Here is a 111,631-nt window from a genome sequence, read left to right on the forward strand (position 1 = left end):
CTAGCCTACTCACCGCTTTCACCTATATCCGAAAGGATGAGTCTCAGCAAGAGAGTATTCTTCCGGCACCGGCTGTCATTTCCAGCCTTACTGTTCATGCTCGATCTCCGGCACCACCACTTCCGCAAGCAACTTCTGCTCCCCTTCATCGACAAGGACCACCACCAGGTTTCGGGAATCAGCCCCGCCCTCCTTGCTCTTATTGCCATGACACCAACCATGCTCGTGTGACCTGTTGGAAATTATATCCACATCTTAGGCCCAAAAGGCCTAATTATCGTCCCCAGGCAAAAGCAACAGCAGCTCTTCATTTAGTTCCGGAACCCGATATCTATGGTGTGGTTGGGCAGGATCATCATACTGCTGGAGGAGCACCTACCGCATCCATCGTTGGCCGTGGTCAAATTGGTATGGCCTTCAATATTTCTCACTCTGTTAGTTCTGATACCTGAATTATTGATTCTGGTGCATCTGATCATATGACTTATGCCAAATCTTATTTTACCGTATTATCCCCTCCACCCGTACCCTATGTTACTAATGCTAATGGTGAGGCATTCCCCGTATTAGGGACAGGGTCTGTTCGTATTACTCCCACCATAGAGCTTCACAATGTACTCTATGTTCCCGCTTTATCTCATTATTTTATCTCTGTTCCCCAATTGAACGCTGACGCTCAGTGCTCTGTGACCTTTTTTCCTATGTATGTGATCTTTCAGGTTCTTCTCACCAGACGGGTAATTGGTCGGGGGTATCTGAGGGGCCGGTTGTTTCATCTGGATCTGACATACGCAGGGGAAAAACCAGGGGGACCGTCTCAGACCGCTTTACTCTCCACTTCTGACAAGCTAAGTGAAGTTTGGTTATGGCATCGTCGCTTAGGGCATCCATCCTTTAGTGTTATGAAAAAATCCATGCCTACTTTATTTATTAATGTGGACGAGTCTTGTTTATGTTGTGAGACATGTGTTTTGGGCAAGAGTCATCGATCTACTTATTCCCCTAGTACTTCTACTAAAAGTTTTCTTCCTTTTGAATTAATCCATTCTGATGTTTGGGGACCCTCAAAAGAGTCAACTGTATCAGGAATGCGATATTTTGTGTCATTTATTAATGATTGCACACGTTTCTCATGGATTGTTCTTCTTAAAAATAAAAATGAAGTTTTTCCAGCTTTTCGTGCCTTCTATACCTCTGTCCAAACACAATATAATGTCACCATTCGCATTCTTCGGTCTGATAATGGGGGGGAATATGTGAATTATATCTTTCAAGAGTTCTTTAACATACATGGAATTGTTCATCAAACAACATGTCCTTACACACCTGAGCAAAATGGGGTTTCTGAAAGAAAAAATCGTCATTTACTTGAAATGGCTCGGTGTATTCTCTTTAGTGCCCACATGCCTAAATACCTTTGGGGTGATGCTGTCATTACTTCCGCCCACCTTATTAATCGTCTTCCATCTCGTGTCCTTCAAGGGAAAGTTCCCTATGAGGTGCTTGCATCTCACGTCTCCTTACCCTCTTTTCATAATCTTCCTGCCCGTGTTTTCGGTTGTGTTGCTTTTGTTCATCTTCCACAACATCAGCGTTCTAAGTTGGATGCCCGGGCAATTAAATGTGTGTTTGTTGGGTACGGAGGACATCAGAAAGGATACCGGTGCTATCATCCCCCTACTCGGAAGTACTATGTCACTATGGATGTTACCTTTTTTGAGGATATGAGTTATTTTTCCTCTTCTGATACTACTCTTCAGGGGGAGAATTCATATTTTGAAGAGTTATATCATGGAAAGGGGGAGACAAGTGAGCCAGTCGATGTGGTAACAGGTCCCGTTGAGATTACCAAAGTATCAGCCACACAGGCGCCACCAGAGGTTGTCACTCAATCGATTGAGACACCAGAAGCTGACAACACAACTGCCCCTCATGTCTCCCGTATCACTGTTTATACCCCTGACCAATGCTCTCCTGGTACAGAAGATCACTCATCTGAAGTTAGTCATTCTTTTAGGGATACTAGTAGACAATATGTTTTGCCAAATAGGTCTACTCGGGGACAACCAACAAAAAAATATGAGCCTACCCTTCAGACTAAAGCCAAGTATCCAGTGGCAAATTTTATATCTACCAAAAGATTATCTAAGTCATATGAGTCATTTGTGAATCAAATATCTACTGTATCAGTACCTAACAAAGTGCAGGATGCATTGGGAGATCCAAAATGGAGGAAAGCAATGGAGGAAGAGATGGAAGCATTACAAAAGAACAATACTTGGGAGCTTGTACCTCCACCATATGGCAAGAAAACTGTAGGATGTCGTTGGGTGTTTACAGTAAAACATAATCCAGATGGGTCAGTCAGCCGGTATAAAGCACGCCTAGTAGCGAAGGGGTACATCCAGACATATGGCATAGACTATGATGAGACATTTGCACCTGTGGCAAAGATGAACACTATCCGGGTATTGCTCTCTGTCGCTGCTAACTTGAACTGGCCACTTAGGCAGTTTGATGTCAAGAATGCATTCCTTCATGGAGAACTAACAGAGGAAGTATACATGGATCTTCCGCCTGGATATGTGGCCACCTCCCCAAGTAACTCCGTATGCAGATTGAGAAAGTCTTTGTATGGTCTTAAACAGTCACCTCGTGCTTGGTTCGGAAGATTCTCACAATTCATGAGGAAACTTGGCTACAGACAAAGTAATTCAGACCACACGTTATTTCTCAAACATCAACAAAGGAAGGTAACAGCCCTAATTATATATGTTGATGATATGGTAGTTACTGGGAATGATACTGTTAAGGTGGATAGATTACAGAAACAGCTTGCCACAGAGTTTGAGATGAAGGACCTAGGTACACTCAAGTACTTCTTAGGCATTGAAGTAGCCCGGGGAAGCAAAGGTATCTATCTGTGTCAAAGGAAGTACATCCTTGATCTACTAACAGAGACAGGTATGTTGGACTGCACTCCCATTGATACTCCTATTGAGCAGAACCACCGGTTAGCAGAGTATCCAGATCAAGTCCCTACTGACAAACCGCGTTATCAAAGGCTAGTCGGGCGCCTGATTTATCTATCACATACCAGACCAGATGTTGCGTATGCAGTAAGTGTAGTAAGTCAGTTCATGCATAACCCCAGTGAGGACCACATGGATGCTGTTGTAAGGATCTTGAGGTACTTGAAGTCAGCCCCAGGGAGATGAGTAATGTTTTCTAATCACAACAATATCGTTGATGTTTGTGGCTACACAGATGCAGATTGGGCTGGAAATATTACAGATCGAAGGTCAACATCAGGGTATTTTACCTTTGTTGGAGGTAACCTTGTTACGTGGAGGAGTAAGAAACAAAATGTGGTAGCTCGATCTAGTGCTGAAGCAGAATACAGAGGTATGGCTCAGGGAGTGTGCGAGTTGTTGTGGATTAGGAATTTGCTACAAGATTTGGGTGTTAAACCTAAGAGTGCTATACAACTGTACTGTGACAACAAGGCAGCTATTAATATTTCACAGAATCCTGTGCAACATGATCGTACAAAACATGTAGAGGTTGATCGTCACTTTATAAAAGAGAAGCTAGACGCTGAGATCATTTGCTTTCCGTTTGTTCCTATAGAAGAACAACTTGCAGATATACTCACCAAAGGAGTGTCCAAGAATGTTTTTTATGACTCACTTTGCAAGTTGGGCATGGTTGATGTGTATGCGCCAACTTGAGGGGGAGTGTAAGTAGAATGTAGTATGTGTGAGTGTGAGTGGAATGTAGTAGGTATAGTGGAGATAGTGGAGTGAGTAGGTAGATGAATTAGCCTATATATATCATTGTAATATGTATATGAACATCAATTAAAAATCAAGCAAGTGTAAATTGAAACTAACTGGTAGAAGTTTCAATCAGGGGTCAAATTTATTGTGACAGGTTGCCTCCGTTGTTAAGGTGCCGACTAATATATGAATAATCTTCAATACTCGACCACAGATAGAGATGGACATGGACTGATGGAGTTGGAGGCTAGGCAACGTAGTAGTCACACCTGCTGAAACTATGCATGCACAGTACGCAATAGATCAGCTAATTAAGGGCGCAAGCTCTATGTACGTTTTATACATGCGTACTTGCGTCGCATCAATACAGACAGAGATCGATGTATGAGAGAGAATTGTACGTACAATTTCTACCTGCACAGAACTGTAGTTACTCTAGCTTCGATTTTGTACGTACATATTCGGTCAAGTATTTGAACTTGATAGAGAGAGAAGATCGGGTAGAATTATTATTCAGCATGCACCATGCATGCCCAATCATTTCCAGATCCTCCAGGTTAGCTCTTCAAGCGAATAGGAAAACTCTCTCTCTCTCTCTCTCTCTCTCTCTCTCTCTCTCTCTCTCTCTCTCTCTCTCTCTCTCAGGACCCGGGACTGTAGGTGAATGTTCTAGGCTTTTAATCTTCTACATATATTATGGAAATCTTAAGAGGTTGTAAATGTTGTAGGTTGCTCTCTTGCTGGTAAGGGTTCTATAACTTCTATTTGCTCTTTCAATAGCACGGTCATCGATCACGTACCTTACACACACACACACACAAATTTACATTATGGAAGTGATTCAAGCGAATGTTCCAAGCAAACATTTCGATCATGTGTACGATCAATTATTATTATTTGCATTATCGATCTATAAAAGTAAGTTTGAAACTACTAGTCTCCTCCGAATCTGACGAACAAAAACTAAACGAAAGGTTCTTGTTTTCTTTCTAATAATAGAGTTCTTCTAACGCATCCGATCAATTCCCGCAAACCCCGCCGGAACCAACAAAACTCAATTTCACGTCCTTTGTTTATTGTCTATATATAAACCACCAAAAATTAAAACGATTTCAAGTACAACAATTACTTGTAAACAAAGCCATAGCCACAAGCAAAGATACAAAGAAATCAAGATGGCACGCCCAATAATTGTGCTTGCTCTCCTCTTTGTTGCCATAGTTGGAGTTACATCACACGAGGGAGAAGACGGAACATCAAGTTCACCCCCACCTGCTCCTCCATCTTCGTCGCCGTCAGAAGCCCCTGGTCCAAGCCAGGACGAGGCCTCCTCCCCAATGTCATCTCCGCCTTCCCCTGGAAGTACTGAAGACAGCAGCGGTGGTGTTGCCGCTGGCCCGGGAAGCGACTCCGCTGATTCCCCTGACAGCGATATAGCAGAAGGACCAGATGCTGGATACGATGAAGATTATCCCACTGATGATCTATCCAGGCTCATCAAGAGCTAAATCATCATTAGACTGAGAAAGCTAGCTAGTTATTGTGGCGCTTCTCCATTTTTAGTTGTTTTTTCACCATACTACTGATTCACATACATAGACTTAATCAATGACAGTGAGCCTTGTTAATTAGTTAAACGTAAATAATAAAAGATCATATTGAAGAGACATACAGTCCCCAACTCCCCATGTTTCAACCGTGAAGGAAAGGAATAATTCTGGCCGCTAGAGGTGGTTAACGAGCCTAACGGCCGGAGCACGGTATATTAAAAATAATTAATGAACGTGGCTCCAGCAGTCGGGCGAATATACGATTCAAAAACATTTTTGAAAGAGATAATATACGTTATATATATATATAACATTTCCACTAAGTAATCTCTTTTTTTAGTCTTATAACTATGTTTTTGAATACCTTAAACACTCTATTTTGACTGAAATTGTACATATATAATCTACACATTATAACCCGTTGAACGGTGAAAAATATTAAAATGTGATCGAAAAGTTGGTTAAGTGACATATCACTTTCTTAGACCTAAAAAAGGGATCCCTTAATGATGGGAAAGACCCTATATATATATATATATACAGTCCCTATCCAGAGTGAAGTTCTAATTTTGAAACACTTTTCGGTCTAGTTTTTTCACCATAAGTAATTCAATATTTAGGTATACTATTCAAAATCATATCTACAAAATTTCATCTAATTCGGACATTGTTAAGGTATTGAAATTAGATTAAATCAATGAATGAATTAAAACTGTTCAACGTGAATCGTTCGTGTAAATCTCAATTTTGAAAGCTCAAACCATTGTCAAATTAGATGAAACTTTGTAGAGATGATCTTGAATAACATATCTAAATATTGAATCGCTTATATTGAAAAAAATTAACCGAAAAGTGTCCCAAAATTGAAATTTCACTCTGTAATTCCAGAATGAGGCTTCATTCTGGATATATATATATATATATATATATATATATATATATATATAGTCAAGTCATTAGCTATCACACAAAAAGTCACATTTTAAGTATATCTCTCATTAACATTTAATATGATCGAATTTTTATATTAGTTTAGTTTTACACTTTTATGAGTTTATCAATCAAAACATAGAATTTTAAAGGGACTATGTCGCCCCATTCTAGTGAAGCTTTGGCTGTTCTCTTCGGGATGAGATCTAATGAATGATAGCAGTAGAACCTGATGTAGCAATGAGCGAATCTACACGGTATTAACTGCCTTTTTTGCTTTCTCCTAGCTCTATGCTTTTTCTCTCCTCCTTTATACATTTCTTCTTCTTCTTCTTTTTCTTTCCATCCAGTTTTTTTTCTCCCTCTCATTAAACCCATGAACATTGCATGCTTCTTGGTTATATATATATATATATATATATATATATGATTTAAGTATGATTTTGATTTTAAAACAAAATCTTGGAACAATATTCCTCAAAAATAATATAAAAAATTGTAAGCACGTCTTAATTAGCCTAAACTAATTCCGGATCATGAATCTGCGCGCCACTGGATGCAGCTAATATGATTTCAGCACGGAATAGTGTGCATAGCGACCTTAGCATGGAAGGATAAGTATTTAATGAAAAAAGACAATAAAGGAAGAATTTGATGAAGTCAAGTGGAAGAAAGTTCTCAGGTGTAGCAATATGGCGGCTCATCCGATGGTCGGGGAAGCAGTCAAATCTGAAGGAATCAATTTTTGAAAAAAGCAGCACCTCCTTGGTTTTTGCAATGTATAAGTATAAGTGATGATTTGTAAGTTATTTGTGTATAACAATTACTCCTTTAATTTTTTAATATAAAATTTTTTAGGTTTTAATTTTCATTTCAATATATAAGTCTTTTAATTTTAATTTCATAATATTTCCTAATTTATTCATGAGACACAATAATAACATAAATAAAATAGAAAAGTGATAAATAATAATTAAGAGCAATGAAGCCTTAAATATGAGTTAAATTGTCATTAAAATTATTTTTTAATCTGTATGAAAACTCCTAAAATGACTTATATTAAAAAAACAAAGAGAGTAGACTGAATATCATATATCCATTAAAAGACATAACTATAAAAATTTAAAAAATTTAAATAAATACACATATAGCGGCCATGTCGTACCATAGTCCATAGAGAGGAGTACGCCGAAGCGACCAGACACTACATAATCAATTCACACTTTCTCAGCCTTTGCAAACAGCCTGGTGGCCGGACCGTATATCACCGGTCATCTTGATTTCACAATAGTAGTTTAGAAAAACAAGAAATTCCTTATTTGTACTGTTGTTTAACACCACAATTTTTCTTTGGGTTGGGAGGAGGCTGCGGTGGCTGAGCAGCATGGTCGACCATCTTAGACTCTATTCTCTCTCTCTCTCTCTCTCTCTCTCTCTCTCTCTCTCTCTCTCTCGGTTTTTGACCTCTAGGATGTAATATATATCCTCCAATCTCTAATGAAACATGTATCTTCCGATAAAAAAAATATAGTTCAAATAACTCGTTCGTTATTCAAAATATATGAAATATTATACCCATCTCCATTACTAACACCAATCATATGCCCACTATGAACAAATGTTCATTTTTAAACAATTATGAGGAGCGCTCTAGAGATCACTAATAAATTTATAATATCAAACTCACATCTATATACCTTAGTTTTGTTGTCAAAATCAGCATCTTCCACATTCAATTTCGTTCTCTAGTTATGAGTTTTATGCTAAGTTGATTATCTTTGATTTGAATATTTGTAAGAGTAATTTACTAATTATGAACATGAACGGTTTAAGTTGAATAACTAATTATACTAATTTATTAATTTAATCTAGTTTAGTATCTAAATTAACAACAATTAATTTGACTGAAAAAAATTCAAAAACGATTTACTCATAGAACTAAAAACGGTGAAAATGTTGATATATGACCGTAAGCATAGTTTACAAGGTCGCTCATCCGAGTACGGTCTAGAGTGCTCCTATATATGGATTAGTATTGAGCGTCATGCTAGATTGCCAGAACCTTTATTTTCATCAAATAATTTAGTTTATGTCTTAATAAACTACATATGCTTAATTAATTTGTGTTTAAACAAGTTCTTAGGAAAAAAAAGTGTACCAATCATAGGTGCAAAGAAGAAACCACCCTAGTGAGTTATAGTCTTCTAGAGTCCTATATATCAGTTCTCTTAGAAGACTAGAACATATATTAACATGAACATAACCCAAAGTATACTCTTGTTTTATACTAGGCATAGATTAGTGTCATGCCATTAATTAACTTTTAAAAAAATTAACTAGAGGCGGATCTAGGATCCGAAAATAGGGTAGGCTATATTCATGTGTTATTTTGTGTGAAGCTCAATTTTTTTTATAATTAATTAATTATTTATGTGTGTGTGTGCGCGCGCGCATATAAGAGTGCATGAGAATGAGATGAAAACATGTTAGTTCTACATATATATGATTAATGACTATAACATTGTCATTGAACCGTTTTCACTTATTTATAAGTAAAATAGGCATTTATATTGATAATTCAAGATAGATAAAAAAACACACCACAAAATGTGAGAGAAAAATAGAAAAGAAAGAATAAAAATCGGAGAACATGAGACTCAAACCAAAGAGAGTTGAGTTACCAGTTAAATTCTTTAGCCAACTCAATTTACCTGGCCTTCAAGTATTTTAGCACATATAAAATCTAACTTTTGAGAATAATTTTTGTCCGGTCTTAAATAGATCCGCCAGTGGATTTAACTTACGTTCCAATATATATGGATTTTCTAAATGAAATCAGACTTTAAATATCTAATCGATAATATTGAACTTTTCCTTGTACATGTGTCAGTTACACATACCAATACTGTATTTAGAATTTCCGGCCGGGTCTTGATATTACTGATTCAGAAATGGCTTCCACATCCTACTAACTCGAGAGGTCCTCATCAATTTTCTAAGAATAGGTCTTGTAAACCAGCCACAAACTCCCTCCCCCCTTAATTTGTTCCCCTCGAGCATTATAAATTACACTCCCTTTCCTTCCCACTTATCATCAACACATCTAACATCGATCTTCCACATTCCTTATTCCAGATATAAACAACATGGCACGCCGCGAAATGATTGTTCTTGCTCTCCTCTTCATTGCTATTGCTGGGGTTGCAGCTGAGAAAGCAGGGAAACATGAAGGGCATCATGGAGAAAAAGGACCAAAACCAGATAGCTCCAAGCCTGAAACTGCAGCACCCAAGCCAAGTCATGGCAAGAAGCACGGTAAGGACGCAGAAATGGATCCATCCATCAAGTTTAGTAAATCAGGCCTTTTTAAGACCAAGCCTGGAAAAATCGACAGTTCTTTGATCCAAGGGCAAGAGGGACCTCCAAAGAAGGGGCATTAGAGATAATCTGCATGCCAAGAGCTCCCTAGCCATTAAGCTATATAAATTGACTACAGATCGACCTGGATGGCGTAGTTAATATTGCCACAAATAAAGATTGTCTCATTCAAGACCACAATTGTAAATTAGAAAATTTTGCAATAATAATTATCAGAATGATGATTAATTTTTACTAAAAGCATCGATCGTATCATTGTGTCTTTATGGTTTATACTTCAAACTCACTATTGTTCATGTTTTTCAATTGATTGCATGTTGTAGGACAAGATACAATGGGTCTGGATTAGTCGAATAGACAGGTGAAATAAAGAATAGAGTAAGGTGAAGAATTAAACCATATTTCGCCTAAAAGTTGTGTTTGAAAACATGGCAAAAACTCAATTTGAAACCATAAAAAGGGTATTAAAAGCAAACAGATTAGGATCGCTAGAACCCTAAACCCAGTGATAAGAGCACTTTGTGCGACGTTCTTAACATGTTTTTACCTCTATTTGTATTTTGCTTAGCCTTTATTGTTGTATTATTGAGTCATTGAGTCGTAGTAAGAGTCTTCAGCGGTATTAGATGCATTTTTGTGCTTACATGAGTTAAAAACACAGAATTGGTCTAGAGTCATAGTTTGAGTAGGAATCCTTGTAGGACTAGGAAACCTAATTGGATTAGGAGTCTTCATCTTTCTACATTTTGGTCGCATTGGCGATATTTTGAGAGTCCTTCTTGCATTATGAATCCTTTTTAGACTAGAAAACGTACCATTTGAGAAAATCTTACTTGAATTTAAACTTTTATTCCGTAACTTTCTTAATATTACTCTCCTATTCTAGTAACTTACTTGATCTTTTTATATGAATTATCTTGTCTTTTATTATTTTCAGATTGTACAATGAAGGGAAAAAAATAGAGGAAAATTCAAGCAAAGGAGGAAAATAAATAAAGAATGAGACACCTACAAAGGAGAAAAAAAAATGAATTTAACAAAGGAGATTGCACCCACCAATGACAAAAATAAGTGAAAGAAAAATAGAGAAATAATTAGTCACCTAAATGGCCTAGCTAATCATTTCGATAGATGGTTCAATGATATTGCTTAGTGATAAAACTAGTAGATTCAACTCATGCAAGGGATTGTGAGCTTTTCAAATGGATAGGAAAATCAAATTATATGTAATATTGATTAATTTCTCTATCATTATTATATTCAAAATCTGACCTTAAATTAAAATTTTAAAGTATATAGCCTAATGTTTAAGAGTTATATCAAGCATAATTTGATTGGCGAAATTTAGGATTTTAAAATGGGGTTAATATAAAAAGGGACAGTGTTTTAATTAAGCTTGAAAATTAAACATTCAAAATTATATCTTCTAGACAACTAATAAACTTCTTTCTTAAAAAAATTACACGAAGTAAGAAACAAGGTAAGATCTTGGTTTCGTTTCTAATATTAGTGGGTCTAATAAAAGCAGGTGCCAAATTAAGCAGCGTAAACGAACACATGATCCTTTAATTCCTGGTCAGACAAGAATATCCACCTCTCGTTTTGAGCTCACCCTTCTAATTGTAATAACAAAACCTTAACAAAGCAATCACCATGACTTTCAGTAGAGAAAACCAAGTGTCATGTGTTTCCTTACACAGAATCCCTACCCAGCCTCTCTTCCAAGTCGAGTCCTATAAATCTCATCCCTTCAACACCATATATCCCTCATTCTTTGGTGGTACAGTCCTTATCTATATATATTCACTAAGAGAAGAGAGCTACTGCATCAACCATTAAGATCCAATTAACCTGCTAGTATAATAAGAACACTGGACCTTAAACTCTTCACTACTATCAACTACTACGAATATGGCCAGAATGGCGAGTCGGGAAGTGATCATTCTCGCTCTCATGTTGGTCGCCACTATCGGAGTCGCCGTGGCGGAGTCGTCTGGCAAAAGTCCTCACTCGCCATCCCCAAGCCCTCCAAACGACAATAAGAAAAAGAACTCACCGTCATCAGCCGAATCCCCCAAGGCCTCAAAAGACTCGTCCTCATCGGCACCGTCACCCGGTTCCTCAGACAAGGGAAGCTCCTCAGACAAGGGCGGCTCCTCTTCCTCTCCTTCACCATCTCCTAAGGGACCACCTCCCGCCAGCTCACCAGACTCTTCTAATTCTGACAGCTCAAACAGCAAATCATCACCATCTCCAAGTTCGCCTTCACCAAAAGGCGGGTCACCGAAGCCTTCACCCGACTCATCCGAATCCCCCTCTAGTGGTAGCGGTGGAAGCGATAACGGTAGCAGTAGCGGTAGCGGCAAAGCACCATCACCCTCTAAGGGAGGATCAGGATCTTCTTCTGGGGCCAAAGCACCATCACCCTCTAAGGGGGGTTCAGGATCTTCATCCTCATCTGATGACAGTTCTGAATCATCTTCAGGTAGCAGCAGCAAGCCACCTAGGAAATCGCCACCATCATCGTCCGGCTCCGACGACACCACTACAACCGCCCCCGCACAGACACCAGACACGGCTGCGGAGTCTCCACCAGCCCCCACCGATGACACCGTTACCGCTGATTCGCCTGTAACTCCTCCCACTGATGCTCCAAATATATCCGCGGCTGCGAGAAAGGTCTCCACTGCCGCCGCTGCTGTTGTTGTAGTGGTCACTGGCTTCTTTGCTTTCTGATGTTCTTAAGTCGATTTCCATTTGCATGCATAGTGTTACATATATGTGCCTAATTTTATCAGATATGTTCTTCGTGTTCACGATTGAGCGTTCACTAATTGTGTTTGTGTGAGAATCATAATTAATGAATCGAATCATTTGTCCCAAAGATTTGTTTGACAAATTACCTGGCGATCCATACTCTTGCATGCCTGCATGCATTTGCTCAACTACGCGTAGTACGTACTAGCAGAGCCTCTAACAGAGTACTGTTTGATTGTGTCCTGCCGAATGAGTCCAGCACTGTGCCTTAGTAAGTCTGTCCTAAAATTAGTAAAATATTTTTACATGTTTACTTATTCAGCTTTCCCCTTTAAAAGATAAAAATAATAATATTTGCACCTATCAATTCGCACTTTTGGGGAATTTTTGTTGTGCACGGAGGCACTACACATCCTTACACACTCCTGTGCATCTATTGACAACCCCTCTATCCACCGTCAAATATTGTATGTATAGCTGGACCGTACTTTTGAGCTCGTAAGATAAGCACGTACTACAAACTCCTTCGTTCTTTAGAAATATTGTTGTTAATCTCTATGTTAATTACTAAAGAAGATAGAAGAATAAATATAGATCCCAAAATTAGCCTCGTACTGGCCCGAGCTTGCCTGCTTAACAAGTACTAATCTTGTTGTCGATCTCTGGGTATCGAGAAATATCGATAGTAGATTCATGTAAATCAATACTTATCAGAAGTAGTACTGATAAGTGATAAGGTCTTCGAAGAGTGATTTTTTTACTAGTTAGCCAGATTACCAGATTAATTTACAACGCCCAAAAGAAACATATTAGTCAAGTAGACGTCACTGACCAGTTAAAAAAGTAGACGTCACTAATTAGTAGCCACATTCATTTCAAGTGATTGGTGTTAGAGAGAAAACATGATAACTAACTACCATACTTAAACAACACTGTACAAATAAGAGCAACCGCAACACTTTGCATGTGGTTATTAGAGGTGTTGCAAGCGCAAAAAAACTCACTTAAGTGTGGCTATACCAAAAAAAAAACCTCATATAGCCACACTTAAGTAAGATTTTTTGTTCTTGCAACACCTCTATTAGACACACGCAAAGTGTTGCGGTTGCTCATATTGTACTGGTGCAAGAAGTCGAGCCATATAGAAAGTATGTAACAGTATGTAAGCTAACCACCAATTCTCGACACAAATACACAAGCTAGAAACATCGATCAACTGAATAGTTAAAGCACACTAACGTAATCAAATCTTCAAATTAAAGTACTTCGAAATGATTTTTTTTTTCAATAATAGTCAACACATCTGCAGAGGCTCTTTCTAGCTAGGTCAGTTATAACATGCTAGCCAGACAGATAGCGTTCATAGTTAAAAACTTAAAATGCAGAATTTGAAAGTCCTTAAACAAGATACCAAAGCAGAAAATGAAATCTCATAATTTAGGATTAACCGCAACATATATAGCAGCAAAAAGCTAATCCAACAGTTTAGCATAGCTCTTTTGCACACAATGCGTTTAATTATAATTAACTGTTATTCAGCAGCGGGATCCTCTCCGACAGTTGAGTGCGCCGGCTGTGACAGTCATCGAACCCACAAGAGAAGAAGGTCTTCCACTGAGGCTGGACGCCCTCGCATAACTTGACCATGCACTTGCACCTGATTGCCGGAAAAATGCGCCGTTCAGCATCAAATCGCCCTCCGACCTCCAGTTCCACTTCTTCCACTCACTTTCCGGCGCATCCTCATGTTTTGTCACCTGCGTGATAAAAAAAATTAGAAATTACCAATTAATTTCTAGGCAATCTTAGCCGCAGACGTCCGGACGGAAAATCCGTCCTGATTTCCGTCGTTTCTTCTCGATCCGACGTCAGTGACGCCGTTTCTTTTTGCCGGAGTGACACCATACCTTCCTAGACGCTGCTCCAATGAAGAAGAAGAAGAAGGCGAAAGAGATCGGAATCGGAGGTTCACCATGATTGGTGGTGAAGTTATGAGTGAGGTTACTGCAAGACCTCCTATCTCGATCTTTTTTGCCTTCTTCTTCATCGGAGCAGTGTCTAGGAAGATGTGGTGTCACTCCGGCGAGAAGAAACGGCGTCACCGACGTCAAATCGAAGAGAAATGACGGAAATCCAGACGGTATCCAGACGTCTGCAGCCGAGAAGATATATACACTATTACATCATTAAGGCATGGCCTAGAAGGTTCCATTCCTTGATTGATGGAGTTTGTTGACATTCTAACCTCTTTATCGAAACGTCTATCCGGTGCAAGAAATCTATTGCCTTGACTATAGATGGTTGGGGCAGCACTCCCTCCTATTGCATACATCTCCCAATGTGTATAGTCATTGTTCACCACATGAAAGTAGCCATGTCTGCACCTGCATAGTTATCCAACTTCTTGTATATCATATAATCAGATTCATCTATTTGAGTATAAATTAATATATATACCTCGGTATTCTTTGCACAAGTCCTTCTCCAAAGTGATTAAACGCAATAGTGACCTGCATGCCCTTGTCTTCCGTAAACGAATCACTGTGCCCTAAAAGCATAACCTTGTCATGATGCGTCATATAGTTGTTCGAAATCGTGATGGCCGTCGATCCATGTATGGCGTCGATGAGTCCATCATGACAGTTTGACAGTGAGCAATGATCGATCCAGATGTGTTTCCCGCCAAAAATCGACACGCCGTCACCGTCTGACTGCGTCCACCACCCGGCATGGCTCGGGGAGTCTCTTATGTTTCCGTTCCCAGCCTGCTTACAGTCGTGTATGTGGATCCCATGGATGATGATGTTAGTGACATGATGTATGGTGATGCATGGTCCATTAGCAATGTGTACACTTACACCTCTACCATCTATGGTCTTGAACGAGTTCATGACCAACTCTTGCTTGAGCTGGATCACCATGTCCCTCTTGAAAATGATCCACAGAGGCTCGTCCTGTATCACAGCATGTCGGATGGTTCCGGGCCTAGGATTCACAGGGTTGTCGTCGCCTGAGTCGGAGACTACGTAGATTCGGCCGTTTCTTCCACCAATTGCGTCCTTGCCAAAGCCGATAGCGCAATCAGCCAGGCGCTGGCGGTTTTTCTCCCAATTGGGGTCGCACCGCCAGCAGTCGTCTATGGGGTTACCACTTCCGCACGAGGAATGGGCTAATTGCCTCCTAGACGCATTGATATTCCTGCAGATGTTTAATACAGAATCTCATTAGAACTGGACGAAGCATTAGTGCATTACTATTTGAAGTGATCAAAACAAAGCTTTTGACTTACCTATGGACCTCCTGCACAACTACTTCAGGGTCTTGGAGTTGCGAGCATGAAACAGAAGTAGTTGCAATTAGGAAAGTAGCGAGGAAGAGAACCAACATTGAGAGCTGGGATTCCATCTCTGAGGGGGTTTGGGGTTCTGCTAACTGCTTAATGTCGTACTTATAGGAGGTAGCTAGTTCGTAAAGAAAGCATTACGAGACTCTAAGATGGAGGAGCTCGTAAAAAGCCGAGAGAGATGGCGTGATTAGTAGTAGAGATGGGTCCAGCCTCATCGTAATTTCAGGTTCTTACATTTTCATGTATGGGCTCTTCCTTCTATCAATCAGTTCGGTTATAAAACCGTTAATCATGGAAGAATGATAAACCCTATATATTCAAACCCGCTAAGTCAGAACTGGTTGACTTCCATGCCTCAATTTTGCCGGAAACATTCCACTCATAAAGAGTGGCAAGATTCTTTCAGCGATGTAAATCGGAATAAGATTTCAGAAGAAGGGACAAAGAGTGTAAGTTATGTAACCAAGACGTCTCAAGTCTGCATATAATGGATAAACTACAAATGGTTTACTTCAAAATTTTCGTTCAGTTCGATCTCCTATCTTCATACTATATATGAATCTAATCGTAATTCTTTATTGGCTTCGAATATATCGCATGCATTCTTTTAGTCTGGCCAAGTAAACTTCCCAGTCACATTTGCGAGATTAGGTTACTTTGGGACGCATTTTCTCCCTTCCTAGCAACTAAGTACTAACCACATGATTACTTTCCTTGACTCTTTTGGCGTCAAGAAAGAAAGAAACTCAGCGAGACCATGTCTTAAGGTCGATTACTTTGAAGAAATGACCAAAAGCTCGAACAAGATGATTCTTTCGGCGCGTAATTTGTCTGTTTAATTACATGAAGTTCTTAATCCAGCATGACATATATCATTAACAAGATTACGTGCATCACATGGTCAATTATATCAGACTCTCATATCCTGGTTTGCCGCTACTTAATTATCTTTGCGAGTTTTATTTGAAGTCTTGCACCGTAAATTTGATGAGAACCTCCCTGTACGTTTCTGATTGCATGTCAGCCGCGCGAGCTAAGTATGAAGTCACTGAACTAATTCAGTACTCCTTTGCGGCTTTGCTTGCTGTAGGGCAGTAGGGGACATGTTTGTACCTTACTCATATGCTTGTGCGGATTCGAAATCGCTAAATCAACACTAGAGCAATAGGTTATCGTTCTAGTCTTGATTTTCTGTTCATGTCTGAAATTACATCGTTATATTCGTATGTTTTTTAATTATAAATTTAGTAACAAATACATCAAACACGGTCACTTTGAACTAAAGGATGATGTTATTGCAAATTGGCAAATCATGTCATCATTTTGACCTGCCCTTGCGGAAGTATCCTCTTCTAGTACTGTCAGTTAGAGTCGCTAGTTTTTAGCTAATTAGGTCTGATCAGTTAGAGCAGTAGTTGTTAAGAAGATTTTATATTTGCATGTAAGATGTATCCATTGGTAGCTGTATCAAGGCCAGTAGACTGAACAATCGTTTAAGGATCTTTACTAATGAGTAAGTAACGAGAGTCATAAACGTGGTTGTTACTTCTTCTTATGACTATCATCGTGTAAATGCACCAAAAGTTTATAAGTTCGACCCGGCTTCATAATTTGACCTTAATTAACTAATTTGCACATAATCCATGGTGAGATTTGACTGAGAAGTAAGAGTACTGAGTACCCAATATCTGATTTCATCCAAAACGAGATAGCTTGCACCACCAAAATTAAATATTTGTTTAAACTTACCACTCAAGAAAACAACCCCGACAATTCAAATACCTAATAATTTTGCCTTCTTAATCAATTACGTCAAGTAATAGAAAACGCTATTTCACTTTCGAGTAATAACATGAATTCGGCAATTTCGATTTATGACAACAAAAAGAAGAAACCTAACCCGCTAACCGGTAGTTATCCATGAAAAATTCTAACATGCAGATATGCATAGTATTCAGATCAATTTCTATGTGTGTGAAAAAAAACAGACAAAAAAATAGATAAAAAGTTATAATGAGAACCATAAGATCCAACTTTATAAAAAGTTGAACGGTGATGATTTGATCTGCATCGATGAATCCGTTATTCATGGACAAGAATAGTCCACACTCCACACTATACACCAAAGATGGATGTGAAATGTTTCGAGGGAACCAGAATTCCCAAGAAAGGGCAACTCCATTTTCGACCGACACCCTACAAAAGTTACGAAAATAGCCAACCGGACATAATCACTTATGAGGATGGTGAAAACTAGACCGACCCAAAAGAGTAAATTTGACTGAAAACTAGATCGGAATAAAAGCTCCGCTTTCTATTTTCTGGGTTTAGGATGGTGATGGGAGTTGAGAAATTGTGGCAAAAAATAAGAACACGTGTGGTTGATTACCAAAGACAAAACAGAGGGACTTTTCCACATGAAGGCGAGGGTCCAATGCCACAGTGTAGTGCACTTTCTCGTGAAAACGTTTTGAGTTCATCGTATTTACAACAGTGCAGCTTTGTATTTTTACTCGATTCAATAATTGTACGTGTGTACTGTTCTCATGTTTTACTTCTTGCATTGACTCGAACGATTGACTTGAGCTTGCAGTAAAATACCTGACGTACTGTATTACAGTTTCTACTTTCTAGACATTTATTACTGCCAGAAAAATGTGAGGTTCGATCATCTCTTCAATTTGGAGTAAATGAACATTGGAGAAAACTCAGGTTTATTGATGTTATGTATGACCAATGAGAAGAAGATATCGCTTGTTGATTGGGTGTTCGAAGTTGAGGGAAAATGAAACACGACACCAAAAACTTTATGTCAAATTGTCAATTCCAAACTTTGATACAGACCTCACAAGTAAGTTATATCGATCACCAATATGAGATTAGTTTCAAAAATGTCAATGATGGACAGGAAATACACTAAAGTGGTTGGAGAATCTGTTAAGGCATTTCCAACAATAAAAATTATTTTAATAATTAACTATGACTAAAAATAAATTATAACTAGTTTATTAATGAATTATACTCCAGTATATACTTAGATTCAAATTGAGTTATAAATTGAATGTTAAAAATTTTAATAAAAAACTATTCTTTCTCTCAACCCTAATTAAATTTAGTTATATTTTTTAGCTAAAGTTAAAGTTAAATACATTTTAGTTATTATACTGGAGATAAAAGTTAACAAAAATCCAGCCAAATTTCAAAATATTTTTGAAATAACTAGTCTCATGGAGATGTCCCTTATTTTATGAAGTTCTTTATTTGATATGGTTTAATGTCAAAGAAGGATCCGTCAAAGAAACAATTATTGTTAAATTTGTTGTAATTTGATATGGTACGATTCATCAACTCGATGCTAATTATGAGTAGCATAGTTCGATTAAAATCGTAAAATACTACACGATGTTGAAATATTTTTTCTACCGAATAAACTATCTAGTATTACATGAAAATAGTCGAAGATCTAAACATGCAATAATTCATTTCACCATTTTCTCATCATCACACTCATAATGTGAGCGCACCAAAAGAGCATTATTGTTTTGAAGAACTTTGCAAAGCTCATAGAGGACAATTCACACATACATCCCATGATTAGTAGCAGTCCTCGATCGATCACTAGCATTTATCAGAAGCACATGAAAGAGCAAACATAGTAGCCCCCCATGAAAATAGACCATTTTCACCCATATCACCACTTCACCCGACCCACGACCCATCCAGACCTCCAGAGTCTAGACCCAGCGAGAAGATTCTCTACTTGTAATCTAGATAACACACCCGAAATCCACCCCTCCGCCCAATCCCACACCGCCACGTGTACCGAGACAACAACGTCACCAACCCTCTCCCCAACGTGGTCAAGTAGTCAGTCTCTCCCTCCCTCTCTGCGCCACTGCCTCTGTCTCAGTGCTTGGGTGCGTAAATGACCTTTCTACCCTCACCCTAGAGAGCTGTGAATACAGAGAGAGTGAGAGAGAAATGTGCCACACCAAGAACAGTCCACCGCCTCCGAATCACGATCGTCACGTGAGGCTTCATCAAACCAGGTCGATGTCTATGATGAAGATCATCAAGGAGGAAGAAGAAGAAAGAGAAACCAAGCCAGCGGAAAAAGCGCCGGGAAAATCGAAGCGAGCGGCGGCGAGGAAATCGAGGAAGAAAAAGAGCCGGAGGAAGAAGCCCAAGTACTTGAGCCTCCGGTCATCGCGCCTCTCCGCCAAAAGCGGCGTCGTCGTCTCCTCCGCCCGAGCCGCGGCCGAAGCTGACGAGGTTGACACGGATATCAAGATGACTGAGGCCACGACGACGACGGCGCGCCGCCCCGGCCAGCAGCTCAACTTGTTTCCGTTGCATCCGGAGCTGAACGCGGCGGAGGCCGATCACCAGTCCGACGACAACGTGGCCTTGCTGTTCGAGTCCCACGGCGGAGCAACACTCCACGGGCTCCTCACCTCCACCGACACCGCCACCGCGACGACGACGTCGACAATGTCGTCCGATCACGATCAGGACGAGTCCAATTACTCCAGCTACGCCTACCGCCGCGGCGGCGACATCGTACGGACGGCGATGAGGGGGAGCGGAGGAGATCCGAGCGTCGAGAAGTGGGTGTGTTACTCGGAGCTGGTCAAGGAGGAGGTTGAGTTAACGGCGACGACGAGCTCGGCGAGCACGTGTTGCAGCGTCGGCGATGATCGCAAGAAGAGTCATCAGAATCAACGGCTGGCGTTGAAGCTTGACTATACGGAGGTCTTGAATGCTTGGTCCGACAAAGGCTCGCTGTATATCAAAGCCGAAGACGGCGAGCCGCCGCCGCAAACGGTACCGGACTTGCTTCAGGATCAGCTCTTTGAGCACCTCCATGATTCCAGTGCCAATGTAAGAACCATCACCACCTTCGATAAATTGATCATTAAAGTTTTTAATTAGTTACTAAGCCCTAATTATTACGCGTAAAATCTTTAAGAATGTTTCTGGAATCTGTATCTGTAATTATTGATTAGCTTAGGGTAGGAGTAGACTGGAACCTAATAAATTAATCTAGGTCTTTTAACTTTTTTCCTGCTGGGACCCACGTCATATGGGCCGGCCCAATTTGTGGTTTTTTAAATCTTTGTGCGGGCTATAACTACTTGTTGGGCTGGGTCGGGTCTGCAGATTGAGGATTTATGGAGGGTGCCTGTAGAGGGTGGCAGTGGGAGTGGTAGCTTGGCAAGGAAGACTCAAAGACAGGAGAGTTTAATGAGATACAAGCAAAAGAGGGAGAACAGGCTGTTTTCTAAGCGGATTCGATATGAAGTTCGGAAGCTAAATGCCGAGAAACGACCCCGCATTAAGGTAGGCCGCGGCCGAGGCTCCATAATGACCTCTCACTTAATGATCTACTCTACCCTGGATCAGTTAATTGGGTGATGTTTAAAGCTGATTTTTTGTTACATTGCTGCTGCAGGGTCGGTTCGTGAGGAATAGTTGAAAGCCAAGATGTAGGTATGGATCCTGATAGTTAAGTGCTTAAGGAAAAGGGGAAGGACAATCAGCTTGGTTTTTGTGTTTATGTCAAAAAATTAAGCTACTATGATCTTTTCCTTTTACTCTGTGTTTCCTGTTACATGGGGAAGAGAAGGTAATAATGCTTTATACAAGAAAGTATAAATGTTGCGTAAAATGATATACGGACTAATGATGACCAGAACTAGATAAATTTCCTTCTTTCTTGCTTCTAAGAACATACCCCAATTATGGCTGGCATTGATGCACCTGTAATTACTTCTTAGTATTGTCTCTTCTATTGTTGCGAGTAGCTCAACTCTACCATCCAAAGTTAGTAGTAGTATGTATGGTCCAAATGTTGCATTGCATCGACCTTAACTAGCTAGTAGTATTTCACATTCAATGTTAGAGAGAATCAAAGTTTCAGAATGTGTTTTCCCTTTGTAATACACTATATTTAGCATCATTATGGGGATGCAAGGAAAGAGTTCATTCTCATCCTGTGCTATTCAATAATATGCTTGCTTTGCCTCCATATGCACAAGGTATAATTCATTGGCATCATTTTTACTGTAACTTGTGTGTGATCCATTTCCATCCCTCCTCCATCTTGTTATCACTCTTTTGTTCATCAAATCATATAAGCCTGTAAGAATAGTTAGGGTCAGGTTGAGATCTTGGTTGATATATGCTATTAACTAAAATAGGTACTCTGTGGAGTGCAAAGTACTTCATTTACGTGGTACTGATCATACTTAATCCTATTTATCTTGATTGGTACATAGACAAGACCATTCACAGTATGTTGATACGGTTTCCTTTGTCAATTAGGAGTCAATTTATATGTTCTCGTTTAGCTTAGGATCTTGCTCTCCTTCGCCCAATAGGTCCTTGTTGTATTCTCCAGGTCAAAGGCAAAGCTTCAAGCGAAAACAAAAGTGTGGCCAGCTTGATAAACTTGCTCTCCTTCGCCCAATAGGTCCTCGTTTCAGAGATTTAAGATGGTTGATAAACTTGATCCCAAATCTGCAAAAGCAGCACTGCTGTAGCTAGATCAAAGCATATGCAGCATAGCAGACCCCGTAGAAGAAACTCTCGTACGTGTGGCCAGCTTGATCGCTAGTCCGATGACTCCGATGCATTTCCGACGTCCATTTCTATCACGGCCACATCCTCCGAAACCCAAACCCTTCCTTCTCCACCTTTCCTGACACTTTTATCATCCCTCTTGATCATGATCATAACAGTAGTCTAGTACTAATTTACCACGAAAACCAAAATCTAACAATTTGGACTATAAATTAAATGAGCACTTTGATTTTGGCCACAGCGCTATACACTTATTCCCCAGACTGCTGCTGCTGTTTACATATAGCAGCTCCTTATCTTCTCGCTAATTTTTGTTGGTCATTGACTATACTGAATTGCTAGCTACCAATATTTGGAGGCTGGTTTGTTCATGATGAGATCAAAAATTAATTTTCTTTTGAATTAAGTTTTAACATCAACCTCTCGTTTTGTTAATCTTTTTCGTTTGTTTGTAACATCAAATCCCTTTTACTAATTAATCAAATCAAGTCACACAATAGTGAGAAGAAGAAGATCCAAGAAAGTTCAAGACCCATCGATCTTAAGCTCCTAGCTATGAGATCAGATATGCACCCTACATTCTACAATCATTACTATGTTTTAACATGTCACTCAAATAGGATATGCTGAAGATAAAGTTTAAGCTATCGAAGATGGTAGAACGTACAGTTGTTTGCACATATTACTAATAAAATCAGTCGTCGATAGAAAGATGAACAGTCAAGAACCTTCAAGACCCAAAATATAGAAACTTCAAGACCCATCCCAATGATCCCATCGTCAAAATTAGTCAGATTACCACTCCTATAAGTACCCCCTTACCCCCTACACGATGCAAATCAAGCACGAGCAAGCTATATACTACTCACTATTCAAAACCTTAGCTATTCGTCTTCACATATACTCTAATCCCCAAACATGTCATCACTCATTTCCCGACTCTTTGGAGATGAAAGATTGGATCCCTTCCTTTCTGTGATCAACCAGTGTCCGGTACTCAACACCCCAACTGATTGGAAGGAGACCCCGAAAGCTTACGTTCTGGTCTCCGACCTGCCGGGGCTGAAGAAAGAGGAGGTGAAGGTGGAGGTTGACGACGGCAGAGTGCTCCAAATAAGTGGCGAGAGGAAAGTGGAAGATGATAACGGTAGTGCTGGTAAGAATGATACTGAATATAAGTGGCACCGTGTTGAACGTTATCGCGGCAAGTTCCTTAGGAGGTTTAAGTTACCGGAAAATTCCAAGATAGATGAGATTCAGGCGTCCATGGAGAACGGAGTGCTTACTGTCACTATTCCCAAGCAGGAGGTTCCAAAACCTCAAATGAAAGTCGTTGAGATTGAAGCTCATTAACTAATTGAAGGTGTTTAATGTTAAGTTGCTGTTTGAGAAAATAAATGGTTATGAGTGTGTTTCATAGATTATGCAGGTTTGCTTTGTTTCTCATGCAAATTCTTTCTTTTCGTGATGTATAAGGAGTATGCACTATCCTTAAATAAAGCTTCTTGTTTGCAAACTCGATTCGATCACTTGCATGCTTGTCAATTTGTTACTGAATACACAAGGCTGGGAAGAAAATGTCAGGGGGTGTTATGAAGATCAAGGATATAAACGTCTCTAGGTAAAGAGATGTCTCTTTTTTTGGTCAGTAAAGAGATGTCTCTAATCCGTATTAATCTAATCAAAACTTCAAAAGGGCCGGGCATCCTTGAAACGAAAATGATTTCATCAATCAAATATTATTATTAAGACAAGGAGCTTAGTTTTGTTAGTTCATTGTGCAGCAGGACTGCCGGCCATTTGTGGAAAGTGGAAAAACAGAAGAACTAATAAATAAAAACGAATGTTTTTCAGACCCGACCACACCCACAGTGCCTGTCATGGGACCTGTCTAGTGTACCTCCAGTTCTTATAATTGAGTTTCTGAGTGTGTTATACTCATTTGTTCTTCAAAGTTCAGACGTCTATCTGGAAATTCTGCAGATTAAAATATATTGATATTGTATAAGATTGAAATGGCCGCCAGGTTTTACTTTTGGTGGTTGCAATTTACTGTTGTCCTAACACAATTTACAACTACTACTTTAGGCAACTAGCTCTACTACTTGTTTGTGTCATTATGCTCGCATGGGAAATATATAATATCTTGAATTAAGCTGATCATCTTTATTCGTAAAATATGGCCGGCAGTTTTTACTTTTGGTGGTTGCAATTTACTGTTGTCCTAACACAATTTGCAACTAGCTCTACTACTTGTTTGTGTCATTATGCTCGCATGGGAAATATATAATATCTTGAATTAAGCTGATCATCTTTACTCGTAAAATATGATAATTAATGTCTCATGGTGTATTGTTCAATGTCATCGAATGCGTAATCTATTACTTAATTGAAAAGTAGTATACACAAATTTGTCTAACTCTTCCTGAAAGTAAAACATCGTTTGATTACGTTTACAATATGTACAAATAAATCGATGCCTGATTGATTAAAATGCACTCAAAGTGAAGTAAATAATGTCATTAACAGTTTAACATTACAAGGCTAGCTAGGAGTACCAACAAAATGACACATCAAAGTTGCTAGCTATTAGCCATACAAACTTGATAATTCCGATTTTCTGGTTAGTAATCGATGGAGATTAATTGATTTCCATCAATGTTTAAATATTAAGTCATTATTGATGATACTAGATCGATCAGACACTAATGGTGCGACTGCAAGTAGAAGTTGCAATGTTGCTTCCATGAAGCATCTGCTTCATCTCCTTCATAGCTGGATCTTGGAGCAACAACACCTTGTCTTTGTCTCTAACACCAACCATGTGTAGGTATTCACCGTCATCTCTCTCTTTTCCTTTGTACAATAGCCTCTGCTCTATTGCCTCCATACCAGTCACCAATGACAGTATCATTTTTAATTCCCCTGCAAAACAAAATATCCAAAATTAATCAGAAAACTTACAAATTGGTCCAGTAAGTGGATATATATATATATATATAGCTGAACCGTACACTGTTCGTTTTCTCAAGAAATTTTGATGATGTATTTCATTAGTGAGATGAACTGTAATGAAACTGTAGATTCAATAGGGACTTTAGGTAGCGAAAATTTTGTTCTGCAATGAGTAGCTCTACAAGCATAAAGGGTTGATTGCCATCGGTTGGGATATATAAGATTACAAGTAGTCGTACGAATAGATAGGGTAGAAAAGAGCTCAATTACCGAAAGTAGAGGTGGGTTCGATGGAGATGTCATGCCACTGTGTAACAGTGGAGACTTTCACGGTGATCATGCCCTCTCCAGCGATTTGAGTCTCCCTCCTCTGAACAAGCATGCCTCCCGGTCTAAGCTCCCACTTGATTTCACCCTCAACCTGCTTCATGGCCTTAGTATCAAACTGAGCCTTCAGATCAGTCCCTGCCTTAATCTTAGAGCTGCTGAAGCTTCTGCAGAACCTCTTTGACCTCAGCTTCATCATCTTCAAGTACCTAGCTTAGCTTTAACTCTCTTCCTCTTAGTTCTCTCTTGCTAGCTCTGGAGGTTTCTTTGAGGAGAGGAGGTGTTGGAAATGGTTAGTTATATAAGGTGGGAGCTGGGCGGAGATGGAGAATAGATTAATTAGGGCAAAGATTTAAATAGGGTTATGGCTAAAAGCACAAGCCGTCCGAAAACTGTGTCGCGAAAAGTAAGACTGGTAATGGTGGGTGGCCAATGAGATTATTACACGAGGGGGACAATATATGGAGCATAGTTTCTTCTGGGTTATTTTATGAAGGATGGAGCCATGGAGGTTCCCGCAATGCACATGGGAGTGGGTCCTTGCGATCACGCATGCTTGATTGGCGGGCCAACCCCACAAAATTGAAACACTGATTGTGAAATCAAGTAATTAGTTTCCAAACTAATTATATTCTTAAATGAGTTCATGATTTAGTAATAGTAGTTAGTACTTCTCTTTATTGAGTCCATGCCTTCATGTATTAATAACAATTACTTAAAGTATCTTTAACCGTTTTTCCATATTTTCTCTAAAATTTAGAATTAAATTTTAAAATCTTCAAAATATTCAAAATATTTATGCTCTAACTCTAACCGCTTTTTTATTTTGTAGATTTTTACATTTATTATTTTAATTAAATATTATATTTTCTTATTTATCATAACTAAAATACATTTCATAATTTTATATTGTTGACTTGAAATATTTATTGTAGATTTTTTATTGGTTGTAATATAAGTTTGAGTTATTGAAGAAAGTGCAGACATTTAATATTTGGTTATGCAAATTTTTTACAAATGCTGCAAATTTAGAGAATCAACTCTTTTCTTTCAGTTATTTCTCTATTTTGAAGAATGAAATGAAGAAGCTGTTGAAGTGAAAAATAGACATTTTTTCTCCAAATCTTCATTTTCCTCCAAAATGTATAATCTGTTGGAGATGTTCTTACTAGTTAGTAATGTAGGATTCTGAATTCTTACTTTCTAGATGGGGAGGGATATAAAGATTCCCGGCACTCAAACTTGTTTATGAATGAACATCAATATAGTTTTTTCCCAAATTATTTCATATGCATATACGTGAACTTATATTTACTTAATTTCTGAAATTTATTTTTTGGAGAAGGGATAATTTCTGGAATATTACTTTCCGGAGAAAAGATAAGGATACCAGCACTTAAACTTGTTTTCTACAAAAGATCATCATCGGAACAAAAAATTTGGGAAAAATATGTCAACGTTGATCTTAATGATATACTTTGTTGTAAATCAAGGGTGCGATTAGCATGTTCTTCCTAATCAATTAAGGGCCGCCTAATTAAGCTATTAGCTACCCTCGCAGAACAAGGAGCCATACATCCGATTTCTTATAACTATTTGGCTATGGAATGTATGTTGCATTTCTTTAATTAACAGTAAAGCTAGGTTTGTTTGTCTTCATTTGCAAGTTTTCGTAAGTTTGGTTGGATTTTGATGTTCTGTTAGGTGGTTATATATGTTTAAAGACTAATTTGTTTTGGGTGGTTTACTTTTCATATTGGTGGTTGGCTAAATTTCTCTAAGGCATCAAACCATGTGCTTATATGGGGATAGAGCTAGTTTAAAGATACGTACATATCTTAATTCATTATACTAATTAACTATGACATCAATCGGCCTCTCGATCTTTCCTTTCAATTCAACAATGTACATCCAAGATCTCTAGCTAGCTAGCTCCGATCCTCCAACATGTTGAAAACTATTAGCTACTGGCCTAGACCTAGAAATCAACATTAAAGATGATGAAAAAACAAGAATCTTCTCCTAAATTTGTTCAAAAAATTAATCTCCTCCTAAATTAAGGGATAGTAACCCAAAGTTCATAGATCAGGGGAAGATTCACTAATAATTTCCAACAGGCACTAGCAACGTTACTGATTCATATGTCATTGGATCAGGAAAGTGAAGCATAGATCGATCCCATACTAGCACATGGTGAAGAGTGAAACAAATGTGTATATATGAGAGCTTATGGCGATCGACAAACGACACCCCACATGTTGATTGTTGATCATCGTAGAAGAGGTATAATGAGGCTTGGAGAACCATACACACACACACACAAATATATATATAAGGCTTTTCACATAAGGAGGTCTTTATCTTAGCTTAAGGTACGGATTTTCATTTTTGACCAACTTTTCGATCTCGTTTTCACATCTCCACCGTCCAATATCTAGGTTAGAACGTATAGATCATCTCCACAAAATTTCAGCCGATTTCATGACCGTTAAGGTATCGAACGAATCAAAACCAATGAACGTATCGAATTTGCCGAACCTGAACCGTTCATATTTTGAGTAGAAAATCGCAGTTATGAGTACCTTAACGGTTATGGAATTGGCTGAAATTTTGTGGAGATGATCTATACGTTATTACCTAGATATTTGACGGTGGAAATGTTAAAACTCGATCGAAAAGTTGGTCAAAAATGAAAATCCGTACCTTAAGCTAAGATAAAGATCTCCTTACCTGAGAAGCCTCGTGTGTATATATATATATATATATATAGATATAGTACCGCAAAATGCTAAGCACACAAAGTCTAAAATCCATGTGAAATGGGTCTGTAAGTAGATTGTATAGCATCCTAGTATCTACGGGGCATGGGGTGAAAAAAACATCCATTTTAGTGAATCACTTTGCTTGTATATGGTGAAACATCGAGGAGTTCTTCATTTTTAATGCATGCGAAATAGAAAAATCGTATGTTTAATTTGTTTATCTAGTTCAATTATAAGTCGATCCGGAATTTATTAAGATAATTTATCAGACATTTTGTACTCTCCCCATTCACTTATTAAGTTATTAATTTATTATGTAGCTCGAGTACGTGATTAGTCTTTGTCACTCCTAACAACAGTACAACTATATACGTACATTATTATCCAAATCCATGCATTTAACTTAATTTACATAAATTTTGCTTATTTTTAAATAACAAAAGTATGGTTCAACATTGATATGATCGATACAAATTTGACTGTTTGAGTGAGAGCTATGAGCAATGCTACTGCTAGCACCTATATGTTAAAAGTTAAATAGTTGAATAAGATCACCTGCTAATTACTATAAGTACGTTTTGGCTGTTAAATAACTACTTAACTAGCGTACACTTAATTTATATATGTACATTGAGATCAAAATCACGTAGATATATTCATATATATAAGATTGATTTGCTGAAACCAAGCAAGCATGCATAACAAATACAACAAAAAAGAAGATGATGATGAATACTAAGGAGTTAAGCACAAGATTGATTCTTTTCACGCATCCCACAAGATTTGCTAATTGTTGGCATGCATATCAGAAGATATAGCTGGAGGTTTTATGCGCATCAAGTTCGAAAGAGGTGTCTTATGCGTCAATAATAGAGTTGCATGGGCTGCAATTTGCTACCTATTCAATTTACATTTCCGGATTTTTAAAACATAATCGCTGACACATCTTATATGCAACACTGCTCTAGCTTGAGCTTGATGTGTTTTATTAGTAAATAACCAAGGTGCCCTGCATTTTGTCGTTGTCCTATTATTACTCTTAGGCCACGTTTGGTTTAAGGAATCACAGCCTTGAGAAGGGAAAATGGTTCATTTGCAGTGTTTGGAAGCAATTGGAAATAAGCTTGAAGGGAAAATGGTTCTCAAAGATATGGAAAATAAGAGGGAAATTGCTTCCATCCACCCAATCTACGGAAAGAGTTTCCCAACTAGTTATTGATGAGATAACAGAGTTTTTTGATCAAATTGTCCCTAATCAATTTTTTTTTCTCATTTTCATTGATGAATAGTTGAGGTTAGTATTGGCAAATTGTTATAATGATATATATGTTCCTGGCATTTCCAAATACCAGAAGGGAAAATTGTTGGAGGGGAATTTTCCCATGCTTATGGAAAATCTCAATAAATGTTTTCCTTTTAATCCTATTATGTGAACCAAACGTGACCTTATGATGGATAAATTTTTCAGTGTTATCGTAGCACCACGTGACAATATATAGTAGTTTACTATTTTAATTACAATTTAACATGCAAGATTTAATTAAAAAAATTATATTTAAGCTATTTTGTCAAAGACTATTTTAGGTCTATTTCTAAAACCATACACCCTAAACCATAAACTCTAAACCCTATATCCTAAACTCTAAACTTTAAACCATAAACCTGACATCCTAGTTCAAAATCATTAATACTTATGAATGTCATTTCACGAATAATAAAAATATATTAAATTATAATATTAGTGTAATAAATCCACGTGTCGAAATATAACAGGTAATAATTACTATTAGACATTGTCACGTAGTATTACGGTAACATATAAAAATTTCTCCTTAGGAGGAACATACTTTGCACATGAATTATTACTCTTGTTTTCCATTAGCTCACAAAAATTCAATCATTTATTTTCAATGTTTCATGTCGTTTACACTGCACCGAATCATTGATACGAAATATCTAATAGACTAATACTATAGTCCACCGATTGTTTTCTATGTCTCATTCATTGCTTTGAATTCAAGAAGCTAGGGAATTCATTACTTACAAGAAATAATGACCAAGGTAGAATGTTAGATAGTTCGCTGATTACCAAAGATTGCCTCTGGTATTGTGATGATCCGTCACATGGAGGGAATCCTAAGTATTAACTCTGCCTCCTTTATCTCTTATGCGATTCAAGTCCGTCTCTAAGAACTGGCCGGTACGTCCCCTGGTCACCAATCCTAGGTTCATTGATAAGCACCTCTCTCATTTAAAAGGACGTAGCTACACACGGGCTACTATCTCAAATTACTAAAAAAACTTATTTTTCTAGCTAAATTTTAGTGTTAAAATTTAAATTTTAAATATTACATCACCCCTAATTTCTATATATAATTAATAAATAATCGTAATTTTTTTTCCTACTCAATCCATTATGAAATCCTGGTTCCGCCCTTACTTCCATTCCATCCACAAAAACCTCTCTATTACGTACCAGTGTTCTTCTGAAGCATTTAGTCCAAAAGGGCACAAACACTGACGACACTGAACAAGTGTACTATACTCTGAATCATCAATGCCGACTTTCCCTTCAAACTTGTATATATGATTAGATGAGCCCCTCAAAGCTGAGCTTCTTCAAAATCATAAGAGCGATTTGTTTCGTCCTAATAGCTTAGCTATAAATCAGGGACAAAGGAAGAAGAAGATGAGAGAAAAGGTGAAATTAACGTAAAAAAATAAAAGGAGTGCATCTACAACTGTTTCGATGACCATAAGGTCATCCATTTTCTAATCATGCTGCCTCGAAGTTGTGGAGCGTGATATGGACATATTAGTATATGACGATGGCAACTCATGCTCTGAATACGTACACTACACTCCATTCCAATATCTACTTGTAGGTCATGTTTGTGTATGGAATGTCCACTAACTTAGTGATATTGACAGAATGACAGTATCTAATCTCTTCTTAACGAGCATTTGACAATCTCACACGAGTTTAGTATGCTATTTTGAGTTCGATATCTAAATGATTGTCTCTCAACTTTAGTATGTTGATTAATTCAGCATCATAATAAGGACATGTAAATGTAACGGAGGTATACGTAGGTTTTCTTTGTAATCCATCTGCCTTTATTTACACACCACAATCATGCTATTGCTTATGCAAACCTCAAAATGTCTTTCCTTACAAGAAAGTTAAAACATGATAATAAAATCTTCTCTAAATGATATTGACATGTTGAGTTTCTTTAATTTTCACGATTAACGACGGTCCTTTAAAATAGATTTTATAAGTTTAGAAACTAATCCATAATAATATTGATTTTGTCAAAACACTTTCGCCCCACCCACCAAATAGATCGACGTATTGCAAACGATCTCTTTTGATATCTTTTTTGTGGTAAAAAAAGCATCTTAATTTACTGACATTCAACACTCCAATCAATGATTCTGAAACATTCATAGTCGATTCACCTAAAAGACAACAGTCAAACTGTATATTAGTTGCTACGTTTTTCCTTAATTCATTGGATAGTGACTTAATTATAGTCAAACTGTACACAATCCCATCAACAAACCAAATGTGCAGATGATATCGATCGCTCTCAAATAATAACTAGCTGATGCTTCTGAATATACTAACCCCAGAAATCCACTTAATCCAGAATTCAAATCCAAGTTTTCAATGCTGCAGTCAGTCTAGTCCTCAAGCCACCTGAGCAGTCGTATCTGATACCATAACTAAAATCCGAAACAACCACATACACCTCCTCGGCAAGACAACAATACACCACCACTCGCGGATTCATTGGACTTCACAAACACTGAATTTTAGATCTTCCCAAAAATGGACAGGTTCCCACTTATCTGAGCGAGCCAGAAAGTTAGAAAGATCAAAATTTTGTTTCTTTCTGGTCATTTACTTCTGGTAACATGACGAATGTGTGCTGTGGTGCTATTAACAGCTCATTTTCCTTTATTGTTTCTATTCCTTCTTTTTCTCTATAATAGGGAGAGAACCCAAGTTGCTTTGGTTTCAAGTAGAATCCACTGACAAAAAAAAATCCAATCTTTTTGCATATATAATGGCTAAAATTCCTTACCTGTTATTCTCTGATGGTAACTGCTTCATCTAATCCACCCTTCTCTTCCTCTATTTCAGACCCTAAAAACCGTTTTCTTCCAACTGTCGTTGTGATTTGTATTTTTGTTTCAGTTATGTTTCCTTCTAAGTTCTACGTTTAAAAAAAACTAAGGCCTCATCCAGTTGTGAGTTGCTCAAATGGTCATTTGGTGTCAGCAAGAAGAGTGAATCCGAGATTTGAAGTAAGTTTCTGATGCGGGTTTTGCAGCAAGTTGGGTTCTGGTTACTGGGTTTGATGTAGTTTTTATGGTTGTGTTGTTTGTGTTACTAAAGATGATGTCTTTAGTGTTTGCAGGGATCCTGGGGATCTGATTTGCTTGAGAAGTAAGGAGGGAGATGGAACCTCCAACTGGGTTTCTGGCTACTTTGTGGAACTTTATCTGTTTTCTACCTTACTTTATTGGGCTTCTTATTCTTGGCACTCTTAAAGGTTTGTCCTTTATTTTGGGAACTTGGCTTCTTTCCTGTACTGATTGGCGTTCCTCATTGATTTGGATTTAGTTTTATTGCAAATTTGATTGGAAAATAAGGATTGTGTGTGTCTGTGTGTGTAGTGTGGTATGAACTTGTAATCCAATACTGGTTTTAAGTTCTTGATTTTCATATCCTATACTGCCGGGCTTGCCAGTTGTTTGGTTTCTTCTTAGAACGTTTTCTTTAGTAGCTATTTCATACATATCTAAGGAGATGGAACTTTTGTTCTCAGACTTGTAATGTTACCGTTCTTAAACATATAATTTGAACTTTGAAGTTTGTTTAGAGAAATTAGACTATGAATTGATATATGCAAACGCTTAGTTGATGCTGTAGTATGAGTTCATTGATTAGTTAAGTTACTCTGCTTGAACCTTTGATAGATGAATACACTTGAGGGGTAAATCTTCAAACCTAACATCAAAGTTTTATTTCAGGTATTGTCTTGTGTCCATTTATATGCCTTATCATTGGAATTGGAAACACAGCTATCATATTGGGTCTTTGGCCAATTCACTTTGTCTGGACCTATTATTGTATCTTCAGGTGCACTCCTCTGCCTCTGTTTCCGTTATTCTTTGTTTCATTTATAAAGAAATAGTATTGTAGGAATACTTTTCTTATGATTCTTCTGAATATGAGCAGTGCTAAACAATTTGGGCCAGTTCTGAAGATTGTTTCCTGCATAAGTATATTACCTCTCCAATTGATCTTGTGGCCTGTGGTTGGAATTGTTGGAAGTATTTTGGGTGGAGCAGCATATGGCTTACTTTCACCAGTATTTGAAACTTTTCAAGCTGTTGGAGAAGGGAAGACCAATCAGTTGTACCACTGCTTGTACGTATGTGTTTGCTTATTCAGCTCTTACAATTATTTCCACCAGTCCTTCTCTTGTTGCCTCCTTATGAAACTTCTGTTTTTTTTTTTCTCGTCATTTGGCAGGATGGAACTGTGAGCACGGTGAAGGGGAGCTTCACTATTGTGAGGGATTTTAGGGATGTCTGTTACCATACATACTTCTCAGTTATGGATGACATAAAAACTCAAGGTCATCCAGATTCAAAATATTATGAAATCAAGTATGGCTTGCTCTGCTCTCAAAATGCATGCTGGTTTAAGTTCTATTTGAAAAGTAATTTTGGAAGTTGTGGATGAATGAAAGCTCTTCTCTTTGCCATTTCTGGTTTCACCAGTTATCTTTTTGCTTAAGGATATTAGTCACATTTCATAGTTCATAATTAGAGCTTTTCTATATCTTGTCCAGGTTGCTTTATCTTCCTGGGGCTGTTCTAGCAGGGGTCCTTGGTTTCATGGTTGATATGCCATTGATCTCATTTATTGCCCTGTGCAAAAGCCTGTACATGCTATTTAAGGGGTGGCACCGTTTGTTTCATGACCTTATTGGTCGGGAGGGCCCCTTTTTGGAAACAATCTGTGTTCCATTTGCAGGTCTTGCTATCCTAGTCTGGCCATTAGCTGTTGTTGGGGCAGTTTTGGGATCTATGGTGGCCAGTATATTTCTTGGCGCTTATGCTGGAGTGGTAGTTTATCAGGTTATTCCTTTGGCCATCCCCCATTTTACCGTATTCTTGATGCAACTGTTAGTATCTCTGTATGATGAATATTCTTCTGTACTTGAGGTCTATCGATAGTTATGTTGCTCATGCATATACTTGGAAGAAAAAAGCATCCCCCTCTCCACACTGGGTTTTGTACATATTCCTTTTCAGTACCAAAAAGAACCCAAAATAGATGTTATGGTGTGGTGTTTCTGGGGAAGACTGAACTGATTTGCAGTGCCATATATTATTAACTCATCTCTTATTGGGTACAATGAAAATATGCCATGTTAGATGACATATACCTTGAAATCGTCTCACGACACTTTGTAAGTATTAAAAGATTTTATGACCTTTGGATTACAGGAGTCGTCACTTTATATGGGGCTTCGCTATATTGTTACATCCTTAGCCATTTACGATGAGTACAGCAATGATATCCTTGACATGCCTGAAGGGTCCTGCTTTCCAAGGTTTTACTCGGCAGTTGAAAGTTTTGCTATAGGGTGTGAGTACTTTGGCATTATATATGTGCATTTATTGTATATTTTTGTATTGACAGGCTGACCTACCGAAAGAAGGCTGAATTGCTTCGGACTACCTCTCGCGCACCTTCTTTCTCAAAGCATAGATCTTTGAGAACTGCTCCCTCATTCAATTCCCCTATGGTTGAGTTGAAGGCCCTTGAGGTAATCGTGCAAGTAAAATACTTTTTTTGTTTTTTAAAGGAAGTAAAATACATTTCTCGCTTACTGGAGTGAAAACTGAAATGCTCTCTGTTCTGTGCGATGAGTGGAATGGAATAGAGTAGAATTTTGACTTTTTAAAATATTCCTCTCTACTCTCTAGCCCTCATAGGACCAAACAACCCTTATGGTTAATGCAGGTAATGGATGGCTTATTTAAGGAATGCAAGCGATACGGAGAAATCCTTGTTTCTGAAGGACATATAACATTTCAAGACCTTGAAGATGCCAAGTCTAGTAGAGGCAGTAGAGTTATTAGCACTGGCTTGCCAGCTTGTTGCCTTCTTCAGACACTCCTGCGATCTGCAAAAGCCAATTCGGCTGGTATATTGTTAAGTATGTGAAATGCTATTACATTTTCAATCTTGCCAGGCTATTGTTTTTAGTTAGATTTGTACTGTACTTGATATTGATTTTATACTTGATTGATGCAGTTGACAACTGTACTGAGATAACCAGCTCAAACAGACCAAAAGACACATTCTTTGATTGGTTTCTCAACCCTCTCTTGATCATCAAAGATCAGATCCAAGCAGAAAAGCTTACTGGGTCAGAAGAGTTGTACCTTGGCAAATTAGTTTTATTGAGTGGTGATTCTGTGAGGTTGAAAAACTCAAACATCGGCATACCACCCGAGTCCGAGCGTAAACAGGCTGAACTTGATGCATTGGCTCGAAGGTAACAAATGCACTACTTAGAGAAGCTTTTGTATCTTATATACTTAAACCCTTTCTTTTTCCTTGTTGTTGGTGTTGGTTATTTTATTTACCATTATCTTGTCAGGCTCCAAGGTATCACCAAATCAATCTCAAGGTATCCAACTTATAGGCGTCGGTTTGAGGAGCTTGTCAAATCCTTATCTGATGAACTTGGCCAGAATAGTGACGGTAGTAGCAAATCAAGCGGTGGACCTAAAACAGTTTTAAGATCAAAGAGCGCCTTCGCCCGGTTGTTCAGTCAGAAATCTTTTAGTTTAACAAACAAAACAAGCTATCACGGGGGTGATCCAGAGTCACAAAAAGGTGAAAGAGATGTTACAATTGCATAGTGAAATGCTCTACTTAAGCCATATTGATCTTTAGGTATTAGCGTTGTTCATTCCACAACGTTACCTTGTTCAAAATTGGGACGGGGAATTTGATATGTATATTATTTCATTGTGCTGTATACAAAATATATAATAATCACTGTAAGCAGAATATCAGATACGATCATTTGATATGATTAAACAGCTGTAAATTTTTCATTTGAAATTCATTTTCCTCTTGCTGGTATTGGATTTGGCATTGACAGTATTGGTGAAGAATATGATGTCAAGTGCTTTTACAGTTTTACTGAAGACGCTATATAAAACTGCTCCATCTTCCTCCGGAAAACAGAAAGCTCTTTATAGTTCTAGTCCCAAACCTAATGTTCCAGTTTGAAAGAAACTTTCTCAACTTGGAAACATATACAGTTATTTCACACGTACAGTGAGATGCAAAGCAAAATGTAAACAACGGTAGTAAACCTGACCGAGTCAGAACAAGTCCCCAGCTTCATGGGTCACGTAGCCTCCCCCACTATCTGAGATAGTGTGAGTAACTACCTCTTCCACAGCTTCACCTCGTCGTCTATATAATAACCCTCATCAACACTCCCATAATCACATCACATTTCACCTAGTCTTCTTCTAGCTTTGCGTATTTCTGAGAGAGAGAGAGAGAGAGAGAGCTACTATACTCTGAAACTGACAAACCCTCCAAATCTCCAATGGCTGCTTTTAACACAAGTCTGTTCTGGCTCGTCATCTTCATCTCTCTAGGGAACTCCTTGGTTTTCTCAGCTTTCGAGTTCCAGGTTGGTGGAATTCAAGGTTGGGTTGTCCCTCCGGCCAATGACAGCAAGGTCTACAACGACTGGGCCTCGGAAAACAGGTTTCAAGTTGGCAGCGCCATTCGTAAGTAATTATATGTAGTAATCTTGCCAGGAGAAACATCGTTCTGGGTTTGCATGCAGTTCTCTTTTGTTTCACATTGTTTTGTTTATATATGTGAAGGATTCAAGTACAAGAAGGATTCAGTGATGGAGGTATCGGAAGAGGACTACAAGAAGTGCGATTCAAGCCATCCTAAATTCTACGACAACGATGGAAACACTGTCTACAGGTTTGACCGTTCGGGGTCATTTTACTTCATCAGTGGGTCAGCCGGACACTGTGAGAAGGGGCAGAGGATGATCGTTAAGGTCATGGCGTCCGATGAGGAGTCTTGGTTGGGTGGAAGATCGGCTGGTTATCCAGCTGCGGTTTCCGAGCTTGGAGGGTCCAAACTTGTGTTTGTTCAGTTTGTTTTGTTCTATGTTGCTTCTGTTGTGTTCTAGGGCTCTTGCTATTTTAAGTTGATCCTTTGTTTAACTTTCATAATTAGGATGTTAATGTTGTCTAATCATTTCGGTCATTTTGTCAGTTTAGATTATAGATTTATCTACTTCATTTGTTAATCAATCTAGTCTATAGTTTGGACTTTGGATCAATCAAGTATTACGTTTGCATGTCTTGAGTCTTATTTTGTTCATTCATCATTTCACTAGCTATTGAAGTACTATTTGAATTCGTGAACGTTCTAGTTTGGAATTAAGCACAATTTAACTATTTATTGTTTAATTACCTCATTTCTCAATTGCTAGCTAGCTAATTGTAAACGATGTCCATGCAAACTCATTTAGGAGTATGGATGAATTTTTTTTTTGGCTGAAGAGTATGGATGAATTTGATGACAGACAGAAAGAGTACGTACTTTCCCACATTGAGAAACCAAACAATTGAGAATGAAAACCAGCTGCACATGCATTCTATAGAATCGAAGCTGCTGAACACAAATTACATCAATCTCTGGGGTATTTTATACCAGGTGTTTCCTTGTGAGAGAAGGAGATCATGTAAGATGGGTCTCTTGATCGATGTGACTAGCAACCATGAATTAGCTAGCTAGAAGCATATAGCGTATCTTGTGAATTAGAAGTTTATGTCATACGATGCACTATAGTTGTAAATAGACCTTCAAAGCCATCAACAGCAAAGAAGCAAATGCCTAATTATTATGTTCGCAAAACTTGTTTTTTTTTTTTAACAGAAAAGGAAAATTAATTACAACATACCGCCAAGAGGGCGGCCAAAATTGGAGCTGTCTAGAAGAAGGGCCGACGCAGCCTGCTGACTGCTGAGGGATGGAATTCCAGAAGCAGGGCTCATCAAGAGTGAGGCCATAGGCAGCAATAGAGTCAGCAAGAAAATTGGCTTCCCTGAAAATGTGGTCAATGGAGCAATGATCAAAGGAGGAGAGGAGATTCCTGATGTCTCGGATCAGAGAAGAGATGATCCACGGAGAAGAGGCGAAGAGCAGACACCTTTTACTGCATTTATCAGAGAGGTAGAGTCTCCTTCCTATACCAGCTAATTCATATAAATCTTGTTGAATCAGTCGAGGGAGATGAGTGATCACAAATGCCATCTTTAGGAGACTAGTTTCTTATTCATGAGGAGTCCTTAAATACATTGAGGGGATAAGGGTTCAACGAAAAAGATGGATCACTTAAAGTTGAGGTACATAACATCGGAGACGAGGCTTTAATTTGTTTGTGGGTGCATCACATTCAGTATCTGTACGTCGTCTTTGCTCCACGCTTTCCTGGGTGTATGCCAAACTCCATATAGAATACCACCAACAGCTTCAAACAAAATGTAATATTACAGTATTACTACTACTATTTTCTATCCAGCCTGAAACCTATGCTGCTAGCTCGATCGTCAGCATGGACCAGACGTGTTATAACAACATAAAGGCCGCGCCGGAAGGTCCCATTGCAGAAAATTTATTTGCTCATCTACCCTCATCACTCATCAGCATATAATAAAACCTTGAGAAATTACTCCCCTGGCTTCACTCATCAAAACAGCCACAAGTCCCTCCCTCTCTTCTTCACCAGAACTAGTCGTCACCCTTCCCTCTCTATGCTTCAATTGGCCAAACAGAATGCAACGGAAGCTTCTGAATGAGGAACATTGTTGTCCTGGGATTGGTAGAGGGAATAAGATAGTACTGTACTGGGCTTGCATTCTAAATGGTAATTACTCAAATTAATCTTATATCTTCATTTTCTGTTTGGTTGGAAATATATATAGTACTGGCCACGCATGCATGTATACAATTAAAACTGACTCAGTTTACAGATACATTTATGTTGGAATCTCTAAATGGCCAGTTTTACAGTACTTTTACTGAAGAATATAGACCTGCATGCAGTTAATGCATAACATCTTCCAGTTTTCTTGGTACAACAGTCACATTCACAATCAATCTTTAATACAAATTGGCAATTCAGAAGTACGTACTACCTAGCTAGAGAAGACCCTAATTCTGAACCATCGATCCTACAATATTAGATAAATTTGTAGACTAGTACCAAAGAAGTGCATGGGCAACATGGAAATTTGGAAGGAGGCTAGGCAGGAGTTGAAGGAATCGCAAAGGAAAGAGAGAGGGAGTCTTTCGTTGTTTTCGCAACAAGTAGATTAATCTTAATGCATAGCCACAATGCTGCTGCTGATGCAATGCTAGCATTGATATCGATATAGGTTTCAGTACACACCAGATCAAGCCAACAGATGAATTTCGATCATAAACAGCAAAACCACTTTTTCTGCATGAACAAATAAGAAAACCAAAAAAAACATTTAACGAGGAACCAAAACTATTGCATTCGTTTGAATCAAAGTACTAATTAGTTTCATAAGTACTTGGGGGTTAATAATACGTACCTTTGGGGCATCATTACAGTTGTTTTGTGGCTTCTGTGTAGGCATGGTCGAGTTCGAATTCCCGGCTTCATTGTTCATTTTCTGGTCTCTCGCTTTGTTAAATATGATTGTAAACCCTTCGGCCGAGGCTGGATTGTTCACATCCCACTCTCCAAATTTCGGCAGAGGTCTTACTGTATCGTGCTGCACATCAATAACAACACGTTTAACTTAAACTTACAGGTAGACAGAAGTGAAATTATAATGGAAAAGAGATGAACATGGGGCCGGTGTTGTCCAGGAATTGAAATCTTACCGATGCCATGAAACAAAGTGTTAAAGAATCAAAACAAATAAGGTACTAGGGTTTTTGAAAGAGGGATGAAGACAATTGATTGAGCCAGAATGTGGGAATGAGAAAGACAGAAGAACAAAGGGTGTAGTAGTTTTTTCCCTTCGAGTCCTAGGGTTCTTGTTTATTCAAACAGCCTGTATGGACGTGGGTATGAATTTGTAAGTAATTAGTAGCTAGCTAAGTTCGATAAAAATGAAAAGGAAATGGTTATCACATTGTGTAAATATTAGTTGTCCAAACCTTGAATAGGCACGGTTTCTTAACAAGATAGTTTCCCTTTATCTCTTCAACTATGTTTAGGCAACCCTCCCACCAAAAGAAACTTCTCTAAAACATAAATAGAAGTTCATTTAATCCTTGTAAATTGGCCTTGGGTAATCAACCTTTGGTGATATGATCATTTTGGACCTTTAATATTGAGTCCCATGATTAAGTAAATCTTTTATTCACTTTTAAATTCAAAGTCGATAATGATAGTCGAATACGAAAAAGAATAAAACGAACAAAACACAATATATTTGTTGGTTAATAAGGTTATTTACATATATTCTTTACATACATCATGTAAATGTGTAAATGAATTATAAACATTACTTCTTTAGATAGACATTTTAGTTAATTATAAGAACCAATTAGCTTATTAAGATGATCGTCGTGTAACACATTTTGTTAAGAGTTATGATGAAAATATGATTAAGTCATTGCACAATCAAAAACATCACTTTCTCCTAAACCGATTAAACTTGCTTGTTAGTATTTCGCTACATTAATAATCTAACTCGAGAAAGTTTCATATTTCGTGTGGGTTTTAAATCGCGTATTTCTAGTGGCACAAAACCTCAGCCGCCTAGGGATTCGGCCCATACCCGTCCACGATGCAACAAGCACTGAAGAAATTGTTCGCTTCCACGTATTGATCACCAAATGACTGCTTCATAATCCAACCACGCCTCCTACCTTTACACACGGCTCATAATCCAGCCACGTCACCACCCTAAATACTAATCACGGCTTAATCACGTCAGTGCAATTACAAATAAGCCCCTATATACCTGAACATTTAAAAGCCCCATTCCCGTCATTTCACACAGTCCTACTTCCCCTATCACCCCCACTCTCTCAGCCTCGACGCTTTGGACTTAGATTTTCTCTCTCTCTCTCTCTGACTGCGAAAATGGCGACGGGTCTGTTACGGCGAGCCTTCACCGGAATCTCAACCTCATCCTCATCGCCGGCGGCGAGGCGCGTCGTTCTCCGGGCCTTCGCGTCGGAGCCGCAGACGGACGCGTCGGTCCCGAAGGCGCGTGAGAGCTCGAAGAAGAAGACGTTCTCGATTTACCGGTGGAGCCCCGACCAGCCGTCGAAGCCGGAGCTGAAGGAGTACGAGATCGACCTCAAGGACTGCGGCCCTATGGTGCTCGACGCGCTGATCAAGATCAAGAACGAGATGGACCCCAGCCTCACGTTCCGGCGGAGCTGCCGCGAGGGGATCTGCGGCTCGTGCGCGATGAACATCGACGGCTGCAACGGCCTGGCGTGCCTGACGAAGATCGAGTCCGCCGGCGCCGCCACGACGATCACGCCGCTGCCGCACATGTATGTGATCAAGGATTTGGTGGTGGACATGACCAATTTCTACAACCAGTACAAGAGTATTGAGCCGTGGCTGAAGAGGAAGAACCCGGCGGAGGTTCCCGGAAAGGAGATTCTTCAGACGAAGAAGGATAGGGCAAAGCTGGATGGGATGTACGAGTGTATACTGTGCGCTTGCTGTAGCGCATCCTGCCCTAGCTACTGGTGGAATCCTGAGGCTTATTTGGGACCTGCTGCTTTGCTCCACGCCAATAGGTATCGATTTTTCGACGCTGAGTTTTGTTTATGATAGATTGCTCTAGTAGTTTAGTGAATTTTAGCTCAGGTGATTGATAGCTTAGCTTAATTGCTTTATGTGGAGATGTGGAAATTGTTGTTGTTGCTTTGTGGCATTGTCATAGTTTCGGCTTTTTGCGTAGCTGCATTTTTGGCTTTTGTTTGATGTCGTTATGTTTTGTGTTGGTTGATGGTGAATTATGCTGCTTGAGCACCAGAGAATTGGTTTGTGGTTATGTTGTGTAGTATGTGTTTTCAGAGCGAAATGTTTCTCTGTTTATGTGTTTTTGTTCGCGTTGTTTTGTCGAAGCTCATTCATTTTCATCGTTTTAGTGTGCGATTGAGATTCAGCAGTGTGGTTTTTGTTTGTTATGGACATATGACTATCTGCCGTGGGCAGCTCAAACATAGATAAAGATCATCTATGTTGAATTTTAGTTTTTAGAGAATCCGGGGGTGTGTGACTTGATGCACAGTAAGCATAAAAGCTACAGTTTTGTGAGCCTCAGTGCATATTATGTGATTAGGTCATACTAATGAAATTTCTTATACAATAAGTAGAATATGAGACATTTGAATTGCTGAGATGATGTCTCTACTGATTCTCTACTATGTTTAATCTGATGTTTTCTGGAGGGATGGCCATTAAAGATTAGACAAAATGCTGAACTATTGTGTGGTGTTATGCAGGTGGATAGTTGACAGCCGTGATGAATATACAAAGGAGCGACTTGATGCGATCAACGATGAGTATAAGCTATATCGCTGCCACACGATATTGAACTGTGCTCGTGCCTGCCCAAAAGGCTTGAACCCGGGAAAGCAGATCCAAAATATCAAGAATCTCCAGCCAGCAGGGCACTAATGATTGAGTTCTGAGTTCATACAAGCTTTTGATATGTTATTGTTGGATTTTTTTAGAAGCCTTTATGATTTCTGCTAATAATTTGTGAACTGATTTGGTCTCTTATCCCTTTCATAAAATGGGATTGAAGCATGTTGCTTTTGTTTATACATTTTGTCTTCCCCTGGGAGCCTGTAGTTAACTAGTTATCTTGTTCTCAAGTGCAGTACTTTCAATTCTCCTTAGTATCAATAAATCTGCTTCAAAGTGGTCAGAATGCTGTTAACATCCCATATCGATACTCAAGCACTGTAATTTGACATGTACAAAAAATCATTGCCCCTCCATTTTTGCTCCTGTAATCACCTTCGAAAGGTTATATTGTATCTCAATTGAGCTTTAGTGTTTGTTCATTGGGAAGATAATAAGAGTAGATCTGTAGTAGTTAGATGACTGAAGCCACACAACTACTATGATTGTTCTATACCCCTTAAAAACCAATACAACAGTAAATTTAGCAAAGATTGCATACTTGTATTCACACATTTATGGGATGATTCATACATATAATTCTCATACATTATATAGTACATATTCTCAGAGATTGTGACTCATTTTAGGTTCTCGTCTCTCCTAAACTGAACAAAATACAAGCCTTTATAAAAGAGGTTGCTACTAAGAGGCTTTCACCATCATTTCATCTGCGGTGATAATGAAGCTGTTGGTGCTAGCTAGTTTGCTTTGTACGTTCCTCATAGAAGTGAGGACCAACCTTGTTCAAGCAGGCGACCTTCTGTTCTCATGAAACCTCATGATCTTGAGTAATACACTTTGGTTATAATTACAGGTGATGAACCAAAATCGTATATGTTTGAGTAATTTGATGGATATAAGTTTCTAAACTAAAATCTTCTGCAGGATGCAACAACGATTGCGACACAGCCTGTTGTGATTGCGATATCAGGAAACAACCTCCATTGTGTGTGCAATGCTGTAAAGAAGAACCTTGATTTTACCTCCAAACTAGCTTTTGAAACCCATGTTGTATAGCAAGAGATAAATTTTATTGCACTGATATAACAGAGTTGATTATTACATCACTGAATTAATCTGATCTTACACATAACAATAGGATATCACAAAATATCGGGCATCTTGGTGTGTATCTTCTACACATCTATAACATCGTAAATACTGTAAAGGAAACCCACCAACAGCTAAGCTATTGAAAAAATTTAAGAGTAAGAACTAAAAACTGGAGAAAAGATGTATTAAGATTAAACCCTCCTTGAGAGACCTAAGAATACAGCAGCCGATGCGATCTGTACTTTGAGATCAGCAATATCCACATCATGACCACCTTCAACCAGACCCCACCTGTCGACCTGCAAAATAAGAAAAAGGTTCATTTAAGACTCCGCAGGGAAACCATTATAATGACATAAATCTGATTATCAAAGGATACTATATATCTATGAGTATAGAGAAATAAAGATCAATAGGTACCTGAAAATCTTCTTCAAGTCTAATCAACTCAATTGCTTCTTCAATCTGCAGTTTCCCACGAAATAATCCAAGAGCAATTGTTAGGGAGTGTGCCGCTCCTGCAATTGCATCAATTGCTGCCAATTCACACTCATCTGTTTTCTTCAGTAGGGTTTCTACAGATTTTAGAAGTCCCTCATCCTGCTTTCCACCAAAAAAGCTGGAGTAAACAACAGGCTTAAAGCCAAATTCAGACTCCATCCAATTAAGTAACGGATCAATCTTTTCCACTTGCCGTTCTACATAAAAAAAAAAGAGGCACTATAAGTTGCAATAGACATATTACTGCCTTCAAACTATTTTTTAAGAAAAAGATCTATGTACAGACTTGGATGAGCATATGTGAAAGCTTCCATGTGTGAAAACAGTGATGCTCTAATGTCCAAGCCAATACAATCTGTTGGTTTAAATACCATTAAAATTTATTATCATAGCAATTGATTCAAGCTACTGTGGCGAGTTTGTAAGATGGATATTACTAGTCTTGAAGGGGCTTTTGTAGCTATAACATTTACTCTCAGCAGCTCTCTTCACTCCATTGTTCCAAAAGAGGATACATGGTCTTAAACTAAATGGTCAAGAATCCAGTTTATCTAGTCGTTGTATTCTTCATGGCATCCGTATTTGTCTGACTGCTACCTAATAAGATGATGTTCAAGCTATGAACACTATGAAGAAACAACATGTGCCATCTAATGGAGAACAACTGATGATGCACATGTAAGGGTGAAACAGGCATAGTTGTTAACATATAAAGACTTATGCAACACCGTCATTGTCAGCTTGTTTAGTGCAGAAGACTACACAACTTTCAATAGATTGTCCAAGAAATGGAGCAGATTTTAGATAGTGGTGCATTAGTATTCCTAAAACAAACACGACACAAATGAAGACTCAAGAGAACAGGTGTCAATGACCTGAGAAGAAGCAACATACCATGGATGTCGCTCGTCAGCACATTGTCATCTGGGGCGCGACAAAATACTAAATCTTGATTGAATCTATTAATCAAGAATTCTATAACCTTATGCCGTGTGATGGGAACTCTTTCCAGTGCCGTACAAGCAAGCTTCATGAGCGGCATCGTAAAGGGCCTAATCCCGTCTGTCTCCTAAAATCATCAAAATTCCATTAGCCCAACCACCACGTTCCCAATAACACATAAGTGCTCCAAACAATACAATGGACAACACACAATCTCAAATAAAAGCCATAGTTCAATCAAAACAGATAACATAACTCCAATCTCCAAACAAACATTCCTACTATTGCATTATTGTTACATGCATATATGAACTGAGCTAGTACTAATGCGAAAAAACACTGACTAAGGTAAACCCATTTGAACTAAGCTATCACACATCTATAAGGCTAAAATCCTAATTGCAGACAAAAGTTCAAATTTTGAGTGCAAACCCACTTGAGCAATAATAGTATTAGCACAACTTTAAAAAGTGAAACACTAAGCATTTTGAGTTAAGAATCCACAAACTTCAAGTAATCAAGTTCAAATTTTGCTTGCAACCCATTTGAGCCATAGCCTTAGCCAACTTCAACAAGTGAAGCACTAAGCATTTGAGCTAAGATTCTACAAACTTGAAGTAATCAATTTCAAATTTTGATTGAAACCCAAGTTTGACAACTCACCTGGTACTCCCACTCAGCAGCAATAGCCTTGGCCAAACCCAAAGTCGGAAGCTTTAAGGGTCTCTTCGACGGAGTCTTGAGAGTCCGATAATCAAGCATCACCGTCCATCCGTTCCCGTCGTCGGCCTTCCTCGTCGTGACTTGGTTGTAGAACCTCCGCCCCACCACCGACCCCGTCATGAACGACATCGGCATCGTCACCGACGACGCCGCCGTGGTTTTGGGCTTGACGGAATCGGGCTTGATGTGAATGCTGTCATCATGATTGGATGAGAATGTGAAGGAGGAGGAGTCGCCGCCGTCGGATTGGGGCTGCTCGGCGGCGGCGGAGGCGGTGGAGGTGAGTTGGCGGGAGCGAGATGAGAGGGGGGTGAGTAGGTTGAGGTTGAGGATTGGTTTTAGGGTTCTGTTTATGAGGAACTTGGCCATTTTGGGGTTTTGGGTTTCAGTTTAGATTTTGAAAGAAATGAAATTTGGTAGCAGAGTGAGGTGAGCTTCACTTTCGGTTATAGGGTTTTTGATCCGATGGTGTAATGACTTTACTGGTCGGGTCAACTATCATTCTCGGGTCATTTCAGAAATATATATATGCACAGTTAAATGGAAAAATCAATCCTATTGCAGTGTATACGGGTACGTCGACACATCCGATCGCATAATCTCACCACCACTACTGCGTGCAAAAGCTAACAGTCTCTGTCAGCCGTTCAGCCCCTGCTGTATGGTATACATCGATGTACCCCAAACGAATCCAGTTAAATGAGTTAATCGATATTAATAATAACAAACTACTGTACACATCAATAACAAACCACTGTACACATCAATAAAAAACTACACATAGATACATAATGTGTTCGTGTCAAGACTCGTTAGAGTGAAATTGTGAAACGAATATGGTGTATATATTTAGAAACATAAATTATATGTGTGTTTTTGTAGGTTTTTAGAGGCGGTTGATTGATGAGGTTACCTTGTGTGAGCTACCTATTATGATCTATTGGTATTGTTGACAACGATTATAGCGCTCGAAGAAAATGAAGCTACCATAGCAAAGATGTGTCTTTGGCGGCAATCAAAGACCTATGTCGGGGCGTATTGCATTCTATAGGTAGATGTCGGAGGTACAAAAGATAGTGAACATGCAATTTTTCATTATCGACTAGGCACTTTAGATTACATGTTGTAGAATGTAGATCAAGAGAAGCATACATCTTACGTTTGGTTTTATTGCCCTAAACTAAGGTATTAGGCCAGGCGAGTTAGCTTGGTGCAATGGTGCTTGGCATCACATTTCAGTTTGGCCTTCTACAACGTAAGAACATCACTAAATTTAAAGCAATTATGCATAAGGACTTCTAAATTTAACGTTATGCAATTATGCATAAGATCTTTCGTTTGTTCGTAAAATAGTTTCTTTGTGATTTCCGCTCAGTGATCTAGTGAGAGTTGATCGGAACTGGTATTTTCCGACCATGGTGGCTTCATGGAATTCGATTCCGCTGGAGATCACATACAGAGTTTTGGGGTGGTTGACCGTCACGTTCTGGTCCGTCGGCTTCTATCCCCAAGTCATTCTGAACTTTCTTCGGAAAAGGTTTGATCATTTCCTTCCCGTGCTCTGTGGTTCCCCTTGACTCAATTTCCTTAGTTCGGAGAGAAGTTAATCGTGTTAACTTGAGAATTGAGATGGTTGTTTGTTTTTTACGGCGGCGATTCACTGGTGCTGATCAGTGTTGTGGGGCTGAGCATGGACTTTGTGGTGCTCAATTTGACAAAGCACTCGTCATATCTCATTTACAACGCCACTCTCTACTTCAGCTCCGCCGTCCAGAAGCAGTACTTTGAGAAGTACGGTTTCGGAGAGGTTGGTAACTTATTTTTCCCGCCCTATTTTTAACTTACGTTTATTTACATAATACTAGAGCATCTCCGGCAAAACTTTGGTATTGCAATGGTGATCTATTTTCCGGCATAACCAAGTAAAACAGGATCGATTAGTATATTTTAGCTAAGTTAATTTAGTGCAAATTAACACGTACATAGGGTATTAGAATTATTTAGTACATACATATATAATAGCTATATAACACATACATACATATATTACTTTTGATCCTACTACTGATTAGTGATTAAAAGATGAAGTCGTTTTGCTTGTTGTACCAGCGCAGATGATACCTGTAGCTGCAAATGATGTTGCTTTCTCTGCTCATGCCGTCTTTGTGACAGCAGTTATCCTCTTCCAAATTACGATCTATGAAGTAAATACATCTCCTATTATATAGTCTCGATCCTTGGTTAAGTTTCCAAGTTTCATTGTGACATATATTCCATACCATATTGTTTCCTCTTTCAAGTTTCATTCCTGATCATTTTGTCACATGCACAAGCTATCTTCACATCGATCTGACCTAAATATTGTTCATCAATGGCGAACTTTATGTATACAGCGGGGAAATCAGAAAGTATCCAAAATCGCAGTTGGAATTGTCGTTGCCGTGTGGCTGTTTGCTGCAGTTTGTTTCTTCGTAGCCCTGCCAACTCATTCTTGGCTTTGGCTCATCTCTATCTTCAAGTATAAAGATACACTTCACTTTCATTTTCGTACATTTGGATGGGAGTTTCATATTAGTACTGTGACTACTGTCAGTGGCAACGTACTATGAAAAAAATTTAGTTTTTGCTAAATGTGTTAATTGATGTACATACATGTTCTTTAATTAGGATTATGTTCAAGGAGCATGAAATTGAATCATAGTAATGGTTCGTACGTATGGCATTAATTCCTTGCTAACTTCAGTTAACTTGATTATGCTGCAGCTCAATTCAAGTTTTTATGACAGTCATCAAATATACTCCCCAGGTTTAGTACTCGATCTGCTTCAATTACATTGTTCATGGTGATGACACTGATGAGAATAGGAACTGGCTATATATGCATTACTTTCCTAGATATATGATTCCCATTTGACATAGAAACTCTAGTCTACGTCTAATGTTGTTTACTACGTAGTACGTACTATAGCATTGGGCAGTGTTGTTAACTTTTAGATGAATTGTATACTTGTATTTGTTTAAGATTTGCAATAAACCACAGTGAGCTTGCTAATACACCCCTTGAAATCAATATAGGCATACATGAACTTCATAAGAAAGAGCACAGATGGACTAAGTATTTTCTTTGTTCTACTCGATTTTTTGGGAGGAGTGGGAAGTTATGCACAAATGGCCGTACAATCTATTGATCAAGGTTCACCCGGCCGCATCTCTACCTTAACCAAACATAACTGTCGCAGTAATTGGCATGGCCTCCAATTGATTCATTTGAACTTGTTTTGATTTGTGCCTGCAGATTCTTGGGTGAACTTCTATGGAAACATAGGGAAGACACTACTATCTTTGGTATGAACAGATTAATATCGACATTAATCAATAGAAATATTCTGTCACTAGTGATTCTTACCGTGGTTTATACTATTGCAGATATGTGTATCATTTGATCTTCTTTTCATTTGCCAACATTTTGTTGTGTATCCTTCCAAAAAGGCACTGATATCTCCTAAGAGGATTATCAGCAAGGAGAACTTGGAGCCCCTTGTCAGTTCTGATGATCACCAAGAATCTGAAAATGTGTAGAGCTTTTGTTCTACTGCTGAAAGATGTACAAAAGCTTCGTTGATCCATTCATGGTGTTGTTTTAACTTTATCTACAGTAAAAACCAGATTGAAACTTTCGCTGGCTGAGGGTTCATGAAGTATGTAAACTAATATGAGAGTTGATTGTATTTACATTCATCTGATCTTTCTGCCAATTCGGTGGACGCTAGGGCAACCCCAACCTTAGTCCGAAATCCTAAGACAAACAAAATGATGTAATTTTTGAATACATGGCGGTCCAAGTACATAGTTTCATTGTATTAATTAGTAGTCTTGAACAAAGAAAGTACAGTAGGAGCATATATCTGACAAGAGGAGGTTAATTAACATTCGCCTCAATGAGTTTCCAAAAGTTTTATGATCCTCACTTTGATCATAGCTCACTTTGATGCAATAACTGAATTGTAATTAATACATAGCTCACTTTGATCTTAATAAATCTAAAGGATGCTGTTTTGATGAGGACAAGAGGTATATGATAATCCATAACTCAAATAAAACACTTCATCATATCCATTATCCATCTCAGAAAGCTCAGAAAACCAAAGATTTTTTTATAATAGTCTTGATGAATGTAACCTTGAAATTGTCCTCCATTCACAAAACCCTGCAACTGCAAAGCTCTAAATGGCCATCACCCTCTTCCCAAAACTTCAAGGAAAAAGGCGCCAATCACAGCCTCGACACGTCATCAAACGAGGGCCCATCTATGTCAAAGTCAAATAAAACATAAGCTTGTTCTTGTTTGAAAAGAAGTTCAAAGCTTTCTCCTCCGGCAGTTTGGGGATATCGAATTTTCAGAGAGAGGGAGAAACCAAAAAATGGCGTCTTGGAATTCAGTTCCGCTAGAAATCACATACGAAGTTCTGGGATGGTTGGCTTTCATTTCATGGTCCATCAGCTTTTACCCTCAAGTCATCTTGAATTACCGCCGGAAAAGGTGAAAAAATTGCATTCATTTAGATCTTCTGAATCTTCCCCATATTGGTTTTTACCTGAATACGATCACAAGATTCAATTTTTAAGCATTCTGATTGGTTTTTTGTTTTGTGGGTTCAGTGTTATTGGATTGAACTTCGATTTCGTGGTGCTGAATTTGACCAAGCACTCGTCGTATCTCATTTACAACGCCACTCTCTACTTCAGCTCCGCCGTTCAGAAACAGTACTTGGAGAAATATGGCCTCGGAGAGGTTTGTGAACCCTTGTTTTTGATCGTCAATAGTAGCTAATTAGAGCTTTGATCTTTCATGTTGAAATTTACGTTGTTACAGAATGTTTTGGTTGGTTGGTAATTGTTCTGTGAGTTTAGGATTAATTTCGATGAAAGAGCTATGAAGTTGATGGAACTAGTCTAAGAGCTTAAGAAGGAAATATAGTTTGTTAACAATAGTGATGTAAGAAAACAAATCCCAACTTGTGAAAGTTGGAATCTAAATGATGAAACTAGTTTTGGAATGTAGGAGATTTAGAACTAGACGTACTCAGTGCTTTTCTATGTGTGGGACGAATGCAGATGATACCTGTAGCAGCTAATGATGTTGCGTTCTCTATTCACGCTGTTTTGCTGACTGCAATTACCTTGTTCCAGCTTATGATTTACGAAGTAAGTGTCATGATGTACCCTTGCCGAGTTAATATCTTGTTTGTTTAGCGATGGAATATCTTGGTGCTAGTTTTCTGTCATTAGTTGTGTACATGACCTTTAGTTGACTGGTTTATGTAGCGTGGAAGTCAGAAGGTGTCCAAGATTTCAATTGGAATTGTTGCTGCTGTTTGGTTAGGTGCTGCAGTTTGTTTCTTTGTAGCTTTGCCCACCCATTCTTGGCTTTGGCTCATATCCATTTTCAAGTGAGAGTTTTTCTGTCTAGCTTTTGCCAACCATGATTTTGCACATAATACTTGTTGATGATGTCCATTAGAAGTTTCGGGATCATGTATATAAAGATCCTTGAGTGTTTTTACACATCAAGACCAACTGTTGTGAATATTTAACCACCTTTACCTCAATTGCTTCACATGTTCGCTTGATCTCTCTAGTTTCTGCCTTGAATAATTGTTGGTTTCACCAGGAAGTTGGTGGTACTTTCAGTATTGAAGGCTTATTAATAGAGACTCATCAAGGCTAGGATGCATTTTAAAGTAGGCTCCCATATTTGACATATGGAATTTCTCTCATGTGATTATACTTGCATTCCTTTCCGTTTCTTTCTGCTTATCATGCATGAAGTTAACTTGGTTAAAAAATAGACAACTTTCTTTAGTTTGCTTTCTAGACGAGTCACTATCAGATGATTCTCTATAATTTGGATTTATCAAATATTCCCTTTCTAACTTCGGTTCACTTATTTGTGTTTTGCAGCTCAATTCAAGTATTTATGACAGCCATCAAATATATCCCGCAGGTCAGTATTGACCCTCCTTTAATTGTTCATGTTGCTGTTCTCAATTCAGTGGCCTTCGAACTCTAACACAATCTTTGCATTCTAACCATTATAAAATTGTGAGGGGTCTTGTTGTATAGAGTTAGTGAGTTATACTGTTACTGCTGAACAAAACCTGTTTATGTACACTGAATGTCTCTATTAACAAATCATTTTGAAAAACAGGCAGTCTTCAACTTCATGAGGAAGAGCACAGATGGGTTTAGCATTGGAAACATTCTACTTGACTTTTCTGGAGGGGTGGCAAATTACGCACAAATGGCTGTGCAGTCCATTGATCAAGGTTTTTTTATATCTTCCTCAACCAAATAAGAGTTACAATTTGATCATGTTATTTTCATGCTAAATAACTTGTGCAACCACTACTTTTTTCCAGATTCTTGGGTGAACTTCTATGGAAATATAGGGAAGACACTGCTGTCTTTGGTATGGACTCATCACAACTCCTTCATGTTTTCTCATTGTATTCTGCTGTCTCAAGTTGAACTAGTTAACTAATTGTGGGGATAAATGCTAAATTCATCATGGTTTCTACTATTTCAGATATCTATATTCTTTGACCTTCTCTTCATGGGTCAGCATTTCGTGCTGTATCCTGCCAAGGGAGCTCTAATCTCTCGTAAATTAAGCAAGGAGGAGAGTGCGGAGCCACTTGTCAAGTCGTCTGATGATCCAGTATCTGAAAATGTATGAAGCCTCTGGTTGCTTGAAAGTCATGATGCATGTACTGGTATTAGCTGACATCTTTCACGTAGGATAGGAATTGGTCAACTAATAGGTATATGTATATGTCTGGTATTTTGCCGGAGGCTGTTGTTTTACCATATGTTCAGAAACAACAGATGCTTATTTGGATTTAAAGTCATGAAAGTTTAAATCCTATGTATCATTCCAAAGTAATTAAAATAAATGTACATCATTTCTGAACAGTGAATCAGGTTGTAATTGCTTGCCATTCTTCGTCAATAAAAAGCTAACAACATGATTAAGTTCTCCAAGAACATGAATTTTCGCCAAAACTGTGAGGTTTACATACCAACTTCAAGCAAAAATGACATGTTTACTGACACCCCAAAATCTTTTTTTCCTAAACTCAAGAATCTTAAGTACCTTCGCAACGGCATGAACTCAGAACGGTCAGAAGTATTAGCTCAATGCCTCAAATTATAGCCTTGGATTCTTAGAGAGTTAGATGACAATAATTCCATTGTCGTCCAGCGGTTAGGATATCTGGCTTTCACCCAGGAGACCCGGGTTCGATTCCCGGCAATGGAACATTTTTATTGTAAGTCTCTTTTGTTCCTCAAAACGTGTTTGACCTAAACTATATTTACTTCGTAAACCACCCTAGCAATTAGATCAGTTGTTTGAATATAAGCTTGAAAGAAAGCTCATCCAGTCCCATACTCAACTTCCTCGAGAAAGAAGGAAACTAGAAAGAAAACGATTTGTTTATCCAAATGAGCTGTCCATCTTTATTTGCTTGCTCCACACGAAGAATTAGAAGTTTAGAACCTCTCTACCTAACGCCGTTCTCCCCAAGCTTGCAATACCAATAGCATTACCATATAACAAGAAGCACATCCACTTCTTTACATCACAAATCACTTTTCATCTCTCATTTGGCTCAAAACAATGAAGAGAGAGAGAGAGTCGCCAACACGGAATGGTTCAGTACAGGGTTCTACCCGCCCTATTGAACCCGAGGCCAGAGACTCGACATGTCAACGAGTTCGACTCAGTCCCCACGGCCGGGTTGTTCACCAGAGTGTCCAGAAGGCCTAACAACCACTCCAAGTACACGAGCAAGTGCATCCACTCCAAGCCTAGGTGCAACGGGTGTCGCATACACCCGGCTAGTAAGTCCAAAGATAAGACTGAAGGTAACCAAAAGCTTAAGTCAAGTGATGTCGTGACCAACCATAGGTTGGTCACATGGCGTGTCGTGGATGGACAAATCGGATTAAATTTTTCCGGATTGTCTGCCACGGGACTTTTAGATAAATTATCTAGCGATTACTAACTCATGATGGTGAAGATGAGATTTATGATGAGATCGATGGTGTTGACGAAAATGGAGTGCTTATAGCGAAAAATTGACGGGTTTCTGCAATGTGGATAATGCGTTTGATTATCAAATTGAAGAAGATGAAGGTTGGTACCTGGTGCCCCAAACGTGATGTGGATCCAGTTAGTCAACTATCATTTCTCTCTAGGCTTGGTATTTGATTGGTGACAAGGTGTTCTTCTTGCTTTGGTCTATTTGGAGAAAGAGAATCTGACCAGTGACCATTTGCATAGGATCTCAATACATAGATATCCACTCCGAATTTTATGAAAGATAATAATACCTACCTCATGGGGTTGTCCACTCGCTAATGGTTCACTAGAAAGGGAAAACTGTAGTGTATACTAGTATTTCATACACTTAAAATGACAGATTTAAGAATGTGCACTTTGTATTGACCTCAATTTATGAACCCCTCCCGATTATAGTGTTTAGTAATAACCAAGTCATGCATCACAAGAAGATTGGTCATTCAGTATTTATGAGGAACTCAACGAACTTGATCTAGGAGATCACCCCTAATTCAATGAGAAGTCACAACCCACAACACAAACCCTTAGACCTTGTGCAACTCAATCTCTAATGAGAAGGGGATCGTTGTGATGCTACCTTTTGAATAAGGGTATTTACTTCAAACAGATGCAGTTACAGTAGAGGCCAAAACTTGTTAGAGAAAGCCAACAATCACTGGCACCATTATATGAATGATTCATAAACCACAATCGGAAAAGGGTAAGTTTCACCCAAAGCTTGTATAGTATATAGACAGTGAGAGCAAAATGGTCAGTTATACAAAGCTTATATAAACTATAGTGAGCTAGAAGAGAAGCACTCACACTCGTTTAAGAAGGTGTATATTTCAGAGACTGATCAGAGAATTAGACAATGGCGTCGTGGAACTCAACTCCGATGGAAGTGGCATACGAAGTTCTGGGATGGATAGCTTTCGTGTCTTGGTCTTTCAGCTTCTACCCTCAAGTCATCTTGAATTTCCAGAGAAAGAGGTACTTGAATATTCAACATAGTGTATCGGAGATGCAAAATAAATTCTGGTTATATATAGCTTGCTACCTAGTAATTTTCATATTAATGCATCTTTGCTCTTTTTTGTGGGATTAGTGTTGTAGGGCTGAACTTCGATTTCGTGGTACTGAATTTGACAAAGCACTCTTCATATCTTATATACAATGCCACTCTCTACTTTAGCTCTGCAGTTCAAAAGCAATACTTCCACAAGTATGGCTCCAAACAGGTCTGTTTTGCATCCCCAATTTCTAGTCATATGAATTTAGCAATTCAGTTTTCCTCAAATGCATAATGTTATATGAAGAATCTCACATCACAAACTACAGGGTTCAACTGCATGAGCTGAAATGAAATGAAGGGGAACTATAATTTATAATCATATTGGCAATTTTTCAAATGTGTCATGTATATATGCAGATGATACCGGTGGCAGCGAATGATGTGGCATTTTCTACTCATGCTGTGTTATTGACTGCACTGACCCTAATTCAAATTGCAATCTATGAAGTAGTTCTCTACTTTACTCTTGATCCATCTGAATATTTTTCAAATTTATGATCTTATACGTTGGTGTATGTTTCATAGTTGTTATATCATGCAGCGTGGAAATCAGAAGGTGTCGAAGATTTCCATTGGAATCGTTGTTGCTGTGTGGCTAGGTGCTGCAGTTTGCTTTTTCATAGCTTTGTCAAACCATTCTTGGCTTTGGCTCATTTCCGTTTTCAAGTAATTAAAAATACATTAATATATAGATCTTTTACCTTTGTTTTTGATACATTGTAAATAAACACTTGATTTTTGCTTGCCTTGGTTTTGCTTCATTGCATTATGAAATGTTGCAGCTTAATTCAAGTATGTATGACAGTCATCAAATACATTCCCCAGGTTAGTATTCACTTGAAAAGTTGAAACTCTCTCTCTGCTCATATTATGGGGACTATTGCATTAGAATTGATAATGAGTAGTTCGATATCAATGATTATATATAGGCAGTCTTGAACTTCATGCGGAAGAGCACAGATGGGTTCAGCATTGGCAACATTTTACTTGATTTTACCGGAGGCCTCACTAATTATGCACAAATGGCTGTGCAGTCTATAGATCAACGTATATTCATCCACCAAACATCATCCTTTCCTTAACCAAATGATAGCAACTTTATTATTCAAATCTTCCATGCTAATATAGTTTTGTGGCCCTTCTTCAGATTCTTGGGTGAACTTCTATGGAAATATAGGGAAGACACTTCTCTCTTTGGTATGAACATTTTTTAGATAGCCACTCTCAAATATGTTCTACTTTTTCTTCTCTGAAATTGCATAGGTTATTGTCACACTGACGGTACATTTACCCCAAATGTTTTTAGATCTCGATACTCTTCGACGTTCTATTCATGTGTCAACATTTCCTACTGTATCCTGCCAAGAAGCCACAGCAGATACTGGATAACAACAATTCCAGTGAGGAAAGCACAGGGGCTAATGGCAAATCTCCTGATCATCATCAGCCAGTACAGCCGGAGGTTGTATGAACCTTTGCTTGCTTGGCTCCATGAGTACTAGCTAGTTTGTACATCTACTATAAACTCTGTATTGGCTTTACAAAACTTTGCCCAGATATCTATTCGAGCTGCTTATGCCTTAATACTGTGTTGCATGTAGTTAAGAGTTTGCGGTTGTATTGATGTAGGTCAAGACTTAAATAATGCTTAGTGGTTAATACAGTTTCTCCATGGTAGTTTGTTTCTCAAAATCAATGACTGCCAATGGCCTCCAATCTGGTAAAAACATAAACAGAACAATATTGATTCCTACTCATCGAAAACAATGACCAAACCATGTGAAATTATCAAAAATGAAAACTTACCATGGTCATTGGTGCTGGCACTACATGATTGACAGATTTGAACCTTTACAATTGGCTCTTCCAAACTTTCCAAGAGGCAATGTTTGGGAAAAGGACTAGTATCACCATCGATGATGCACAACCAACTTCTCTTTATCTAAGAAACATAAAAATACGAACCCATGGTTTTATATTTTCAAATCTCATTTTTGCAATCCTTGATGTCGATTCTAAACACATAAAAATGCTCGTAGACAAAGAGTGGCGTGTGATACCTCCTAGTTTCTTGCCGACTGAGGAGATGCCAAAACCTATATCCAAATGGCAACATGGCAGTTCCACAAGATCGATGGCTTCCATAACTAATACTTGTCCTAGACTAACAAAAATTTATTGGAACATGTAACTAAGAGATTTTGCAATCTTTGTCTGCTACACACTGATCAACCCTATTTCTAAAGTAAATGTGCTTAAGCTCAGGAGGACTGAATATTAGGAGATGTGTTCTCATGAACAGCCTTTAAAGATCGTGTAATGAGAGAGCAAGTTGGGGTTTCCTTACTCCTTGCTTGGATCTGCGCATGCCTGGAGCCACTACTCTTGAATGAAGACTCATTAGGAGGTACAGAGATTGCGCCTCTTGGACTATGCTTTTTCCCTACTGCCGTCTGTGAATTACTAACAGGAACCTGTAAGAAGAGCATTTGATAAGACGTATGGTAAAACAAGACATTCTGGTATTGTTTTTGACAAATTTGTTGTTTCTCAATGGACTGATGATCTATAATGAGATATGGCCATGATTTGGTGTAAAATAGTTGTCACAGTCCCTTATTGTAGCATGATTAACTTACATACCTTCTTTACCTCGTCCTTGAGTGGTGCCTTTCTTTCTTTATAGAAATCAGGCAGTGGCCTGGCTTTGAAGCAAAGGCTTTGACGGAACTTTCTAATTTCTAATTCTGCTTTTTCCTGCAATAAGGATGGAAATTAGTGCATCGAGCCAAGTTCTACCAAACAAACAATAAGATATCAAAGAATTTTAAAAATGTTCGTGATCAGTTAAGTCCTATTACCTGCACTTGTAGAATCTCATTAGCATTGAACTTCTCTTCGAGCTTCTGAAAGCAATAAGTATTTGGCATCTATAAGTACTATAAAAATATACAGTAGCTAATACATAACAGATTTAATCATAGTTCCAGGTGAAAAGAACAAAAGCAATGGCTTGCCTTCTTTCTACTTGCAGCTCGTTCTTCAGTTCGTAAGCTGAAAGAGGCAGATGAAAATGGGGATTGTGCTTTGTTTCTGCAGGCACTCACAATTTTTGAGCAACTGGACAAATTGGGAGACAAAAAAAAATAAGAACTTAAAAGTCTCTTAAGTCTACTATGAAGGTTGAACAGATAGAAGCATTAAGTAAATATACTTCCAGAATGTCTCAATATTAAAGTTTTAAATATGTTGGCTTGACTTTTATAGTTTTCAAACACTTCATGCAGTATTAAGCAAGCAATCTAAGTTTCATGTAAAAACACTGAATTATGCCTGGTTAAATGTGCTGGTTTCAATGTCACTTTATCATCAGTAATGGTTTTTAATATACAGTGGATACAAATGGGAAAACCTTATATGGTACTACAAATAGGAAATGTGTCCAAAAGAAACAGTACTTACTCTGTACGGATTGAGCGCCAATTGGGCCCAAAGGTCTTGCCTCCGGTAACTGATGTGGGATCTCCGGGTGTTTTTGCCCTGTGATCAGAAAACAACAAAATCAGTCATAGTTAATATTTTCAACATTTAAGAGATTTCCTGTTTTTTTATCAGATAATCAGAAACTACCTTCTCTTTTCTGAACAAGGAGTTAATGAAGGATGCTTGTGCACCTCATTTTTAGACACCTGCAGCTCCAAAGATAAAACTTCTCACATGCTTCTCATTATCTAACAAAATCCTAATATTTCAGAGACCATCTTGTAAAATACACAAAGAAATGAGGGAATCACCATGGTTGGAGTCTTTAGAAGAATTGAGGAATCCTTAGGTGTCTTGGAAGAACTAGTACCAACTCTTGAGTTTTCAATCTTTCTCATGACTGTTGAAGTAAATCTAGAAAGCTCTCTGATGGGCGTAAAACTGACAGACTTTTGCATCGATTTTGGTGTAGATCTTTTCTTGTCCTCAGAAGCTGTTGACAGCTTTTTATGTAATGGAGTGCCATTACTTTCCCTCCTCGGAAAACAAGAAGCTGTGGGTTTGGCTGGAGATGTTGGGCCCTTATGTGCTTTGTGTAATGGAGTGGCATTACCTTCCCTTCTGGGAAAACAAGAAGCTGTCGGTCTAGCTGGAGATGTTGGAGCTTTAGGTACTTTGAGTAATGGAGTAGCATTACTTTCCCTCCTTGGGAAAGGAGTAGTGAGTTTGGATGGGGATGTTGGGGTCTTAGGCGCTTTGTGTAATGGAGTGGCATTACTCTTCCTTCTTGGAAAACAAGGAGCTGTGGTTTTGGATGGAGAACTTGGGGCTTTAGGTGCTTTGTGATACAGTAATGATGACTTTGACGAGAAAATAATTTTCTTTTGATTCACTGAAGCTTCTTGATCAGACCTGCGACTCTCCTGAAACAACCAAAAATTTCAGTTTAAGCAAACGTCCATTGTAATATGAGGCAAACCATGGTTGTAAACCAATGTTATTTTTACCTTTAACAGAGGTTTTTCCATCTGAAGTGTGACACTGTGCTCGAGCTCCATGACAGTTTCCTCCTTGTGGGTATGAGTTTCTTGCATCGGCGTTGAGAGTTCAGCCACTGCTGAGTTCTCCCCCAAGGCTGGGTATTCAGTTATAGGATGCACTCTTTCGCAGTTCTCCATTTCAATGCTCGAGTTATACCCACTAGTATCCACAAATGCAGCTCCTTCTTCTCTTTGTGGGTCAATGCTCGAGTTATACCCACTGGTATCAACTAATACAGCTTCTTCTTCTCTATGTGTGTCTTCAGCCTCCTCTTCAGAGACAAGATCAGCTACCTTCACAATCTCAATGCTTTCAAATTGGTCCAATCCAGCTTTCTTACGAACTCCATTTCGCTGTTTCACCTTCTCCCTTAGCTCCTGCTCGCAAATCATGTACTTTGGAGGAGCTGGGACCATGGTTCGGGGTTTAGGTGGATCAGCATTGTTGGATTTTGCAGCTGCATTCGCTTGTTCAAGCAAAGCCGCGGCTCGCTGAGCAGCAACCTTCTTGTAATGTGCCTCAAAGAAAGCCTTCTTCTGTGCAACCGAGCCGGGCTGCGCATACCTCTCAGCTTCTTCAACATATCGATTGTGAGAGAATGATGACCATTTCTCCCAATCTAATGACTCTGTCATAAACCTCCCAAACGAAACCGAATGCCCAAGAGCATGAACTGGATTCCCCTGTAAACAATTCAAGTTATCCAGGTCAGAAACAAAGCAAAATCACCAAAACTCAAACTCATCCAGTGACTTAAAAGCTTTAAAGCATAAAACTTTAGGCCTCAATTCAACATAAAATGGGTTCATCTTTAAGCAATTCAAGTTTCTCTAATGACCCAAAAGAGAAATTTCCAAACCCAAACTACCCAGAAAGTGAAAAACTAAAAAGCAATAATTTTTAAGACCCAATTAGGACATAAAATTAAGCAATTCAAGTTTCCCTACTTACCAAAATGAGAAATACCCAAAACAAATCTACCAAGTAATTAAAAAACCCAAAAGGCACTGATCTTCAGGCACAATTCAACAAGCAATTAAAGTTCCTTAGTTACCCAATAAAGAAATATCCAAATCCAAACTACCCAGTAACTTAAAACCTAAAAAAACATTGATCTTTATGCCCCAATTGAACAAAAAGCTCAGAAAAAATCATGAAGAACTAATCTAGAAACTCAATTGAAATTAGGGTTTTTTTTTTAGATCAAACAAACCTCATGAGCCTCATTGGGAATTCCAGAAGCATAAGAGAAGGGTTGCATGAGACAGGTCGAGTCTCCCATAATTGAATTGCCTAATTGAGACTTGAGAGAGCGAAAAGATCCAAACTTGGAAACCCTAAATTGTTGCTAATAAGTTATGGAAATTACGGATTTCAATTGGGGCAATGTGGGTCGTTTACATTTCGAATTTGAAATTCAAAACGAGAGAAAAGGGGTTTTAGGGTAAAGATTAGGCCTGGCCCCCTCAGGCCTTGGGGTTATAGAGAGAGAAAGTTAAGAGAGAGAGAGAGAGAGAGAGAGAGAGAGAGAGAGAGAGAGAGAGAGATGAGAGTTGGGTTCGGAGTCTGCAAAAGCCAAAGTGGGACAGGTGGGATTTGGTTATAGGACCTACGTGTCCCCAAAGCAAAATGAATCCTTCAACGGCTAAATTTAGCAAATTTTGAATTTGAAGTTGAACAAGTTTAGGCTCTACTCACTCTGGTCCTCCTACTTGGTACTTTTTTATAGCACAAGTTTGTTCCTAAAGTTGTTGGGAAATGAAGCAAAAGATTTAATCTTGGGGAGGAGAAGTTTTCTAATTAAAATTGAGTTTTGTCCCGAGTTTTGCATAAATTATAGTTTAAATTTTCAAATAATCTAACTAAAATGTTTGGTGAATCAGCTTATTTCACAAATTTACGAACTTCAATGTCATTTTTAGGTAAATTATAAAAACTGTGAAATATAGTTTTTAGAAGCAACTGCTAATTACGTAGTAGAAGTAATAAAATTGTTTTCCATGAAATGGAGTTCAATGTGGGTAAAATTGTTTTCCATTACAATTTAGGAAGAGTGTACCATGAAATGGAGTTCAATGTGGGTAAAGATGTGAAGAGTTGAACTACTAGTAGTTACAACATTACTAGTTGCCAGCCTCATTACCTAATTGAAATACTAAGAATGTGACTTGATTTGGATGGTTTGGTAAAGTTCTAATAGGACCCCTATACTGTTTTTTGTCTCGTTTGCCCTTCATTACTTTTATCTTGGTCAATTGGATATGTTCCATTTTCAAATGGAGTAGTTTCTTGTATAAGAAAACGTCATAACACTGCCTATGATAGATATCAAAAGGTATTTTGGAAGATTAGTATTTAACAAATTTAAAGATCGAATAGAAAAAATGTGAATATTTATTCTAAGGATGGTTGTAATAAAGTTATGGCACCTTTAGAAATTTGAAATTACTAAATTGAGTCAACCATTTTCATGAAAAAGAATGTATCATACTCATAGTAAGTCATTTTGATACCAATTTGTTCAAATTTGAATCCACGGTAACACAAAATTATATTATGGAAAGAAAGGGTGCCAATACTTCTGGCCTTGGTTATGAATGTCTGATATATCATACTGTGCACATACTAGAAAGTAGAAACTTGAGAACAAAGCCTACCATACCACATCAGTAAGCATTCAATACAATGATATCAAAATGACTGGCCGCGCAGCCTCCTCTTCCCCATAGATCTAACATATTGTAACAATGACTACATTCATTGTGCTCTTTGGAATGAATCGATGATGAGAATGGAGCATCCAGTAGTGCAAGACAGGCTCAACCTCCACCTTGACGTAATGACGTAAAACGGATTATATGCACCATGGTGTGCAGGCACCGTTCAATTTTTTACTAGTAATGAGACAATCTCAACTTTTCATCTACGAAAACAAGTATTGTGAATTCCTAACCATCAGATGAGAGTTAACATTTTAGGAAGCAATCAGTTTTTTTTAACAGCTAACGTTTGTTGACTACAACAAAAACAGTTAGTTTTCACCCTCAACTGAATTTTTTATTATGAACCCGTGCACTCTCTCTCAGTGGTAGTGTTTGCCAGTGCTCAATTTTTGAAAGGAGGAGGCTGAGAACCATGCCAGACTCGACGTAATTGACATATTAGGTTAGAAATTCACGGAGAGGATGGAGCAGGGACCAAGTCCGCACATTCTATTGTAAATCGATGAACTCAGAAAAATTAGGGTTTCAAAATTGGGAGAAATTGGAAAAGGGGTCGTTTTTGGATTTGGATTTGGATCGAGAATAAAACATCAGATTTAGGAATTGAAGAAATGAAGAGATCCCAGATTTTGGGTTGAGAGGAAATGGCGATTAGAATGGGAGAGATTAGATTTAATTGCAATAATTGTTTTAATTGAAAGAGGAAGAGAACCCCAACATTCGGATCTGGGTTCTTGATTAAAGAAAGGAAAATGTTGAATCTATGTGGGGATGGGTTTCAAATTTAATTGAGGAATTGAATCGGATTTCTCGATGAAGAGGAATTTGTAAAACTTGAATAGGAACCAAACCCTAAGAAGAGGAGGGAAAGATGAATATAAGAAGAAGAAGATGGTGTCCACGTCTGAGATGAAGTTCGTCCACATTCAGATGTGGATCTAGTACGTGCAATACTCTTGCAGTTGTTTTGATTTAATAATTAATAAGTATCCTAAATATTGTGCTCAGCATGTGTTCTTAGTGCCTGCACACCGCTGAAGCACTGAATACACTCTCGTAATGACGTTGCAGGATCCAGTGAAAGTCCTTATTTATACTCATGACTAGAAACACAGTTGATGGAATTTGGTTTTGCCAATGATGTGGCAAAGCTGAGGAGATGAAGATGCTGGCTTTTTGGTAATGAAGGTGCTGTCGATCTGCCAAACATAGTTACGAATAAATATAGGACAGTGGTAATAACAGTAAGAGTTCATTAAGAGACCAAATTTAAAGCTCCATCGTGACAGAGACACAGAAAAGTCGCTGGTTTTTACAGAACCATGCACCGGGAATGGGAATAGGAATGGTAGCTCAGGAAGCACATCATCATCATCTCCCAAATTTAAAGCTCCATCGTCACAGAAACATTATTTATGAAACACAGAGAGACTGACACATCCTCCAAGGTTCACTTCACCCACTCCATTATTACAATGAGGTCATCACCTTAAAACCCAAACTCATAAACCTCACAAGGAACCATACTCAATTTCTCTACCGAGTCTACTCCCACACTTGTCTTTTTTTTTTTTTTTGTGAAATGGATCCCACTAGTCATTTGAGCAGCGATGTTACTGGCTTACTGGAAAAAGCCCACACATGCTACGAGTTTGACTCAGTGACGTCGTTCTCTTCTCGAAAATGTATAATAATAGTCATTCGGACTCCAAATACTAAATCTGCAACTCACCAAACTGCAATGTTATTTACAATTCTGCCACTAATCGTCATATTTGTAACAAACTTGATTTTGCCGATCAATCGCCCCTCAATCTCTTCTGCCATACGCTCTACATCACAAACAATTTCTCCGGTGGAGCACAGACAATGGAGTATTCCAATCTCATATATACCCAATTGGGTCCTCAGTTCAGTAATCACATGACGATTCAGAATGCCATGATTAGAGGGTGTGGTGTTAATGGTCTGTCTGATCGAGCAGTGCCTCCAACTGTTCAATGAAATGCCGCACAGAGGACTGAAACCCCATAACTTCACGTACCCATATGTGTTGTGCTCGGACACATATGAGACTCAATTCTCTCCAACACCAAGAGGGCAAGAGATGAGAGACTCATTTCTTTATGCCATATACACTATCCTTACTCTTATAATCTATTTCATTGTCGAGGCATTCTAGTGTAAAATTATGCTTCTAAAATTGGCAGCTTCTATCAAACTCTGCAAGTACATAGGTTATTTTCAGTCACCAGCTCAATCAGATGATCTTTTGGGTAGAGCTTTAAGGTAATAAGGTTCCTGCATCTTCTGTTCAATTTCTACTTGTGTTATTGACCTGCACTATGGCTGCCAATTTGTCAAGTATTCTGGGTTCGATGTATAAAAGAACCACCATCAGCAGACAATACAAAGTCGGGAAGAAATCGTACCACATGGCATCAGAACTCAGAAGCCATTCTGCAACTCGAAAACTTATAAGCATGTAAATTATTTGATCATGGCATGAATACAAATACAGACTGATTTTAACATGACTGACCACAGCCTCCTCTTCCTCATATATCTGACATGTAACATTGTTAGAATAACTACTTTCATTGTCCTTTGGGAATGAAACTTGGACCGGCTTTGTAACCTTCACTATCGTAGTTTGGTCTCCTCTTAGATTTTGAACAAGTATAAAACAGTTGCCTCACAACAATAATGTCACAATGGTACTTGTAAATGCCTATTAACATCCACGAATGCTGAACCTGAATTTCTTCTCTTAATTCTATAACTTTTACCTCTTTTACCTTTCCCTTTCCTACCAGAAAACAACACTGATGCAACTGCCAAGAAGCCGAAGCCACAAAGTGCCCATAGAGCAATAACCCAGAACCTGACAGAACTAAACATCCCATCTGTCTCGGTAGGTTCTGAAACGTCCCGAGACTGATTCTTCTGCTCATGGTTGTTTTCTACAAAAGAACTTGCATTCATCTTGCCAAATTTCCTTGATACTACAAGTTCATCTTCTGCATCTGAGTTTACATTGGACAGGGAATTAGGATCGGGACACTTCCGCCTCTCATGATGCAACCGTAATGCTTCATTTAGTGTCTTGATGCATTCTATGCTAAGAAGATCCCTCTGGAGTATGTTATTGTCCGTCTTGTCAAGTGTTGAAGGGTCTGGTGGGTCTGGAAACTGAGCCCAGCACCTATTAACCACGTCAGTATTCCTCCAATTTGCCTTGCCAAAACTCCAATTACCAACTTTGAATTCCAATCCGTAGTGGAAAACTCTATATTTTACACCGGGTGAAGGAGCATATCCTGGGTATATCAGTATCTCACTGCTTATGCGATGCCTTAGGTTCAACTACATATAAGAAGAAGAGGAAACAAAATCACTATCAGTGGCAAGGAAATACTTTTTTCTTTGATTAAACCCACAGTGCATGGTCTTTTATGCCAGATATAATGGAGACCTAAAGGCACACAAAATTCCAATATATTAACAAAAATCTTTTCTAGATCGAGTATAAACAATTACCTCTGCTGCACCAAATGAGTAACCATACATCTCACTTATCCAACCAGATGAAAATATATCTCCAGTAATATTTGTGGCATAATGAGCTCTGTCTGCCCTAACCTCCTCAGTTTTATGCAACCATAGTAAAGCAAATTGACGAAGATCATCTATATGCATGATGATGACACCCCCAACTTTGTCACAGGCTTCTGGATGGCGGGTGTGAAGCTTTGCGAGCACATTGTTACAGCCAATAAGATAGCTAGCATATGTAGAGATTGTAAACATAAGTCCTTGTAGTGATTATTTGATTATAATCAAGAAATGTGCAGAGATGCACACAAAAGTAAAGGAAGAACTGGAGCCCAAATTAAGCAGAATAGCATTCATGACATAGAAATAGCAAACATCAGTCTTACTCATAGGGGGTTGAAACTGGCTGGCCACGTGCTGCTTTGAATTCCCATGGCGTAATTGGGCCTCTTAAAATCATATCAGCATCAAGAATCACTATGTACTCTGCATCAGTATCTACATGATTCAGCCAATGAAGGACTGCAGCAGGTTTGTTAATTGCCGGATACCTGAATAGAAAGCAAATAATAAGCTCTACCACTGTCATGGGTCGGAATATGTTATCAATCTCTTCCAACTTCCCATATATATATTTTGATAAATAGCTAATGGGTTCCACCCCAAACACCCTCCCAACATGATTAAAGAAAAAAGAAAACAAAATCAGATACATGGAATTTTCCTGGTAGGAATACTTCATCAAGCCCTCACTGATTATGTGACAGACATCAAAAAGTTTTAAAGCATTAAAAAGATATGTCAATAATGTCTTGGAAAGAATCCGACGGTAAAACAACTGATCAAATGATAGATTACACTAAAGTAGCCAGGCAAGTGACGTAAAGGATTTTAAGCAAATCATTTAATGCTAAGATGAAAGTAGGAAAACTTGGCCATAGCCAGTAAGAGTAGCATAATGTTGAATCCATATCCTGGGAGAGAGAAAAAAGGATATCGGAAGAAAAGAATTACCAATCGCCCGTTAATGGATGTCGACTCATGGAAGGAACATAATGTGTTGGGGCCAGATCATGGCCAGCATATTGCTTTAGATCTTCATCAGTACAACTAAGTAATCGCGTGATATTTCCAGGTTGTCCACTGAGGTAAAAACTGTGGACAAGTCCAACAGTCTGCCAATCAAAGTAAGGGGTGCATTCTGTGGAAAATAACGTGTGTATTTTTGGATATGGCTTCGCAGGTTCATCTACACCCTGGCGTTCTTCAACCTGTACCTTCTCTTCAATTCCTAAAGTGGCAGCAGTCAGCTGTTTTGGTTTAGTCAGCTTAGCAAAAGTTTTGCTCTTCAAAAAGCTCATGTATTTTGACCACTTCTGCTTAGGACAACCATTTGCTGCATGTTGAAGCAATAGTCCCTCGTTCAAAGTGTTAATGCACTCTAGACTTATAAAAAGACCCCGCCTTTTGTCTGCATCTGGTTCCATCAGTTCAACCTGAAAGTACAGAAATAATGTTATATCTTACCCAGTTAACTGGAACCCTTTTATCATTTATGTGCATATGTATTTGATAAAATGACTTGTAGGGCATCAAAGTATCAAAAAGGACTCTCCATACTACAAATTAGGGGTTATGTAAAGAGTGCCTATGATGATATCTTAGCACATTGATGCAAATATACCTCATGAAAAATAAAATGTAGGCTTCTCCAATCAAAGGGAGTTTCCAATACTAAAGAGGATAGATACTTGTCTATTGGATACGGAAGTTTGGAAAACATACCTCTTTTGGATAAGGAGGTTCAGGAAAGAGACGACCGCAATCATAAACGATACCATCTTCATGATGATCTAATTTACTGAAGGACCAGTTTCCCACGCTAAATGGTAGGCCATAGTGAAGAAGGATAGGCTCAACACCCTCTGGTGGAACATATCCTGGATAGATCATCAAGTTATCATTTATTTTGTGCCGAAGACCAACCTAAAAAACAGATAATCATACCAATTAAAAAAAAGCAGCAAGAAAAGAAGTTCTGTGATGATCAGAGTGAGGTGGCCTTTTGCATCTGTGATAAATCCCGTGGTATCAGAAAAAAAAAATTGCTTAGAAGAGAATAAACAAAGAGAATCACCTCTGCTGCACCAAAAGAATATCCATACATCTCACTGATCCATCCACTGTTATAAATGTCTCCAGTTATATTAGTTCCCCAGTGAGCCTTATCTTCTCGCACCTCTTCTGTTTTCGATAGCCACATAGGTGCCAATGCTCGAAGATCATCTATATGCATTGCTAAGAGCCCACCAACTTTATCACAAATTTCTGGGTGCTTTGTATGCAATTGAGCCAGAATATTATCGCATCCAATCAAATACCTGAAGGAGAAATTGATTAAATGAATATACACTGATGCATAATTCCTACAGGCAGAAAGAACAGTATGAAATCCAAATATATTTACTGCTAATAGAGGACTTGGGAAAAGGTCCAGAAAACAAAACTCAGTTGCCAGAAAAGAAATATCTCTACTCATGAACTACATAGATTTAAAGAGTTCATGTGAGTCATTGATCAACCAAGAAATAGCTCAGTACACTTGTGGCATTGGCTACATGGGTCATTTCCAAGACATTCATACTCATATTTGTCTTTTATCTTGAATCTTGGTGGCTCAGCTTTGAATTTTGTATGATCTACAGGAAAGAAAAAAGAAAATACCCATAATAAGCTGCCACAGCATAGCCTTTCTCGGCACCAAGTTCCCAAGGAACAATCGGCCCCCGTATGATCATGTCTGCATCCAGTATCACAACCCAATCAACATTCTTAGCTTCTTCACTATACTTAAGCCAGTGCACAACTCCAGCAGGCTTGTTAATGGCAGGGTACCTGCAAAGTGAACCAGACAGATTCAGTTACTTTTTTCCCCCTTTTCAGCATTGTAAAAACAGATCTTATCAGAACTATCTACATTGTAATTAACTCACAACTGCTTTATTCTTGGAAACCAACATAATATCACTTCTGACACCACAGTATCTGTTCTATACGTGATCACTAATAATAACATAAAACCTTTTAAAACCACTTTTCCTACTAGATTATGCCAGCTACACTAATCTCATATGTAACAAACTAACCGCGCCGGGACATTAAGACGTTAATCACAGCCAGCACATCAGGCTCTAAACAATGGTAACCTCAACTTAAAAAGCAAGGAACAGATTAAAGTAGTTGACTTTACACACAATCTCTATCTGATTCTTCATAGTACTACAACAACACCAGTAACAAACAGCTTAAACTTCTCAATCTTCAATGCCACATCTCAAAGTATCCAACTTTACAAAACCAAAATCACAAAAGCTCAGTTCTTTAAACTCAACATTACAAAAGACTCATTAAGACAAAAGTAGAAGAATGAAGGGAGAATTAAGAGACTGACCAGTCACCAGTCTTGGGGTGCCTACTCATAGAAGGCACCTCAAAAGTAGGAGCCAAATGCATGCCTCTGTACTTCTTCTTCTCCTCGGCGGTACAGCTGAGCAGTCGGGTGATCGGGCCGGGTTGCCGGGCCTTCTTGAAGCTTTGCATAAGACCTACAGTCTGCCAGTCGAAGTAATCCTGACACTCCACAGAGAACAGAGTATGGACCCTCCGACCCGGCGCCATTTCCGACCAGCCATTAACACACAAACCCAGAAGCACAAGCATCCACAGTGATAAGCCAAAGCCACCCATCATTGTAGAGACGATGAAGAATTCAAGCACAGATTGGAAAAGGGTGTTGTCTCAGAGATCTCAATTTCATGGCTTTGCAAGTCAAATTCGGAGCCTTTGTTTTTGTTGTTTGATGCACAATTGTCAAGTGTCAACGTTTTTTTGGAGAGAACATGGAGTTTATATAATAATATGAAATGAGATGTAGATCAGGTAATAGTTGGTGGCATTACACATAAGGGACTTGTTCTTTCACGATCACACATGACATGATTTGCTACAACAAGAAGGATCCACTATGGCAGCTCTAACTTGCATTTTATTCCGACCATTTTTATTTTCTATGTTTGCTCGAGTAATAATACTAGGGACCTTTTTTTTTTCCTCTGTCTCCCAAGATATATTTCAATAATAGATTGATTTGATTCATAGAGTAACAATTTAATTGGCCAACTATAAAGTTTTTATAAAGTTCAAATTTTGATTAAACGGATGTAAGGTACCACTTTAAAACGGTGGAAAGATACTAAGTAAATGAACATTTGATATAAAATGAACTTCATCCAAAGCGGTCGATGGCTTGATACCTCCCTCTATTCATCCAAAGCGGTCGATGGTTACCTGTAATGGAGTTGTTCTTTCACAAGCACACATGATATGATTTGCTACTACAAGAAGAATCGATTATGGCAGCTCTAACTTGCAATTTGGATCAACCTTCCCAAGTTGTAATTGATTCATTGAGTAAAATTTAACTGACAAACCATTTAAATTTTATAGAGTTCTAAATTGAGTATTATGACTACTCAGGTGACACATATCGTGAAGATAGTGAAACTAATCTAATACAAGGAAGTTGAACAAAATACCAAAAACTCGTGGCACGCGTTGATTGGTTGCTGGACGTGGAGGCGGCAGCTTGTTCTTCTTTGACGCACGGAGACAGAGACTAGAACTAGTTATGTAAAGAACCCAGTTTAGTTGTTGATGCGAAGATACGACATGAAGAAGAACAGGTCAAAACCCAAATGGGTTTCTCTGCTGCTCCTCTGCTTCTCTCTATCTCTGCGGTTCACTACTGTTTCTCCTCATTCTCTGCCAACGGATCAGGTATCTCCGTCAGCTACTTATTACCCTTCTGTTGTTTTAGTTTAACTAGAAATCAACAATCAAAACTGTTGACGCCCCCAGTGGCTGTATTAGTTCTCTGTTATCTTTGGACAAGATCATCTCTTTTTCTGATTATTAAAATCAGGATCAGGTTATTGGTTGCTTCTGTGATTCAATATGACTCCTTTCTCTATTTTCTCTAACCAGGATTATGAGGAATTTGCATCCATAAGGTAACTAGACTTAAAATGTGAACTTTTGTATGCATTGATACAGTTTTGTTTGGAGTTGGGTCATAAGGATTGAGATTCCAAACCCCTTATCTATAATTCTAGTACTAATACTCCAATTGGATGTGTAGGACTTTTAGGGGAGAGGCATCAGATATGCCCGAGGTACATTGTTCAAGAGAAAGGAGTAAAGCAGCATGGAAAGTAATTGAGGAGGTATTGGAAGGAAAACTTGTATATACCCTTTTCAATTACTGCCAATAATCTAGTGTTGTTTTACTGATATCTATTTCGGTACTGCAGTATCTAATGCCATATGTAGAGAAAGAGCGGTATGAGATGCCAAGAACATGTAGGTTGCACCCTGAGAATGATCTATACAGAGATCAGGAACAACACAAAATCCGTATGGATATATATGAATGGCAGTGTGGATACTGTAAGAAAAGATTTTATGAGGAGAAGTTTCTTGACAAGCATTTCGACAACAGGCATCACAATTTGCTGAATGTGGTACGTTTCATTTCGTTTTATGCTCTCAGTTTGTATTTTACTTGGCAGTTATAGTTATGACTAGGGCTTGTATGTATTGATAGCTGGTTCTTATTTCGTGGTATTCGCTAAACCATCTTTCATTAAATAATGGAGCTTAGCATGTTGCGAAAATAAGAGAAAGAGTATGCCACTATGCTATTATTCATGAACTTGGTATGCATGACCTACACATTTGGGTTAGGTTCATCAATCCTCAGGAATTGTGACCTTTGTATTCCACCTTAATAATCTGTGATGGAAACGCATTTCATAAGTTTGCTTTCGACCCCAGAATTAAATAATTTGTGGAAGTCTAAAGCGGTACTCCTTAAATCTCAGCTGAAGCTTTCACCCTGTATGCAGTACCTTTCCCAGCCTATAGCATTAAGTTGTTTATAATTGAATTCCAAAATGTTTATTATAACCCTTTTGTAGCCTAAATGGTTCATTGCTACTGAACATGTGTTATAACTTGCTCAATCAGAGTTATAGTAGGTTCTTTATAGTCTGTGGTGTGTTGCATTGTGAAACTGCAACCCTTTTGTATTGTAATTGTCCATTTCTAATGAACATGTGTCATCCCTTGCTCTCAGAGTCATAGTAGGTGCTTAGCAGATGTCTGCGGTGCGTTGCATTGTGATGTCGCAATGGGTGCTGCTCCGCATAAGACCAAGTGCAATCCTACTGCTGCTGCACGCAATAAACATCTCTGTGAGGTTGCATCTTAAATGAGGTCTTATGCTAAATTTCAGCATTCATTTTATTTATGAATCCCCGTCATGCACAGGGTCTAGCGGATAGTTGTTTTCCGGTGAATCAGGGTCCTTCAGCGAACCGTCTACATGGTAACTTTAATCTTTCTGTATGAAAATTGCAAAAGCTGTAACTAGTTATTTATCTTTTCTCTTGACTATTTTTGTTGTTTATATGCCAGAATTCTTCTTACGCCAATTCTGTGATGCCCTCACGTGCACTGAACGCCAGAAACCATTCTCTCAAGGACGCAGGAAGGTGAATTCAACTATGACTTGTTATTTAGTATTCTGTAGATTTGCATGCTTACAGAATAACTTTTACTGGATAAATACTATTCTGATGGAAGTCATGCTGTACTCATCAAAATACTTTTTTAGATCATCTATTTTGAATTGTTTAGAAGAATCACACTTGTCAAGACATGTTTATTGATGAAGTTACGGAGAAGACATTTTAGGAAAACCATGGCCCATTACAAAATGAATCAATAGGAACTGTGTTGAGTGTTGACTGCTTACGTACTGTAGATAATGATATCCTTGTTTGTCAAATGTGCAGAAGCAGAAGAGTATATCATACATTGTTATTTCCGTTCTGACGCTGATGCTGCTGCTTCTTTACTATACTTATCTTTACATCTACAGAAGGTATCTAAACATAACCTTGTCTGTTCCAATTGTGTTTCCTCTTTCCTATAGTTTCAGAATGGTTAATTTTGTGACAGTGGAATTAGAAGGGGAACCCAAGAACTGAAACGGGTTTCACTCATGCAAAGTGGAAGGAAGAAGAAGCCCTCTTAGTTGTATTCTTCATCGAAAAGAGTCTGCAGTAAAAGGCCAATGCCTTGTTGTTCCATAAAATTTGTATTTCACTTTCAATTCATTGCAGATCTATAGAAAGCACAAATTTGTTAATGAGAACGACTGAAAGTTGCTAGCTGATTAGAGAACCTCTTTGTAAAATTGGACCATTCTTTCATCATATGATATCATATCTCTCGAGTTTTTCGCAAGAATTATGTATGGCTTTTTTATTGCGATTGCTCGGAAATCCTACTGACAATGCATTATAGATCAACGTTTTGACATATAGCAGTAGCCTAGTAGTTTTTTCCCCCCTCTTGAAATAGTAGTTTATAAGGGATACAAAATGCACGCAGCATAAATATTGAGATTTTTTTTTCGACAAGTTGAAACAAATTACAAGCAAAAAACTCTAAAATAACGACACTCTAACCGATTAAAATACAAAACAGCACAAGCTGATAAAGTCACTATTTGAATAAATCGACCATAGTGAAATTAAAAAGTGTGATTTATTGAAGTCACATTCAAGCCAAGTGACAGCCCCTAAACATTAGATACTGGGGTTGATTAATGATTATGGATGGCTCGAAGAAGTTCACCAGTCACCACCGTAGTGTTCTTCGATTCCAATTGACCCAAAATATAATGTGGATGAGAAATTGAAGTATTGAACCCGCCATGCACTGACTTCTGAAGATTGATTATGGATCTCTTAATCGCATCTCGTCAAGAATATAATGCATATATATAGCGAAACGGCCGGTAATATATATGATATATGTAATAAGAGCTCTGGTATCATTTGCAATTGAGTCCGTTTCTTCCTTTGTTTTGTTCTTAATTATTTGCGACATTGACTTGCATGGTACACAGTGTACGTGAGCCTATACACTAATTCTGATTTAACAAGTAATGGATCATGAATTGATACGTGTTCGTGAGCCTCAACCCCAAAGATGGGATGCTAGGGCCACATGACCAAAACCCAAAACTCTTAATGAACGTAATTAGCGTACGTTTATTAATTAGCGTTTTAGGTTATTTGGCCGTTCTCCATGGCGGTGAGAACCCAAGAATTATTGGGGGTTTTAGGGTTTATGCCAAATCGAATTTGAAATTTTGAATTGTTCTGGTCGAGTAAAGGCTCATGACATAACCAACGTTTATGATAAAATGCATGCCTTTTTTTTTTGGTCAATAAAATGCATGCCTTTTGTTTATATATAATATGAATAAATTGAAGGCGAATTATTATTTCGATTTGATATTGAATATACATTAAAAATTGAAAATACAAGATAGAACAATAACGAGTAATAGCAGCGGAATATGTAGAAGAATTTCACTTTTCTATTGAATAATTCATATTACAAGATTACACATTAATCTATGATAATATTATTCTCAAAAGTAAAATACTTCTTACTTGATAGTGACAATCAAGTATTGAAACAACCTCACCAAGATCGTTGCTTCAAGTGTCAATTCCAACCTCACTAAGATCGTTGTAATCACACAAATGTAGACGTCACTAAGATTGTCGATGCCACTAAGGTCTTCTTCAATGGAGTCACTAAGATCTCCTAGCACTAAGCTTTTCTTTGAATGAATAATTGTATCTCTTCTCTCTTTCTTTTTCACCACCTTCTATTCGGCTACTCACTGCATATATATCACCTGCCTATATATGCCCACTACCTATATATATATATATATATATATATATATAGTCTCTATCCAGAGTGAAGGTTCACTCTGAAATTACAGAGTGAAGTTCCAATTTTGGCACACTTTTCGGTCAAATTTTTTCACTATAAGCGATTCAATATTTAGATATGATATTCAAGATCATCTACACAAAATTTCATTTAATTCAGATATCGTTAAGGTATTGAAATTAGATTAAATCAATGAATGAATAAAAACTGTTCAACGTGAACCGTTCGTGTAAATCCCAATTTTGAAAGCTCAAACCATTGTCAAATTGGATGAAATTTTGTAGAGATGATCTTAAACAGCATACCTAAATATTGAATCACTTATGGTGAAAAAATTTGACCGAAAAGTGTGCCAAAATTGAAACTTCACTATGTAATTTCAGAGTGAAGCTTCACTCTAGATAGAGACTGTATATATATATATATATATATATAGATTTCTCCCACGGCAACTCCAGGCCATAATAAGAATAGAGATCCTACTTTAACTACATTCCTAATACCACTCTATCTAAGAAAGGAAAAAACCCATTTTAATATGGAAAACATCTTTTACTCTAAAACTTTTTTCCATAACAATATCTAATCACCAATTGACTAAATATATTTGAAAACATATTTCCAAATCTATTAATATTCCCATATAATCAGATCGACATGGTAGAAAAATCAAGTCGAAAATGGTAGAGAAATCAAGTTGGAAATGGTAGAGAAATCAAGTCGGAAATGTTCCCTAGTCAAAATAGGAAGCTTCATTAATCAACTTTTATTCAAATCCGATTTCCCCTTTCTTGATGCAATCCTCCATACCGTGATGAAGATATTGATTAACAAAGAGTGGTTTTTAATTAATAAGCAAACATAAAAAAAATTAGTACTTTGGGCCTTAGGCCCAATGCGAGTGCACAGCCTGCCCTCCCCAAAGCCGGCCATGTATGGAAGTAGCAACCCCATAGACAACTGCGCGCTGGCGGTGCGACCCCAACTGGGAGCAAAACCGTCGGCACTTGGCCGATTGCGCGGCATTGGATTTGGATCGGCTCCGACTGGGGTGACGACAAACCTGTACGTGAAACGTAGCCCCGGAACCATCTAACACGCTGTGATACAAGACAAGCCTCTGTAGATCATTTTCAAGAGGGACATGATGATCTAGCTGAAGCAAGAGCTGGCCATGAACTCGTTCAAGAATCAAGAACATAGACTGTAGAAGGACATTGCTAATGGGACCATGCATGCATCACCATACATCACGTCATTAACATCATCATCCATGAGATCCGCATACGCGACTGTAAGCAAGCCGGGTACGGTGACATCGATCAGAGACTCCCCAAGCCACCCAAGGTGGTGGACGCAGTCTGTCGACGGTGACGGCGTGTCACTTTTTGGCGGGAAGCACACGTTTAGATTGACCGTTGCTTGTTGTCAATTGTCACGATGGGCTCATGACAAGGTTATATACTTATATAGGGCAAGTTATATATGCTTTTAGGGCACAGTGATTCGTTTACTGAAGATAAGGGCATGCAGATCACTATTGCTTTTAATCAATTTGGAGAAGGACTCGTGCAAAGAATGCCGAGGTATATATGTGATTGAATTAATCTCTACTTAGTTAGAAGAATCTGATTATTTGATATACAACAAGTTGACTACGCAGGTGTAGACATATATGGATATTTACATTGGGAGATGTATATGCGATAATAGGAGGGAGGGCTGCCCCAACCAATCTATATATAGTCAAGGCAATAGATTTATTGCACCTGATAGACGTTTAGATAAAGAGGATAGAATATTAACAAACTCCATCAATCAAGGAATCGAAATAGAGATTAATGATCTAATAGTATTGCCTAGAAATAATTGATTGATTAGTTCGTGCATGATGTATGTAATTTCTAGATTTTTATCACGCAGGTGACACAACATGAAAATGCGCCGGAGAGTGGGTGGAAGAAGTGGAACTAGAGATCGGAGGGAGATTTGATGCTGAAGGGAACATTTTCCGAAAATCAGGTGCGCAGGTGCATGACCATTCTCAGTGGGAGGTCGACCTTCTTCTCTTGTGGGTTCAATGACGGTCACTGCCGGCGTATTTAACTGCCGGAGAGGAACCCGCTGGGCGCTGCTAGCTGATTATAATAAACGCATCCTATGCAAACAACATTACGGATTAGTCTTTTTGCTGCTGTATATGTTGTGGTTAACCCTAAATTAGGAGATTTCGTTTTCTGCATTATTATCTTGTGTAAGGACTTTCAATTTTTGCATATTAACTATAAAATTAAAGCTATGCTTATAGCATGTTATAATAGGCCTGTCTAGAACGAATGTGGTTACTAATTGACTAACATGTTTTAGCTGTTAAAAATACCACTCTTTGAATGCACTTCTAAATTCGAATTAATCATTCAAGTAATCGATTCACACGAATCTACTATCGATATATCTCTCCCTCAATACGCGAAGGTAGATCAATCAAGATTAGTAAATGTAATACAAATTTAAAACACGGAAGTTTGGGCCGGTACGAGGTTAATTTGGGATCTGCATTCTCCTCCTTTCTTTTTAGTATAGAACTATAGATTGAGTGATTGACTAAGGGTCATCATTTGGCCCGTGGGTAGCTCAGTCCAGTCAAAACCCGGCCCTATGACTATAAGGCCGGGTAGATGCCGAAGGTTCAAAGCCTCAGCCCGACCCTAGGCCCTAGGCCCGTTGGAGCTCATAAGGCCAAAGCCCGGCTTGTCCCTAAAAAGCTCGATCAAAAATCCACCCAAAGTCTGTTCAATTTTAAAATTAATAATTTTATATGTATTTATTTGTTATATATGTTAATTAATTATATTATTTTGTTATATTTCTTATATTTTTTACTATATTTAGTTAAATAATTACCATATCCTATTTTTTCTTTAATTGTTAATAAATATATATATTATACATAAAAATAATGGACTCGGCCCGTTCAAAAAGCCCGATCGGGCTTGAAAAAATCTGTAAGGCCCAGTAGGTAGCCCGTGAGCTTCGATTTTATTAGTAAGCCCGACGGTCCAAAAAATCAAAACAATCATTAAAGACCGAACGGGCCGGGTCCGGCCTATTGCCGACCCTTATGATTGACATCAAGATATCTAAAGAACGTATGAAAGAGTGTGCAGTTTGCACGTACTACTTATACTAGCACACGGTGCACGTACACCAATGAAGCCATCAAGCGAATTGCTAGGTGCTAATAATCTTTTTATTTTTTAAAGGGTAGGGTAAAGTTGAAAAAGTAAACACGTAAACTATTTTAATCTCTCATGAACTTTTTTAGTTGTTTATATGCCAGAAGAGGATGAGTATATATATCAATGTTACGATAGCCTTTGTTATTTCGGTTCTGAAACTGATGCTGCTCCTCCCTTACTTTACTTATCCTTTTACATCTACGGAACTAACGTAAGGTATCTAATTGTAATTAACTTCCTTGTCTGTTCCAATTGTGTTTTTGATCTTCTTTTCTATAACTTCAGAGTGGTTAATTTTGTGACGGTGAAATCAGAAGGGGTACTCGAGATCGAACTGAAACGAGTCTCACTCACGCAAAGTGGAAGGATCGGAAAAAGAAGCCGTCTTAGTTGTTACAGTTCTTTTTAGAGTATGCAGTATTAGTTCAATGCCATCATGTTCCTTTTTTTTTTTTTGTATTTCACTGTTTATTTATTGTATAGATCTTGAGGAAGCACAAATTTTTTGATGAGATGTTTGACTTCGTACCTGTTTGTAAAATTGAACCATTCTTTCGTCATCTGGCTTTCATATCTCGAGCTTCTGGCATGGTATAAATTATGGAAGATGAATGGTTTCTATCTTATTGTGATTGCACCAAAGTTGAAAATCATACCAGGACAATATATGCATTTGGGGTCAACTTTACATTTACATTACACTGATTACAGTAGCATAGTAGTTTATAAGGATTTTAAATCGTTATTAACATCAGTATCGGCTCCCTACTCTTCAAATCGTAATGTAACTGTACTCTAGTGTGCTGTCTTGTGCTATTATGAACTGTCAAAGCATCACTTTCAACTTTCAAAAACAATGAAGTTAGAAACCATCACTTGGTACATGTTTGTTGGGCAAAAAGAAAGTAAATCCGAGTGGAAGTACGAGGGTATTTTGATTTCATTTTCCCTATTCCCTACTTAATACTGAGGTGATCAAAATTATAAAGGATCCTCAAAGAGCTTACCCACTAGAACAGTTCTTCCTACAGAAAAGCCTTGATTTTATACAAAAGAAAGATTGAATGAGTATCTGCATTAGATATCAGTATTAACAACTGACAACTAAATCAAACTCAACTGGTTAACATGAGCATTGCGGTGACATAAGACTACAAAAACAACTGATTAAATCACTTCACTACTCTTTAACTCGATGGGTCTAAGCAATGAAATACAAAATAAAACAAGCTGCATCACCCTCCCCACTAATGCTGCTTCAATTATAAATTAATCAGCAGCCGGCTGTAGATCGGTCGCCATGGGTTATGAAGCAACAGAGCCTAAATCATTTCCTTGTAGGTGGATCCCGTCTGAGTCCATACTTGTTGAGAGTTTTGATATAACTTCTCATAAGGCTGAACTTGTTGCTTCCCAGATGATACAAGTATTCCCACGAATAAATGCCAGTCTCAATGCCAGTCATCAAAAAGAATCCTGAAACACATGTGTTCCACACTCCAGAGTCACAACATAAACTCTTCATACATACAATAACTCAAGACCATCATCACATCATTCAGTTCAGGGTTCAAAAGTACCTCACCCCATAGTTTCCTACAGGTTAACGTTCTGCAGACACGATGCCCACAAGACGGTGTCCCGGTATCACCTATCAATTAACATATAGGTTTTTAAACAATCTACTGAAATCAAAACTGATATTACATCATCACCAAATGCAGATTACAACTCATTCTCACAACCAAGATCCTTACATGTCACACCGGCAACCGTATGACCAATTGAAGACTAACCCAAACAAATTACCCGATTAAGAACTTCTTAAAAGTGACTTTTAAGATTTTAACTTTCTCATACTCCAGAAACTCCCCTCGTACTAATTTCAATGTTATCATAACAAGGGTTAGTGAAAGAAGTCACCTTTTCACCAGCAATGGACCTAATTTTGGCATCAACAGCTGGACTGTGAACTCTTAAGAACTCAGCTGACAAATTGAACACACTCCCATTGCCAAACTCCGCCTCTATCTGAATTGAAACCAGCCAGAGTTTATAAACCATCAACTCTAATAACCTCAACAACAATTTCAAGCTTGAATTGCTACATATATACATATAGTTCGAAACTCCCCAATTACAATATTTTACAGATGGGTTTAAAAGCATACATATTTAGGCGCATGGAGAGAGAATCTGGTGAGAGGTGGAGCCCCAGCGATGGCGTGGAAACGCCGGACCGCTCTCTGGAGCGCTAGCATTCTTCTTCTTTTTTGGTTGATTCAGGAATCAAATCCAATGAACTGAATAGACTTTTATACACAAATATTCTCCTGTCTCAAGCACACATAATTCGCATTGATGATACGGTTGATCAACTACTGAATGCAGAAACATTCTTATCACTTGATCTCCATGTCTTCCTCCTTAAATATGAGAACCCTACAGCCTAATTGCATCTTTTACTCTAGTTTAGTTTTACTCAAACAACCTACAAAAAAAAAAAAACAGAACATATGAACAATATAAAAAGTGGTAACTATGAATACAAGATTGCGGAACAAAACGCTTAATTACAGATGCTCTTAACAACATGCTCATAGCCGTATGAACAACATGCTCTTAGTTTCAGACTCTCCTTCTCTAACAGAATTGATCATATATTCAAAACTCTTATTAGTTTCAAAATAACAGAGTTTGCAGGTAATCAAGAAAGCAATTCTGCTCAACAATGAATCCAAATAATTATAATATTCTGATATAGTTATATCTGAGCCCATGTTGTAACTAGTAAACAACAATTCTAGATTGATACCATCTTAAAATCCATTGAAAACAATAGCGTTGGAGATGTGGGCAGATTAATGTAGTTGAAGGAGCAAAGATTAGAAGCGCAGTGTGTCAAATACCTACAATCTAGTATTTCTCTCAATTCTCTGTTTACATTTCAAAGAACACACACAATTCTCTGTTGCGACCCATAGTTTGAGGCTTTTTTACAGTCTCGTGAACATTAGCACTTGTGATAAAAATAAATTATCTTGGCCAAGCTAGATGTGTTAAACTGGGCATCGATTAATAATTTCTTCTTTGACGCGGGGCTTGCTTAAACTTTGATCCCCTTTATTAGAAGATAGGGATCAATGTCGTTAGCACGATACAATATAACCTCGTTAAATTAATATATGTGCCAATATAGTAGAACTTCGTTAAATTAATATATGATTAATTAATAATTTCATTAAAATAATATTTTTTGTCTGTCTCGACTCTGAACTAACGTGCTAAATTAATATTTCGCTAAATTTATAAGATAATAGAAATTTGAGAATTCATATAGACCCCTATCAAATATATAAATTAATAATGACATTATTTATATACCTTTATGAGGATGTCATTGAAGAATTTTATTGATTCAATTATCATCAAATAAAAATAATATAATAAATCGAACAACATAATATTTTAAACAACGAAATCCGTGATAAATTCAACAATGTGATGCATGAACAAAAAATAAAACTCTTTTGTTTTTTGAAAAAGTGAAAGAAAATATTTATTATACATCGATAAATTAATAAATTATTAATTAATCGATAAATTAGTAGATTATTAATTTATCGATATATTAATACCTCACTAAAATAATTAATTTTTTCAATCTCAGACCTATTAATTTATAAAAGTTTAACTATACTTGGAACTAAGAAACAATAGTGCAACAAACTCGATCATTTTCATGCCAAGTGCTTGAGATGTATATATGGCAACTACCAACAAACATTGCTTTCTCAAGCTACACATAAGATTATTAGCCTTGATTTCTCTCTTAGATTAAGAAATGCTATATATATATATATATTGATCTCTAGCCTTTCATACTCATATACTTGTAGATTAACAGAATTGGTGGGAACAAAAAGGAGCACTGAATGCAATAGAATATGATCGATTATAGTTTGCTTAATTAGAATATAAGTTTCTGTTAGACACTCACATAAATACGATTATATAATGGAACACAGCTTCTCTAAATATCTGTTTTTAATTCAACAAGAATTAATTGTCCTTTTGTGTATATATTAACTTAAGATCATTTTTTTTGGTAATAAAAAAAATTAAATGATCTTAAGTTAATATATGCACAAAAGGACAATTAATTCTTGTTGAATTAAAAACAGATATTTAGAGAAGCTGTGTTCCATTATATAGAGGTTCTGATATATATACCAGTATTATGTTAGTGACATAATTAGTTAGTTACATACAAAAATCTATGTTCTGAGACGCAGACAACATAACTGAAGTCCCAAACCATGCATCTCAAAAACTAGAGTTCCAGTAACACCTAATTTGGTTGATGCTAATTCTCTTATTAATTAGTATTGCATTAATGTGGTCAACTATACTCCCCGCCAACTTATTTACAACTTAGGATACATTTCTGTTCTGGAAAATGTATTGATCGATTCATCGATAGTATTCTCAAGTATCGAACTTCCAAAAAATTGACAAAAAATAAGCAACCTTATTTGAGGCATTGATACAATCATACAAAGATAGTTTCCGTAGGTAGTGGTGGGAGACAATATGCATAATTCTGAGACACAGTGATTGTGGTGCTGAGCACGACTGGCATCCCATACATACACCTCGCTATACACATTCACAAATATAGAAATGTTCATGTTGTCCATGGTAATCACCACAATAATAAAGAACATCAGAACATGATTACATTAGTCATCATGACTTCATGGCCGACCCTGTACTTGGATTGCCAAAATCTCACGAAGTTATTCTTAAACGAGAAACTAAACCAAGTAGTAAAACCTTGGGAAACATCATGATGATGTACGTATGATCCACCCTTTGAGGGATTTATAGTTACTTCAGGGACAAGAAAAAGTAGCACTACCTCATAATAAGAATTGCAACACTAGAGGGGTCATGGAGATCAAATTAAGCTTTCAAGCTTCTCTGGTCGGATATATGTTATGCATTACTCAATCTCCATGATAGTGAAAGATCAAGAACTTGGAAATCATCGGAATTAACATACATTTCCGGAGATTTGATACACAAATTAATACAAGATTAGTAGTGATGATCGAATGAGAAGAACTGATTGATGATCATGGTGATGAAAAGAAGAGAATCAAGCTCAATCAAAATCATAGAGTCCCATTAACCGTTGCAACATATTTGTAAAACTTATGATCAGTGATCATGAAACTAAATTCAGGCACTTTAGAAGAAAAGTATGAAATATGTTCAATGGCTACGTTGATTTAAAAGAAGAATAGGTCTTGTTCCAAATTGTTGAAGCCATCCCATGAGAGCATGGAATCTACACTCTCAACCCATTGCTGTAGACAGTTCTGTTGCAATAGCGGTTGATCACCTATTGAAACTGAAGGGTTGTAATTAGACTCTTCCACAGAAAATGAAGAATTAGTTGTAGCAGTAGTAGTAGCACTAGTGTTGTTGGAACTAGTGGTGCTGCTGTTGCTAACTTCTTGGTTCATGAATGCTCCCAAATCCAAGCTCCTACAAAACATCTCATAATTTTTCAAAACATCAGCGGTCTCATCAAAGGCACTTAACTCAACCTCATTGCTGAGTTCTTCAAATCCCTTATTCCCATTATCATTATCCTGCAGCAATTTCGGCTCCAAGCCATTGCTTTGTCCTAGTTCTGATGAAATATCAGTAACTATCTCATTATTGTCTTCAATGCTTTCTTTTGGCTCAATAGCTTTGTTGTTCGCTGAGTCTGCTTCGAGGATCTTTAACCTCTTCTTGATTTTTGTATTCCAATGGTTCTTAATTTCATTATCTGTCCTACCAGGGAAATGTGAAGCAATTTTAGACCACCTGCAGATCAATCGAATTACTATTAGGGATTGGTAACAAAATAATTTTTGTGCCAGGACTAAAAAAGCGCGCAAATATTACAATACCTGTTACCAAGACATGAATGTAGTTGAATGATCTGATTTTCTTCTGTTTCTGTAAAAGCACCTCTCTTGAGGTCTGGCCTTAGATAATTGATCCATCTAAGTCTGCAGCTTTTACCACATCTAAGCAATCCTACACCCCATACAAATGTTCACCGAGTCAGACAATGTTTCAAAAACATAAATAGAAAGGGTCTAGCTAAAAGAAATGTGCAAACGTATATATATATACCTGCAAGCTTAGGAACCATTCTCCAGCAATGAATCCCATTGTTAAGGATAAAATTCATGAGTTTGTGATCCTCCTCCATTGTCCATGGACCTCTTTTCAACCCAACTTTGTCACAACAAGGCTGCCTTCCCATTTTTCCTCAGACTCGACAGATTGATCGAGCAAAGAAACTGATGAGAAAGCTTCTAGCTAGTTCTTTTAGTTTCCTAAGTGGACAATAAAGTGGAGAAGGCTAGCTTAAAAGGAGTCTACAATTCCAAACAAAGATGCTGCCAGTTCATTCAGGCACATAAACAAATCAAAGCTGTTGTTTGTGAGGGGAGAAATATGATTGAATGGAAATTAAGAAAAGAAAAGCATTCGAGTTTTTGATATGGGTATATATAAAAGCTAGCTAGCATGGAACTATGTCATTATAAAATGGCACCACCCCCCTCTATAGAGCCAATTGAATCAGTCCTGTTTTTTGTTACAGAAAGAAAAACCAGACGTGGGTCGCCTTCAATTCACTGATGAGAAAACTTTGAATCATTATTTTAGCAACCTAAGTCCTCTCTCATTGGCATTAAATGTTTGTAGTAAGCCAAGAAAATAAACAATGAGCTTGATTGGGATTCCTTTGTTTCTTTGAAGGCTGCCCACTTTTGTCGTTGGAAGCAACTCTACCTGAAAATTCCAAACATGGATTCACTTGGCCGCTTGGGACTTGGATGAATATCAAGTTTACTTGACTGCAGCCTACATCACAGTTTTTATGTCCTCAGTCAATATCTCTTAATTAGTTAATTAGGCGAAAAGTACAGAAGTGAAAAAGAGACAAATAGAGCTTCTCAGCTAGAAGCCTAGAATCCTGGTCTCGTAATAATTAAGAGACTTGATTATTGCTCATTTACTAAATGACATCTATACTTCCACCCGTTACATCTTTATATAAGTTTCCGGACAAACTGATCGATTGATTTACATTGTTGGCTCATTTCTAGCGAGCGTAAGAATAAGTTGTGAACAATTACTAATTAGATGCTTTTAGGAAAAAGGAACTTTGAGATCATCATTTGAGTTAACTTGTTAATAAGTACATGAATGATCGAATTTGGTAACATACATACTTGAGCAAGCAAAAATCATGCAAAGCTGCATCCAGGTGATAGAAAAGGGATTAAGAAAAGTGAAAAGAAACACACATATCCTACAATCTCTAATATGCCTAAATGGCCGGGGAGACAAAAGGGGTCACTCAAACTGAGATGATTTGAGTACAGAGCCTACCAATATAATGCTCTGTGGCCAATATATGCACAAGTTTGTTTTCTTCTTTGGGTTTGTTTCTGTTTTTCAAGGCTTTCTGAACAATCTTCCACGCACAACATGTCGAAATCGATGGATCGGCCAACCAGAGAGAGTTGAGATTTCTTGCATACAAATACCCTAATACCATGCTAGATGACCAAATTAGGCTCTAAAACGTGACGTGATCGAAATATTGTCAATAATGTATGTCATACGTACTAAACGGAATATGATTTAGATGAAAGTTCAAATAGAGGTGGCAAGTGGGCTGAAAAGCCTAAGTATGACACGTTAAAATCGTTATGGCCCGGTCTGAGCTTGTTATTATAATGAGCCGAGCTGAATTTAGATATTTTAGCCCATGGGTCCGGTCTGGCCCGAACTCTTTTTTGGTCCGGCACGGTCCGGACACGATAAATTCATAGGTCGGCCCGTTAAATACATAATTTTATATTATTTATATAAATATTTAAATAATTATAATAATGAGAATTGAATATTAAACCTTCTACATATATATATATCTCTTGATTATTTTATTATTTAATTACATTATATAAAAAATATCATCAAAGTGGTGATAAAAAAAGTCTAGTTTTGACATATGTAACGTTTTAAGAATAAGATTATCAAATGTATTGTAGCATTTTATTTATTTTACTATTCTATATAGTTATAGAAAACAAATATTTTAATTACACAAATTTTTTTATGTTAATTGTGTCTTATAATACTAATGAGCTGAGCTGGTTTGACATGGACTTGGGCCATGGACCGGACCAGACCAGACTTAATATTTAAGAAAATAGACCGGCCCGAATCCGACACAAAAATTAAATAAATCGACCCGAACACGAAACGGGTTCGGGCACGGTTTTGACCGTCTGCCACCTCTAAGTTCAAAGGGGCAACACAAAAATACTTGGCGGAACTAAGAAGATATATGGCTGTCTACATTGAAAAGTATGAACTTCCAAACAATGCTTACGGTTGGATCAAACTAATTAAAAATGGGAAATGATTCGACTTATGGTTGACATCCTTACCACCTTAAGCAGTATGCAAAATAGTTTATTTACCAAACGGAACAATGATTTGTAGACTTTAGATTGGTTCATGCACACGAATATTCTCCATGATCTTTTTAGAGATGCAGAGTCGTCAGAAAACACAAACATTTGGGGCCATAGTCTGATGTGTGGAAAACATTATCTTCTTGTTCCAGAAGGTAGTTCACCATTCTTGATTTATTATCAAAACTTAATCATATTTCTACTAATAAATTCTCGAATAATATCGGCTGCACAACATGGAATCATGGATGTCATGTTTTCAAAAGGCTACATACATGCAATGCAAATTGACCTCCCCAAATGGCGTCTGGCTTTTGACATTTTCGAACGATTATTTCGACTAGGAGAGCAAGATTCAATTGTATCACTATATATATATATATATATAAAACCCTTAGAAGTTATTCCAAGAAATTAAAATAATTATCCCTGACATCATTGCTGGTGAATAAGGTCAAGAACAAGATCTAGTAGCTGGTGACAAAACTGACGTCCAGTTGGATGAGCATCTAATACAAAGTGTACAGTTCTGCCCAAGCCAACGTACAAAGAAGCAAGTATCACCGGACGTTCTTATTAGCAGAATGTACATACCGTTAACTTGCCGATATCACGTATGATCCGACGCAAAAAATGTAAAAATGAAAAAAAAAATCGCCCCGACTGTGCTTGTGTACGTGTTTCTTATTCTCAAAGGCTTGATCGAACGTAATGCATGCGGTTAAAATATAACTAAAATGGTAAGCAAAACAAGCTAGTGCATGTGTTAATGTGTACATAAATAAGTTGAAGGGTAAGCAGGGGCGAAACTAAGAATGCAGAATGAGTACACAAACTCAGGGTCAAAATAAGAGAAAGGGAGAGCAAACATTGAACACTCGTTGAAGCTCCTGCAAAAAGAAATTGGAGAATATTAACGTAAGTATCAGATCTAACACACAACCTAAGCATAATAACCTAAATCTCAATTTAAAATACCTCAATTTTGGTTTTGAGCACTGTAATTTCTTCATCTCTCTCCGGCTGATTTTTGAGCAATTTCTAACAACATCAAAATGCAAAGACAATCAATCACAAGCTTAACAACATCAAAGATTATATAAATTTTAAAAAGGACTAAAAAGCAGAATATATGAATAAAAAGCATCGATAGACAAGAAACAAAATCCAAGTTATGCAATAAAAGTACCAAATAATGACCTAAATTCAAAGATACCACAATTTTCACATCCCGATAGTGCTTTAATTTATTTTTGTTGCGACGATGATATACACAAAAATTGCTTGACCGACGAGTGGTCGTTGACTAAGCCTGACCATCACCTCATGTTGTATGTTTCCCCAATCCCCATAGCCGTTGTAAAATACTTAAACCCCATACGATTCAAAATCAAATACTCAACTCAACCGTTATAAAACCCTACCATTCCCCCACTTCCCTTTTTCTTTTCTTCACAACACAAACCCTTCACTTTCTCCGATCCAGAAGACCCAACGATGGTGAGAGAAGAAGAAACAAGACAGAGCCCAAGAACCCAACCCAGAGAACAAAACTCAGTTCAGATCGGAAGTGGCACGAGTGGTGGGACCAGCTTGTTGTTCAGCCCCAGATTCAAATCGGCGGCCGCCATGGCCGGATGGGACGAAGAGAGTCTCTTAATGGCGAGCCTTATAGTCGAAGACACGCCGGAGCAAGATATTAAGCAGAAGAAACGATCTGTTTTTAGGTCCAAGACTCCACCCACCAATTCATCAAGAAGGTATGTATTATTCAACTGTTATGATTTATGTTTATTGTCAATCTTGAAGTTATGTTCTTTCTTCTGTTTGATTCAAGATATTTTGGGTGTTTCAGAAAGAGGGTTCAGCGAAAGAGCCCGATTTCTTCGATCCCTGTGACTGTTCTTGATCTTGATAATGTGGAAGCTACAAAAGAGGGTACGAACCATTTTGAATATTTTTAATGAGATTCTAGTGCCCAATTTTCTTTGAGTGTTATTCTAATACTGAAATTTGAGTATTTTGATGAGCAGAGAGTGTGAAGGAGAAGGTGAAGCCTGAAATTGTTGTTGGGAATGAAGAAATGAAAGGATGGAAAGATGAGAAGATGAGTGAGAGCTCTGGTGCTTCATGCTCGAACTCGAACTCGAATCTTCCTCGCATGGATAAGCTCAGGGATGAGCTTTCTTGTGCTGTAAGAACCTTCTCACTTTGATGAATCGTAAAACGAGTTTGATTTGTTTTTGTAATGTGATGGATTTGTGCATATCGGCAGATCTGCTTGGATATTTGCTTTGAACCCAGTACCACTCCTTGTGGACACAGGTGAGCCTGAGATCAATTAAGCATAATCTAACTTTATACAATTGTGGATCTTACTGACATTTGTTGAATATTAATGAGGGTTTGGATCATAAAGCTCTCAAAATGTTTGATAGTTTTGCTCAGTAGTACTGTTTGATTTGTAGTTTCTGTAAGAAATGCTTGCGATCTGCGGCTGATAAGTGTGGGAAGAGGTGCCCCAAATGCAGGCAGCTAATGAGGTATAGAATTTCAGCTATAATTTCAAGTTGATCAAATTGGGGGATTGGTATTACTGTTATGAAATTGTTGGTTTCATGACTTAATCTGTCATCATTGGCAGCAATGGAAGATCTTGCACAGTGAACACAGTTCTATGGAACACGATTCAACTTCTCTTTCCTCAAGAAGTTGAAACTAGGAAAGCAGCTGGAGCATTGAATAATCATGAAGAAGCTGAGCGAAAAATCCCTGATAAGGCCTTTAGCAGTAGCAGCTCGAGGAATCAAAGCAGAAGAGCATCAAGCAGAGACGTGGCTCTAAGGAGAAGAAGGGTAGTTCTAAGCCAAGATGAAGACGAGGATGATCCTGCACCACTAGCTATAAGGTTACAGATGAGAAGAGCTGAGAATCAAAGTCAAGAACTTGGCAACTTGGCTCGACCAGTAAGGATATCAGCAGGCAGAGAAATTCGGCCTATGAGGAGAGTATCAAGTAGAGATGCAAATCCAACTAATAGTAGAAGGGCGCCAAACCAAGATGAGGATGCTGCGTTAGCTCTGAGGTTACAGAGGGAGGAGTTACTGGAGGCTTTTAGGGGAACCAGCGATCAATCTAGTGCCTCTCTTTCATCGGCTAGAGCAAACCTGAGAGCCATGGCATCTAGAGCTACTACTCGTGGTGCGGTAACCGGATTTATTTAGTCTAATATTCTCTTTGATTGGTAAACTGCTTTTCTCATCACTGTTTACTAGCATTGCTCAATCCTAGTGTTACTAGGTCTGTTGCGTTACTTTGTAAATGTATACCCAACATTTACAAACCGTGAACACAGCTTTTCCTGATGATTTATAGATTAGATCTTTTATGCATTTGTTGGATCTTCTTAAAATCTTGACCGTATATTTCTAAACATATTTTATGTTTAGCTGCACACCTGCCATGCGCCTGTTGACACCCCTACTAGCATAGAGCTAGTATGGCATGCCACCGAGCATAAGCATCACTCTCTAGGCGGATCTACAAGTCACTATGTGGCTCAACCATGATATTCATAGCGTACCTCGTCATACAAGCTTTCCAATGATAGTCGGAACTCACCAAGACACCACCGGGAAGTCACCTTTCTGACCTCATCAAGATGGTTCCATAGTAAGCCTAGAAGGGCACTTGTCCCACATTGAAGAATATGTAAATGAGATGGGTTCCCTCACCTATAAAAGAGACTCATCATCCCATTTAGAGGGGGGAGCACTACATGTATAACTTAAGGCTATTTGTCTATACTAGTGGATACAAGTGGACGTAGCCTACCTTAAGAGAGGGAGGTGAACCAATCACAACGTTAACACAGGCTATGTGGGCAGAACATGAATTGGAGAATGCATGAAACCGGTGAGCCTTGCAATTTAAACTAGAGAAATGTTGATAGATGATGTACAGTCTTCAAGTTGAGAGTTGTGTTGTTGGGATTTGAATCGGAGGTGCTAGCTTAGATTTGTCCTTTCATGATTGGGATTGGGATTGGGATTGGGATTCAGTTTTCTATTTTAAAATTTTAATATAATGATTTCCTAGGTTCATCAGGATTGGTCCCGATCATGCTTGGCCGAACCACCTTATAAATTAAAGCCTTGTTGAAACACCAAACCTCTCCTCCTCGTTTGCACTTGAGATGAAGCACACATTCTGCAAACGTAAGAATTCGGTAAGGAATCCTTGTGCGTGTGCCTACTAGACCTCTGCTCCGAATGAAATGTCTCCAAACACTGGCTCTCTCTTATCTCTGAACCCCGATTCTGTCACCTCCACACCCTTCAAAACCCAAACCCTCCCATCTCAGCCGTCTTCTGTGACGCCTACCACCAACCCTTTCGTTTAATTCCTCTTGATCTTGATCACATACGTGGGATTAGCAATAGTACTAGTAACCATGAATACCAAAACCCATCTCGGTCTGTCTCTCTCTTGAGCAGGCTCAAAACCAATATCATGGTCATCAAATCAGAATTGTCCAGTCCTGCAATGGCCTCTTCCTGTGTCGTGTTTTTCGAGCTCATCATACTCATGACATATACCCTCCTTATTTTATATTCAATCCTACCACCAATCTCTTGTCTACAATTATTCCAGAGTTTTTTTCACCAACAGTCCCTCAATTCTGGTGTACCTACCAATGTGATACCTCAACTCTTAATCGTACCAATGTGATACCCAGACTCTAGTATTGCTATCATTGAAGTACTTCCGTCAGTTTTTTTCAACTTTTCCGTTATCTTGGTGACGTGGCAAGTATGTGAGGCCCACAAAGAGGGTTAAAAAACAAAATTAACCTCATCTGAGAGGAGCAATGTTTTTCCCGCCCTTTACCTTGAGAAAGACACCCAACAATTCTAATTTTGGCGCCAATTTTCCCTCCCTACTCCTTAATTTGTGTCTCTTATCTAAACTAAAGAACTATCGCCAACCAGTCGACCACAATCTGATAAAACCTAGATCAATCTCATTTTCTATTTTTACCCTAGCACTTGTTAAACTAACAGAATAAATATAGAAATTTATATGGAACATCTCATTTCCACAATATCATAAGAATATAGAAACACATAACTTAACGAAATTCAAATACATGTTTAAGTACCATTAGTTGCCACCTTTTATGTTGATCTGCCATGATTTTTGCTTGTAAGAACTAATGGTACATGTAGTTGAATTTCGTTAAGTTATGTGTTTCTATATTCTTATGAGATTGTGGAAATGAGATGTTCCATATAAATTTCTATATTTATTCTGTTAGTTTAACAAGTGCTAGGGTAAAAATAGAAAATGAGATTGATCTAGGTTTTATCAGATTGTGGTCGACTGGTTGGTGGTAGTTCTTTAGTTTAGATAAGAGACACAAATTAAGGAGTAGGGAGTGAAAATTGGCGCCAAAATTGGAATTGTTGGGTGTCTTTCTCAAAGTAAAGGGCGGGAAAAACATTTGTTCCTCTCAGATAGGGTTAATTTTGTCTTTTAACCCTCTTTGTGGGCCCCACGTACTTGCCACGTCACCAAGATAACGGAAAAGTTGAAAAAAACTGACGGAAGTACTTCAATGATAGCAATACTAGAGTCTGGGTATCACATTGGTACGATTAAGAGTTGAGGTATCACATTGGTAGGTACACCAGAGTTGAGGGACTGTTGATGAAAAAAACTCATTATTCCACCTCCAGCTACTGTCGTAAAAACTGCTACTGGTGAACGAGTAAAACCTTACACCATCTCTATTGCTTTGGCCTTTGACCCTTCCAAATCCCCTCATTACAAGCTGGTCTGTCTTCGGACCAATGATGGATCCAAATACGGCGAGTTCTGTCACATAGTGACGTATTCATCTGAGACTCAAAGTTGGAGGCTTCTAGATTTGACTGTTGAGAACATAAAGACCATCAATCACAGTCGCCCGCTATACTGGAATGGAGCTATTAATTGGGCAGGCATGTGTGGTGAGGTAGCATATTTTCACATAGAAGACGAAAATGTCGAACTTTTGGTTAATCCTGATTGGCGTTACAGCAAAGATAAAGACATTATGAAAAGGCAATTTAGATACTTCCCGAAATCAAGTGACGGGTGCCATCTGCATCTTATTGATATTTATAGGCCGTGTTTTGCTAAATTTGAAGTGTATGAGATGGGAAGAGACTACTCTGGCTGGTTTATCAAGTGCCATGTTGATCATAATCCCTTGTGCACTGATCTGAAGAGTTGAATGGTATTCGGGACTTTTGATCATTTCATATATGGGTGATTGTAAACTTTAAGTTTCACTCGTTTGTGAAAAATATGGTCAAAAATCATTTCAAAGGTCTGAAAGATGTAACAAAATTTCTAACTAAACAAACCAATCAGACATTCCAAACCTGTAATTGTACTCGCTGATTACATTACATTCATTGTGTTTATCTATGGACACAACAGGAAGTAAATCCCCAGCAGGGCAAACTAACTACTTCTTCCTCATACAACTCTCAATGGTAAGGAAACAATACAAAACACAGAAGACCATCCCTATCCCTGCAAACTGAAAAAAAGGGTCGTATGGCACAAACAAAATTTTGTCTCACTAGCTTCACTGAACAGGTTCACTTGCTTGTTTGTGAGAATTCTGATTGCAAACTGTGGTTATAAAAGCAAGTCCACGAATGAATCTCACCCTCTTAAGGACTAAATGTTCTCATAACCTATATTTGTACAAGGGGCCTTACTGAAGATATGGCCACTGAGTAACTGTGTGTTTGTGGGGGATGTCAGTGCCTGTGGGAGTGCCTTCGGCTAACAAAATGGGCATCTGCCTTCTCCTTGTTCCATCTCTGTAAGAGGGTCAGACCAATAGAACTATAGCCTACAGCAGCCATAACACAAAATTCTCTATATGGAGCCAAGGCCAGGGAAGAGAGATAGGAATAGTATCCAGCAAACAGGTATAGTGTATGCATCTTCACTTCTAGGTTTCGGATTGGAGGGAAAGAAACTAGGAAGGAATTGAACTGGGGGTTTGATGTGAAGATACCATGAAGGATCACACCTGTGGTAAGAGCTGAATCCAAGACCCACGGAAAGCTATGTTCTGCCCCAATTCTCTGCAACCACAAAGATACTAGTTCACGTTAGAGACAGTCTTGCATAGCTTAAACATCACAAAAGTGGTCATCACAACAAGGTATGAAATCCTAATGTATTTGCATGTAATCCATATGGCTTGGTCAGGGGTAAAGACACTTATGCATACAGCAGTTCTCAATGCATGTGCATTACTTTAACATATGCAGCATGATTGGAAACTATTTTGTATGCATCTTGATGAATGTTGAAAACTTGGTGCTTCTAGGTAGTCAATCATAGGGACCATTTGGTTCAGAACTTTGCCAACATGCTAATAGTATGGTGCACATGGATATAAAATGAAGATGAGAAATGTAACAAAAATATGGTCATCATACCTCCAACCAAGTCACAAATGATGGGCCAAACATGAGTGTTGCCGTAAGATGCAATATAAACAACCCATGCCGATGATTGAATATCTCTAATTGAGTTTCACCAAAACTTTTTGAAGAGTCTGGGCTATTGGAGCTCGTATCTTCAGAAGGGAAATTCTGCTTTGACAGACCATCACGTTTGAATATAAGTTTGTCAGATCCATCATTGCCGTCTTTCTTATAATCAAACAATTCATGTTTTCGTGCTTGGCTGCGAAATGAAGCTGTCAAATAACTGTTACAAAGACATAAAACAACTTTTAGGATCAAGTTTTTTTCAGATAACATAGGAAATGACTAATTAAGTTCGCAATATTATGCATACAGTAAATAGACAGAAAAAATATGTACGACTTGTCCAAGCGCATACCTGCAAAGTGCAGTATGACAGCATAAAGCATGAGAGAACAGGAGAACAAGCAGACCCAACCCTGGATGAACCAAGCATGCCAAAGTAATTGTAGCAAGTGCTGTAACCATTAGAGGATTAGCTCTTATTACCCTTAGCACCTGTTCAAAAAAGAGTTGTGAAAGTATGCGTCAGCATTCAACCTTTTCCAAGAAGAATTCAAGGAAACAAAGAGGGGCAAGTAAAATCCAAAGAGAGTTATAGTCTAATCAAATTTTGAAGTGCACAAATCACCACACACCTATATGAGAGCATTCAAAGACACACAGTTTCCAATAGCCACACAAGCAACACACCGTTTCATAATAATGCTTGACTTGGTATTTGGTAATGATGACATTTGTATTACAAGATAAAGTTTACCTTCCATGAACAGAAACCAAAGGACATATTCAGAAACCATTGAGAACTTTTTCCCGAAGATTGAAACCTGCAAACATCAATACCTATCATTTTACTTGTATAACACAATCTTTTATCCAATTGTGTACAAAGAGCAAGAAAGAAAGCTTACTGACCTTCTTTTTATGAAAGTATGCAGTAGAGCAGCTCCATAAAACGCGAACTGGGATATCAAAATCAGAATGGCTACCAAGCCATTAGCAAGGAAATAGCAGACAACTGAGACAATGGTGAAGCCAAAAAATGAAGGAGATGGTTGAGAAATCCAAAATCCGACAAGTAAAGAAAGACCGATTGGTGCAATAGCAAGGTAGGTAAATGGTATTGGAAATCTCAAATTGGACTCCAAAGCCTTCATCATCGAGGGTATGGGTAGGTTACAATCCCATGCACATGCTTGCCGCATCAGTGCAAAAAAGATAACAACAATGGAGAAACCAATAATCTGCAAGAGAACAGCCCCACACATGATCAATAGAACTGAATACAAAGCATACTTAAAAAAAACACAAAAAGAATAATGCCTTATAGAGCATAGAGCATGACAAAGAATACAGGAGCTTCTTTGAGCAACATTCTAACCCAACTGATTCAACCTGCCCATCCAACTAAGGGAAAGTTCCACTCACAATTTAGATTGAATGGGTTAAGTATATGACCAACCGCCAAAATAAAATGGTTCTTAAGTGACTATTAAGACTCGAACCAAGCCCTCACCACTAAGTCATTGTCACAATGTTCAGTTCAACAGATATTATATTCGTTCAGTATTCACATGATTTTGCATGTTTTGGTAGAACAGATGGAAACTCTCACTAGATTGTAATTGGGAGATGGGACAGGTCACATAAGAGAACCGCATTGTTCACTCATCTGTATGAAATATGATAGTTCCCAATCAAATAGCTCCAAATACTATACAGCAATGATTTAGGTCAATCGTTATATGACTTATATCTATATCTCAAAGTATATAATATATATAGCCGTTTCTGGGTACAAGTGTAGTTGCAATCAGGATTTGGCAGGATAACATGAAGGCAACTAAATATAAACAACATAGACCATTTCGGTCAAATGTCTATAACTTTCTACTCCCTCCAACACCTCACAGTATCATTTAAAAGCATAAAGAACAAAAGAAACTAAAGAATCACAACTGATATCCTAAAAATATCTTCTAGAGTACTGTTGAAAGTCATTACCTGTGAAGTATAAACAAGCAAAAACCTACTGGCAATTGCAGTTACAGAAACTGTCATCGCACTCTTATATGAACAATGTGGATCTACCTGAAGAAAAGCAGTGTATGAAAATGTTAATACCTTTACCAATCAATAATAGGAACAAATCATCAAAATTTGCTATTCTTGCTTCAATAGAACTATCCGTCTTGCATGAGTTGCATCAATCATATGAAACATTAAATGAAATTCTAGTAAGTATAGGTGAAATCGTACCACCAACATAACAGAGGTTTTCTCAGAACTTCTGGGTGAACTCCAAAGCAATGGTGATGAATCAACAACAATTGTGCCACTATACATATCTGTGAATACATGGAGACCTGACGTTTCATCCCAAGCAAATGCAACGGGTGGGAAACAGCGAAGTTTGCAGAGCTCTGTAAAACAAAGAGAGAAATAGCTTAGTCATACAAGAGAAACAATTTATGTCAACATTTATAAATTTATGTGTGTGTGTGTATTTCAAAGGAGTATATGACCCAAAAATATAGAACATAGAAGTGATGCTAGTTATCAAACTTCTAAGCTCAGCTCTTACTGCTAATATCGCTATCTGCAGCCTGTTCATCTGGAAGTCCAGAATTCTTTATTCCACAACCTGCTGTCTTCAAAGAGAATTTTACAGGCAGAAGGCCTAAGCTACTTGTGAATGATAGATTCAAAGCAAGGGGATGATCTTCCTTCCAAGATAGATCCTGCATAGTAACCCAAGTCATGACCAGTTAAATAAATAACCAAACAAGTTACAGCTACACTTACAATTTACAAATTCCAGGATCACCCAGTGTCATCAAAATATTAACCTTGTTAGAAAATCCAGACAGCGGAGGTGACCAAGAAGAGATCTCTCTCTCCCCTTCCTTGGGATTAAAAAACTGACCAACTGCCATGGAAACTGCTGGTGGAGGTCTGCCTGAAATACTCTGATCACCAAGTTTGCCAACCGTCATGTACAAAACTCAATACAGTTAAAATATCATATTTAAGAATATAAAGGACAAAAGGTTCAGTAACTGAGGATGACAGACACATGCAGCTTTTACTACGAAAATAACAATATGACATTGTTGAGAGTTTACAATTTCCCTTCCCTATATTAGACACCAGAAGAACTTCATAGTGTAATCATGTTTGATAATGCAAATTTTAAAGAAAATCAAGAACTATATAACCATACATACAATCTGTGACGGTATACTGAATTCTAACTGCATGTACTCTTCCAGATGTATGATTACAACACACTGGCCAAAACATATTTTACTGTGTCGAGAAAGACAATGAGATCAAATAAAGTTTTCAAACAAATACGAACTCTTCAGAAAATCTGAACAGAGTTGTAAAAGAAAAAGAACAGGAAGAAAAAACAGAAGGAAAAAAGAAGCATACAGTAAGTAGTCTAGCAGATAACACAAGGAACAACAATACAAAAGCCAATCACTCTTTTGAAGCATAAAATTCAGGGAAAACAATACCGGACGTGGTGCAACTGAGATGGTCAGGAATCTGAAACCGAGCATATCCTCCGGTCCTAAAAGGAGAATAGCTGAAGGGGGAGCTTGTTCTGTTTGGCTCCCAGGTTCAATCTAATAAGTAAAGCATATCCAAATATCAAATCATGCAGATGAAATCAGCACAAAAACGTACCAGAGAAGCCAGTATGACTAGCAAGTAGCAACCCATGAAAACGAAGCAACATTCAGTACCTGTCTTGGTGCTGGTCCTGATGGAATGAGCACCATCCTCGATGTCACCTCATGGATCCTTTTACATACTGGCAAGTCTGAAGTTGAGTTTCCTTTTTCAGGCCATAGATGAAGTCTAACCCCAGAACATGGAGCAAGGTTGGTCACAAACATGAAGTGACTTCTTCCATTGGATCCCTGCACAAATAGATTAAAGTATGAGCGCTATACAAAATGCAAAGAACAACGAAAATAAACAAGAGCTATCCATGAAACAAACAACTGAACATGAAAAAAGAACGAATCAAGGTATATACTGAAAATCAAACTTCAAAAGCATTGCGAGGGCAATAGATCAAATTTAACCCCTTTAATTCACAACAAAATAACTGTACAGATCACTTTTATTTCAAACAAAGGAATGCATGCGCAATATAGAAAATGAATTATACAACCCATAGAACCATGAACAAATTAAAGAATCCTGAATGAAAGTAACTCCAGAACAGTTCCCATATCACTATCAAGATGGTCAATGAAAAGTTTGCTGATGCTAACCAGTTTTCGAAGGTCCAACCACCGCCGCCGACCATCCATGGCTAAAACAGTGACGGTGGTTGTCTGAATATATAAGTCCCTCTCAAGGCCATCATCATTCCAATGAACATTGCTAGGACATGCAGCAGAGATAAACAGTGAATCTGCGATTATACAGTGTAAAATGAATACATTAACAATGTAAAGAAACTTCTGCATCCTTTTTAGCACTAATGATACAGGATCTATAAATACACCAATGGTCTTAGCAAACCATGAAGAATAATGTGGAAAAATGCCATCATATATTACCAGTTCTGTCTTTCACGTCTCTAGTTGGAGCATGTATTGGCAATTGAGACAATCGTGATTGCGTCTTCCAATTGAAACTCTGTGGTATTGCACTACGGAGCATTTTTGAGAATATTGCAAGTCTTATTCGTTTGTCAGAGAAAGGCTGGCCTGTTCTGGAGTCTGCCAAGCTAAGGAGAGTGTGTGATGCCTGGACAATAGCATATGTCATTATATCCCTACCTCATTTAATTGAATCTGACTTCCAAACATGACTTTCACTTACTTGGACAACTAGTTGATTGCACCATAAGATAACTTGATGCTCCATAGATAACCAAACATTTTTCATGCCGGTACTACTGATCATGAAACCATGGGTAGGCGGCACAATGCCATCAAGGGATTCATACTTGGTCCTTGCCTAAAACAAAACCAAGAGTAAAACAGCCAGAAATTAAGGGTAAATAGCCTGAACAGTTATTCACATACTTAGATTTTTGTAATCATATGATGCAAAATCAATAAATAAATAAATAAGTGCTGCATACACCCATAAGAACACTAATACAGTTACATACAACTTGAGTAAATTATGATATGCAACATCAGTTCAACTCTTTAATAATAGTATGCCAGGCATGTGTCAACATAGGTACCTGGTAATCATTATAACCACCAGAGATGGATATAACCACAACATTTGAGAGAGGAGGATCAGACAAGTAATGTCCTGCTGCAGTTGTTTGGACCTCATATCCCTTTCGCCATTCTCGATTAACATATCTATAGTAGTGAGCATAGGAAGGCTGTAGCGCTATAGGAGGGTATCTGAATGAAAGAGTCAAAAATTTAATTAACCTATGCCAACACTTTGAGAAAGCAAGACATTATCTGAACCACAATACTCACTGGTGTGGACTCGAAAGTGTAAGAATTGTTTCAACTGCTGACTTTCTCAAATGAGGGTTGACCACTGCAGCTCTTGCAACAAAACCACCCATAGAGTGGCCAACCAATATAACACTTTTTGGCAAAGTCACAGAGGTTGCGGCTCCTTCCCTTTCTCTAGCCTTGAAAGATTCCTCGTATTGATCCAAAATCTGCACGTGTGGTTATAGCCCATGTAGGTTAAACGTAATGAGAATTAGAAACTTTTGGAAGCAAAACTTTCTTCTACCAACTAAATAAACAACAAGCCGCTGCTAGCAACAAAGATGGTGCGTCCCCAAAAAGGAAGAATTGACAGGGTGAATATCCAACATAGAAAAATGCACGTCATATTTTGACAAAACTCCAATAAAGAAAAGCTCATGTACACACCTAGGTGCTGTGCTGTGGTTTACAACTCTTTCTCGTGATGCAATTTCAAATTGAAAATATTATGAAATCAAGGATCAAGCATCGCGAGATTCAAATCTCCACATGCATTCTAAATAAAGTAGTTCCTCTATGAGAGAGGGAGAGATTACCCTGTGAATGCAGCGGACAACATAACTTGCTTGTTGCTCTAGTACACCACTATCCAAAGCAGAATGTTCACCTTCAAGATCCACAGCAAACCAATCCAACCTCGAATCGTACTGATTCGGCAACTCATATCCACCTACATCCATATCCTCCTCCCCTCCCTCTTCAGGAGTCAACCAAGCTTCTTGATAAAACGTCCGGTCAAGCGGACCTGCCTGATACGCCCTATCAGATTCCGCCCCCAATGACCTCACCTGTACATCACAAATTCCACAAACCTAAAGCTCCCATCGTACTAAACACACACAGCAGAATCCACTGGAATCTGAAGACCTACCTGCTTATAGCTCCCGCCGTTCCCCGGAATAAACAGCACCGGAACGCCGCTGAGCTTCCGAAGATGCTGCTTGTAGTCAATCGACTTCCAGCCTTCGTGGTACAGATACAAGCCGTACTTCGCCGCCGGCGCTGCTGCAGCATCGGAGCTACTCAACTGTATCGGAATATACGTCGGATACATGTACGTCATGTTACAGCCGTTGGAGACCGGCTTCAGCAAGCCATAGATTCCGGCGAGGACTACGCCGAGGACGAGAACAACGAGCATAGCTATTCTGGACCTGGCTCTGAGCCCTAGCACCTCCTCCATCGTGACCGCCGCTCAAATCCTCCACATTCAAAATCGAGCTTCACGAGAATTCGGAATTTGGAAACAGTAATTGAGCTAGTAGAGCAGCATTAGATTCTAGTGAGATCCGTTACGGAAGTAAATGAAATGAGAGATAGAGAGTGAGACTATGAGCCTACGAGAGTAAAGAAGAAGGAAATGCTTACGGAGGAGATGAGGCGGTAGATCTGAGACGAAGCAGTGGGCGATGAAAACGACGTCGTGCAGTGAAATCGGAGACCGAGGACGGTGAGCTTTGGGGAGTTTGAATCAGAGAGTAGCAGAGTTGGCTATTACTCTCAGCAGTGCATCGGACTAGTCCAAAATTGGAAACGAAGTTATATACTGGGTGGATCGGTTTGGCGGGTCGGGTCGGGTTTGGGTTAACTTAGGGGGTGTGATAGATTCGATGAGCCGCAGAAACTGGAGTTGGTGTGAATTTTGAATAAATGATTTTAGTTTTTTTTTTCAAAAGTGGAAAATAGGTGAAAGCATGAAGTGATGATTATTGCAACTAAGATTTTTCTTTATTTTGATGGCTATTTATTGCTTACTAAATTGTAATCAGGAAGAATAAATACTTTCAAATATGATATTGGTTGATGTTAAATTTCTGAAAAGGAAAAAAAAAATAAACTCTTTGTGAAGTCTTCGGTTCTTGTAAATTAAGATTAAAGATTTAAGAATGGACATTTTCGAAAATGACATTTCTTGAGATATAGTTAAACCAACATTTTCATCCTTAAACATCATGAGAAGAACTTATCACTAATACAAGCACTTCATTGAGTTGGGATAATTCTTCAAAAAAAAGAGAGGGAGAAACAGATGAGTGCAATAAAATTAATTGGACTCTATTTATAAGAAATTTCATAATTCACAGGAAAAAATGGCACAACAATGTCCGAACTCGGCATGGCTCCTCACCAGAAAATGAGGTACATCTCACAGGCTCATCTAAATCCTACTCTCAGGCAACTCGTCTATCTTACAAAACACAGAGCATCACAAGGTCACATGGTATACCTTTGTTAATTGAAACACATCCCGACGGCTACCGAGGCGGAGGCGGAGGCCACCTGAGTGATTTAGCAGTATAAGTACCAGGTAAAGCCAGCAGGCTGCTATACTCTTTGCTTATCTTCTAACAGAATACACAGGCAGATGATTATGTTCTGGAGAAATATCGTGGTTTTGTCTCCTAATTAATATGAGAACTCATGACCTCGCAGTGAGATGTATTTCTTTACCCAGATGGCAATATCCTCTGCACAGGCTTGTGCCTGAGGTGTCTTGAGAAGCATATCTAGGGTTGCAAATTCATGAACTGCATCTTTATACTCCATTACAGGTGCATCAACATTTACCTTCCGAAGCTCCTCTGAGTAAGCAATGGCACGGTCTCTCATCCAATCATGTTCTGCCACCACTGTAAGGGTTGGAGGCATGAGCTTTAAAGGCGGTTGCCTGTCTGGAATGAGAGGATTGGCAGCTGGATGATCCAAGCTAAACTCTTCCTCGGGTAAGAATAATTTCCATGCTAGCATACACATTGCCTTGTCATAGAAATACGAATTTGCCAATTTTATTTCAGAATGCGTGGGAACACTGCCAACAAAGAACGGATACATAAGGACCTGTGCAACCACCTTTACAGGCTCCAGAAGCTTGCCCGCCTCTACAGCTTTCCGAGCTACATAGTCCGCAATGTTTGCACCACAGCTCACCCCAAGCAGAACACATCTGTTTGTTAAATCAGAACTAAGTTAGCAATTTGGCAATCTGGCTTTCACCTGAAGTAGATTAAAACGTGGAAAAGAAAACAAAATGGAAGAAATTACAGAACAGGGAAATGCAGAGAACTAATATGTAGATGGTGCTGCTGCTACACATGGTACTCCAAACTAATCAACACTATGAAGAGAACTAAAATGTATATATACTGATGCTAGTTTACATGATACTCTTTAAACTGATCAACAGACCTTCAAATTTTAAGATAGGTGCAAGAGAAACGGGCAAACAATGAAAACCAAAACAAATAAAGCCATTATGATAATAGTTCAATACACTAGAACCCCCTATACCAATACTTAGAGATGTGACAACAAGTCAGTATCATATGTTTCTCTTTAAATTAGTTCAATTTAAACCTTTCCTAAATGTTTAATTAGTCATTTGGACCAATATGCTAATACCAATTTCAAAAAAGCCACTTGTTAAATGATTATTAGTGAATCAGATTCAAGAAAGCAAGGATTATCTTAGATTCTTACATCAACACATGCAAATCCCACTTCAGCTTTTACTTCTTACTTACACTACTAACTCTTATCATCAAGAACTTGAAAAATTTACAAAAAACTGCGGAGGAAAACAAATACTTCTCTGTTAATCTACATAAATCCAACAGGTACTCTAATTTAATAGATCCATGAATCAGACAGGGGTAAAAGCAGAAACACTTCAGAAGAACTAACTAGCAAATAGTCCATATTATATACAGATAGGATCTACTGTGTCCAATTCTTTTACAAGAGACATAATTTCATTACCAAGAGAAACAGGAAAATACATCAGCCAAAAAGGAACTCAGAAAAAACAATAATATAAGCAAACTCCATAGGCCATCAAAAATCTAACAGCAACCTTTTCAAAACAGAAAAAAGAAAAATCTAACAGCGTCTATTTTTTTTCTCTCAAACTTTATATATTGAGTTTAATTTATATATAGAGTTGGAGCTACAGAAAAGGATAATTAATCTAATTTTCCCTCTAAATCCTGAGAAACCTTCTTAAGCCTTCAACTGGCAGAACCAATGCAACCCTTAAATTGACAAACAATAGGTCTCAGTTGACATCAATCCAAGTCCAGATGAGGTGGAAATGAGCTCAGAAGATAAGGCATTTCCACCACTTGCGAAACTGGACCAGGATCTGACTTGCAGTACACCCCTGATACTCTACGATAGCAATTTTGCAAAATGAAAAAGAATAAACTCAACTCAGATACCAGCCGCATATGAAAAAAAATCAGCTCATGGATCTAATAACCCTAAGAGACATTGACCACAAGCAATGTGGTTAACTCATGCTGATAAACTCTAAATCGTCGAGCACAAGCAATTGCAAACCACATTATAGCAACATCAGCAAAACTGAACAACTAAGAATCTATAACTAACTCCTACATGCCTGTTTTCTTCTTAACACATTAGACAGTTCAAGAAATCACTAATGGAAATAAACGAAATCTAAATCTTAGCTTCAACAACATTACTACAAGTAATGAGAAGTTAATACCTTGATGGATCTCCATGGGCAGCCAACCACGGCTCAACCATTGATGCTCCAAAATTATCCACAATGTGGCGATTATCCGACTTCTTCAACTCGGAGGCGCCCCCGCCCATGGACAAGTTAGCCAAATTGGCTTGCTTCCCAAGCCAATTCAACACCTTCAACCCGTCTTCAAATGCCGCCGGGTACCTATTCTCCGGCGCAAGCCTATACCCCACAGCCAACACGATGACGTCACACAATTTCGCAATCCGGCGACAGAAACAGTCGTTGGCCACCGAGTCATTGCTCCCACTGACCCAACCACCGCCGTGAAACTGCAATATCACCGGCAATTTCCGGCTCTTCTTAGCCGAATTGGCCGGGGAGTATCCTCTGTACACTCCGGCCCCGACTCCTCCTCCGGCCATCAAATTCAACCCCTCGGCGTCATTGCTAAACCCGTAGCTGTTCCTCCTCGGCTCCGCCCTCAACGTATTCGCCACCGCGGCATTGCCGTAGCTGTTCCGGCGGGAAGGATGGAACGGCGAGCCGTTGGGGCTGGGGCGGACGGAATCCGACTGCGACGGAGAATTGAGATCCGGCCGCTTGGCCCTAGCTTTACCGGACGGCTCCGGCGGACAGCGAGCGGACTCCGGGAGGAAGATTCGGATAGAGAGAGAAGTGAATGAATCGATGTGGATGTCCTTGGTGGCGACGCCGTCGTCGAAGAGGGGATTGGCGGCAGCGATGGTTTCTTCGGGGCGGGAGGTGACGCCGAAGGGGTCGAAGTCGTCGGGTCGGGTTTGGATCCGGTTCTGGAGACGGTGCTTCAAGAGGAACTTGAAGAAGACGCTGTAGAGCTTGACAGCGACGCTCGGCATTTTCCGCTCTCTACAGATTTGCAGAGACGAAAATGAGGAGGAAGCGTCGTCGTTTAGGGGGTTGTTGTTGTTGTTTATCAGTGTGTGGATTTGGGATTTGATCGGATTTCCTAGGGTTTTGGTTCTGAGATTGCTTGAATCTAAAAATGCCTTCTAATGGCGTCAGAGAGAGAAAGAGAGGGAGAAAGGAGATGGGCAGAAACAGAGACAGAGGAATAGCTTCATTGCTGGTCCGTGGTGTTTTTTTTTAAAAAAAAAAATTCATTTTTTCATTTTTCTCCTTTCGAATTTCTTTTTTTTTTCTCAAAAATAATTTGATATATCGGATCGTACTCTTTTATAAGTCATCGATTCCAAATGTTTGACGGTATTTGTAGAGGGGTTGACTCTCCCAATGCCGCTGCTGATCACCTGGTCAGCTGTTGAGCACCAGGTGGCGCTCAACAACCGTCCGATCTGACTGTTTGACCACTGTTTAACCAGATCGAAAGGTTGTTGAGCGCTCAACAGCTGACCAGGTGATCAACACTCCTCCCAATGCATGGTGCTGCACCCACAAAGTTTCAAACTCGAGACATTGCTTAAGCTACAATATCTCGTTACCACTACTGTATGCATCCGCTTGTTTTCGAATTTAATCTTTTGACAATGTGTATCTACTACTTTTCTAAATAAATAAAAATTATATCTACAACGTATCTATTATGTAGCCTTGTCTTTCCCTTGTATCGTGTTTTCTTGAGGAAATGTACCGTAGTCTAGTTGGTAAGATTTCAGATCCGGAGTTTTATTATTCAAGATTACATGTGGTATGCCGAAATCGGTTTAGGAATGACTTCACAGTTCCCGGCCCTTGTAAGTAAACTAGCTAATTATGGATCCGTGTAGGTCATATGATATTTGAAGAAATTAATCCCCAATTTCATTCTGGTGCGGGGAGTGAGTATTGATTCTTGATCATAAAACATCAATTTTTTAAACTGAAAAAGTATCCTCATGGTTTATAGATAATTCACAAATACTTACATGGAGATACATAATTTTGATTTCGAGTTCCTACACGTTAGTAAGCACATAAACGGGATTATTTTTAAGATTAGAACAAGGAATTCAAATAACAAGTAAACACAATAATAAGAACGACTTACGTACCCTCTTTCGAATTCTCATTCATTCTCTCTCATATTCTTTCTCAATCCCACTTTGGTTTAGTAAACTTGCTCATTATCTATGTTGGTATGGTCACGTACCCAACAAATGAAGCAACTTTTTTGTTAAGCTATGAACTGAAGTAAAGTGAAAATAGGATGGTGTTACAATAACTTTGTTGCTATTTGTACATTACTATAAATCAGATCTTCTTTGCAGACTACACCTTCGACAGCGTTGGAGTATATTTTGATGATGTTGACGATCGAAAAGGGGAGTAATGTTAAGAGGTGTTGAAAGTTGAAACATGAGCACTTGTATGAGAGCTTGAGGAACTAGCATCCATGGACTGAGAGGAATCTGTCCAACCATACTCCGGTCTGGACAAAGTCTTCCATTGTTTGAACTCAAAAATTTGCTATGGCGGTGGAAGTGTGGAACCATTAGCAGAAAGTGGTTGGATCTGGACAAAGTATTGTCCCATCAATGTAACCAAAGAGGTAAAGGCCTTGGAGGAATGACTCAAATTTGAACAACCAGGCTGAGTAGTTGTTTTCGTCAACGAAGATATTGAGGAGGGAAACACAGGAAGATGAACAAGCTACATGAGCTTTGAGACTGGAGTTGTTGTAAGTTGTAACCATTTTGACAGATTCAGGACAAGACTAAACTAGACCTGAGAAATTCTTGACCTGAGCTAAAGTCTTAACAATAAGTTAAACTTCTAGATCTGAGAGATATCTTTCAGCTTGAACAATTTTTCACAAGCAGCTGAATGAAAAACTTGAACTCTAGCTATCTGAGTAATAGAGAGACGGGCAGCAATATATAACTTCTAAAATTCTATAACTTTTGAATCTGAAACCATTCACGAAAGCAGAAGCAAAATAGTTTGATGATACATGACACAATACATGTAACTAAAGATTGATAATGATAGAAATAATACCTCTATTAAACCAAATCCAAAAGTATGTCAATTTCAGGCCCTTTTGTAAACTAGATACCCTGATGACAAAAGGAGTAACTTACTAGCCAAGTCTCCTATTTGATCACGGTGTCTGCGGCAGGAACACCCCTTTGTTCTCCTTCTACACCCAATCAGATATATACAGCCAACACCCTACATGGTAAACCAATATGAGGAGCCCCCTTCACGCTCTGTGATTGATCACCTGACATTCCCAATATTGGGTAACGAACTGGATGAACCAACAAGAAGATCAATATCTCAGAATTCATATAGCAATGTCAGTCTATGAACCGTGTAATAAATTGAATATCAAACCCAATGTGATCACATCATCAGGTTTTCTGACTTGCTAGCCAGAAGGTTTGCCCATGGCTTTTCTTGGGGACACAAGCACCGCTTCATTGCTTGCAGAAGCTTTCCTTGCAGCAATCTCTTCCAAACGCTTCCAAGTCAATTCACGTCTCAAACTCATTTCCTCCTCTTGGGCTTCATCTTCCTGGAATTTGATCAAGCATTCCTCAAAAAGCTCAGCGTCAATGTCAGAGAATATCTTGCGGACATTTAGTGTTAAGCTTTTAACTGCCTGGTTCCAGTGATTTCTTGCATTTCTTTCCAATGAGGGGAATATGATGGGCAATAAAATATGACGATTCTGTTTGATTAGGTTTGAAATGTGATCATTATTCCATAAAAAGAGTGATCTTTCCGCCACCTGCAATCAAGGACCAATAGGGGCAAATATACGTCAGTGACAGGGATAGCATAAGCAGTAAATCAGACCAATAAGGTGTAATTACGTGCGAGTGAGAGAGAGGAAATAAGCAAATTTACCATGCAGATATGCTAACCGCCTTTCATTGAAAAAAAAAACTATATCTTTTAATAGGACTTGAGTGAAAACGAAAATATAGGAAACTTTGTGTATCTGTTTCCGTACATTATCCTCAGTTGGTCCTTCTATGTAAAGAATAATTGACTAGGTACAATCAAACGTTTTCATTTTATTAACCTAGAACTGTACTCATATCAAATGAAGTGCAAGATTGCAAAAATAATTCAGACCAGAGTCTTAAGATCTAAGGTTGCAAATTTAGACACATGAAGAACACCTTTATCATTTTACCATATGATATAGAACATCATTATCTCCAATTTATTCTTGGCCCTAGCTAGATGGCTAGCACCTGAGGAGCACCTTTATCAGGTTAGCTTATAGAACATCATCATCTCCATATTATTCTTGGCCCTAGCTAGATGGCAATAAAAATTAATTACTAACATATATTTAGGATGATAGAAGAAGAATACATGCTACATGAACAAAGATTGTATAGAGCTCAGTATTCCACCATTCACAGCTAATTCATGCAGCTTAAACCAGTGATATATTGTGTTCCCATTAGCACCTCTAACTATACAAAGATCAATACAGGACATCTATAATTGCCAACGAAACAAATGAAGTGGTACCCACCAACCTGAAAATGTGAACTGCTCAAGCAACGGCCAACTTGGCGAAATAAGGGTACCATACAGCGCTGGAATTCTCCAGGCTGCGTAGCTTCTAAAACTTCTTCCAGCTCACCTAAGAACATGACCTCTTTAGAACTATTTGTAATAGGCCAATATTTTAGTAAGCCACGGATTATTGTATCAGCAAGTTTGCAGTCCTTCTCCACAAACTGCGTAATGCAATATGATAACTGTTGATGGTACAATGATACACATTTGGGCTTGTGGAGTGGAATAAGCACTCGAACAAGAAAGAGTTTGTGCTCTTCTTTCAATGGCAGAGCGAAACCGTTGATTATACTTCCCAAAATCTCTAACAGCTCAGCAATCCCATTATGCTTTTCAGTCTCGAAAATAAAATGGTAGAAGATGTGGTTGATTGCTTTCCTGATGAATGGGCGGTGCACCATAAATTTCCCATAGATACGGTGCAGAACCGTTTTCAAGTAGTCCCTTTCTCTGTGGTCGTCGGAATCAAAAAGACCTAATAACCTGAGAACAAATGAGTGATCAACATATCTCTTAGCCAACTTTGCATCTGTCTCAGGCGATGCCACAAATCTCAAGAACAATTCGTACACAACTTGCAAGTGCGGCCATGCCGGGTCCATTGAGGGCTCATCCTCTTCTAAATCAAAGGCCTCTAAAGCATTGTTTTCATGGGGTGGAGAAGTGAATGTTCTAAATAAGTTTATGGACACCATCTTTACGAGTTCATGAATGACACTTTCTGAGAACTTCCCATTAGCAGAAGCAATGTAATCCACAAGTTCTACCAATGTCTGTCGCTTGATCTCCTTTTCCTTGATGTTTTTCGTTGGGTCCGTGAAGTCAAACACATAACAACACAAGTTCAACTTTCTTATGCACAAGTTCTGCTTCTCTGAATTCGGAACATCTTTAAAGCTAGGTAATGCCTCGAATGAAGCCAATGAATTCCCATTAACCTTTGCATTCGCATCTTGGTTAACCTTGCTTCCATGATTAACTCCATAGTTGGGACCAGAATTAGGGCCTGAAATTGATGTAGTACCCGAGTTTGCATATTTATTACTTGTTGAGCCGCTTCTTGAACTGTTTGAAGCATTTGAAGAAGTGCTGGACGATCCTCCTTCACGATGATCACCTGACTTGGGCTTCCTAGGGAGTCTATTAAGTATCTGTTTGATCATAACTTAATTGGCTAAACAAGCTCTCTCCTCTTGCACTTTCAAACCAAACACTGCATCACTGAAAGAGCAATCACACAACTTCAATGAGCTGAGAAATTCCCAGAAACATTAACCCGAAAATCTCCCAAATGAAGCCAGAATCCAAATTCTAAGCTGCTTATATCTTCCTTGATTAAAACACAGATCTTCCTCAGCTAAAACGAATGTTCCAATCCAGTTGAGGAAATCTGGAGCAGAGATATCAAAAGCTGCATAATTCCAATGAAATAAAACAATGCAAAATCAGCAGTTTGCTCGGTTTCTGATCTCTGATCCAAAACAATCAAACTCAAACATCCAAACTTTGCTCAAGCAATACTAAACTTTGACCTCTAAACAATTAACAATCTAACTTAAAAACCCAGATGCAGAAAACCATCAAATTTTTCATTTTCAAAAGCTAAAGACTTTGACTTGGTGCTGAATACATCAAAAACTTCAAAATCCACTCTGAATCTCTGACCCTCTTCCCGAATGTTAACAACCAATTCAGCTGGATCAGAAAGAAACAAGATCTGGGGATGATCTGAAAAACCCATTTCAGCTTTCTTCAACAACTTTTAAATCCAAATTTTTTTAGCAAAGGATAAACCTAGTTAGCTTGAGACATGCAAAGAAGGAAATAAAGGAACAATCTTTGGGGAAGCTAATGAATGTCGTTAGATGCTTACCGAGAAAGTTGAGCTGCTTCTGCTTCTCGTTGTTTAAGAGAGAGAGAGAGAGAGAGAGGAGAGAGAGAGAGAGAGAAAATAGAAGATTTTGAGTGAATAAAAAGAAAGAAAAGAAAAAAAAAAGTGGGTGGGTGTTGAAGAACAGCAATCTTTGGCGGCTGTAAGGCTAATGTTATTGGATGATTTCTTATTTCTTATTTTTCTAATTTTCTTTTTTGGATAGAATATTTTTGGTTAATGAAAAAGGATGACTGCGCTCAATAGCATTTGCATATGCACTTGATGTGTCTTTTAATAAGTGCGGTTATAAGCTATGCGCCTGGTAAAATAGTTGAATTTCGTCCTAAATTTAGAATTCAAAAAAGAATTAGAAAATTGTGAAATCAGATTCACTTATTTCGACTACGAAGAGAGCGCATTCAAAACATCATGTAGGAACCTCTTCGATAAGCGAAGAACCAATATGCAATGGTCGTCCCCTAAGATCATAGATCCTAACTCAACATTGATTGGACCTCATAGCCCACGGTTAAATTAGGCCTAAAGACTCTACTCCACCACCCCACACAGTTGGGCCCCCAAAAGGAGATGACCTAAAGAGAATTACTTAGGCCACCCACCTAGATGGGCATCCAAGTACCTATGAT

General features: G+C 38.3%; 23 protein-coding genes, 1 non-coding gene and 2 pseudogenes across 29 annotated transcripts; 16 read left to right on the plus strand and 10 right to left on the minus strand.

Annotated features, from left to right (window-relative positions):
* Window positions 1-4,954: 4,954 nt before the first annotated feature.
* Window positions 4,955-5,287, plus strand: LOC126797455 (classical arabinogalactan protein 7-like). Its single transcript, XM_050524083.1, has one exon. The coding sequence runs from the start codon at window positions 4,955-4,957 to the stop codon at window positions 5,285-5,287; it is 333 nt and encodes a 110-aa protein (XP_050380040.1).
* Window positions 5,288-11,548: 6,261 nt separating this feature from the next.
* Window positions 11,549-12,373, plus strand: LOC126797456 (uncharacterized). The gene has a single exon (XM_050524084.1). It carries the CDS (start codon window positions 11,549-11,551, stop codon window positions 12,371-12,373), a length of 825 nt encoding a protein of 274 aa, XP_050380041.1.
* A 1,283-nt stretch (window positions 12,374-13,656) lies between these two features.
* On the minus strand, window positions 13,657-15,815 carry LOC126797677 (pectate lyase-like). The gene is made up of 4 exons (XM_050524359.1): window positions 15,684-15,815; window positions 14,852-15,592; window positions 14,640-14,778; window positions 13,657-14,151 (listed from the first exon to the last, which is right to left on the minus strand). The coding sequence occupies exons 1-4, from the start codon at window positions 15,797-15,799 to the stop codon at window positions 13,930-13,932; spliced, it is 1,218 nt and encodes a 405-aa protein (XP_050380316.1). The 5' UTR covers window positions 15,800-15,815; the 3' UTR covers window positions 13,657-13,929.
* Window positions 15,816-19,215: 3,400 nt separating this feature from the next.
* On the plus strand, window positions 19,216-21,516 carry LOC126799372 (two-component response regulator-like APRR3). Its single transcript, XM_050526571.1, has 3 exons — window positions 19,216-20,621; window positions 20,901-21,080; window positions 21,193-21,516. The coding sequence occupies exons 1-3, from the start codon at window positions 19,722-19,724 to the stop codon at window positions 21,214-21,216; spliced, it is 1,104 nt and encodes a 367-aa protein (XP_050382528.1). The 5' UTR covers window positions 19,216-19,721; the 3' UTR covers window positions 21,217-21,516.
* Window positions 21,517-23,202: 1,686 nt separating this feature from the next.
* LOC126797864 (class I heat shock protein-like) lies at window positions 23,203-23,688 on the plus strand. Its single transcript, XM_050524605.1, has one exon. The coding sequence runs from the start codon at window positions 23,241-23,243 to the stop codon at window positions 23,673-23,675; it is 435 nt and encodes a 144-aa protein (XP_050380562.1). The 5' UTR covers window positions 23,203-23,240; the 3' UTR covers window positions 23,676-23,688.
* A 1,139-nt stretch (window positions 23,689-24,827) lies between these two features.
* Window positions 24,828-25,887, minus strand: LOC126797863 (BAG family molecular chaperone regulator 1). Its single transcript, XM_050524604.1, has 2 exons — window positions 25,548-25,887; window positions 24,828-25,247 (listed from the first exon to the last, which is right to left on the minus strand). Exons 1-2 carry the CDS (start codon window positions 25,801-25,803, stop codon window positions 25,021-25,023), a joined length of 483 nt encoding a protein of 160 aa, XP_050380561.1. The 5' UTR covers window positions 25,804-25,887; the 3' UTR covers window positions 24,828-25,020.
* A 6,148-nt stretch (window positions 25,888-32,035) lies between these two features.
* LOC126798235 (uncharacterized membrane protein At3g27390) lies at window positions 32,036-36,544 on the plus strand. Of its 2 annotated transcripts, none has more exons than XM_050525132.1 (11): window positions 32,036-32,680; window positions 32,794-32,928; window positions 33,410-33,518; window positions 33,618-33,813; window positions 33,915-34,051; window positions 34,237-34,525; window positions 34,898-35,004; window positions 35,094-35,220; window positions 35,418-35,613; window positions 35,712-35,955; window positions 36,061-36,544. In XM_050525132.1, exons 2-11 carry the CDS (start codon window positions 32,835-32,837, stop codon window positions 36,323-36,325), a joined length of 1,764 nt encoding a protein of 587 aa, XP_050381089.1. In that variant the 5' UTR covers window positions 32,036-32,680; window positions 32,794-32,834; the 3' UTR covers window positions 36,326-36,544. The 2 variants fall into 2 exon arrangements, with proteins under 2 accessions (XP_050381089.1, XP_050381088.1); XM_050525131.1 differs by having other exon boundaries at window positions 32,037-32,680; window positions 32,785-32,928.
* A 485-nt stretch (window positions 36,545-37,029) lies between these two features.
* On the plus strand, window positions 37,030-37,638 carry LOC126800116 (mavicyanin). Its single transcript, XM_050527406.1, has 2 exons — window positions 37,030-37,216; window positions 37,316-37,638. The coding sequence occupies exons 1-2, from the start codon at window positions 37,030-37,032 to the stop codon at window positions 37,636-37,638; spliced, it is 510 nt and encodes a 169-aa protein (XP_050383363.1).
* A 3,902-nt stretch (window positions 37,639-41,540) lies between these two features.
* Window positions 41,541-43,343, plus strand: LOC126798281 (succinate dehydrogenase [ubiquinone] iron-sulfur subunit 2, mitochondrial). Its single transcript, XM_050525198.1, has 2 exons — window positions 41,541-42,257; window positions 42,969-43,343. The coding sequence occupies exons 1-2, from the start codon at window positions 41,584-41,586 to the stop codon at window positions 43,141-43,143; spliced, it is 849 nt and encodes a 282-aa protein (XP_050381155.1). The 5' UTR covers window positions 41,541-41,583; the 3' UTR covers window positions 43,144-43,343.
* An 825-nt stretch (window positions 43,344-44,168) lies between these two features.
* On the minus strand, window positions 44,169-46,834 carry LOC126799373 (uncharacterized). The gene is made up of 4 exons (XM_050526572.1): window positions 46,315-46,834; window positions 45,604-45,778; window positions 44,629-44,906; window positions 44,169-44,507 (listed from the first exon to the last, which is right to left on the minus strand). Exons 1-4 carry the CDS (start codon window positions 46,741-46,743, stop codon window positions 44,400-44,402), a joined length of 990 nt encoding a protein of 329 aa, XP_050382529.1. The 5' UTR covers window positions 46,744-46,834; the 3' UTR covers window positions 44,169-44,399.
* Window positions 46,835-47,711: 877 nt separating this feature from the next.
* On the plus strand, window positions 47,712-49,963 carry LOC126799595 (cystinosin homolog). The gene is made up of 8 exons (XM_050526834.1): window positions 47,712-47,911; window positions 48,049-48,181; window positions 48,489-48,578; window positions 48,768-48,892; window positions 49,138-49,180; window positions 49,450-49,567; window positions 49,670-49,719; window positions 49,801-49,963. The coding sequence occupies exons 1-8, from the start codon at window positions 47,790-47,792 to the stop codon at window positions 49,951-49,953; spliced, it is 834 nt and encodes a 277-aa protein (XP_050382791.1). The 5' UTR covers window positions 47,712-47,789; the 3' UTR covers window positions 49,954-49,963.
* Window positions 49,964-50,628: 665 nt separating this feature from the next.
* Window positions 50,629-53,351, plus strand: LOC126797985 (cystinosin homolog). The gene is made up of 8 exons (XM_050524786.1): window positions 50,629-50,914; window positions 51,034-51,166; window positions 51,490-51,579; window positions 51,700-51,824; window positions 52,336-52,378; window positions 52,583-52,700; window positions 52,794-52,843; window positions 52,961-53,351. Exons 1-8 carry the CDS (start codon window positions 50,796-50,798, stop codon window positions 53,108-53,110), a joined length of 828 nt encoding a protein of 275 aa, XP_050380743.1. The 5' UTR covers window positions 50,629-50,795; the 3' UTR covers window positions 53,111-53,351.
* Window positions 53,352-53,539: 188 nt separating this feature from the next.
* On the plus strand, window positions 53,540-54,440 carry LOC126797457 (uncharacterized). Its single transcript, XM_050524085.1, has 2 exons — window positions 53,540-53,553; window positions 54,059-54,440. Exons 1-2 carry the CDS (start codon window positions 53,540-53,542, stop codon window positions 54,438-54,440), a joined length of 396 nt encoding a protein of 131 aa, XP_050380042.1.
* TRNAE-UUC (transfer RNA glutamic acid (anticodon UUC)) lies at window positions 53,621-53,692 on the plus strand. Its single transcript has one exon. It is a non-coding gene; the product is annotated as a tRNA-Glu (tRNA).
* Window positions 54,441-55,370: 930 nt separating the features above from the next.
* Window positions 55,371-57,042, plus strand: LOC126797458 (cystinosin homolog). Its single transcript, XM_050524087.1, has 8 exons — window positions 55,371-55,489; window positions 55,605-55,737; window positions 55,929-56,018; window positions 56,113-56,237; window positions 56,354-56,396; window positions 56,501-56,618; window positions 56,719-56,768; window positions 56,878-57,042. Exons 1-8 carry the CDS (start codon window positions 55,371-55,373, stop codon window positions 57,040-57,042), a joined length of 843 nt encoding a protein of 280 aa, XP_050380044.1.
* A 476-nt stretch (window positions 57,043-57,518) lies between these two features.
* On the minus strand, window positions 57,519-61,602 carry LOC126798388 (protein WVD2-like 7). Of its 2 annotated transcripts, none has more exons than XM_050525339.1 (9): window positions 61,309-61,602; window positions 60,062-60,778; window positions 59,366-59,977; window positions 59,202-59,260; window positions 59,034-59,111; window positions 58,589-58,664; window positions 58,433-58,477; window positions 58,215-58,328; window positions 57,519-58,045 (listed from the first exon to the last, which is right to left on the minus strand). In XM_050525339.1, the coding sequence occupies exons 1-9, from the start codon at window positions 61,375-61,377 to the stop codon at window positions 57,833-57,835; spliced, it is 1,983 nt and encodes a 660-aa protein (XP_050381296.1). In that variant the 5' UTR covers window positions 61,378-61,602; the 3' UTR covers window positions 57,519-57,832. The 2 variants fall into 2 exon arrangements, with proteins under 2 accessions (XP_050381296.1, XP_050381295.1); XM_050525338.1 differs by having other exon boundaries at window positions 58,589-58,691.
* A 3,591-nt stretch (window positions 61,603-65,193) lies between these two features.
* On the minus strand, window positions 65,194-70,229 carry LOC126798511 (peptidyl serine alpha-galactosyltransferase). Its single transcript, XM_050525508.1, has 8 exons — window positions 69,825-70,229; window positions 69,098-69,268; window positions 68,511-68,754; window positions 68,159-68,359; window positions 67,388-67,869; window positions 66,760-66,924; window positions 66,359-66,602; window positions 65,194-66,184 (listed from the first exon to the last, which is right to left on the minus strand). Exons 1-8 carry the CDS (start codon window positions 70,121-70,123, stop codon window positions 65,528-65,530), a joined length of 2,463 nt encoding a protein of 820 aa, XP_050381465.1. The 5' UTR covers window positions 70,124-70,229; the 3' UTR covers window positions 65,194-65,527.
* An 810-nt stretch (window positions 70,230-71,039) lies between these two features.
* Window positions 71,040-73,744, plus strand: LOC126799444 (uncharacterized). The gene is made up of 9 exons (XM_050526647.1): window positions 71,040-71,209; window positions 71,417-71,442; window positions 71,571-71,655; window positions 71,743-71,952; window positions 72,567-72,689; window positions 72,761-72,818; window positions 72,908-72,984; window positions 73,288-73,376; window positions 73,454-73,744. Exons 1-9 carry the CDS (start codon window positions 71,087-71,089, stop codon window positions 73,527-73,529), a joined length of 867 nt encoding a protein of 288 aa, XP_050382604.1. The 5' UTR covers window positions 71,040-71,086; the 3' UTR covers window positions 73,530-73,744.
* A 2,404-nt stretch (window positions 73,745-76,148) lies between these two features.
* Window positions 76,149-77,477, plus strand: LOC126797460 (pectate lyase-like; annotated as a pseudogene).
* A 2,112-nt stretch (window positions 77,478-79,589) lies between these two features.
* LOC126799812 (uncharacterized) lies at window positions 79,590-80,993 on the minus strand. Its single transcript, XM_050527071.1, is given in 5 exon segments — window positions 79,590-79,945; window positions 79,947-79,968; window positions 80,073-80,143; window positions 80,416-80,523; window positions 80,664-80,993. Coding segments are annotated over 5 exon segments (417 nt in total). The 5' UTR covers window positions 80,754-80,993; the 3' UTR covers window positions 79,590-79,819.
* Window positions 80,994-83,766: 2,773 nt separating this feature from the next.
* On the minus strand, window positions 83,767-84,907 carry LOC126799310 (myb-related protein 315-like). Its single transcript, XM_050526487.1, has 3 exons — window positions 84,688-84,907; window positions 84,459-84,588; window positions 83,767-84,372 (listed from the first exon to the last, which is right to left on the minus strand). The coding sequence occupies exons 1-3, from the start codon at window positions 84,818-84,820 to the stop codon at window positions 83,787-83,789; spliced, it is 849 nt and encodes a 282-aa protein (XP_050382444.1). The 5' UTR covers window positions 84,821-84,907; the 3' UTR covers window positions 83,767-83,786.
* Window positions 84,908-88,501: 3,594 nt separating this feature from the next.
* LOC126799619 (putative E3 ubiquitin-protein ligase RING1a) lies at window positions 88,502-90,442 on the plus strand. The gene is made up of 6 exons (XM_050526856.1): window positions 88,502-88,810; window positions 88,906-88,988; window positions 89,084-89,244; window positions 89,326-89,375; window positions 89,519-89,593; window positions 89,695-90,442. Exons 1-6 carry the CDS (start codon window positions 88,548-88,550, stop codon window positions 90,272-90,274), a joined length of 1,212 nt encoding a protein of 403 aa, XP_050382813.1. The 5' UTR covers window positions 88,502-88,547; the 3' UTR covers window positions 90,275-90,442.
* A 498-nt stretch (window positions 90,443-90,940) lies between these two features.
* On the plus strand, window positions 90,941-93,499 carry LOC126797461 (F-box protein At5g07610-like; annotated as a pseudogene).
* Window positions 93,500-93,684: 185 nt separating this feature from the next.
* LOC126798805 (uncharacterized) lies at window positions 93,685-101,699 on the minus strand. 4 transcript variants are annotated; one of them, XM_050525866.1, is made up of 19 exons: window positions 101,473-101,699; window positions 100,976-101,362; window positions 100,641-100,892; window positions 100,081-100,271; window positions 99,828-99,999; window positions 99,455-99,592; window positions 99,190-99,379; window positions 98,899-99,041; window positions 98,362-98,538; window positions 98,131-98,241; window positions 97,459-97,578; window positions 97,194-97,350; window positions 96,869-97,032; window positions 96,614-96,700; window positions 95,525-95,853; window positions 95,370-95,436; window positions 94,968-95,107; window positions 94,559-94,808; window positions 93,685-94,198 (listed from the first exon to the last, which is right to left on the minus strand). In XM_050525866.1, exons 2-19 carry the CDS (start codon window positions 101,285-101,287, stop codon window positions 93,866-93,868), a joined length of 3,333 nt encoding a protein of 1,110 aa, XP_050381823.1. In that variant the 5' UTR covers window positions 101,288-101,362; window positions 101,473-101,699; the 3' UTR covers window positions 93,685-93,865. The 4 variants fall into 4 exon arrangements, with proteins under 4 accessions (XP_050381823.1, XP_050381821.1, XP_050381820.1 ...); XM_050525864.1 differs by having other exon boundaries at window positions 93,686-94,198; window positions 94,559-94,832; window positions 100,976-101,325; window positions 101,473-101,698; XM_050525863.1 differs by having other exon boundaries at window positions 93,686-94,198; window positions 94,559-94,832; window positions 101,473-101,698.
* Window positions 101,700-102,131: 432 nt separating this feature from the next.
* Window positions 102,132-105,664, minus strand: LOC126798516 (probable carboxylesterase 11). The gene is made up of 2 exons (XM_050525516.1): window positions 104,609-105,664; window positions 102,132-103,048 (listed from the first exon to the last, which is right to left on the minus strand). The coding sequence occupies exons 1-2, from the start codon at window positions 105,466-105,468 to the stop codon at window positions 102,511-102,513; spliced, it is 1,398 nt and encodes a 465-aa protein (XP_050381473.1). The 5' UTR covers window positions 105,469-105,664; the 3' UTR covers window positions 102,132-102,510.
* A 1,834-nt stretch (window positions 105,665-107,498) lies between these two features.
* LOC126798621 (serine/threonine protein phosphatase 2A 57 kDa regulatory subunit B' theta isoform-like) lies at window positions 107,499-111,054 on the minus strand. Its single transcript, XM_050525630.1, has 3 exons — window positions 110,985-111,054; window positions 109,069-110,522; window positions 107,499-108,302 (listed from the first exon to the last, which is right to left on the minus strand). Exons 2-3 carry the CDS (start codon window positions 110,272-110,274, stop codon window positions 107,940-107,942), a joined length of 1,569 nt encoding a protein of 522 aa, XP_050381587.1. The 5' UTR covers window positions 110,275-110,522; window positions 110,985-111,054; the 3' UTR covers window positions 107,499-107,939.
* Between the last annotated feature and the right edge of the window lie 577 nt (window positions 111,055-111,631).

Source organism: Argentina anserina, chromosome 6 (genome assembly GCF_933775445.1).
Source record: "Argentina anserina chromosome 6, drPotAnse1.1, whole genome shotgun sequence".
Lineage (NCBI taxonomy): Eukaryota > Viridiplantae > Streptophyta > Magnoliopsida > Rosales > Rosaceae > Argentina > Argentina anserina.

Bases quoted from the DNA above. Each gene is read 5' to 3' on its own strand.
- LOC126798805 (XM_050525864.1), bottom strand. From the start codon at position 101,287: ATGGAGGAGGTGCTAGGGCTCAGAGCCAGGTCCAGAATAGCTATGCTC. The intron at 100,272-100,640 runs GTAATCTCTCCC...CCACACGTGCAG, and splicing joins TTGTCCGCTGCATTCACAGG to ATTTTGGATCAATACGAGGA. The intron at 98,242-98,361 runs GTACTGAATGTT...TTTACTTATTAG, and splicing joins CAGGACCAGCACCAAGACAG to ATTGAACCTGGGAGCCAAAC.
- LOC126797455 (XM_050524083.1), top strand. From the start codon at position 4,955: ATGGCACGCCCAATAATTGTGCTTGCTCTCCTCTTTGTTGCCATAGTT.
- LOC126799444 (XM_050526647.1), top strand. From the start codon at position 71,087: ATGCGAAGATACGACATGAAGAAGAACAGGTCAAAACCCAAATGGGTT. The intron at 72,690-72,760 runs GTTGCATCTTAA...CGTCATGCACAG, and splicing joins GCAATAAACATCTCTGTGAG to GGTCTAGCGGATAGTTGTTT. The intron at 72,985-73,287 runs GTGAATTCAACT...TCAAATGTGCAG, and splicing joins TCTCTCAAGGACGCAGGAAG to AAGCAGAAGAGTATATCATA.
- LOC126798511 (XM_050525508.1), bottom strand. From the start codon at position 70,123: ATGATGGGTGGCTTTGGCTTATCACTGTGGATGCTTGTGCTTCTGGGT. The intron at 68,755-69,097 runs GTATTTTCTTTT...TTTCTCCTTCAG, and splicing joins GCTGTGGCAGCTTATTATGG to GTATTTGATTGGATGCGATA. The intron at 68,360-68,510 runs GTGATTCTCTTT...TCTGTTTTTTAG, and splicing joins ATTCTTTTGGTGCAGCAGAG to GTTGGTCTTCGGCACAAAAT.
- LOC126797456 (XM_050524084.1), top strand. From the start codon at position 11,549: ATGGCCAGAATGGCGAGTCGGGAAGTGATCATTCTCGCTCTCATGTTG.
- LOC126798388 (XM_050525338.1), bottom strand. From the start codon at position 61,377: ATGGGAGACTCGACCTGTCTCATGCAACCCTTCTCTTATGCTTCTGGA. The intron at 59,978-60,061 runs GTAAAAATAACA...TGGTTGTTTCAG, and splicing joins TGGAAAAACCTCTGTTAAAG to GAGAGTCGCAGGTCTGATCA. The intron at 59,261-59,365 runs GTGATTCCCTCA...TTGGAGCTGCAG, and splicing joins TTCTAAAGACTCCAACCATG to GTGTCTAAAAATGAGGTGCA.
- LOC126798621 (XM_050525630.1), bottom strand. From the start codon at position 110,274: ATGATCAAACAGATACTTAATAGACTCCCTAGGAAGCCCAAGTCAGGT. The intron at 108,303-109,068 runs GTTGGTGGGTAC...CCTTGATTGCAG, and splicing joins TGAGCAGTTCACATTTTCAG to GTGGCGGAAAGATCACTCTT.
- LOC126797863 (XM_050524604.1), bottom strand. From the start codon at position 25,803: ATGATGAAGCTGAGGTCAAAGAGGTTCTGCAGAAGCTTCAGCAGCTCT. The intron at 25,248-25,547 runs GTAATTGAGCTC...TTTGTTTTGCAG, and splicing joins CGAACCCACCTCTACTTTCG to GGGAATTAAAAATGATACTG.
- LOC126800116 (XM_050527406.1), top strand. From the start codon at position 37,030: ATGGCTGCTTTTAACACAAGTCTGTTCTGGCTCGTCATCTTCATCTCT. The intron at 37,217-37,315 runs GTAAGTAATTAT...ATATATGTGAAG, and splicing joins TCAAGTTGGCAGCGCCATTC to GATTCAAGTACAAGAAGGAT.
- LOC126798516 (XM_050525516.1), bottom strand. From the start codon at position 105,468: ATGCCGAGCGTCGCTGTCAAGCTCTACAGCGTCTTCTTCAAGTTCCTC. The intron at 103,049-104,608 runs GTATTAACTTCT...TTTAACAAACAG, and splicing joins GCCCATGGAGATCCATCAAG to ATGTGTTCTGCTTGGGGTGA.
- LOC126797864 (XM_050524605.1), top strand. From the start codon at position 23,241: ATGTCATCACTCATTTCCCGACTCTTTGGAGATGAAAGATTGGATCCC.
- LOC126799373 (XM_050526572.1), bottom strand. From the start codon at position 46,743: ATGGCCAAGTTCCTCATAAACAGAACCCTAAAACCAATCCTCAACCTC. The intron at 44,907-45,603 runs GTATGTTGCTTC...TTTTTTATGTAG, and splicing joins GCTGACGAGCGACATCCATG to AACGGCAAGTGGAAAAGATT. The intron at 44,508-44,628 runs GTACCTATTGAT...CTTATTTTGCAG, and splicing joins GACTTGAAGAAGATTTTCAG to GTCGACAGGTGGGGTCTGGT.
- LOC126797458 (XM_050524087.1), top strand. From the start codon at position 55,371: ATGGCGTCGTGGAACTCAACTCCGATGGAAGTGGCATACGAAGTTCTG. The intron at 55,490-55,604 runs GTACTTGAATAT...TTGTGGGATTAG, and splicing joins TTGAATTTCCAGAGAAAGAG to TGTTGTAGGGCTGAACTTCG. The intron at 56,397-56,500 runs GTTAGTATTCAC...GATTATATATAG, and splicing joins TCATCAAATACATTCCCCAG to GCAGTCTTGAACTTCATGCG.
- LOC126799619 (XM_050526856.1), top strand. From the start codon at position 88,548: ATGGTGAGAGAAGAAGAAACAAGACAGAGCCCAAGAACCCAACCCAGA. The intron at 88,811-88,905 runs GTATGTATTATT...TGGGTGTTTCAG, and splicing joins CCCACCAATTCATCAAGAAG to AAAGAGGGTTCAGCGAAAGA. The intron at 88,989-89,083 runs GTACGAACCATT...TTTGATGAGCAG, and splicing joins TGTGGAAGCTACAAAAGAGG to AGAGTGTGAAGGAGAAGGTG.
- LOC126799595 (XM_050526834.1), top strand. From the start codon at position 47,790: ATGGTGGCTTCATGGAATTCGATTCCGCTGGAGATCACATACAGAGTT. The intron at 49,181-49,449 runs GTTTAGTACTCG...AAATCAATATAG, and splicing joins TCATCAAATATACTCCCCAG to GCATACATGAACTTCATAAG. The intron at 49,568-49,669 runs GTTCACCCGGCC...TTGTGCCTGCAG, and splicing joins CGTACAATCTATTGATCAAG to ATTCTTGGGTGAACTTCTAT.
- LOC126798235 (XM_050525132.1), top strand. From the start codon at position 32,835: ATGGAACCTCCAACTGGGTTTCTGGCTACTTTGTGGAACTTTATCTGT. The intron at 33,814-33,914 runs GTATGTGTTTGC...GTCATTTGGCAG, and splicing joins AGTTGTACCACTGCTTGTAC to GATGGAACTGTGAGCACGGT. The intron at 35,614-35,711 runs GTATGTGAAATG...TGATTGATGCAG, and splicing joins TTCGGCTGGTATATTGTTAA to TTGACAACTGTACTGAGATA.
- LOC126799372 (XM_050526571.1), top strand. From the start codon at position 19,722: ATGTGCCACACCAAGAACAGTCCACCGCCTCCGAATCACGATCGTCAC. The intron at 20,622-20,900 runs GTAAGAACCATC...TCGGGTCTGCAG, and splicing joins TCCATGATTCCAGTGCCAAT to ATTGAGGATTTATGGAGGGT. The intron at 21,081-21,192 runs GTAGGCCGCGGC...TTGCTGCTGCAG, and splicing joins AGAAACGACCCCGCATTAAG to GGTCGGTTCGTGAGGAATAG.
- LOC126798281 (XM_050525198.1), top strand. From the start codon at position 41,584: ATGGCGACGGGTCTGTTACGGCGAGCCTTCACCGGAATCTCAACCTCA. The intron at 42,258-42,968 runs GTATCGATTTTT...GGTGTTATGCAG, and splicing joins GCTTTGCTCCACGCCAATAG to GTGGATAGTTGACAGCCGTG.
- LOC126799310 (XM_050526487.1), bottom strand. From the start codon at position 84,820: ATGGGAAGGCAGCCTTGTTGTGACAAAGTTGGGTTGAAAAGAGGTCCA. The intron at 84,589-84,687 runs GTATATATATAT...TATGGGGTGTAG, and splicing joins AATGGTTCCTAAGCTTGCAG to GATTGCTTAGATGTGGTAAA. The intron at 84,373-84,458 runs GTATTGTAATAT...ATTGATCTGCAG, and splicing joins CATTCATGTCTTGGTAACAG to GTGGTCTAAAATTGCTTCAC.
- LOC126797985 (XM_050524786.1), top strand. From the start codon at position 50,796: ATGGCGTCTTGGAATTCAGTTCCGCTAGAAATCACATACGAAGTTCTG. The intron at 51,580-51,699 runs GTAAGTGTCATG...TGGTTTATGTAG, and splicing joins TCCAGCTTATGATTTACGAA to CGTGGAAGTCAGAAGGTGTC. The intron at 52,701-52,793 runs GTTTTTTTATAT...ACTTTTTTCCAG, and splicing joins TGTGCAGTCCATTGATCAAG to ATTCTTGGGTGAACTTCTAT.
- LOC126797677 (XM_050524359.1), bottom strand. From the start codon at position 15,799: ATGGAATCCCAGCTCTCAATGTTGGTTCTCTTCCTCGCTACTTTCCTA. The intron at 15,593-15,683 runs GTAAGTCAAAAG...AAACATCTGCAG, and splicing joins GTTGTGCAGGAGGTCCATAG to GAATATCAATGCGTCTAGGA. The intron at 14,779-14,851 runs GTATATATATTA...ATAACTATGCAG, and splicing joins CTTGTGCAAAGAATACCGAG to GTGCAGACATGGCTACTTTC.